This window comes from Conger conger, chromosome 2, assembly GCF_963514075.1.
Source record: "Conger conger chromosome 2, fConCon1.1, whole genome shotgun sequence".
In the NCBI taxonomy this organism is placed as follows: Eukaryota; Metazoa; Chordata; class Actinopteri; order Anguilliformes; family Congridae; genus Conger; species Conger conger.
In genome coordinates, this window is record NC_083761.1 from 72,392,640 (window position 1) to 72,514,118 (window position 121,479).

At 44.2% G+C, this 121,479-nt stretch overlaps 7 protein-coding genes and 1 long non-coding RNA gene across 11 annotated transcripts in view; all 8 read right to left on the minus strand.

The window, feature by feature from the left end:
- The window catches only part of card14 (caspase recruitment domain family, member 14), a 20,549-nt gene extending 19,690 nt beyond the window's left edge, over positions 1-859 (minus strand). The window contains exon 1 of the mRNA XM_061223661.1: positions 610-859. The gene's annotated coding sequence lies outside the window, so the exon portion shown is untranslated. The remainder of the gene's footprint in view (positions 1-609) is intronic.
- Positions 860-13,259: 12,400 nt separating this feature from the next.
- Positions 13,260-16,785, minus strand: LOC133114370 (sterile alpha motif domain-containing protein 9-like). 3 transcript variants are annotated; one of them, XM_061223691.1, is made up of 4 exons: positions 16,649-16,785; positions 16,283-16,398; positions 15,533-15,633; positions 13,260-15,406 (listed from the first exon to the last, which is right to left on the minus strand). In XM_061223691.1, exons 3-4 carry the CDS (start codon positions 15,534-15,536, stop codon positions 14,292-14,294), a joined length of 1,119 nt encoding a protein of 372 aa, XP_061079675.1. In that variant the 5' UTR covers positions 15,537-15,633; positions 16,283-16,398; positions 16,649-16,785; the 3' UTR covers positions 13,260-14,291. The 3 variants fall into 3 exon arrangements, with proteins under 3 accessions (XP_061079675.1, XP_061079667.1, XP_061079681.1); XM_061223683.1 differs by lacking the exon at positions 16,283-16,398 and having other exon boundaries at positions 15,533-15,881; positions 16,649-16,759; XM_061223697.1 differs by lacking the exon at positions 16,283-16,398 and having other exon boundaries at positions 16,649-16,692.
- Positions 16,786-21,909: 5,124 nt separating this feature from the next.
- Positions 21,910-36,199, minus strand: LOC133121301 (serine/threonine-protein kinase/endoribonuclease IRE1-like). Its single transcript, XM_061230506.1, has 14 exons — positions 36,032-36,199; positions 33,881-34,132; positions 31,843-32,104; positions 31,092-31,185; positions 30,749-30,938; positions 29,361-29,460; positions 28,201-28,400; positions 26,540-26,687; positions 25,482-25,609; positions 24,860-24,983; positions 24,615-24,682; positions 22,748-22,959; positions 22,121-22,205; positions 21,910-22,038 (listed from the first exon to the last, which is right to left on the minus strand). The coding sequence occupies exons 1-14, from the start codon at positions 36,197-36,199 to the stop codon at positions 21,910-21,912; spliced, it is 2,160 nt and encodes a 719-aa protein (XP_061086490.1).
- A 13,301-nt stretch (positions 36,200-49,500) lies between these two features.
- On the minus strand, positions 49,501-57,681 carry LOC133122296 (sterile alpha motif domain-containing protein 9-like). Of its 2 annotated transcripts, none has more exons than XM_061232207.1 (5): positions 57,584-57,681; positions 57,216-57,334; positions 56,964-57,029; positions 55,560-55,632; positions 49,501-55,417 (listed from the first exon to the last, which is right to left on the minus strand). In XM_061232207.1, the coding sequence occupies exons 4-5, from the start codon at positions 55,561-55,563 to the stop codon at positions 50,832-50,834; spliced, it is 4,590 nt and encodes a 1,529-aa protein (XP_061088191.1). In that variant the 5' UTR covers positions 55,564-55,632; positions 56,964-57,029; positions 57,216-57,334; positions 57,584-57,681; the 3' UTR covers positions 49,501-50,831. The 2 variants fall into 2 exon arrangements, with proteins under 2 accessions (XP_061088191.1, XP_061088190.1); XM_061232206.1 differs by having other exon boundaries at positions 56,903-57,029.
- Positions 57,682-60,666: 2,985 nt separating this feature from the next.
- On the minus strand, positions 60,667-72,126 carry LOC133121302 (serine/threonine-protein kinase/endoribonuclease IRE1-like). Its single transcript, XM_061230507.1, has 12 exons — positions 71,959-72,126; positions 69,641-69,902; positions 68,890-68,983; positions 68,547-68,736; positions 67,159-67,258; positions 66,004-66,203; positions 64,129-64,276; positions 63,071-63,198; positions 62,425-62,548; positions 62,177-62,244; positions 61,480-61,695; positions 60,667-60,810 (listed from the first exon to the last, which is right to left on the minus strand). The coding sequence occupies exons 1-12, from the start codon at positions 72,124-72,126 to the stop codon at positions 60,667-60,669; spliced, it is 1,842 nt and encodes a 613-aa protein (XP_061086491.1).
- Positions 72,127-84,253: 12,127 nt separating this feature from the next.
- LOC133114271 (uncharacterized) lies at positions 84,254-85,389 on the minus strand. The gene is made up of 3 exons (XR_009705539.1): positions 85,301-85,389; positions 84,935-85,050; positions 84,254-84,525 (listed from the first exon to the last, which is right to left on the minus strand). It is a non-coding gene; the product is annotated as an uncharacterized LOC133114271 (long non-coding RNA).
- Positions 85,390-90,758: 5,369 nt separating this feature from the next.
- LOC133121304 (serine/threonine-protein kinase/endoribonuclease IRE1-like) lies at positions 90,759-104,776 on the minus strand. Its single transcript, XM_061230508.1, has 12 exons — positions 104,732-104,776; positions 102,619-102,807; positions 100,951-101,212; positions 100,189-100,282; positions 99,846-100,035; positions 98,187-98,286; positions 97,035-97,234; positions 94,726-94,873; positions 93,669-93,796; positions 93,088-93,211; positions 92,843-92,910; positions 90,759-91,622 (listed from the first exon to the last, which is right to left on the minus strand). Exons 1-12 carry the CDS (start codon positions 104,774-104,776, stop codon positions 90,759-90,761), a joined length of 2,412 nt encoding a protein of 803 aa, XP_061086492.1.
- A 2,684-nt stretch (positions 104,777-107,460) lies between these two features.
- Positions 107,461-113,246, minus strand: LOC133121305 (sterile alpha motif domain-containing protein 9-like). The gene has a single exon (XM_061230509.1). It carries the CDS (start codon positions 113,244-113,246, stop codon positions 108,642-108,644), a length of 4,605 nt encoding a protein of 1,534 aa, XP_061086493.1. The 3' UTR covers positions 107,461-108,641.
- Between the last annotated feature and the right edge of the window lie 8,233 nt (positions 113,247-121,479).

The window sequence follows — 121,479 nt, forward strand, 5'->3', positions numbered from 1 at the left end:
AAAGCATGTAAATCATAGGTTACTAAGTAACTGGCAGAACAAAGAAAGGTTAATATACGCTCCCAAAGGACTAGCTTGAATAGCAAGGATAAGCATGGCCATGGCAAACACCCTGCCACACAGAAATAAAGCAAATACTTAAAAACCTGAACTGAAACAGGGAAGGTTCCAGGAAATATCTTTTCAAGCAAAAGCTAAATCCACACCCACTTATAAACACTTAAATTAAATAAAAATAGCATGTACTTATCCATGAGTCAAAGCAAAATGCACACACTTGGTTTCTGTAGTGCAGTGGTTCTCAAAGTGGTTGTGCATGCCCTCCAGGAGGGCACACAGTGACAGCGGGTGGGGAGGTGACAAGGGTTCAAAGAAAAATATCAAAATAACATCAAAACAGATCCAAAGTTGTCAAAAATATCCTTCCTATTTCCTATCACCTAAGGGTGGCATGACTAAAAAGTTTAGAAACCACTGGTGGATCACTTCAACTTTACTGTATCGCTTCCATTATAATGTGAAACGTGAAAACACCATGTACACAATTCTGACGCATTTATGTTATGAACAAATATGGAAGTTACAAAACGTTAACAGGACTCAGCTTACCTCTTCAAACGAGATGAAACGGCAGGTGTACACTGCCCAGCTGCGTTAGAGTCCGCAGTGAGAGCTGAACAGTCACAGGTGTGATTGTACAACCAGGCTCGCAACGTTCCTTTCGCCGATTGTCGCGTGGGCGAGCAGGCTGCCCCGAAGGAAGCCACAAAAATGAAACCAGGCCAAACTCACAGGTAATTTCGTATCGTCTCGACTGTATCCTGCGCCATGAAAAAGGCAATGGCTTTGAGGGCCAGCCTATTTGTTACCTTTTCAGTCCTGCCCACTGTTCCTTAGTGGCTGTTTGGTGTCGTATATATATACATATAAAAAATACATTTCCGGTACGATATGTTCTATTCTTGTGATGACACATTATTCCATTAATTGCCATTTCATTACATATGCATATTTTATCCATACATATTTTTAAACAATACAGCGCTCAGTTATTTACAAGACAATTTTCATTAAAACAGTCACAATACGCCGCACAATATATTAAGGTAAATAACTTAATTTAATTTTTATATTTGTTTAATTCAATAATTGATTAATTTATTTAGCAATTTTAAAAACATACCCCTTATTTTTATTATTGCCCGTGCATGTTTTCTTGCATAGGCCTACGACTCCAATCTGTTTTGAATGTCACTCATATCTCTGAACTCGTTATCGATCGTATTACGAACGTGTGACGTGACTATGCGGTTATATGGATCATTTGTTCAATATCTCAAAAGAATATGTCTGTATGTGTAATTGTCTTGACATTGTGCCAATAGTGTCATTACTTGTGTATCTTGTTCGCAAGGATTACATTTTTGCTAGTTTCGTCTGGCTATGTAAGCTGTTTATTATAAGTAAGTGCTGAAATAGTTTGAGATATAATTCACGGTCAGATTTATCAAATAGGCCCTACTCCTTATCTCTTAGCACTTTAAACTGTACTTCCCGCTAGGGTCTTTCAGCACACGTGTTCCTGGTGGTGAGTATGCACTTTGCACTTTGTTGTACGTCGCTCTGGTAAGAGCGTCTGCCAAATGCCAATAATGTAATGTAATTGTGCAAATGCACGTTTATTTTTTTATAATAATAGGTTATATTAAATGACAGCGTTAATTGCTTTGAATTACTATTCCTGCAATAATACTATAATGTTTATGATGCTGGCTTCACCGTGGCAAAACAATTTGTACTTGTAGCTAATGTAGCCTACTAATCTCTACATAAATCTCTTGATTTACTGAACTGCGGTTTCCTCAAAGTTTGGAAACTGTATCTGGATAAGAGGGTCTGCTGAATGGTAAAGAACAGTCATCAGAGCAGAGTCGTAGCCAATAGTAGATCTTTCCATCGAATGGGGAGGTTTGAATGATGTCCCTTCCAACTTCATTGCTCTGAATACTGCTTGCTTAATTAAAGTGATTCTCCAGCTCATGGGTATTGAGAATGAAGCCTGCCCAAAAATGAAACAATGCTAACATTAAAATTGTGGTTTTGACGACGATAGAATAACTATCACGCACAATTATAAAGGAGCAGTTTTGACAGCTTTCTCAAAAGTCAAACTGCCACAAATTTCCTTTAAAGAAGACACAATCTAGTTCCAACACTACACTCTGTAATTATAAAAACAATAAAAGAAGAAACCTGCTGTTTTGCATTCATGTCTGAATAGGATCGTAGATTGGTAGAACACAGGTATCTGTTCCCTTCAGCACATTCCTTACTAATTTTAGCAGAAATGCTTTCCCCTTTCCCTTGGTATGCTTGAGATGGGGTTAGTTCTGTATTTTTCACACGCAATAGTAAATATCTCTGGAGTTTCCCAGGGGTTCTGCACACATGACCTGAGCTATCTTTCTTCTGTCATTAGAGAAAAGACAAACAACAGAAACATAAAATGGTACATGAGCTGTGAAATGATCCACAAAGGGTTATTTACAATAAATACTAGTTGCATGAGCAATATTTTATCATTGGTAACCCATTGTTTTAGCAGTTTTTTTGCTGATAAGGGCTCACTATGTATTTGTGAAAGAGTATCTTTGTGAAATCTGAATTGTGTGTTTTAATTTATTTATTTCATGTTTGCTTGAAAGTCAGTTTAGGAATCAAAAGCCTGCATTCCCTTTCATGACTGCAGAGGTCTTTGGCATATTTCCTGTGCTAGCACACAATTCCTCTTCTACAGTAACTGAGGCTTTGTCTTTACAAATCTCCCATCAAAGCACTTACCAAGTGCAAGCCTACACAACACTGACCAGAAGAAAATGAAGGCTGGTAGCTCCTGGCAAGTGTAAAGGCTGGTTTACACTCTGTCGCTCGACTGAAATCGCAGAATGTTCTTTGACGTTCTAATGTCGCCCAACGTTGACTATGGTCGTTGTTTGATTTAAGTATAAAAGTATGAAAGACTAAAAGACCACAGCTGAATTACTGTAGGCATGATGTTGGCAGGGATGCCAGCTGGGAGGGGTAGGACTCCAGCTGGCCTGGACCAACTTATAAAATTTTGCACCTTGCTTGCAGGGCAGAGTAGTCTAGAGACTGACTAGACAGAGCGATTAAAACGGTCTGAGTCAGGAAGACTTAGAAATACAGACAGGTGAGATCTGATGTGTCCAGCAACCGAAACAATACACTTTACATGACTCATTTCACGGCACTGTCACAAGCCTTCTGGTTATGAGGTGGCTCATATACTCTCCACCTAATTTATCCAGTACAGCTTTTAATGTACTGAAATGTAACCCTGCAACTAGCCTTTGCTCCACTCTCAGATGAAAGGGTCACAAAATGCTCCTCTGTTTCCACAGGGGAACCCTATCTAGTTCAAAATGGTTCAATCAGGAAGTTTTTCTTCTGAGAGTCTAGTGCAATGCTGACCAGTGCTGTATATGATGATATAATTCCATCCATCCATCCATCCATCCCGGCAGGCACTCACACACTAAATACCTAGGGGCAATTTAGACTCCCACACAGACACGGGGAGAACATGCAAACTCCACACAGAGAGGCCCTGGCCGACGGGGATTCGAACCCAGGACCTCCTTCCTGTGAGGCAGTGCTACCCACTGCGCCATCCGTGCCGCCATGATATAATTCATGGTGATATATTGATTTCAGAAGTCAAGTCTTTGCCATGATGTTTTACAAACTGAAACAACATTTTCTCATTTGCTTTTTTCAGTCAGCTTCCTCTTTCAACATGTGGCAAGGACAACACATGTGGTGATAAAGGCAAGCTGACCACAAGACATTTTTCAAGACTCTGTCCCTTATCCAACCATATAGATGTAATGTAATGTAATATAGAGGAGAGTGGGGTAAGTTCCTCCATCACTAGAAGCACTACCTTAAAAAATGAGTAGCTATTTTGTATGACTTTCTGTTTACATGTGTTCAAAGTCACACTAATCTGAGATGAGGACAGCTTTATTTTTCACATCAAAGGTAAAAAAAGAAAAGAAAATGGCACTTCATTTTTATGTAATAAAATATTTTTAGGTATGAATGTTCTAAATTATATTTTTGTACTGAGTAGAGGAGAGAACCTCTCCTCACCGCTGACAACAGCAGGAGTACCAGCAATTGTGCTCGGGGGAAAGGGCAAAGCACCTCCCAGATCCTGCCCCAGTGCTCCTCTGATATAGTTATATTTGGTTTAGAATTTTTAATGAAAAGAAAAAAACAATATTCACAATGACTTGATTGTGTTCTTATTTGTTGAAAAATCTAATGTGACAACTTACCCCACATAGTGTGACAACGTCCACACAATCCACTGATGGGCCAAGTGTGCACCCTCTACCGATTGGTCTTTAACACTGCACTGAAATTGCGGTTTGTTTCACTTACCTTGGTGGCCATGTAAAATTAAACCATACCCTGTTTCAAACATAATTACAGTAAATGGCAACGTACACTTGAAATCATGTAGGAAGAAGAGTATAAATGAGGTCCAAATGTTGTTCATAGTAACTAACAAAAATTATGAAAACAATGACAATGCAGTTCTTTTTTTTTTTCTCTTACAAAAGAAACTTTGTAAGAGGAAGTTTTCATAAGAAATACAAACCAAACCATGTTTTTGTTGTTGAACTCCTACAGACTCTGGTTCAAAGCATTATGTGGCTCTGATGGAGGGGCGGACGTGAGCACGACGGTAGGTCAACCATGACGGCTCAAAAAAAAAAAAGTGTCATCATTTGTCATCTGCACCCTGAGGGCATTTACAGTACAGGTAACTGCACACACAGAGTGCTGTACACCCATGCACACACACAGTGCTGTACACCCATGCACACACAGAGTGCTGTACACCCATGCAGTACTCATCGACTGAGGGATAACTGACTGATTGCTACATTGCTCATTGGGCTTCTGGGATACTTGAGACAGGTATGGATCAGGCGTGCACAGAGGCTCCTTCCCCAGTGTACTGCCTGGCGAGAGAGGACGTTATAGAGAACATCCTGGGGTGACAAACGTACAAACTGGGGGGAGCGCGTGTCAAAAAAGATTGAAAACCCCTGTGATGAAGGATGATGGTGATGAAATATTACATCCAATGATAATGTGGTAAAATTGGTTCATGTTCCAACGTAAATTGGTGTCAATAGATTTCTTTATCCTAAAACATTCATGATCTAAACATGGAATGTTGTTAAAGTAATCAGGATTCCTTGATAGTTAGATGCATCGTAATATCGTAATGAATGAAAAATACAGTCGTATTTGTTTATTTAGAAATGCGAATACTTTGAAGCTAAGTTGCGTCAATGTGAAAAAGTGATTTGTATGTTTACATTTTGTATGCTTTGACAACACATGTATTCATTTGTCATGCCATTAAAGCCAAAACTAAAATGGAGAAAGAGCAGTTCAGTTCAGTTTAGTTAAATGACCACAAACTGTTGGAATTTGCTTTCGGTATAATATATGACATGTGAAACAGTTCATATTTCACAAAGCAAAACAGAACTCTTTGGTACTATCAAAGTTACATGGTACACAGACAGTACAAATTACACTCAATAAATTAGATAGCATGGTAGAAAAACGCATGAAGTATGGAATGGCTATTTTTCCTTAAGATTGTCCACTTCATGGTCCCCCAGCTGATCTTCAATGGCAGTCAGCTGCTGCTTTGGGAGGTGTAACCAGATAGACTGCATTACATCACAACACTCACTCACGTCCGTGGCTGTATAATTATGTTACAGGTCTGCAATGTCATACTACACAATCCAGCTCAGGGAACAACAAAACAGTGCAAACAAAACTGTTGGAGAGTGATAGGAGAGTGCATATCCAGTGTTGAACTACCGTCATAAAAAGTCTCCTCGGAGTGAACGTTTCGATTGCGGGAAATGTATTGCTTTTAAATGTTTTTTTGTTGAAAAGCGGGCAGAAGAGTGGGACATGATGTGGGACTGAACTGGGGATTCCCCATCCGTCTCTTTCAAAACCACAATAAAGGCGTTGTCCCGGTAGATTCCCAGAGGTAGAGGATGACAAAAAGAGAAATCAAACCCAGCAGTGTTTATAACAATCATGTGTTTCACTTCATTTATGTTTTGCACTTTGAGCAGGCCACTGCCTTAAACCTGCTAGTCCCATAGTGGATTTACCGTACAGCTCAGATTCCCATTGTGGAGAGTTAATTCAAAGGACAGGCTGAGTTCCAAGCAAAGTTCTGAGTTCAGAGGTTCTTACAAGCAACGGATGCCTTTTTTTCCATTATTGGGGCCAGTTTACTTTTTGAATGAAATTGACTTACGTTATACCAAAAGAAAATGTATTGACTTGCATTCTGAGTAATGGCTTTACATTTGCTCATAATCCTGACTGAATGAACTGTTCTTAAAGTATAAAGCCATTTGATTTCTGAGGTTATATTATTTTTAATGCATGTCTTGCTAATGTTTTAATGCATGTCTTGCTAATGTCCGATCCTGCACTTTCCCACAAACATTCAGCAGCCATTATACAATGGAGAGAGTTACTCTCCTGCAATACCTGCGTATCTTACTAGTTATTGCATATTTTACTAGTTATGGATTTGATGCTTTTAACCTGTGGAAAAACCTATACACTTGTAAGTCGCTTTGGATTAAAAGTGTCTGCCAAATGACAAAAATTTAAAAATGTAATATAAAAATGCAAGGTCCACACTTCTCAGGAAAAGGCCCCACTGCTGTCATCAAAGTTGTGGATTTACAGTGGATGTGGATGCTAGTGTTGAAGCCTGGTGATTCTGTTTATGCCTCAGTATCTCCCCCTGCTGGCAATATTGGAACTGCATGTCCCAGTCATTTACCCTAACCACAACGCTACAGGCCGCCCTGCTATGGTCCAGACATTTGGTCAGAGGCAGAGAGCCTCCAGGCAGTGAAACGCACCTCTCATTTCACACAGTGATTAAGTTACTCTATGAGACACATTGAAATTTGTTTTTTTAAGAAAAGGAAATAGCTTGTCATACATGCTTGTACCATGGTTCTCTGTAATTGTATCTGTGTAGAGAGGATGCAAATTTACTACCCAGTCTCCTGGCAAGCTCCAGGTCTACTGTCATTCGATCATTGTCAAAAGTGTAGGCATTTGTCTGAAATCAGTGTCAATTGATTCAATTGTAATTCAAAACAGATTTTTGACACAAAGGAAGGTGAGAATAAATTGCTCACTCTACAAATCAAACACAACAATACATTTTAGGTAAATAAGCTGGTGGATAGAAAAGAGAAAGCAATTAAGCCTGAGATTTGTCATCAGGACAGTATCTGCACGTGTGCGTGCGTGCTTGTGTGCGTGCGTGCGTGCGTGCGTGTGTGTGTGTGTGCCGAAAAGTATGAGAAAATGTGTGATGCAACAAGATGATCATGACACCACCACTAAACCAGCTGAACCAGTATAATCTGATTTGGTCATGGAGGCTTAACTGTCACTGCTGAAATAGGCAAAAACATAGTAGACATGCAACCATGAATAATAACCCAAGGTTTGTACAGAACACATTTAATTGATTTTTGTTAACAGATAACAGCACACATTTTACATGTTACCTTCAAGGGACACGTGTTGATATAATTTTAGAAGAATTTCCTCCTCTGCCACCCCTTGCATTATTTGATGTTTATTCATGATAATAAACATAGTTATCAGCAACAATTCAAAAGCTCCATGAACAAACAAAGTGTGAGTGTGAGTGTGTGAGTGTGTGGGTGTGTGTGAGTGTGTGGGTGTGTGTGAGTGTGTGAGTGTGAGTGTGTGGGTGTGTGTGAGTGTGTGAGTGTGAGTGTGTGAGTGTGAGTGTGAGTGTGTGAGTGTGTGAGTGTGTGAGTGTGTGTGAGTGTGTGGGTGTGTGTGAGTGTGTGAGTGTGTGGGTGTGTGTGAGTGTGTGAGTGTGTGGGTGGGTGTGTGAGTGTGTGGGTGGGTGTGTGAGTGTGTGAGTGTGTGAGTTTGTGTATGAATGGGTGAATCCATCATCACCCGCTTATCTGGAGTCGGGTCGCGGTGGCAGTAGGCAAAGCTGGGTATTCCAGGCGTCCCTCTCCCCAGCAACGCATTCTAGCTCCTCCTGGGGGATCCCGAGGCGTCCCAGGCCAGGAGAGGTATATAATCTCTCCAGCGGGCTCTGGGTCTTCATCGGGGTCTCCGCCCAGTTGGATGAGCCAGGAAAACCTCCAAAGGGAGGCGCCCGGGAGGCATCCCGATCAGATGCCCGAACCACCTCAATTGGCTCCTTTTGACACGAAGGAGCAGCGGCTCTACTCCGAGCTCCCTCCGGATGTCCAAGCTCCTCACCCTATCTCTAAGGCTGAGCCCGGCCACCCTACGGAGGAAGCTCATTTCGGCCGCTTGTATATGCGATCTCGTTCTTTCGGTTACTACCCAAAGCTCATAAGACTATAGGTGAGGGTTGGGAGGTAGGTCGACCAGTAAATCGAGAGCTTCGCCTTCCGGCTCAGCACATGTGGACTGGATGGGCAAACTCCCATGACCCCGCCATCTACACCCGGCGACTTGCCACTGAGGAGTTTTTTGTTTTTGACTACCTCAGCAACCCCCGCCAGGGATATAGGTGCAGATTCCCCCGTGTCCACCAGCGGGTTCTTGGGTTGCTGCCCCGACAGGACATGACCTTCTGGCCACAGCTCCTGCTTGCCGCCTCAGCAATGAACATGGCCCACTCGGACTCCATGTCCCTAGCTTCCCCTGGGATGCGTGAGAAGTTCCTCCGGAGGTGGGAGTTGAAGACCTCACGAACAGGGGCCTCCGCCAGACGTTCCCAGTTCACCCTCACTACACGTTTGGGTTTACCGGGTCTGTCCGGCAGCCTCCCCGGCCACTTGATCCAATTCACCACCAGGTGGTGATCAGTTGACAGCTCTGCTCCTCTCTTCACCCGAGTGTCCAAGACATACGGCCGCAGGTCTGATGATACGACCACAAAGTCGATCATCGATCTTTGGCCTAAGGTGCTCTGGTACCAAGTACACTTATGAGCTACCCTATGCTCGAACATGGTGTTTGTTATCGACAATCCATCACCAGCACAGAAGTCCAATAACAAAACACCGCTTGGGTTCAGATCAGGCAGGCCATTCCTCCCAATCACCCCCCTTCAGGTTTCTCCGTCATTGCCCACGTGAGCGTTGAAGTCGCCCAGCAGAACTATGGAGTCTCCGGGTGGCACCCCAGGATGCCGCCCAGTGACTCCAAGAAGGCCGGATACTCTGAACTGCCGTTTGGTGCATAAGCATAAGCTTTCCCCCCAACATGTAGTCGCAGAGAGGCGACCCTCTCATTCCCCGGGTAGAACTCCAACACAGTGGCGCTCAGCCGGTGGCTTGTGAGTATCCCCACACCCGCCCGGCGCCTCTCACCTTGAGCAACTCCAGAAAAGAACAGAGTCCAGCCCCTCTCAAGGAGTTTGGTTCCGGAACCAGTACTGTGCGTGGAGGTGAGCCCAACTATATCTAGTTGGTACCGCTCCGCCTCCCGCTCTAGCTCCGGTTCCTTCCCCACCAGAGAGGCGACGTTCCACGTCCCCAGAACCAGTCTGCGACGCCGAGGATCAGCACGCCCGGATCCCCGCCTTTGCCTACCCGACTCCGATGCCGACCCCTGCAGGTGGTGAGCCCACAGGGCGGTGACCCCACGTGACCAGTTCGGGCTGTGCCCGGCCGGGCCCCATGGGATAAGGCCCGGCCACCAGACGCTCGCCGACGAGCTCCCCTCCCGGGTCTGGCTCCAGCAGGGGGCCCCGGTTTCCCTTTTCCGGGCGAGGTAACTGGGTCATTGTGTGGCCGTATCATGGAGTCTTTGAATCGCTTTTAGTCTGGCCCCTCCCCCGGGACCAATTTGCCTTGGGAGACCCTACTGGGGGCTAACAGTGCCCCCGACAACCTAGCTCCCAGGATCACCGGGACACACAAACCCCTCCACCACGTTAAGGTGGCGATTCCTCAGAGGGGTGAATGGGTGAATGAGAAGCATAAATTGTACAGCACTTTGGATAAAGGCACTATATAAATGCCAACCATTTACCATTTACAAAGCAATATTGTTATAATGGGCACTTCTAATAGAAAACATCAGACACAAAATGCAATGTCCATCCATCCATCCATCCATTATCTGAACCCGCTTATCCTGAACAGGGTCGCAGGGTGGCTGGAGCCTATCCCAGCATTCATTGGGCGAAAGGCAGGAATACACCCTGGACAGGTCGCCAGTCCATCGCAGGGCACACACACCATTCACTCACACACTCATACCTACAGGCAATTTAGACTCTCCAATCAGCCTAACCTGCATGTCTTTGGACTGTGGAAGGAAACCGGAGTACCCGGAGGAAACCCACGCAGACACAGGGAGAACATGCAAACTCTGCACAGAGAGGCCCCGGCCGACAGGGATTCGAACCCAGGACCTCCTTGCTGTGAGGCAGCAGTGCTACCCACTGCACCATCCGTGCTGCCTAAAATGCAATGTAATTATGTTTAATTAAAAAATGCAAAAAAAGTTTGTACACTGGATTTTATACAATTTCTGTTCTTTTAACTCTTGTACTCCAGCACATTGGATTTGAAATAAATAAATTAAAAATTACTTTAAAATCCAGACTGTCACCTTTAATTTGAGGGTTGTAGGGACTACAACTTCCACATTCACACAGGAAAATTCCACGACGTCCACCACGAATGACGTCTAACTTGGTTCAGCCAATCCCATAATGGCGGGAGCAATAAACTTTCCTGTATAAGAGCAAGACACGTTCTTGGGATTTCTCTTCTGCTTCTTCTCTTCTCTTTACTCTCTTCTCCCACTTCTTCGACGCACCATTTTTGGCCATTCGCTTCAGCTCATCTGCTCCGAGACTCGGACAGAGGCTGAATGCTGCACAGCGCACTACCAGGCCTACGGACACACCCAGTTACCTCCGGTAACTTCGTGGCCTATAGCGAGTGGAAACTGGTGTACGCGGAACACTACATCAGTTTACCCCTGCAAAGCTCACCAAAGAACAACAGCAACGAACATTTCCAGCCGGAAAAGGGACCAACGAACATCCTTCCAGCAACCGAGCGGACCAGACAACAATGCGCGGCTAAGACGGGAACGCCCCAGCTTTGCGCACCTCTCCAGGACACGCATTCACAGCACCATCGCGGCTCCTATAAGGACAGCACGTCTTTTGGATCCAATGCGTATGGACTCGGTAAGAGAACAAACATTCAGGCATAGCCAGTGTTTAGTTTAGTCTTGACTGATATTGTGAATCTGTGTTCTATATTTGCCGTCTTACCATTTGAATGTATTATGTTAGCCGTGTATGTACGTGCATAGTCGTCTTTCGCACATATACACAGTGAACTACACAAGTAGTCGCTCTTCTCACAGCTAACACTGACACTCATTAACACACCCAGAACTCTAGCTTACCCAAGCTAGCTACTCCCACTTTTACCTTTCCTTTGTTCAAGCGACACGCGGAACGCGTTTTGTTCAACCCACACCCGCACACACACACACACACACACACACACACACACCCTAACTTCCCCTACTAATTCCCGTTAGTTTATCTGTTCTGTGTTTGTACGTTGTTTAATAAATATATTTCATTAAACCCTGGTGTCCGTTTTGGAATCACATAGACATGAGAGCCGAGTTAAAGCAGTCTTTCGAAGAACGTCCAACCTTCAGGTTATCGGTATGTTCAGTCATTAATATTGGTTATTTTAATTATTAATTGAAATACTAAATTTGTGGTTGGATATTTCTGATAACAGTAATTTTATGAGACTGATTACTTTTTGCAGTTATACTGCTACATAACATTAACTGGCGCCCCGGTTTCGTAGAGAGTAAAATCCCTACGTTATTTGGCGGCCCGTGCGAGGACCCTACATAATTTGGAGCCCCGTGCGAGGACCCCTACATATTTTGGAGCCCGTGCGAGCACCCCTACAGGGTATTTACGTCCATATTGGGTGATCCTGTTGGAATTACAGTCCCTCATTTTAGAGAACCAAACATTTTGGACAGTTGGCTTGGTCAGCTGTTTCTGATTAGCCAGGTGTATTCAATCACTTCCTTAGTACAGGTGTAAGAGCTTTCAGAATGTCATCCTGATTCTAGGCTTTTGATTGCCAATGGAGTCTATTATTGCCGTTTGTCAACATGAACATGAAGTCAAGGAAGCCATTATGAGAAATTAAAAAAACAGTCAGAGACGTACACTCAATGAGCATTTTATTAGGTATTTATGAGACTTATTTTTTAGACTTCTACTGCTGTAGCCTATCCACTGAAGAGTTATGATGCATCTCGTGTTCAGAGATGCTCTTCTGCATACCACTATGGTATTGTGTGGTTATTTGTGCTACTGTTGCCTTCCTGTCAGCTTTGACCAGTCTGGCCATTCTCTTCTGACATCTCTCATTAACAAGGTGTTTCTGTCTGCAGAACTGCTGCTCACTGGAATTTTTATTTTTCACCATTTTTTGCAAACTCTAGAGACTAGCATGCGTGAAAATCCAAGGAGATCAGCAGTTTCTAAGATACTCAAACCATCCTGTCTTCCACCAACAATCATTCCATGGTCACATTTTTTCCCCATTCTGATGGTTGATGTGAACGTTAACTGAAGCTCCTGACCCATATCTACATGATTGTGTATCAGATGCATTGCACTAATGCCACACAATTGGCTGATTAGATAATAGCATTAATAAGTAGGTGTAATAAAGTAATAATAAAGTGCTCAGTGAGTGTAGGTTAAATAATAGGCTTGCGGAAATTTTAACTTGAGCAGAGAAGATGCTTCTGTAACTCTTCACAAATGACAAGCCTTTTATCCATAAATCTTACAAATCTGTGAGAAACATCTCATTTTAGAGCCTGAGGTACAGGAAGTAAAAGATTGGCACCTGTATGTGAAAATGCCACCAGCATCATCCACAACGAAATCTGAGATAAAAATAAAAATCATATAGTTTTATTGACATTTTATACAGTTTCTATATATAAAATTATACAAAATAAGCCCATACAACACATGCACCTGTTGGAACAGGACTTCTGAAAACAATGAATTATGTTTATTGCATGTTTACTATTTAATCCCACCAAAATGGAACATAAATAAAATGATACAGTATCAAGATGGAAAAAAAAGATTAATTGGTTTGGTGAGTTGTGACCCCAAATTGACCCCAAACATAATAGGAGGGTTAATGTATGCATTCTAGTTAAATGTTAACAAGTAAGGCTGTAGTAAAATCATTGTGCTACTACCTCAACTTTAACAGATTACAAAATCAATTAACTCTTGGAAATTAAAAGCACTAAGTTGTAACATTTGTGACCAAGTGCAAGAATTCAAAAATAATTCAAGAAAAACACATTTCCCTTGCCCTCTTCAAAATGCAGGTGAGCAGTGAGTATACCTCTTGTACAGGCAGGCTGTAGGTATTTGATTGAATAAAGAAATGGTAACCAACCTTGTGTGTTGAGTAACGCCACGTACAGAATGAGGCGAGTGGAAACAGAAGAGTGATCAATGCCTTCCAGCAAATCAGTCACAAATTTGGTAACATACTGCCTATCAAACTCTTCACTCATCAACACAAATGTCAAGAGGTGCTCCGGTGGATGCTGTTCTTTAAGTTTCATTTCAAGTCATTTTCAGGGCAAGATATCTTAGCAGAGCCTGTCCAAGCGGTGTAATTTTCTTCAGATTCCGAAATACAAATGATGTCCTCATAAGTAGCGTGGAAAGCGTGAACCATTGGTAGCTCCACTGGTGAAGTGAGAAGAAAAATCACTGAAAAGGTGCCTGGGGGAAGAACTTGTTTACAGATCACCGACACTGCCACCTTCAGAAGACTCTTTTCAGTCTTGATCCAGGTCATTTCATCACAGGGAGTTTCATTTCAACGGTAGCCATTTCGTCCATTGCAAAAACCTGTTCAAACAAGTTCAAATGGCTTGCAAATGCACTGATGTTCATCTCACTTGAAATTTTGTAACTATGCAGGAAATGCAAGTTTGGGGCATGGTGATCATGGTATTTCTTGCATAATCCAGACAGGTTAGAATCAGGGTCAAAGTGAAAGACACAGAATATCTTCATGTTCATCTTCATGAAGTCAATGGAGCTCAAATTCTCACAAATTTGTTAGAAACACGCAGTTGATTTGGCATGGCACGATATTTGGTGTGTTGATAAGCCAAGGCAGTTCAGCCTTTTCTCTCCATGCATCTCTGTCTTTTATACATTGGTAGAACCTATTCAGATTACTAACTGATGCTGTTTCAGTGCCTATTCTCTCATAGAATTTTTCCATTTCAAACTGAACTTTCTTTGATGTTCCTTTCAAATATGGTAGACGGACAGAGAAAAGTTTGTCTCTCACAATGCTTATTTCTGGCACAATGTCAACTTCTATGACATAATGATCCTCTGGGCCGTTCCCAACCTTTATGAACTCTGGTTCATGTATGCACCTTCGCGCATGTTCACTATTCTGCTCTGAGAAACATTTTTTAATGTACTTAAATGCATCAATGTATATGGCTTTCTCTTTCACAGGAACACCTATTACCTCACCATGTACACAGCCAGTGTTACCTTTACTGTCCATCACTCCAAAATGTATGGTACCATTGGACCGCATATTCATGCATGCAGAGCCAAATTTAAAAACCTCTTTAGCAAACTTTACTTGCAGCTTTTGATGGGATAATGTAGCTGCTTTGGCTAACGATTTGTATTCACGACAAGGTGTGATAAGGTCAGAAACACCAGATTCAGGCGGAAGTACACTGTGCCGTAAGTATGTACATTCAGAACCCTTTTTACCTACAGGCCGTGGTTTACAGTCCGTCTTTGTAGATAACACACTCACTGACTGTTCCTGGTGTGACTTATTCTCTGGATCTGGAGGGACTTGTGTTGGTCCAGCATCTGTGTCATGACTGCCTATCGATTGCTGCTCCTTCTCATCGACACCTTTTCTCTTTTTCAGGGCTTTTTGAGGTTCTTGCACTCGTGAAGACTCGATCAGCTCATTCCTTTTTTGGATTATCAAGTAAGCCTGCCCCGATTTCATTCCAATTTCCAATTTCAGATAGATTTCTGTTAGTTTCAGAAGAACTTGCCCACTAACTTCCTCCTCAGTCATTTTCTTAATGTAGTTCTCTTTCACTCCTATGGACTTCAACCAAGAGCTGACATCACATTCCTTCCATTTTTCGACTGGTTGACAGTTATGTCCTTCCACTAAATAAAAACACAAAAAGTATTTTTTCAACATTGTAACAAGTAGTTTGTTTATAAAGCATTTATTATTTCTGAAATTGAATTAAAGTCCAATAAGAACTGCAGAAAAAGATTTTTCACACTTACTCATTGTGAGGAGAGTGTTGCTGTTTTCACTGTTTAGGTGTATTGGGCGAGACCACAGAAACCAAACCGAGCCAAGAGAGATAGTTGAACATAAGGTGGAACTATAGTAGAAAAGGAAATACCTGGTTGTGGCTTCAAAATGTCATTTAATTGTCATACAAAATACAGACAGCATAAAATGAAATAAAAATGGTTAGATGGATGGTGAATAAAAAAAACAAAAAAACATTATTATTCAAAATGAATGAAATATTAATTTTCTAGACTAGGCAAGTGATGCAGTAATCTGTGGTCTTGCCCAATACACCTAAACAGTTGTGTCTTCTCATTCATTCCTTCTTGAGCATGTCTGTTCAGAAGATGAGAGAAGATGAAACCATTCAAGAGTAATTCATCAAGGGTGATATTTCAGAGCATCCACCCTTGATATGTACTACCCCTCAATAGTACTCTGTGCAACCACTGTCCATTTTTACATGAATAATTAATAGCATGTTGCGGGTTAACTCATACCAACGAGGAACAGCACACGCCTTCAGAAATCAAGAAATAAGGCCAGCAGAATTGTTATACACTACTCTGATTTCTAAAGTGCACGCTAATTTTAATTTCGCATAAAATTGCAATAACAGCTTCCGATGGGTGGAATAAAATATTTTAAAATATTTAAAAGGGATGAAATCACAGCATAATTGTAGGATGTACGCATATTGCCTATGCCAGAAGCACCTAAACTGAGATTTTACTCGCCTTGTGCTGGAAAGCGTCAGTCTGAAGTAGCTTATATGTTGTTTTTTCTTACGCTATATGGATATAGTATAGGGAAGTTAGGCCATAAGTAGCAGGATTTAGCCGATGTTATTAACCTATAAACAGAAGTAACCATGTTCAGTGAAAATCTAATTCACCAGGACAAACAAGACACTTTATCTCAAGCATGTAGAGTTACGTATTTACATCATTGCGTAATAATAAAAAATAATTCAAAATCAATGAAGAATAACAGTAGCTATTCGAGAATATCATAATAATCACAGTTGTATGTTTCATTATACATATAAATCTCTCTTATACAATAACATAAATCATCTGAAGCACAAAAAAAAGAATACGAACCCGAGGAGATTTCTTCAAGTGTCGCGACTGCATTCAAGACAACTTTGTATGCAGCAGTCTAAAATCATAAATTTATAGAAACTCAGCCCTCCGATTCTGATTCGCCAAAAAGTCAAGCTGAATAGCTTTATTACTCCATAAGTTTCGATTTCCTGAGAGATACACCCTAAAGTCACGGAGCTGCGGTTGGTTTTGTTTTCTTTAGTGTGGATTTGGAGGTGGGATTCAAGCATAATTATTCTTTAGGCAGAGATAGATAGAATGTTCAAGGTTCAAGGTTGTTTATTTGTCACATAAACAGAGATCAAATGTGCTGTTCGATTCACTGTGAGAAACAGTAAATAAAATAAGAAATATATCAATAAATTAAAATAAAATTAAAATAAAGCAAGGAATTGGGCTGTTGGCTGGAACATTTTGTATTAACATATACCTGCAGTCATGGCATGACCGTCCCCTTTATAATTGACAGTGTAAACGAAAACCTAAGTGGTGTGCTAAGAATAAATTATAAAGTGCTGAATAAATTTTGCATATGGCAAGGGTAAGAGTCCAAATTCTGAATGCAAACTGAGTTATCATAGTGGATAGACTATATTGGGTGGCCTGTAGCATAGTGGTTAAGGTAAATGACTTGGACACGCAAGGTCGGGGGTTCTAATCCCGGTGTAGCCACAATAAAATTGGCACAGCTGTTGGGCCCTTGAGCAAGGCCCTCACTCTACAAATCAAACACAGCAATACATTTCAGGTAAATAAGCTGGTGGATAGGAAAGCGAAAGCAATTAAGCTTGAGATTTGTCATCAGGACAGTATCTGCACGTGTGCTGAAAAGTATGAGAAAATGTGATACAACAAGATGATCATGACACCACTACTAAACCAGCTGAACCAGTATAATTTGATTTTGTCATGGAGGCTTAAGTCACTGCTGAAATAGGCAAAAACATAGTAGACATGCAACCATGAATAATAACCCAAGATTTGTACAGACAATTGATTTTCGTTAACAGATAACAGCACACATTTTGCATGTTACCTTCAAGGGACACGTATTGATATAATTTTAGAAGAATTTCCACTCTCTGGTGGAACACCACCTCTGCCACTCCTTGCATTGTTTGATGTTTATTCATGATAATAAACCTAGTTATCAGCAACCAATTCAAAAGCTCCATAAACAAACAAAAAAACACATAACTCTGGTAAAACATAGCCACTGTCCAAAATGGCTTCATTAGCACACAAAGCAATATTGTTAAAATGGGCACTTCTAATAGAAAACATCAGACACAAAATGCAAAGTTTGTACACTGGAAAATGTTCTACCATTTCTGTTCTTTTAGCTCTTGTACTCCAGCACATTGGATTTGAAATAAATACATTAAAATAACTTTAAAATCCAGACTGTCACCTTTAATTTGAGGGTATTTACATCCATATTGGGTGATCCTGTTGGAATTACAGTCCCTCATTTTAGAGAACCAAACATTTTGGACAGTTGGCTTGGTCAGCTGTTTCTGATTAGCCAGGTGTTTTCAATCACTTCCTTAGTACAGGTGTAAGAGCTTTCAGAATGTCATCCTGATTCTAGGCTTTTGATTGCCAATGGAGTCTATTATTGCCATTTGTCAACATGAACATGAAGTCAAGGAAGCCATTATGAGAAATTAAAAAAACAGTCAGAGACATACACTCAATGAGCACTTTATTAGGTATTTATGAGACTTATTTTTTAGACTTCTACTGCTGTAGCCTATCCACTTAAGAGTTATGATGCATCTTGTGTTCAGAGATGCTCTTCTGCATACCACTCTGGTATTGTGTGGTTATTTGTGCTACTGTCGCCTTCCTGTCAGCTTTGACCAGTCTGGCCATTCTCCTCTGACATCTCTCATTAACAAGGCGTTTCTGTCTGCAGAACTGCTGCTCGCTGGAATTTTTATTTTTCACCATTTTTTGCTAACTCTAGAGACTAGCATGCGTGAAAATCCAAGGAGATCAGCAGTTTCTAAGATACTCAAACCATCCTGTCTTCCACCAACAATCATTCCATGGTCACATTTTTTCCCCATTCTGATGGTTGATGTGAGCATTAACTGAAGCTCCTGACCCATATCTACATGATTGTGTATCTGATGCATTGCACTAATGCCACACAATTGGCTGATTAGATAATAGCATTAATAAGTAGGTGTAATAAAGTAAAAATGTTCCTAATAAAGTGCTCAGTGAGTGTAGGTTAAATAACACGTGGCTCAGACCTTATACATTTATTTATTTCATTATGAAATTGTGCATTTTATCAATATTATTTGCAGATACATGTAGACTTGTTTCTCCTCACACAGACTGGGGAAACAGACTAGAAAAGATCTACAATGTGTAGATCATGAACAATGTGAAGCGCAGGTTTTGTTTTTGGTGGTTAGATAGGGTAGATAAGAGTGGTGTATCTTTTTTGATAAGTGTAGGTTACATTGATTAAGATGTATTTTTAACAGATAACTTGAATTTATGATTTAATCTGCCTAACAGGATACAAAGAAGCTATGTGCTACTTGATAATTGATTAGTTCTACCATCGGCACACTTGTTAATCCAGTGAAATGCATGAAAACCGGTTGGTTCAAATGGACCCACCTCAGCAGATGCCACCGGGCAGTGGCAAGAGAACCTCACAATGAGATTGAGAGAGATGGGAGTTTTAAATGTGTGTTGAGTAAAGCCACATACAGAATGAGGCGAGTGGAAACAGAAGAATGATCAATGCCTTCCTGCAAACTAGTCACAAATTTTGGTAACATACTGCCTATCAAACTCCTCACTAATCAACAACATATGTCAAGAGGTACCTAGTGGATGCTGTTCATTAAATTCAATAATTTTCTGTGCAAACTGTATTTTTTAATCTGGGGATACTTTGTGAGTCACAGCAGAGTTCCGTAGAGGGGACTCCTCGCACATTTTGTTCAGGGTCATGTGACTGTCTGCAACAAAATGATGTTCTCGGACTAATTCTCTTGGCTTTCATTGCAACTTCCAATTCATATCTCAGGCTGTCTCATGAGTACTGAAGACATTTCTGTGGGTATTTTATTCTCATTTTAAAGCATGCTCTGCAACAAAGGTCACTGGGAGTGATCCTTTTACAACTCGCAAAGGACCGGCTGCGCTACAGTGCTCCCAGCACTTCCTGGGTGGTGGTATATATTGGAGCTGTTGGAAGGTATTTGGTCCTTACTTCATCTGGGAGGGTCATTCAGAACTTAAAACATCCTAATGAGTGTCCCTTCGGACAAACTCACCAATAAGTTTTTTTTTTTTCTGCAAGCCAAAAATTCATCCAGCTTACTTTAGCTCCCCCGGAAAACTGCTAATCAACTTTTTCATCCTCAAAGACACCAGTGGAATCGTCACACTGATCACACCCACGATCTCTAAGGAAGGCATCCTTTCTTCTTCAGTGGTTTCAAGCAGACACACTGCATTACCGTGGGTGGGTAAATGCCTGGAATTCACAGTGTGAGGCTGAACACGTTGTACTGTGGCATTCACAGGGCTGTTTATCGTCTTGGGCCTAATAGCCTGTCCCATGTGCGGTGGTTTTCTTCCGATTCCAAAAACGCAAATTGTGCCTTAATGGTGGTACAATTTTACAAGCACAACAAATACCCCCATTCCCCAAATTATAATTAGAAGACGTTTGAAAACACACTGAATTAAATAAACAGTATGCTTATTTATTTGGATCTCAGCAGTTTGCATGTAATGTTTTGGGGAGCGTAAAAAATTAACAAAACTACAAGCCAATATTGGAGAAAAAAATATATCACTTAACACCACTAAAAACATTGGACACATTCTAATAGCATTTGAAAAGCAAATCCAAAAATTGAAATCCATTACAAAATCATTTGCAAAAAAAAAACTTGAAAGTGAAAATCTCTTCCTCTTTAATACAAAATATATATTGGATGCTATACCGTGATTTGTTAATGCCTGTTTTTTCTTTGTATTTCATTGAATAAAATCATTTTGTGGAAAACTGCTACTCATAGCAGACACCAAAAAGGAGTAAAATTCTTCCTGAAGTATCATGTTCAAGTATTACCCTTCTGGATGGCAGTGGGAATTCTGGGTGTGAAAAATGACACAATACATTTACACCTTCATCTTCACGGTGACCTGTAGACTGGGAATGAGACACACACATTGCACACCCTGGCCCCAGAGATACTGTACATTACAGTTTTGACATAAAACAAGGCAATTAATATACAGATTTAAGAAAAAAATGTTGGAAAGGACAAAAGCAGCCAAGTGATAATACAAGTTTGGCAAAATGCTTTAAAACCTCATCAGACAGGAGTTTTATGGGGGCAGAATCAAGCAAATGTATAAATCAGCATTTACTCTTGTGTTTCCATACTCTTATTTAAGCAGAGTACCCCTGCACATATATTTCACAGTGAGGTTATCCGTCTGCTACAAGCACAGCTCATAGCTACGATGATCATTATATACTTTTTAAATGTTGTAAATCCCTTTAAAAATAGTTTTAACCTACTATTTACCTACGGAGGCAAAGATCTGACGCTTCATGATTCTGTGCACTATGTACTTGCCTCAAAGCACAGTAGATATGTCCGTTTAAACACTATTAGCACTGAAAGCCAGCCATAAGTTTTCACAAATAAACTGATAAACTTTTACAAGGTGATCTCCTGAAGCCATATCATATGTACCACATAAAACCACACGGGAGGGCGATTTTTAAATCTGCCCAAAATCGAAAAAAACGGAAAAAAAAAAAACAAACAATAAACAAAAGAGTTACCCAATAATAAATTGGTCACCTTTGGAATTTAAACCTCACAACACTCCCTGTACCATAAAATGCCTCAGATTCCAGGCAGGTTAAAGGTATTGGCCACGCGGACGGTAAGCACTCCCACTGGAGTCCCACAGGTGAACGCAGGGGCAGTGTCGAGAGGATAAGGAACTTTGGCCACAGCGCATCATCCTTTATCAGAATCAATGCGACACACCCATAACACTCGCTAAGAAACACTGAGAATCGCACACAACAGCTGTAGTCCCCCCCAAGTTTGCTGAAGCAAAGTGTATGACGCCCCGCCCCATCAACAGTTTTGGGGGGCGGTGGGGTTTACAGGGAGTTTGCCAAAAATATAGACTAAATGAAAGGTACGCCTGGACCCATGTGATACTCGTTGAAAGCACAGGGCTCGCAAGCTCTTCTAGGCAGTGCCGTTTCCCGGCTCCACAGTGACGCAGCGAAGGCACTTGGGAAGGGGAGGCGCCCCCCGGAGGCGAGGTCCGAGCGCTGCAGGCTCTTCACCCACCGGCGCGGGGGAAGGCGGCCAGCCCTGGAATGCGTTCACCTCTTAAGGCAAGAAAATGCGAAAAGCCGCGGCCACGGACCGACCCCATCACCCGCCTGTCTCTCACACGGAGTCCGTTCTCCGGGCCTCCTGGACGGGCCAGCGCTGGGCTGGGCTGGGGGGAGGCAGGGCTGGGCTGGGGGGAGGCAGGGCTGGGTTGGGGGGAGGCAGAGTTTGTACAGAGAGAGGTGGGGCTTGTGCAAGGGGAGGCAGGGTTTCTGTTAGAGCAGTCTGGGCTGGTCTGTGGGGAGGCGGGGCTTGTGCAAGGAGAGGCGGGTTTTGAACTGGAGGAGGCGGGTTTTGTAAGGGGAGAGGCTTGGTTTCTGTTGGGGCAGGCTGGGTTTGTGTGGGGGGAGGCACGGTTTCTGTTGGGGCAGGCTGGATTTCTGTTGGGACAGGTTGGGTTTGTGTGGTGGCAGGCATGGTTTGTGTGGGGGGATGCTGGGATTGTGTTGGGACAGGCTGGGTTTGTGTGGGGGCAGGCACGGTTTCTGTGGATGAAGGCTGGGATTGTGTTGGGACAGGTTGGGTTTGTGTGGGGGCAGGCACGGTTTCTGTAGATGAAGGCTGGGATTGTGTTGGGGCAGGCTGGGTTAGTGTGGGGGCAGGTTGGGTTAGTGTGGGGGCAGGCTGGGTCAGTGTGGGGGCAGGCTGGGTTAGTGTGGGGGCAGGCTGGGTTTGTGTGGGGGCAGGCTGGGTGAGTGTGGGGGCTGGCATGGCTTCTGTCGGGGTCCCTCTGCAGTGGTAGTAAGGCAGGAAGAGGCGCTCGTGTGCGCAGGTATGCATGGCCCTGTAGGTGTGCTGCAGCAGGTGGGGGAAGCGGGAGGTGAAGTAGGACACAAACTCATCGGGGATGGAGCCCAGCGTCTCCTGCACGTCTGCGGGCAGCTCCCGGTAGTGGTGCTTCTGTTGGGAGAAACAAGATGGAGGGTGGGGAAGGTGTATCAGTGCACCGCTCAACACCGTCTTCTCAAAGAGCAGAACCAAGCACATGCATGGAGGTCGCGTGTAAACCCCAATGGGGAAGAAGTATGAAACTCACAGCCCATTCCACATCTCTTATAACACAGTCCACTACACACTACAGTCACACTACAGTCACACTACACACTACAGCCACACTACACACTACAGTCACACTACACACTACAGCCACACTACACACTACACACTACAGTCACACTACAGTCTCACTACACACTACAGTCACACTACAGCCACACTACACACTACAGTCACACTACACACTACACACTACAGTCTCACTACACACTACAGTCACACTACAGTCTCACAACACACTACACTCACAGTACAGTCACACTACACACTACAGTCGCACTACAGTCATACGACACAGTACAGTCACACTACACACTACAGTCTCACTACACACTACAGTCACACTACAGTCTCACTACACACTACAGTCACACTAGTCACACTACACACTACAGTCACACTAGTCTCACTACACACTACAGTCACACTACACACTACAGTCACACTACAGTCTCACAACACACTACACTCGCAGTACAGTCACACTACACACTAGTCACACTACAGTCACACTACACACTACAGTCACACTACAGTCTCACTACACACTACAGTCACACTACAGTCTCACTACACACTACAGCTACACTACAGTCACACTACACACTACAGCCACACTACACACTAGTCACACTACACACTACAGTCACACTACACACTAGTCACACTACACACTAGTCACACTACACACTACAGTCACACTACAGTCACACTAGTCTCACTACACACTACAGTCTCACTACACACTACAGCCACACTACAAACTACAGTCACACTACAGTCTCACTACACACTACAGCCACACTACACACTACAGTCACACTACAGTCACACTACACACTACAGCCACACTACAGTCACACTACACACTACAGTCGCACTACAGTCACACTACACTAGTCACACTACACACTACAGTCACACTACAGTCACACTACACACTACAGTCTCACTACACACTACAGCCACACTACAAACTACAGTCACACTACAGTCTCACTACACACTACAGCCACACTACACACTACAGTCACACTACAGTCACACTACACACTACAGCCACACTACAGTCACACTACACACTACAGTCGCACTACAGTCACACTACACTAGTCACACTACACACTACAGTCACACTACAGTCACACTACAGTCACACTACAGTCACACTACACACTACAGTCACACTACGCACTACAGTCACACTACACACTACAGTCACACTACACACTAGAGTCTCACTACACACTACAGCCACACTACACACTACACACTACAGTCACACTACACACTACAGTCGCACTACACACTACAGTCACACTATACACTACAGTCGAACTACAGTCACACTACACACTAGTCTCACTACAGTCTCACTACACACTACAGTCACACTACACACTACAGTCGCACTACAGTCACACTACACACTACAGTCACACTACACACTAGTCTCACTACAGTCTCATTACACACTACAGTCAGCTCATGAAACCTGCCTTATTCCTCATGGCTCGGAGCAGATCCCGGACTGATCCGCCTTTATATGAACGAAACTTGCGCAGATCTACCGGGAACAAAATATCATTGAAAGTCATTAACAAACAGAAAATACTTCAAATTACACGTCTATCAAAAATGCAGAATCACCACAGTCACATTGAAGAATTTTACCTAAAAACTGTTTTGCAGTAGTCTGTGGTGTTAGGACAGCGTAGTACGCATTAACGACAGCAGCGCTTACCGGTCTGTAAGGGGACAGTGATGTGCTCCCTCCAGTCACCCTGCACCACTGCCCGCCCCCCTCGCTCTAGCTGCCGGATGATTGGTCCGTCCAGCGGCTCCTTCTCTATCCTGTCACTCACGTCCTGCAGGAAGCACACAAAAACACAAATGAGTCAGACATACACTCACTGAGCACAACACACAAATGAGGCATACACTCACTGAGCACAACACACAAATGAGGCATACACTCACTGAGCACAACACACAAATGAGACATACACTCACTGCGCACAACACACAAATGAGACATACACTCACTGAGAACTTTATTAGGCATCTATTAGACTTATTTTTTAGACTTCAGCTGTTGTAGCCAATCTACTTAAGAGATTTGATGCATTCTGTGTTCAGAGATGCTCAGTGAGTGTACATGCAGCACTGTGTATCCACCAGAGAGAGAGAGAGATAAGATGGAGATAGACAGAGAAAGAGACAGACAGACAGAGAGAGAGAGACAGAGATAGAGACAGAGAGAGAGACAGACAGAGAGAGACTGGGAGAGAGATAAGAGAGGGAGAGAGATAAGAGATGGAGAGAGAGAGAGAGAGAGAGAGAGAGAGAGAGAGAGAGACAGAGACCTGGAAGAACTGCAGTTGCTTCTCCAGGCTCCAGAAGAAGGGGTGTTTGAGCACGCTCTCAGCAGATGGTCTCTTCTGGGGCTCCATGCTCAGCATCTGCAGTATGAGATCAGTGGCCACGATGCCTTCTGCACAGACCAGAGCCAACGGACCAGCGTTAGTCACCACCAAGACGCCACTTCTCACTCCGTAATCCCAACCAGGTCAAATGGAAAGAACTCAGAACTGCAGTTTAGCAGACTAAATATGCTCGCTTTTACTATACATTCTCAAATGGCTGGGTGATAAACCGTATGGACAGTTATCTAATGTTTTTTAAGCCAATAACAATTGGCGTATTGGTTTTTTTCTTTGGTCATACCTGATGCAGTAGTAAACCAATTCAGTGGCCACATTAAAATACCTCCGGGACAAAACATCACCTCAAATATCTAATGGGTGTTGATAAGGCAGCCAATCAGCCCTGAGGCCTTGCCAAAAATGGTTGGCATTTATATATAGTGCCTTTATCCAAAGCGCTGTACAATTGATGCTTCTCATTCACCCATTCATACACACACTCACACACCAACAGCGATTGGCTGCCATGCAAGGCACCGACCAGCTTATCAGGAGCATTTGGGGGTTAGGTGTCTTGCTCAGGGACACTTCGACACAGCCTGGGCGGGGGATCGAACCGGCAACCCTCCAACTGCCAGACGACTGCTCTTACTGCCTGAGCTAATGTCGCCCCACAAAAACACATCACATGATCAGATTGGCGGTTTTATCAACACCCAATGAAGTCTTTTTTTTTTTCTTTTCTTTTTTTTAAAGCATTTCACATGGTCTCAGAAGTTTGGCATTTGTTACCACATCCGGAATGATTAAAGAAAAAAAAAAAAAACCAGACCTGAAAACCTAATACAATGATTATTATTACAAAAAAACAACAATAACAACAAAAACCAAGAACATTCCATAGCTGTGTGTATGGTTTATGGCCCAGCATGCACCACATTCCCATCCAGGGTGTCACAGTCAGAACGCTGGGAAGTGTGATAAAGAGAGGGTCTGACCGTGTCGGTCTGTCTGAAGCCGCTCCAGGCTGCAGGCTCCCAGGAGGATGTTGGCTTGCCGCTGCAGGGCCTTGCCATAGGGGTGGCAGCCGTGTGAGACCACGTAGTAAAACACACAGCCCGCGGAGAAGATGTCCACTGTACAGGTCTGCACAAGCACAGCGGCCGTTCAGGTCAATGCACAGTATCTCACGGACCCTGCTCTGCTGAGCTCACAAACATGAGCTGAAGAACACAGTCTGGCAAACCAGAAGACATCCTATCCTAGGTGAACTGCGTTGTCAGAATAAACAAGATTTTGAGGAATTCCCAGAATGCAGAATTTTTTCGGACATGGGACTAATGGGTTCTTGAAGGAAAACAACATCATGATATTTCCTTGTAACCTATTGGTCAGCTGATAACAACACAGATATCTGTATCAAGGGAAAAATCATAATTAACTAATTGAAATGTTATTGAATAAAGCCACATTCATGGATATAATTTGTTTAATAACCTCACACAGATTGTGCTACTAACCCCATTTCACCGAGCTCACAGTCCCATGTGTTATGACTCGAAACAGGTTTTGCACGTTTCGCAAGAGACGCCTGGTCTGGCAGAGTGTGACTGCACTGCACACTTTAGGTGTGTACAACTTCCTCCCAACTGTAAACAGGAACTATCAATGCGAGGGAAATCTCTATCCTTTGTCAAAGGTAGAGAGAAAAATATTTTTCCACCGGGATTGGCAGGCCAGAACGGACATATATAGTTTTGTTAATCTCGTTACAGTCTCAGTCAGACATTTGAGAGACTTCATCATTTCTCAAAGATGAATGACACAGATCTTTCTGATTTCTTCCTCTATTACCTCAGTGTTATGTACATGAGTCAAACCCAAAACAATTATGTGAAACAAAAAAAAAAAAAAAAAAAAAAAAGATTTTGGAATTCCATTGGAATTGGCTGTGTTCCCTCTGACGTAACAAAACAGAGGTGCAAAGTGTTGAGAAACACGTTTGTCAGTTGAAAATACGTCAATTTTGTGAAGCGATACTTGCTGAAGGCATAGTGCGGGGAAGGACCGACCGGTGAAACAGGCAACCGCACAATGGCAGCCGCAGCAGTGGTTCACTGACATTTCTACTCATGGGCTCACCTGGCCAATCACAGATTCAGAGCGTTTTCAGCCTAACACTGCTCATTTGCAGCTTGTTTGTCAGATTATTGTTGGTAGGCCATTGTTGGACCACCGCCCAATTCTCTTATTAATAGCCGACTGTAAATGCATTTCTAAGGAAACAGATACCAATCCTTACTATTTTTTATGTCTCCAGTCAGGGTGTGTGTGTTATGTGCTGTAAACATACTCACTAGGGTGTGGCCCTAGTGTCTGTGTGTATGGCGTGTGTGTGTGGCGTGTGTGTGTGTGTGTGTGTGTGTGTTCTGTGTGTGGGTTTGTGTGTGTGTGTGTTCTGTGTGTGGGTTTGTGTGTGTGTGTGTGTGTGTGTGTGTGTGTGTGTGTGTGTTATGTGTGTGGGGTGCGTGTGGGTGGGGTGTGTGTGTGTGTGTGTGTGTGTGTTGCGTGTGTGTGTTGCGTGTGTTGGGTGTGTGTGGTGTGTGTGTCGCGTGTGTGTGTGTATGTGGCATGAGTAACGCGCTGTGAACACACTCACCGGGTTGTCCTTGCAGTCTTCGCTCAGGACCTCGGGAGCGATCCAGCCCTCAGTGCCCGGCACGCCCGACCTCCTGCTGAAGCTGTGCCGGCCCACGGCCAGCTTCTTACACAGGCCGAAGTCTGAGATCATGGCCCGCACGCGGCCGTGTGCGCTGGGCATGGACACCAGGATGTTGTGTGGCTTCAGATCCCGGTGCACTGCAGGGGCCACACACAACACTTCACCACCAGAAAGAGGAACCGTGCGCTATTTCCGACCTTAACCTAGGAATTTGTATTTGTCTCACTACTGTAGTTCCTGAAATTGTAGATGCCTTGTCATGGTAGTTACAAACTAATCAGGCTTATCTACCTATCTACCTTGTGTACTCGGCCTTGCAACCAATCATATGTGAATTGTACCTTATCTGGCGCGTTCGGTTGTTTGTTCTAGGACCCTGATATGCACCATTTTGTACGTCGCTTTGGATAAAATCTAATGAACTGCACTCAATTAATCGTCATTCATTACCTGGCCATTTTTCTATCGCACATTAACACCTAACATTGAACCATGTTATGCAAGATAAATAAATACATAATTACTATGTGCTTGGGGTACATGCGAGTATTGTGAACTTGAAAGGCCTGTAGCGTAGTGGTTAAGGTACATGACCCGCAAGGTCGGTGGTTCGACCCCCTGGTGTAGCCACAATAAGATCCGCACAGCCGTTGGGCCCTTGAGCAAGGCCCTTAACCCTGCATTGCTCCAGGGGAGGATTGTCTCCTACTTAGTCTAATCAACTGAACGTTGCCCTGGATAAGAGCGTCTGCCAAATGCCATTAATGTAATGTAATGAAAGGCAGTTGGAAAATGTTACAAAACTTGTAGAACTACAAACAGAGTTTGGGATCATTGGCACTGGTATAAATCTGATTGATGGATGGTAAAATGTATCTTTGGGGACTGTTTTACTGGAAGTGAGAGGCAGAGTGGAGGTTGGACTTCGGACCAGAAGAGGGCGACAGTTTACTTATACACTACAATACCCATTGTCAATATCCATTGTGTGCCTCCCAACAACCATTCCATACAAACATTGGGTTTCTACGTAACGGCGTGTTGTGACGCGCTGGTTGCTGCAGTCCCCTCCCGGCAGTGGTGCCCCCGTTGCTCACCGATGCTCAGCGAGTGCAGGTGTGCCAGCCCAGACATGGTCTGCTGCAGCAGCTCCACCGGTCCCAGGCCGTGACGCTGGAAGCCCGGCTGCTCCACGTACTGCCAGAGAAGCACAAAGAGCGCAGTCACCTCGCCTGTCAATCACAGCCGCTGGCGTCAGCCAAGCCCCGTCACGAGGAACCGCAGTCCCGCGACGCAGGAGAGTACGCAGTGTGCGCGTCTGTGTGCTTTGTGGTCGAAGACAAACATGTCAATCACACAGAAAACTAAACGGGAAAAATCAAACTGTACAAATGTATGTGGCATAATCCACTGTAGGGTGTAAAAAGGCATTGTGATGCATCTTACGGTGACAATTCAACTGCATTTATTTCGTGATTATAATTGCTTAAAATGATCATTTCAACAAGAAACTTACACGGTATATTACACTAATACTAAGTACATCAATTTCATGAGTCACATTTGCGTATTCAGCATATTTGTAAAATAATTTTGTAATGAAATGGATTGAATATCAACAAACTAATCGAATCACGGTGAAATGAGAGATTCCATGATGCACCGAATTCAAAATATTTCTAAAGAATCGCAATCGAATCTAATCACAGTGAGGTGGGGAGATTTACACCCCGACTCCACTGTAAATACAGAATCGCTTCAATCTGTGACCAGAGCAGGATGGGTACAGAGCAGGACGGGTCCAGAGCAGGACGGGTACAGAGCAGGACGGGTCCAGAGCAGGACGGGTACAGAGCAGGACTGGTCCAGAGCAGGACTGGTACAGAGCAGGACTGGTACAGAGCAGGACGGGTACAGAGCAGGACTGGTACAGAGCAGGACGGGTACAGAGCAGGACGGGTACAGACAGGTCCAGAGCAGGACTGGTACAGAGCAGGACGGGTACAGACAGGTCCAGAGCAGGACGGGTACAGAGCAGGACGGGTACAGACCGGTCCAGAGCAGGACTGGTACAGAGCAGGACGGGTACAGACAGGTCCAGGGCAGGACGGGTACAGACGGGTCCAGGGCAGGACGGGTCCAGGGTTGGCCGTGTGGGGGGTCTCACAGACACGCCGTACACGGCGGGGGGTCTCACAGACACGGTGGGGGGTCTCACAGACACACCGTACACGGCGGGGGGTCTCACAGACACGGTGGGGGGTCTCACAGACACACCGTACATGGCGGGGGGTCTCACAGACACGGCGTACACGGTGGGGGGGCACACAGACACACCGTACACGTGGGGGGTCTCACAGACACACCGTACACTGCGGGGGGTCTCACAGACACGGCGGGGGGTCTCACAGACACACCGTACACGGGGGGGGTCTCACAGACACACCGTACACGGGGGGGGTCTCACAGACACGGCGAGCCTCACCTCCCGCAGCGTGGCAGCGCACAGCTCGATGGCGATGTACTGGAACTGCCGGTCGCGCTCGGTGCAGAAGTAGCGGATGACGTTGGGGTGCTCGTCCGACTCGCGCAGCAGCTGAACCTCGCGGTCGGCGAAGCTGAAGCATTCCGGGAGGATCCTCTTCACCGCCACGGGGCGGCTGTCAAACTGACCCCTGCGTCACAGAGGGAAGACGGGCGATTGGCCGAAATCTAATCCGAGAGAGCTCACTGGCTCAGAGCAGGTCATCACACCACATTGCAGAGGTAAATGGGAATTACTCCACTCTGACGTTTTTCTTGGTTCGCGCCACAGTGTGGAAACGTACCTGTACACAATGGTTCCCTCAGCACCATGTCCCAGCACGTTTTTCGGACTGAAGGAGATGTTTCCGACTCGGACAATACTGGACTCCTCATCTCCTGAACACAGAGAAAGCGGGATCAGACACGAGTGACGCATTTATTCACAACAAATGACCTGCTTTCAAATGAATTTGGTAAGAAACGCCCTGTGCTTGCAGCAGAACGGTCATTTCTGATATAGTTTTCACTGTAAATGTGGCAGGCAGAGAATATTTGTAAATGCTACGTCTTAAGAGGTTTCATAAAAATCTGAACAAATAACAGTAACAAAAATCACAAACTCTGGGACAAAAGTCCATCTAGTGGAGAGATAGAGTGGTGCATGCCATAGTGTGGCTGACTCTCTCAACTCTTATATCAATCCCCCATGTCACCAGACCAACTGACAAACAGACAGAGACGCTTCTATATAGCTCTCCTCGCATACTCAAAAAGCACTTTACAGTGATGAGGGGGAACTTGCCTTAAACCCCAACCAATGTGTAGCACCCACCTCGGTGAAGCATGGCAGCCATTTTGTGCCAGAACGCTCACAAAAATACACAAGGAGGGCGGGTAAAAAAAAAAAGGAGGAATCTCTCTCGCCCATGCAAAAGGTGCAGCCTGTAGCCTAGTGGCTAAGGTGCTTGACACATTGCACCAGGGGAATTGGCCCCTGTGTAGTCCAGCTAAGTAAGTGAACAAATAATGAAAAGGGAGTTCAGGGCAGGCTACCTGCGTCGTCCTGCTCGGGGCCGGAGGGCCCCAGCTCGTGCACGGACAGGTCGGAGTGGTTGGAGGCCCGGGGGGTGAGGCTGGGGCTGCTGTTGTTGGAGCTCTCGGCTCGCGCCCGCACCACGTCCAGGAAGTCGGCCGGGTCCAGCGGGAGGTCGGAGGGAGGCTGGAACACCAGCTGCTGCCTCTGGAGCAGGTCCAGCTTTTCCTCCATCTGCCTCTGGAACTGCTGGTGCTGGAGCTGCTGCTGCTTGTGCACACTCTGCAGGGGGCGCACCACACACCACACACAGCCATTTTACACAAGCACACACAGCCATTTTACACAAGCACACAGCCATTTTACACAAGCACACACAGTCATTTTACACAAGCACACACAGCCATTTTACACAAGCACACACAGCCATTTTACACAACCACACACAGCCATTTTACACAACCACACACAGCCATTTTACACAAGCACACAGCCATTTTACACAAGCACACACAGCCATTTTACACAAGCACACACAGCCATTTTACACAAGCACACAGCCATTTTACACAAGCACACACAGCCATTTCACACAAGCACACACAGCCATTTTACACAAGCACACACAGCCATTTTACACAAGCACACACAGCCATTTTACACAAGCACACAGCCATTTTACACAAGCACACACAGCCATTTTACACAAGCACACACAGCCATTTTACACAAGCACACAGCCATTTTACACAAGCACACAGCCATTTTACACAAGCACACAGCCATTTTACACAAGCACACAGCCATTTTACACAAGCACACACAGTCATATTACACAAGCACACACAGCCATTTTACACAAGCACACACAGCCATTTTACACAAGCACACACAGCCATTTTACACAAGCACACACAGCCATTTTACACAACCACACACAGCCATTTTACACAAGCACACACAGCCATTTTACACAAGCACACACAGCCATTTTACACGACCACACACAGTCATATTACACAAGCACACACAGTCATATTACACAAGCACACACAGCCATTTTACACAAGCACACACAGCCATTTTACACAAGCACACACAGCCATTTTACACGACCACACACAGCCATTTTACACGACCACACACAGCCATTTTACACAACCACACACAGCCATTTTACAACCACACACAGCCATTTTACACAAGCACACACAGCCATTTTACACAAGCACACACAGCCATTTTACACGACCACACACAGCCATTTTACACGACCACACACAGCCATTTTACACAACCACACATAGCCATTTTACACAACCATACACAGCCACCTTACACAAGCACACACAGCCATTTTACACAAGCACACAGCCATTTTACACAACCACACACAGCCATTTTACACAAGCACACACAGCCATTTTACACAACCACACACAGCCATTTTACACAAGCACACAGCCATTTTACACAAGCACACACAGCCATTTTACGCAACCACACACAGCCATTTTACACAAGCACACACAGCCATTTTACACAACCACACACAACCATTTTACACAAGCACACACAGCCATTTTACACAACCACACACAGCCATTTTACAACCACACACCGCCATTTTACACAAGCACAACACAGTCATTCAAATGGAGGGTTTAGTCATTCCATCCCAACATGGTGGACAAGGCTCAGAGCAGTATAGGGCGGGGATCATCCAAATCCAGCCCTGGTTTTCTTTTCTCCCGGATAATTGACTAAACAATTAGCACTGCTGATTGGCCAGACTGTTTTCACACCCGACTCCCAGGTAAAGGGAGGCTGGAAAAGCAGCCGTTCTGAGTCTATAGAGCTCTTTCTGAAGCGGGCTGTGTACAATTATGCTACCTGGTGGACGATCTTTGCACTGCAGCAGCAAGCCTGATACTTGGCTTGGTGTGAACCACAGTAGTACATTACATTACATTATTGACATTCAGTTGATTAGACTAAGCAGGAGACAATCCTCCCCTGGAGCAATGCAGGGTTAAGGGCCTTGCTCAAGGGCCCAACGGCTGTGGGGCCGGAGGGCCCCAGCTCGTGCACGGACAGGTCGGAGTGGTTGGAGGCCCGGGGGGTGAGGCTGGGGCTGCTGTTGTTGGAGCTCTCGGCTCGCGCCCGCACCACGTCCAGGAAGTCGGCCGGGTCCAGCGGGAGGTCGGAGGGAGGCTGGAACACCAGCTGCTGCCTCTGGAGCAGGTCCAGCTTTTCCTCCATCTGCCTCTGGAACTGCTGGTGCTGGAGCTGCTGCTGCTTGTGCACACTCTGCAGGGGGCGCACCACACACCACACACAGCCATTTTACACAAGCACACACAGCCATTTTACACAAGCACACAGCCATTTTACACAAGCACACACAGTCATTTTACACAAGCACACACAGCCATTTTACACAAGCACACACAGCCATTTTACACAACCACACACAGCCATTTTACACAACCACACACAGCCATTTTACACAAGCACACAGCCATTTTACACAAGCACACACAGCCATTTTACACAAGCACACACAGCCATTTTACACAAGCACACAGCCATTTTACACAAGCACACACAGCCATTTCACACAAGCACACACAGCCATTTTACACAAGCACACACAGCCATTTTACACAAGCACACACAGCCATTTTACACAAGCACACAGCCATTTTACACAAGCACACACAGCCATTTTACACAAGCACACACAGCCATTTTACACAAGCACACAGCCATTTTACACAAGCACACAGCCATTTTACACAAGCACACAGCCATTTTACACAAGCACACAGCCATTTTACACAAGCACACACAGTCATATTACACAAGCACACACAGCCATTTTACACAAGCACACACAGCCATTTTACACAAGCACACACAGCCATTTTACACAAGCACACACAGCCATTTTACACAACCACACACAGCCATTTTACACAAGCACACACAGCCATTTTACACAAGCACACACAGCCATTTTACACGACCACACACAGTCATATTACACAAGCACACACAGTCATATTACACAAGCACACACAGCCATTTTACACAAGCACACACAGCCATTTTACACAAGCACACACAGCCATTTTACACGACCACACACAGCCATTTTACACGACCACACACAGCCATTTTACACAACCACACACAGCCATTTTACAACCACACACAGCCATTTTACACAAGCACACACAGCCATTTTACACAAGCACACACAGCCATTTTACACGACCACACACAGCCATTTTACACGACCACACACAGCCATTTTACACAACCACACATAGCCATTTTACACAACCATACACAGCCACCTTACACAAGCACACACAGCCATTTTACACAAGCACACAGCCATTTTACACAACCACACACAGCCATTTTACACAAGCACACACAGCCATTTTACACAACCACACACAGCCATTTTACACAAGCACACAGCCATTTTACACAAGCACACACAGCCATTTTACGCAACCACACACAGCCATTTTACACAAGCACACACAGCCATTTTACACAACCACACACAACCATTTTACACAAGCACACACAGCCATTTTACACAACCACACACAGCCATTTTACAACCACACACCGCCATTTTACACAAGCACAACACAGTCATTCAAATGGAGGGTTTAGTCATTCCATCCCAACATGGTGGACAAGGCTCAGAGCAGTATAGGGCGGGGATCATCCAAATCCAGCCCTGGTTTTCTTTTCTCCCGGATAATTGACTAAACAATTAGCACTGCTGATTGGCCAGACTGTTTTCACACCCGACTCCCAGGTAAAGGGAGGCTGGAAAAGCAGCCGTTCTGAGTCTATAGAGCTCTTTCTGAAGCGGGCTGTGTACAATTATGCTACCTGGTGGACGATCTTTGCACTGCAGCAGCAAGCCTGATACTTGGCTTGGTGTGAACCACAGTAGTACATTACATTACATTATTGACATTCAGTTGATTAGACTAAGCAGGAGACAATCCTCCCCTGGAGCAATGCAGGGTTAAGGGCCTTGCTCAAGGGCCCAACGGCTGTGGGGATCTTATTGTGGCTACACCGGGATTAGAACCACCGACCTTACGTGTCCCAGTCATTTACCTTAACCACTACGCTACAGGCCGCCCCAGCAGTAGAAACAGAGGAGGAGCTCACCTTGGGATACGTGATGACAAAGGCCACCCATCCAGCCAAGAGGAAGGTGCAGAAGATGATGGTGGCCATATCCTTCAGCATGGAGTCCACGGGGTCCTCCACGCGCACCGGCCGGGCAGGCGTCTCTTGCACAGATGTGACCGGCGGCCGTGCGGGCTTGTCCTCCATATCACTGTCATTCAGCTTCTGCTGTACACAAGAGTGTGTGTGTGTGTGTGTGTGTGTGTGTGCACGGACAGATACAGATACACAGACGCAGACGTTCACCAGTTTGTAGACTTCTTGACAATATTGAATTATTGAGGTGCCATTGAAGGAAATGTAACAATGACGTGAGCATAACGGTAGGTCAGCCATGTCTACTCAAAAAAAAAGTGTCATCATTTGTCATCTGCACCCTGAGGGCATTTACAGTACAGGTAACTGCACACACAGAGTGCTGTACACCCATGCACACACAGAGTGCTGCACACCCATGCACACACAGAGTGCTGTACACCCATGCACACACAGAGTGCTGTACACCCATGCACACACACAGTGCTGTACACCCATGCACACACAGAGTGCTGTACACCAGTGGAGGCTGGTGACTTCCAGAATTGAGGAGGCCATTTTTTTCCGCTTGCTCACTTCACTCGCGATGGAATGTTCCCTGTTCTCTTATCTGTCTTTGTGCTGGCCAAAGGCATACTATTTGGAGTGTAAGCTACAGTCAGAAAGTTCTGGCTGATGAAATTCATTGTGCAGAGCTTAGCCTTGTGCCTTCCTGAAGAAATGACATTGCTGTAAGTCTATGAGCCTGCCTGATAATTAAGCTGAGAAATGACATTTGGATGTAATATAAATGCCAAGTGAACATGTGTAAAAGGCAGGAATTTTAATTATGTAGTTAAAAACAATTTTGTTTAGCTTACATTTTTCATTCTTCTACAGCTTCAACATGTAATCACCAATTTAATCAAGTTTAGCATATAAAAAAGATAAGATAACACTTTCTTTATCATATGTAGTTTTATTCAATATATTTAATATAAAATATGTAAAAAATATGGTTCCAGTTGGCTTTATCTAACGTTAACGTTATCCACTAGAGGGCAGCACTCTATTCGTATTTAGAGTTAATTTCCTCACAGAGCAACAATTCAGCAATTTGATATGGAAGATTATTAAATTGACTTGTAATAAAACGAAATGGACTACATTAAAAATAAAACTGTTCAATAAATCCCAAATGGTGTCTAACATGACCTATTGAATGTCATTCTCACTCCCTAGTATCTGGAATCTGCATATCTCCAGCCCAAGATCTCAAATTGCGCCAGAATCTCGCTGACTTCCGAGGTAGTTTTAAGCAAAAATGTTTGGCCAAATGAGCTATAAACTCCAGGGATGATAGCCAGGGGTGTTCTCTAAATTTCCTGAAAAGCACAAGTTGATAGGACACTCGTAGCCACTATGGCGAGTGTTTGTTTGACTGAAGTGACTAGCGAATTCTCAAAATGGCTTCTGTGTTGAATAGGAAAGGAAAGGATAGTTGATTCCAAATGAACCAGTAGCATGTGATTGGACGAACAAAATGTCAATCTTTCAGCCCTGGACACAATGCATGGTGAGGCCAGGCCTCCGTTGCCCACCCATTTTCAGTGATCTGGCCAATCACATATTGGCATGAAAAAAAATGCATTACATTGACTTCTATGAAAAGCTAATTTCCTAGGGGAGGCCTGGCCTCCCTTAATACAAACTGATAGGGAAATCTGGCCTGTTGCTTTACAATTGCAATATTGGGTTTTAGCCATGGGAAAATTTAGATTTATGAACAAAACTAAAATAATATGAATATAAAAAATAAAAAATATGTTTTTTGTTAAAATAAATAAATAAAATAAATATATTTATTGTTTTTTTTAAATCTCTCTCTTCTCTCAAATTATTGGGGATGCCAGGCCTCCTCCACCTCTATGGAGGAGCCTCCACTGCTGTACACCCATGCAGTACTCATCAACTGACTGATTGCTATTCGCTCATTGGGCTTATGGGATTGTACAAAAGGCTCAGGACTTCTATTCTGTTTATTTCTCCTTTTCATGCTTATGAACTTTTAATTTGATATTCCCAGCACCTACGTTAAGACGCAAGACCTATTGTTTACTTTTAGGCTGGCGCGCTGTTGAAGTAGCAACTTCATTGCTCTCCGTGTTGTCTGAGCAAAGTATACCCGGTAGCTTAAAGTGTGCGTCTATGAACGAAGTAAGTTTTCTAATATGAAGTTAAGGCTGTATGTTAAGCTATGAAATGTGTTGGGAGAAGTGAATTGCCTGTTGCTAGTTTAAGCGAGGGAGAAAAATGTTCGCACTTATAGCATTTACTACCGTGTTGGCTGACGTTATTATTAGCTGCTAAATTACGCGTATTGTGCCAGCACACAGACCTTTATCCGGCGCATATATGCCAAATGTGTTATTTGGTTTATCTGTATGCTTAGTTTGCTTAGTACTGTGTAAGGACATAGTTTACTGGTATTATCTAGCTGGTCATTTGCCTGCTTGTTGCTCGGTGATGCTGCAAGCTGACTAGCTTGTTAACTATGACACATGCATGCGTGCTACGTTGTAGCCCTATGCTTATTATTATTTCTCTTTATTTTCAGAACCACACACTAGCCATCTACTCAATGTAGAGAAAGAACTGGAATATACACACACCTTGTTGCACTGTGATATCTTGTGGATAATACAAGTGATTGCATCCAATCCCGTCTCCTCATTCTGTGTCCTCTCTCACGTGCGCCCCTCCTGCCCTGAACATTCTGGCCTTGAAGTAGTGTTCTGGCCGACACTCCAGATTGTGTGCGGTGTTAAAATACGAACAGCCCTATACAGTCCTACCCATCCATAGAGTCTAACCCATCTACTAACCCTCACCCACATTAATGGTCCTTCGAGCCGGATCTACATTGCACTCAATCTAGCTCAATATGGATGTTCATGGATATGAAGCCTATGGTGCGCGCCCCAGACGCCCCCCTCTTCGTTTTGAAGACTATGAGGTAAATCTCCATGGCCTTGGATCGCACTGGCGCAGACACGACAGAGAACAGATGACTCACATGAAGGGAGCGGCCGAGAAGACCACCCTCACCTCTCAGTATTCTACTCCACTACGCCCGCCGCTGAACCGGGATGCTGCCCTCAAAATCGAAGCATGCTACGCACTCAAAGGTCTGCTGCATGACCAGGAGGAACAGCTAGCCCACCAGCTACATCAAGACGGAGGAGAAGAGAGGTCACGTGGTCATCTTACCCCCGGTTATGGCCTGCGCCACGAAACCCAACAAGCCGCAGTCATCACAACAGAGTTAGAGGAGATCCAGAATGAGCGGCGCCTGCTTCAGCAGTCTCATCAGCGTATGTCAGCCGACCTGGAAGAACTAAAAGAAGTCCGCGCAGACCTGCAACAGCTGGTCAGTGCTGCGCGCAGCCTCCAACAGTCACAAGAAGTGTCTGACAACCACCTGAACCCAGTGAAAGCCGATGAGGATGATGACTGGCCCCTACCGCCACCGCCGCTATGCGACGGAGATGCAACTAGCAACCAACCTGAGATTGAACGCCTCGACAGACTTATGATTGAACTGCAAGAAATGAAAGCTGACACTTTAGCAGCCAAGCAGAACCAGTCAACACCAGACCAGCTGCGGCCAGCAGGCCCAGCCCAGAGACCCACCAGGGCTAGTCACCCCATGTATGCTCCCGCGGCTATCCCGCTACAGCCTCCTGCCTGGTCCAGTGTGGCTTCAGCACCACACAGGTACACCTCCACGCCATATGAAGTGCCTGTAAACCCACCAGTACGCCGCCAACAGCCTCCTCAGCACCCTCTCTACACACCAAGTTGGCCATCCTTGTACCCAAGGCCATCTTATCAGAGCCCCAGTTTGGACACAGCGTACCGTGGCCCTCGTCCAACCATTCCCAACCTCTCACATCGAGACCCTGGTGAGTTCGCCCACCTCAAGATCGCCTTAGAGAACTTGTTACCCCCTTACAGCTCAGAAGTGTTTAAGTATCAAGTGCTCACAGACCACCTTAAGCTGGAGGAGGCCAAACTGATTGCTGACGCTTACCTCCACTCCCGTACACCCTTTACTGACACCATGATGGCTCTGAATGAGAAGTTTGGCCAACCACACCAGTTAGCGCTGAAGCGAATTGCCACAGTAATGGACTCACCCGACATCAGGCGTGGAAATGTGGCTGCCTTCGAAAGATTCTCTCTTCAGATCCAGTCGCTGGTGGGTATGTTAAAGACACTTGGCGCTGATGGAGAAGTGGAGCTGCAGTGTGGTTCTCATGTTGCTCGCCTGCTCAGCAAGTTACCACCCGAGCAGCGAGCGGAGTTCCGCAGACGCACGTTCAGTCAGTCAGGCAATACCTACACCCTCAACGACCTAGCCGAATGGCTGAAGTACGAGTCCTGGTGCCAAGATTTCGATGGTCAGCTATCCTCCACAGCAGGCAAAGACAACCAGAATAGTCTGAAGCCTCACAAGCAATTCGGAAAACATCCTGTCACTGTGCTGCATGGATCAGAGAACACACAGAGGGAAATTAAACCTCCCAGTAGCTCTCCTACCAATGGTAAGCCTTCACCTTACTGTGCCTTCTGTGATAACCGTGAACATCACCTAAGCCAGTGTGCAGCCATAAGTAAACTCAACAAAGACCAGCTGACGGAGTGGATAAAGTCCAACAAAAGATGCTGGCGCTGTGCTCGCCCACACCAAGCAGCCCAGTGCAATTTGAAGAAGCCCTGCAAGCTGTGCAATGGTCGCCATCTTCAAGTCCTACACGATGTCAATACGGGGCAGCAGAAGGGAACAACACAGGCAGTGGTGAATCAGGATAGAGGTGAGGTGTCAACAAGTGTGTTTTACCTCGACCGGCCAACAGAGGGCAGCCGGATCCTGCTCAAAGTCATCCCAGTGTCCCTGCACCACGGCAGCCGCACCCTCCATACCTATGCGGTATTGGACGACGGGTCGGAGAGAACGATGCCAAGGCTTGGCCAAAGACCCGCTATCGCATCACCAACGCCTTCACAGCAGCTAACATCGACCTCGCAGATCATACTTACCCCATCGAAGCACTCCAAAAAAAGTATAAGCATCTGTCCGGGCTACCCCTCCAGCCATTCAAGAAGATCCAACCACTGCTGCTCATAGGCAGTGACCATCCACACCTCGTCACCCCCACTGAGCCTGTGCGTCTGGGCCCCCCCGACGGCCCTGCTGCCATCCACACCCGGCTGGGCTGGACGCTACAGGGCCCCTCCAGTGTCATCTGCCGATCGAACAGCCCACAGCAGTGCCTGTTGACCTCTGTCCCCCCTCAGGTGAGCGAGCTAATGAAGCATGTGGAGAAACTCTGGCAGACGGATGTCATACCCCTCAGGAGCAGCAAAGTGGTGACGCGCTCGCAACAAGACAACACCACCCGTGGGGAGGTTGATGGTATATTGCGCTATGCCACTCCATTGCTGCGCCGCAAAGATATGCCACGCCTCCAGGCTACCCCTGACGCCGTCATCCCTAGCTTGAGGGGAGTCGAGAGAAGACTCCAGAGAGATCCTAAAAAGGCCAAGGTGTACCGGGCAGAGATTGAAAAGTTGATCCAAGCAGGGTCAGTTGTCAGGCTTGACCCATCAGAACTGAACCGGGGAGATGAGGCATGGTACATCCCCCACCACCTTGTTAGCCATAATGGCAAGCACCGCCTTGTCTTCAACTGCTCATTCCAACATCGAGGGTACAACCTGAATGACTACCTCTTACCTGGGCCTACCCTAGGGGCATCGCTGCTGGGAGTTCTCCTCAGATTTCGGGAACATGCAATAGCCATAAGTGGAGACATAAAGAGCATGTTCCACCAAGTTCGACTGCTCCCCAAAGATCGCCCTCTCCTGCGTTTTGTGTGGCGCGACCTGCGCCAAGATGAGCCGGCGGCAGTATATGAATGGCAGGTACTCCCGTTTGGCACCACATGTAGCCCGTGCTGTGCTACATTTGCCTTGCAACGCCACACAAGAGATAACAGCCAGCCAGAAGATGAGGTGAGAAACTCCATTGAGAAATGCTTTTATGTGGACAATTGCCTCCAGAGTCTTCCCTCCACCACAGCGGCACGAGACCTGGTGGACAAGCTGAGAGCCCTCCTGTCCTCAGCTGGCTTTGTGCTTCGGCAGTGGGCCAGCAATGAACCTAGCGTCATTAGCCACCTCCCCGAAGATGCTAGGTCCAACAGCGCAGAACTCTGGCTTGCACAAGACAACACAGACAGTCCAGAGTCCACACTAGGCCTCAGCTGGCACTTCTCCACTGACATGCTGGGGTACAAACATCGTCCAGTCCAGTATGGTGAGCCCACCATGCGCAACATCTACAAGGTGCTCGCCAGCCAATACGACCCCTTAGGCTTCATCCTGCCGTATACAACGAGAGCCAAGATGCTGGTGAGATGCCTGTGGGACAAGCAGAGAGGATGGGATGACACCCAGCTTCCTCCAGACCTCGTCCAGCAGTGGAGAGACTGGGAAGAAGAGCTACGCTTCCTCCCTCAAGTAAGCCTCAGTCGTCCGTACACACCTAAGGCCATCGCTGCCTCAGTGAGAGAAAGAGAGCTGCACATCTTTTGTGACGCATCTGAGCAGGCCTATGGTGCGGTGGCGTATCTTAGAGTGGTGGACAACGATGGCACCGTGCACCTGGCCTTCGTGATGGCCCGATCCCGGGTAGCCCCAAGACATCTGCACTCAATGCCCCGGCTGGAGCTGTGTGGTGCACTCACAGGAGCCCAGCTCTCCAAACTCCTTAGTGATGAGCTCACTTTGGAGGTTCAGAAGACCGTCATGTGGTCCGACTCGACAACTGTACTGGCCTGGCTGCGATCTGAATCCTGCCGCTACAAGGTCTTCGTTGGCACTCGCGTAGCGGAGATCCAAGAGATGACCAACCAGCACACCTGGCGATACGTCGACTCGGCACAGAACCCTGCCGATGATATCACCCGTGGAAAAACACTGCAGGACCTGGTAAGGCCCAACAGATGGAGTCAAGGGCCCCCCTTTCTTCTTATGGATCCTAACCAGTGGCCTGCTGACCCTACCAATGCAGTGGGAGACCCTCCAGATACCACTGAGTTGCGCAAACTAACTTTCTGTGGTGTGACATCTGTAGCTGCAAATCAGTCTGACTCAGACCTCCTCCAACATAGCACATGGAAGGAACTGCTACAAGCCACTGTCCAGGAGCTTCATGGGGCGGCTACAGAGGAGAGCTGCGCTAATGCAGAGGATTACCGCCAGGCTGAGAGACTTCTCCTTAACAGGGCACAGCGAGACAGCTTCCCTGAAGAACTCCGTCTCCTTAAAGCAGGGAAACCTGTTCAGCGCAGCAGCCGCCTCCTGAACCTGTCCCCAGAGTTGGACGTCACCGGACAGCTCATCAGGGTCGGTGGTCGTCTCCGCCGGTCCGAAAATCTGGCGTACACCAGCCTACACCCGGTGGTGCTGGATCCCTCACATCCAGTAACCTGCCTCCTCATACAGGACTTCGACAGCCGTCTGAAGCACCCAGGACCAGAACGTGTCTTTGCTGAAATCCGACGCACGTACTGGATTCTGCGGGGAAGAGAGGCAGTCCGTCGCTTCCAAAGAACTTGTACAGAATGCCGCCGCTGGAAAGCAAAGCCTACAGTCCCCAGAATGGCTGACTTACCTGTAGCCCGCCTCCGTCTCTTTAAGCCTGCTTTCCACTCGACAGGCGTCGACTGCTTCGGGCCGTTTGAGGTCAGAGTGGGGCGGCGCACAGAAAAGAGGTGGGGAATAATATTTAAATGCCTCACTGTCAGGGCTGTACACCTTGACGTCCTGACTTCGATTGACACCGACTCCTTTCTAATGGCCCTACGTCGGTTTATTGCTAGGAGGGGAAGACCTGCCGAGCTCTACTCAGACCAGGGCACTAACTTTAGAGGTGGCGAGAGAGAGCTGAGCGAGGCATTTGCAGCAATGTCCGCTGACCTCCAGCTGCTCCTTGCCCCACAGAAAATTGACTTCCGCTTCAATCCTCCTGCTGCCCCCCACTTTGGGGGTGTGTGGGAGCGGGAGATCCGATCCGTGAAGACCGCCTTGTACACCACAGTCGGTGCACAGCCCCTACAGGAAGAGGTCCTCCGCACCGTCCTCATCGAAGTGGAAGGGATCCTGAACGCCAAGCCATTGGGCTACGTTCCATCTGATGTCAGCGATCCAGACCCCGTGACACCCAACTGCCTACTGATGGGGCGGCCTGACGCGTCCCTGCCTCAGGTCGTCTACCCCAAGGAGGAGCTCCTCAGTCGTAGGCGGTGGAGGCATGCACAAGTGCTTGCTGACCACTTCTGGGCCCGTTTCATTCGACTGTATCTACCTGGGCTACAGGCCCGGTCGAAGTGGCAGTCATCTCCAGCCGATGTCACAGAGGGCTCTGTGACAATGATCGTGGACCCCCAGTTGCCGAGGGCCTTGTGGCCGACTGGGCACATCGTAAAGGTTCACCCTAGTCCGGATGGCCACATCAGGTCAGCAGATGTAAGGGTCAAGGACAGAACGTACACACGGCCAGTCGCCCGGCTGGTTATCCTGCCTGCCCTTCCGGCTGAAGACAGCAGCCACCCCCTTTGAGTCTTGTTTAAGTTAGGGTAGCCTTTTGAGTGGTGCAAATGTAACTTGTACATTTGGGGGCGGCTGTACAAAAGGCTCAGGACTTCTATTCTGTTTATTTCTCCTTTTCATGCTTATGAACTTTTAATTTGATATTCCCAGCACCTACGTTAAGACGCAAGACCTATTGTTTACTTTTAGGCTGGCGCGCTGTTGAAGTAGCAACTTCATTGCTCTCCGTGTTGTCTGAGCAAAGTATACCCGGTAGCTTAAAGTGTGCGTCTATGAACGAAGTAAGTTTTCTAATATGAAGTTAAGGCTGTATGTTAAGCTATGAAATGTGTTGGGAGAAGTGAATTGCCTGTTGCTAGTTTAAGCGAGGGAGAAAAATGTTCGCACTTATAGCATTTACTACCGTGTTGGCTGACGTTATTATTAGCTGCTAAATTACGCGTATTGTGCCAGCACACAGACCTTTATCCGGCGCATATATGCCAAATGTGTTATTTGGTTTATCTGTATGCTTAGTTTGCTTAGTACTGTGTAAGGACATAGTTTACTGGTATTATCTAGCTGGTCATTTGCCTGCTTGTTGCTCGGTGATGCTGCAAGCTGACTAGCTTGTTAACTATGACACATGCATGCGTGCTACGTTGTAGCCCTATGCTTATTATTATTTCTCTTTATTTTCAGAACCACACACTAGCCATCTACTCAATGTAGAGAAAGAACTGGAATATACACACACCTTGTTGCACTGTGATATCTTGTGGATAATACAAGTGATTGCATCCAATCCCGTCTCCTCATTCTGTGTCCTCTCTCACGTGCGCCCCTCCTGCCCTGAACATTCTGGCCTTGAAGTAGTGTTCTGGCCGACACTCCAGATTGTGTGCGGTGTTAAAATACGAACAGCCCTATACAGTCCTACCCATCCATAGAGTCTAACCCATCTACTAACCCTCACCCACAGGGATACTTGTAGCGAGACAGAGGCTCCTTCCCCAGTGTACTGCCTGGCAAGAGAGGACGTTAGAGAGAACATCCTGGGGTGACAAACGTACAAACTGGGGGGAGCGCGTGTCAAAAAAGATTGAAAACCCCTGTGATGAAGGATGATGGTGATGAAACATTACATCCAATGATAATGTGGTAAAATTGGTTCATGTTCCAACGTAAATTGGTGTCAATAGATTTCTTTATCCTAAAACATTCATGATCTAAACATGGAATGTTGTTAAAGTAATCAGGATTCCTTGATAGTTAGATGCATCGTAATATCGTAATGAATGAAAATACAGTCGTATTTGTTTATTTAGAAATGCGAATACTTTGAAGCTAAGTTGCGTCAATGTGAAAAAGTGATTTGTATTTTTACATTTTGTATGCTTTGACAACACATGTATTCATTTGTCATGCCATTAAAGCCAAAACTAAAATGGAGAAAGAGCAGTTCAGTTCAGTTTAGTTAAATGACCACAAACTGTTGGAATTTGCTTTCGGTACAGCTTTTTAAAAAAATATATATGACGTGAAACGGTTCATATTTCACAAAGCAAAACAGAACTCTTTGGTACTATCAAAGTTGCATGGTACACAGACAGTACAAATTACACTCAATAAATTAGACAGCATGGTAGCAAAACGCATGAAGTATGGAATGGCTATTTTTCCTTAAGATTGTCCACTTCATGGTCCCCCAGCTGATCTTCAATGGCAGTCAGCTGCTGCTTTGGGAGGTGTAACCAGATAGACTGCATTACATCACAACACTCACTCACGTCCGTGGCTATATAATTATGTTACAGGTCTGCAATGTCATACTACACAATCCAGCTCAGGGAACAACAAAACAGTGCAAACAAAACTGTTGGAGAGTGAAAGGAGAGTGCATATCCAGTGTTGAACTACCGTCATAAAAAGTCTCCTCGGAGTGAACGTTTCGATTGCGGGAAATGTATTGCTTTTAAATGTTTTTTTGTTGAAAAGCGGGCAGAAGAGTGGGACATGATGTGGGACTGAACTGGGGATTCCCCATCCGTCTCTTTGAAAACCACAATAAAGGCGTTATAGATTCCCACAGGTAGAGGATGACAAAAAGAGAAATCAAACCCAGCAGTGTTTATAACAATCATGTGTTTCACTTCATTTGTGTTTTGCACTTTGAGCAGGCCACTGCCTTAAACCTGCTAGTCCCATAGTGGATTTACCGTACAGCTCAGACTCCCACTGTGGAGAGTTAATTCAAAGGACAGGCTGAGTTCCAAGCAAAGTTCTGAGTTCAGAGGTTCTTACAAGCAACTGATGCCTTTTTTTCCATTATTGGGGCCAGTTTACTTTTTGAATGAAATTGACTTACGTTGTACCAAAAGAAAATGTATTGACATGCATTCGGCTTTACATTTGATCATAATCCTGACGGAATGAACTGTTCTTAAAGTGTAAAGCCATTTGATTTCTGAGGTTATATTATTTTTTAGCACTTTGGGGAATGCATGTCTTGCTAATGTCCGATCCTGCACTTTCCCACAAACATTCAGCAGCCATTATACAATGGAGAGAGTTACTCTCCTGCAATACCTGCGTATCTTACTAGTTATTGCATATTTTACTAGTTATGGATTTGATGCTTTTAACCTGTGGAAAAACCTATACACTTGTAAGTCGCTTTGGATTAAAAGTGTCTGCCAAATGACTAAACTTTAAAAATGTAATATAAAAATGCAAGGTCCACACTTCTCAGGAAAAGGCCCCACTGCTGTCATCAAAGTTGTGGATTTACAGTGGATGTGGATGCTAGTGTTGAAGCCTGGTGATTCTGTTTATGCCTCAGTATCTCCCCCTGCTGGCAATATTGGAACTGCGTGTCCCAGTCATTTACCCTAACCACAACGCTACAGGCCGCCCTGCTATGGTCCAGACATTTGGTCAGAGGCAGAGAGCCTCCAGGCAGTGAAACGCACCTCTCATTTCACACAGTGATTAAGTTACTCTATGAGACACATTGAAATTTGTTTTTTTAAGAAAAGGAAATAGCTTGTCATACATGCTTGTACCATGGTTCTCTGTAATTGTATCTGTGTAGAGAGGATGCAAATTTACTACCCAGTCTCCTGGCAAGCTCCAGGTCTACTGTCATTTGATCATTGTCAAAAGTGTAGACATTTGTCTGAAATCAGTGTCAATTGATTCAATTGTAATTCAAAACAGATTTTTGACACAAAGGAAGGTGAGAATAAATTGCTTACTCTACAAATCAAACACAACAATACATTTTAGGTAAATAAGCTGGTGGATAGAAAAGAGAAAGCAATTAAGCTTGAGATTTGTCATCAGGACAGTATCTGCACGTGTGCGTAGGTGCTTGTGTGCGTGCGTGTGTGTGTCGAAAAGTATGAGAAAATGTTTGATGCAACAAGATGATCATGACACCACCACTAAACCAGCTGAACCAGTATAATCTGATTTGGTCATGGAGGCTTAACTGTCACTGCTGAAATAGGCAAAAACATAGTAGACATGCAACCATGAATAATAACCCAAGGTTTGTACAGAACACATTTAATTGATTTTCGTTAACAGATAACAGCACACATTTTACATGTTACCTTCAAGGGACACGTGTTGATATAATTTTAGAAGAATTTCCTCCTCTGCCACTCCTTGGTGGAACACCACCTCTGCCACGCCCGGGCTGTGTCGAAGTGTCCCAAGACACCTAACTCCTAAATGCTCCTGACGAGCTGGTCGGCGCCTTGCATGGCAGCCAATTGCTGTTGGTGTGTGAGTGTGTGTATGAATGGGTGAATGAGAAGCATAAATTGTACAGCGCTTTGGATAAAGGCGCTATATAAATGCCAACCATTTACAAAGCAATATTGTTAAAATGGGCACTTCTAATAGAAAACATCAGACACAAAATGAAATGTAATTATGTTTAATAAAAAATTAAACAAAAAAGGTTTATACACTGGAACATTTTATACAATTTCTGTTCTTTTAGCTTGTACTCCAGCACATTGGATTTGAAATAAATAAATTAAAATGACTTTAAAATCCAGACTGTCACCTTTAATTTGAGGATATTTACATCCATATTGGGTGATCCCGTTGGAATTACAGTCCCTCATTTTAGAGAACCAAACATTTTGGACAGTTGGCTTGGTCAGCTGTTTCTGATTAGCCAATCACTAAGGAAGTGTATTCAATCACTTCCTTAGTACAGGTGTAAGAGCTTTCAGAATGTCATCCTGATTCTAGGCTTTTGATTGCCAATGGAGTCTATTATTGCCATTTGTTGCATGAACATGAAGTCAAGGAAGCCATTATCCATCCATCCATTATCTTAACACGCTTATCCTGAACAGGGTCACAGGGGGGCTGGAGCCTATCCCAGCATACATTGGGCGAAAGGCAGGAATACACCCTGGACAGGTCGCCAGTCCATCACAGGGCACACACACCATTCACTCACACACTCATACCTATGGGCAATTTAGACTCTTCAATCAGCCTAACCTGCATGTCTTTGGACTGTGGGAGGAAACCAGAGTACCTGGAGGAAACCCACGCAGACACGGGGAGAACATGCAAACTCCGCACAGAGAGGCCCCGGCCGACGGGGATTCGAACCCAGGACCTCCTTACTGTGAGGCGGCAGTGCTACCCACTGCACCATCCGTGCCACCAGGAAGCCATTATGAGAAATTAAAAAAACAGTCAGAGACATACACACAATGAGCACTTTATTAGGTATTTATAACTTATTTATAAATAAAATATGACTTCTACTGCTGTAGCCTATCCACTTAAGAGTTATGATGCATCTCGTGTTCAGAGATGCTCTTCTGCATACCACTCTGGTATTGTGTGGTTATTTGCGTTACTGTCACCATCTTGTCAGCTTTGACCAGTCTGGCCATTCTCCTCTGACATCTCTCATTAACAAGACATTTCTGTCTGCAGAACTGCTGCTCACTGGAATTTAAATTTTTCACCATTTTTTTCAAACTAGAGACTAGTATGCGTGAAAATCCAAGGAGATCAGCAGTTTCTAAGATACTCAAACCATCATGTCTTCCACCAACAATCATTCCATGGTCACATTTTTTCCCCATTCTGATGGTTGATGCAAACATTAACTGAAGCTCCTGATCCATATCTACATGATTATGTATCTGATGCATTGCACTAATGCCACACAATTGGCTAATTAGATAATAGCATTAATAAGTAGGTGTAATAAAGTGCTCAGTGAGTGTAGGTTAAATAATAGGCTTGCGGAAATTTTTACTTGAGCAGAGAAGATGCTTCTGTAACTCTTCACAAATTACTAGCCTTTTATCCATAAATCTTACAAATCTGTGAGAAACATCTCATTTTAGTGCCTGAGGTACAGGAAGTAAAAGATTGGCACCTGTATGTGAAAAATCGTATTGTTTCTATACAGACATTTTATACAGTTTTTATATACAAATGTATACAAAATAAGCCCATACAACACATGCACTTGTTGGAACAGGACTTCGGAAAACAATGAATTATGTTCATTGCATGTTTACTATTTAATCCCACCAAAATGGAACATAAAAAATGATACAGTATCAAGATGGAAAAAAAAGATTAATTGGTTTTTAAGAGTTGTGACCCCAAATTGACCCCAAACATAATAGGAGGGTTAATGTATGCATTCTAGTTAAATGTTAACAACAAGTAAGGCTATAGTAAAATCATTGTGCTGCTACCTCAACGTTAACAGATTACAAAATCAATTAACTCTTGGAAATTAAAAGCACTACAATGTAACATTTGTGACCAAGTGCAAGAATTCAAAAATAATTAAAGAAAAACACATTTCCCATGCCCCCTTCAAAAAGCAGGTGAGCAGTGAGTATACCTCTTGCGCAGGCAGGCTGTAGGTGTTCGATTGAATAAAGAAATGGTAACCAACCCTGTTCCTGGAGATCTACCATCCTGTACCTTTTTACACTAACCTTAGCAAAGCACACCTCATTCAACAGCTAGAGATTGAGCTGCCACTTAGTAGTCATGCAGGTCAAATTATGGTTGAAATGCAAACCTGCAGGATGGTATATCTTCAGGAAAAGGTTTGATTACCACTGGACCTTGCCTTGCTACTCCTGCTGATTGTAATGCCATGAGCAACTGGCCCTTGGAAAGTAAAACCCAGATAGAACTCAACATCCTCATTCTCATAAGGGATTGAATCTGAATTCAAAGCATGTATCGTGAATGGCTTCTTTTCAGCACCCTCAATGTAGACTTTTCCATCTTTTGTCCAACCTTGAACACGTTTCAGCAGAAGTTCAACCTCTGGCATTTTCCACACATCTCCACTTAGCCACTTCTGTCTCTTCTCAGACATTGAGAGAAGTTTGTTGACCATTTCCAGCTTGCTCTTGTGAACAATCTTACTCAGTCCTTTTTCTTTGCCAAGAAAGAAATGAGTAAAAACCCTCTTTACTTTTGGTAAAGGTAAATCTTTCATTTTGCTGATGTAACCTTGTTTGAGACCATCAACAGCTGCCATGATGATTTCATATTTGGCATCTCTGTCATGGTTGTTATCATCATCTTCAGGCCAGAATAGCAGAGTTTGTAAAAAAAGAACATTAGGCAAATATTTACCTCTCTCTTTTTGGAACCTCCGGCTAAGTTCCTGAAGGGCTTGAAGTGTTACAAGTTTGGAAGAAGTTGCAGAAAGACAACTTAAGGCAATCTGTGACGATATGTATGTCACAATTTCAGTTTGATCTAAGTTATGCTTATTGCCAGGATAAGCAGCAATGATCTGTTCTAACTGTGCACGTTTCTTTTCAGACAAAAGTGAAAAGACGGCAGTCATGTTACCACCACCAAGGCTGCAAATGTTCATGCGCATCAACAGACCTTGGTTAAGTTTAGGCAATGGTACCTCTCCAAAAAGTTTACCATACCAGGATGATCTTTTCGCTAGCCACCTTATTGGATTGTTTATCTTCATTTCAGTGCTGAGTGTTTCATGGTCTGAAGTGGCGGCAGTCTGGAAATATGCTAGGTTTTCAGATATCAGTTCAAGGGCTTGCCACATGTTTTTCTGAATGCTTTTCAGTTGGCTGTGAAAATGTATCCAGGGATGTTTTACAGCTTCTGGAATGTGTTCTGAGAGCAGGTACTGCATACACTCTTTCTTTCTATCGGGAAACACACTCAAAATGAGCTTCAAAATATCAAATGCAAGTTCAACTTCAGAAAAGTAGCCTGTGTTGATAGTTTCTTGATCTGTGTTGGCTGCTGTCTGGCATGCTCTGAAGCACTGCATTCCTTTTAGTGCTGTTGCAATTGCACCCACAGTGCCTTCAGCAGTAATCTTGCCTTCAAGTAATTTGCATTTTGCATTGAACCATCTCTTGTACACCTGGCCTTTTGTGTCTAAGAAAAAGGAATTGTTTGGTTTTTTTCGTTCTGCAATCTCTGCCCAGTATTCAGCTTTTTCAAACATTTTTTGTGTGTAATGCAGTCGAGCAAGTTGCTGAGCAAAGAAGGCATCGTCACCAAAACGCGCATAGGCTTCCTGCAGAACTTCAACTGCCCTCTCTGTGGTTTCTGCCTCCAGAATATGTTCGATGAGAGGGGAAAAGGAACTGTCCTTTTCATCACCTCTACTGATCTTGCTGCGCCTCATGCAAAGATCCCGCAGAAATCTGTGGTAATCGTCTTTTCCAAAACTGTTCTCAAAAAGCACGTCTTCATGGAGGAGGCCTATGGCTCCAGTGCTCTGCTGCACATCGCTCCCTAAAAGCTGTTGGAGAAGTTCTTCAGCGACTAATGGATGAATCATGCGTATACATTTGATGTTTGTCTTCTCATTTCTCAAGTGTATGAAAAGAAGTTTGGCTTGTTCACTTAACGATGACTCAAACAAATGCCTTCTGAATCTGTCATTGCGTCTACTCAGAGTTTCCGGTGTTTCATTCACATGCATGGTCAGTAGCAAGAGAACCTCACAATGAGACTGAGTGAGGTAAGAGTTTTGAACATGTGTGTTGAGTAAAGCCACGTACAGAATGAGGCGAGTGGAAACAGAAGAGTGATCAATGCCTTCCAGCAAATCAGTCACAAATTTGGTAACGTACTCCCTATCAAACTCTTTACTCATCAACACAAATGTCAAGAGGTGCTCCGGTGGATGCTGTTCTTTAAGTTCAATCATTTTCTGTGCAAATTGTATTTTTTCATCTGGGGATAATTTGTGAGTCACAGGAAAGTTCTGTAAAGGTGAGTCCTTGCACATTTTTTCTGGGTCATGTGACTGTCTGCAGCTCAGAACAACAAAACACAATGTTCCTTGATTGATTTTCTTGACTTTCATTGCAACTTCCAATTCATTTCTGAGGCTGTCTAGATAGTCATTTTCATAGTCTTCCACCAGGAGGAGTACAGGAAGGCATTTCTGCTGGTCTTTTTCCTCATATTCACGCAGTTTTACAGCATGCTCTGCGACACGGGTCACTGGGAATGATACTTTTACAACTCCACATCTTAGATCTTTTCTGTTGTTCCATAGTACATGTCGTGCAACGGTGCTCCCACCACTTCCTGGGTGGTGGTACATATTGATGCTGTTGACATGCATTTGGTCCTTACTCCATCTGGGAGTGTAATTCAGGGCATTGGTAATATCCTTATAGGTGTCCCTTTGGATAAACTCCCCAACCATTTTGTTTTCTGCAAGCCAGAAATTCACCCAACTTACTTTACCTCCCCTGTAAAACTGCATTTCAACTTTTTCTTTTTCATCCTCAAAGACACCAGTGGAATCATCACACTGGTCTACACACAGGATCTCCAAGGAAGACATCCTTTCTTCTTCAGTGGTTTCAAGCAGACACACTGCATTACCGTGGGTGGGTAAATGCCTGGAATTCACAGTGTGAGGCTGAACACGTTGTACTGTGGCATTCACATGGCTCATTTTCATCCCTACAACACTCTTGTTGGTTATCGTCTCAGGACTGCAAGATATCTGAGCATAGCCTGTCCATGTGGTGTGATTTTCTTCAGATTCCGAAATGCAAATGATGTCTTCATGGCCTTGCATCTCAGAGTAGAACTCATAGAAAGTGTGAAGCATTGGCAGCTCCACTGGTGAAGTGAGAAGAAAAATCACTGAAAAGGTGCCTGGGGGAAGAACTTGTTTACAGATCACCGACACTGCCTCCTTCAGAAGAGTCTTTTCAGTCTTGATCCAGGTCATTTCATCACAGGGAGTTTCATTTCCACGGTAGCCATTTCGTCCATTGCAAAAAATCCAGCTGACCTGTTCAAACAAGTTCAAATGGCTCGCAAATGCACTGATGTTCATCTCACTTGAAATTTTGTAACTATGCAGGAAATGCAAGTTTGGGGCATGGTGATCATGGTATTTCTTGCATAATCCAGACAGGTTAGAATCAGGGTCAAAGTCAAAGACACAGAATATCTTCATGTTCACTATGAAGTCAATGGAACTCAAATGCTCACTTTCAAATTTGTTAGTGACAAGAATGTACCACTGGTCTTTGTCTATGACCTTTTTTCCACCAGTCACCAACTTCTCCAATTTTCTTCCAAGGTTTTGCACGATATTCGGTGTGTTGATCAGACAAGACTGTTCAGCCTTTTCTCTACTTGCATCTCTGTCTTTCATACGTTGGTAGAACATATCGTGATCACTAACTGGTTCTGTTTTAGCGCCTATTCTCTCATAGAAGATTTCCTTTTCAAACTCAACTTTGTTTGATGCTTCTTTGAAATTTGGTAGACGGACAGGGTAAACTCGGTTTTTCACAATGCTTATTTCTGGCACAATGTCAACTTCTATGACATAATGTTCCTCTGTGCAGTTCCCAACCTTTATAAACTCTGGTTCATGTATGCACTTTCGCACATGTTCACTATTCTGCTTTGAGAAACTTTTTTCAATGTGATCAAATGCATCAATATACATGTCTTTCCCTTTCACAGGAACACCTATTACCTCACCATGTACATAGCCAGTGTCACCTTTACTGTCCATCACCCCAAAATGTATGGTACCATTGGACCGCATATTCATGCATGCAGAGCCAAATTTAAAAACCTCTCTAGCAAACTTTGCTTGCAGCCTTTGACGGGATAACGTAGCTGCTATGGCGAACGATTTGTATTCATGACAAGGTGTGGTAAGGTCAGAAACACCAGATTCAGGCAGAAGTACACTGTGCTGTAAGTATGTACATTCAGAACCCTTTTTGCCTATAGGCCGTGGTTTACAGTCCCTCTTACAAACTGACTGTTCCTGGTGTGACTTATTCTCTGGATCTGGAGGGACTTGTGTTGGTCCAGCATCTGTGTCATGACTGCCTATTGATTGCTGCTCCTTCTCATCTCCACCTTTTCTCTTTTTTAGGGCTTTTTGAGGTTCTTGCACTCGTGAAGACTCAATCAGCTCATTCCTTTTTTGGATTATCAAGTGAGCCTGCCCTGATTTCATTCCAATTTCTTCTTTTAGATAGTTTTGTGTTAGTCCCAGGAGAACTTGCCCACTAACTTCCTCCTCATTCATTTTCTTAATGTAGTTCTCTTTCACTCCTATGGACTTCAACCAAGAGCTGACATCACATTCCTTCCATTTTTCAACTGGTTGACAGTTATGTCCTTCCACTAAATAAAAACACAAAAAGTATTTTTTCAACATTGTAACAAGTAGCTTGTTTGTAAAGCATTTATTATTTCTGAAATTGAATTAAAGTTCAATAAGAACTACATAAAAAGTATTTTTCATTCAATGATTTTTCACACTTACTCATTGTGAGGAGAGTGTTGCTGTTTTCATTTGTAGGCAGACAGAATAGTTTCACTTACTCAGCTCCATCAATCTGTAGAGAAAACAAAACCAGGCAAACCTGGTTTAGCCGGACCCTGATGTAGCAAAGGGGAGTATATGTGGCAGAAACTATATGGGTTGAACCATGCCCGTCAGCGCAAAAGTGGAACTGGACCCTCCACTTTTTTATTAATAACATAAATTTATAACATTATATCAGTCATATATTATATAACTGCTTTCCCATGAAACCAGAAGCAATGTTAAATATAACTCTCATTTATAGGCTACATTTACTTCCTTCATTGACACATTTTCCATCTCAGAATGTTGAAAAATGTGTTTAGTGGCTTTAAGAGCATTGCATTGTGGTTTTGGTTGTGATATGGTAGTAGCTTTGAGATTGCCATGGCAACATATAGTTTTGTATGTATTGATTCTATTAGGTATGTCTGGAATACTGTAGAAACAAAGAAGCCGCCAATACCATCTGCTTCACGGAATAAACACTGTTTGTTTCTTCACCACATAACGCAGTGGAATGAAGGGACATTTTATTAGTGGAGCTACCTCAAAATTTGGCTAGGCATCACCACGTTCTGAACCTTGATTTTAAAGTTACAATAGGTAAGATTGTGTTAAAACATTGTTACAAGACCATTGTAAATCCCTTCCTATCATTGAAAAAGGCTTACTGACATGTTGACTCACCCTCTGCCTGTGTTTATAGTCCTTAAATTCGGGTTTCAAAATATACAGTTGGCCAACACACTGTATAGCTGTACAATAATTCAAGCTCATTGGTTGAAAATTGGTTCTAATTGCTAATTGCCACAGCCAATGGTGTGTGTGTGGGGGGGTTCAACGTCAGCGTGTTCACATAGAAAGGGTGGGATGAACAGTGTTGTGGTTTGAGGGGTGTTTATTGCTGCAATTCCTCTCTTGACCATTAGAAGTCTGAAATGACCTATTTCACCTTTAGTCAGTTGAAACTTCCCTGAAACTGTCCCAGTTATGGCCTGGAAGCAAAGTTTGTCAGGGGCTTTATTTTTAATAATTTAAATTATTATTATATATTCATGCTTCCATAAAAGGGAACCTCTGGTAACACAACATGTGCCTTTTTCCCAGTGAGCTGATTGGTCAGGGAATATTTCATTCATTTTGAATAATAATAATAATAATGAATAATTAATGTTATTTTTTATTTATTTATTTATTTTTTAATTCACCATCCATCTAACCATTTTTATTTCATTTTATGTTGTCTTTATTTTGTATGACAATGAAATGAAATTTTGAAGCCACAAACAGGTATTTACTTTTCTACTATAGTTCCACCTTATGTTCAGCTATCTCTCTTGGCTCGGTTTGGTTTCAAACCTGATGAAGGCTGTAGCATGTTGCAGGTTGACTCATACCAGCAAGGTCACGAGGAGCAGCACACGCCTTCAGAAATCAAGAAATAAGGCCAGCAGAATTGTTATACACTACTCATTTCGCATAAAATTGCTATAACAGCTTCCGATGGGTGGAATAAAATACTTAAAAAATATTTAAAAGGGAAGAAATCACAATTGTAGGATATACGCATATTGTCTAAGCCAGAACCACCTAAACTGAGATTTTGCTCACCTTGTGCTGGAAAGCGTCGGTCTGGAGTAGCCTATATGTTGATTTTTCTTACGCTATATGGATATAGTATAGGCGAGTTTACGCGCCAGAAGTAGCAGGACTTAGCCGATGTTATTAACCTATAAACAGAAGTAACCATGTTCAGTGAAAATCTAATTCACCAGGAAAAACAAGACACTTTATCTCAAGCATGTAGAGTTACGTATTTACATCATTGCCTAATAATAAAAATTGATTCAAAATCAATGAAGAATAACAGTAGCTATTCGAGAATATCATAATAATCACAGTTGTACGTTTCATTAGACATATAAATCTCTCTTATACAATAACAGAAATTATCTGAAGCACAAAAAAAGAACACGAACCCGAGGAGATTTCTTCAAGTGTCGCGACTGCATTCAAGACAAACTTCGTATGCAGCAGTCTAAAATCATAAATTTATAGAAACTGCTGCAATCTCAGCCCCCCGATTCTGATTCGCCAAAAAGTCAAGCTGAATAGTTTTATTACTCCATAAGTTTCGATTTCCTGAGAGATACGCCCTAAAGTCACGGAGCTGGAGGTGGGATTCAAGCATAATTAGTCTTCAGGCAAAGATAGATAGAATGTTCAAGGTTCAAGGTTGTTTATTTGTCACATACACAGAGAAATATATACATTTAAAAAAAAATGGTATATGACTGGCACATGACATGATGTCATAAAATGTCTTCTTACCGTGAGAAGTCCCGAACAGTTTACATTTAGGCAGATGCGCATGCAAGTTAAATTGCGTATGTTCGTTTTGGTCGCAGCACATTCGACACGCAAGATCCTTGTATTATTTTTACGGTGAAGAGTGCCTGACCGCAAATGTAGTTTGACAATGTGTTTACACGGCGGAAGTTGTGGCGTTTATTTTATTTTATTGTTCAAGGTTGACTATAGTCACCTTTTTAGATCGAACTTTAGATAAAACACTTTGAGGCTCAGGCACGTCATACCCGTAACGTCAGCCTACACACAAATACACAAACACAAATGTCGAGGTGCCTAGTGGATGCTGTTAATTAAATTCAATAATTTTCTGTGCAAACTGTATTTTTAAATCTGGGGATAATTTGTGAGTCACAGCAAAGTTCCATAGAGGGGACTCCTCGCACATTTTGTTCAGGGCCATGTGACTGTCTGCAACCAAATGATGTTCTCGGACTAATTTTCTTGGCTTTCATTGCAACTTCCAATTCATATCTCAGGCTGTCTCAGGAGTACTGAAGACATTTCTGTGGGTATTTTATTCTCATATGCAGGCCGTTTTAAAGCATGCTCTGCAACAAAGGTCACTGGGAGTGATGCTTTTACAACTCGCATAGGACCGGCTGCACAACGGTGCTCCCACCACTTCCTGGGTGGTGGTATATATTGGAGCTGTTGCCAGGTATTTGGTCCTTACCTCATCTGGGAGTGTCATTCAGAACGTAAAACATCCTAATGAGTGTCCCTTCGAACAAACTCACCAATAAGTTTTTTTTTTTCTGCAAGCCAAAAATTCATCCAGCTTACTTTAGCTCCCCCGGAAAACTGCTAATCAACTTTTTCATCCTCAAAGACACCAGTGGAATCGTCACACTGATCACACCCACGATCTCTAAGGAAGGCATCCTTTCTTCTTCAGTGGTTTCAAGCAGACACACTGCATTACCGTGGGTGGGTAAATGCCTGGAATTCACAGTGTGAGGCTGAACACGTTGTACTGTGGCATTCACAGGGCTGTTTATCGTCTTGGGCCTAATAGCCTGTCCCATGTGCGGTGGTTTTCTTCCGATTCCAAAAACGCAAATTGTGCCTTAATGGTGGTACAATTTTACAAGCACAACAAATACCCCCATTCCCCAAATTATAATTAGAAGACGTTTGAAAACACACTGAATTAAATAAACAGTATGCTTATTTATTTGGATCTCAGCAGTTTGCATGTAATGTTTTGGGGAGCGTAAAAAATTAACAAAACTACAAGCCAATATTGGAGAAAAAAATATATCACTTAACACCACTAAAAACATTGGACACATTCTAATAGCATTTGAAAAGCAAATCCAAAAATTGAAATCCATTACAAAATCATTTGCAAAAAAAAAACTTGAAAGTGAAAATCTCTTCCTCTTTAATACAAAATATATATTGGATGCTATACCGTGATTTGTTAATGCCTGTTTTTTCTTTGTATTTCATTGAATAAAATCATTTTGTGGAAAACTGCTACTCATAGCAGACACCAAAAAGGAGTAAAATTCTTCCTGAAGTATCATGTTCAAGTATTACCCTTCTGGATGGCAGTGGGAATTCTGGGTGTGAAAAATGACACAATACATTTACACCTTCATCTTCACGGTGACCTGTAGACTGGGAATGAGACACACACATTGCACACCCTGGCCCCAGAGATACTGTACATTACAGTTTTGACATAAAACAAGGCAATTAATATACAGATTTAAGAAAAAAATGTTGGAAAGGACAAAAGCAGCCAAGTGATAATACAAGTTTGGCAAAATGCTTTAAAACCTCATCAGACAGGAGTTTTATGGGGGCAGAATCAAGCAAATGTATAAATCAGCATTTACTCTTGTGTTTCCATACTCTTATTTAAGCAGAGTACCCCTGCACATATATTTCACAGTGAGGTTATCCGTCTGCTACAAGCACAGCTCATAGCTACGATGATCATTATATACTTTTTAAATGTTGTAAATCCCTTTAAAAATAGTTTTAACCTACTATTTACCTACGGAGGCAAAGATCTGACGCTTCATGATTCTGTGCACTATGTACTTGCCTCAAAGCACAGTAGATATGTCCGTTTAAACACTATTAGCACTGAAAGCCAGCCATAAGTTTTCACAAATAAACTGATAAACTTTTACAAGGTGATCTCCTGAAGCCATATCATATGTACCACATAAAACCACACGGGAGGGCGATTTTTAAATCTGCCCAAAATCGAAAAAAACGGAAAAAAAAAAAACAAACAATAAACAAAAGAGTTACCCAATAATAAATTGGTCACCTTTGGAATTTAAACCTCACAACACTCCCTGTACCATAAAATGCCTCAGATTCCAGGCAGGTTAAAGGTATTGGCCACGCGGACGGTAAGCACTCCCACTGGAGTCCCACAGGTGAACGCAGGGGCAGTGTCGAGAGGATAAGGAACTTTGGCCACAGCGCATCATCCTTTATCAGAATCAATGCGACACACCCATAACACTCGCTAAGAAACACTGAGAATCGCACACAACAGCTGTAGTCCCCCCCAAGTTTGCTGAAGCAAAGTGTATGACGCCCCGCCCCATCAACAGTTTTGGGGGGCGGTGGGGTTTACAGGGAGTTTGCCAAAAATATAGACTAAATGAAAGGTACGCCTGGACCCATGTGATACTCGTTGAAAGCACAGGGCTCGCAAGCTCTTCTAGGCAGTGCCGTTTCCCGGCTCCACAGTGACGCAGCGAAGGCACTTGGGAAGGGGAGGCGCCCCCCGGAGGCGAGGTCCGAGCGCTGCAGGCTCTTCACCCACCGGCGCGGGGGAAGGCGGCCAGCCCTGGAATGCGTTCACCTCTTAAGGCAAGAAAATGCGAAAAGCCGCGGCCACGGACCGACCCCATCACCCGCCTGTCTCTCACACGGAGTCCGTTCTCCGGGCCTCCTGGACGGGCCAGCGCTGGGCTGGGCTGGGGGGAGGCAGGGCTGGGTTGGGGGGAGGCAGAGTTTGTACAGAGAGAGGTGGGGCTTGTGCAAGGGGAGGCAGGGTTTCTGTTAGAGCAGTCTGGGCTGGTCTGTGGGGAGGCGGGGCTTGTGCAAGGAGAGGCGGGTTTTGAACTGGAGGAGGCGGGTTTTGTAAGGGGAGAGGCGTGGTTTCTGTTGGGGCAGGCTGGGTTTGTGTGGGGGGAGGCACGGTTTCTGTTGGGGCAGGCTGGATTTCTGTTGGGACAGGTTGGGTTTGTGTGGTGGCAGGCATGGTTTGTGTGGTGGCAGGCATGGTTTGTGTGGGGGGATGCTGGGATTGTGTTGGGACAGGCTGGGTTTGTGTGGGGGCAGGCACGGTTTCTGTGGATGAAGGCTGGGATTGTGTTGGGGCAGGCTGGGTTTGTGTGGGGGCTGGCACGGTTTCTGTAGATGAAGGCTGGGATTGTGTTGGGGCAGGCTGGGTTAGTGTGGGGGCAGGTTGGGTTAGTGTGGGGGCAGGTTGGGTTAGTGTGGGGGCAGGCTGGGTTTGTGTGGGGGCAGGCTGGGTGAGTGTGGGGGCTGGCATGGCTTCTGTCGGGGTCCCTCTGCAGTGGTAGTAAGGCAGGAAGAGGCGCTCGTGTGCGCAGGTATGCATGGCCCTGTAGGTGTGCTGCAGCAGGTGGGGGAAGCGGGAGGTGAAGTAGGACACAAACTCATCGGGGATGGAGCCCAGCGTCTCCTGCACGTCTGCGGGCAGCTCCCGGTAGTGGTGCTTCTGTTGGGAGAAACAAGATGGAGGATGGGGAAGGTGTATCAGTGCACCGCTCAACACCGTCTTCTCAAAGAGCAGAACCAAGCACATGCATGGAGGTCGCGTGTAAACCCCAATGGGGAAGAAGTATGAAACTCACAGCCCATTCCACATCTCTTATTATAACACAGTCCACTACACTACAGCCACACTACAGTCACACTACACACTACAGTCACACTACAGTCTCACTACACACTACAGTCACACTACAGTCACACTACAGTCTCACTACACACTACAGTCACACTACAGTCACACTACACACTACAGCCACACTACAGTCACACTACACACTACAGTCGCACTACACACTAGTCACACTACAGTCAGACTACACACTACAGTCACACTACACACTACAGTCTCACTACAGTCTCACTACAGTCTCACTACAGTCTCACTACAGTCTCACTACACACTACAGTCAGCTCATGAAACCTGCCTTATTCCTCATGGCTCGGAGCAGATCCCGGACTGATCCGCCTTTATATGAACGAAACTTGCGCAGATCTACCGGGAACAAAACATAATTGAAAGTCATTAACAAACAACAGAAAATACTTCAAATTACACGTCTATCAAAAATGCAGAATCACCACAGTCACATTGAAGAATTTTACCTAAAAACTGTTTTGCAGTAGTCTGTGGTGTTAGGACAGCGTAGTACGCATTAACGACAGCAGCGCTTACCGGTCTGTAAGGGGACAGTGATGTGCTCCCTCCAGTCACCCTGCACCACTGCCCGCCCCCCTCGCTCTAGCTGCCGGATGATTGGTCCGTCCAGCGGCTCCTTCTCTATCCTGTCACTCACGTCCTGCAGGAAGCACACAACACACAAATGAGTCAGACATACACTCACTGAGCACAACACACAAATGAGGCATACACTCACTGAGCACAACACACAAATGAGGCATACACTCACTGAGCACAACACACAAATGAGGCATACACTCACTGAGCACAACACACAAATGAGACATACACTCACTGCGCACAACACACAAATGAGACATACACTCACTGAGAACTTTATTAGGCATCTATTAGACTTATTTTTTAGACTTCAGCTGTTGTAGCCAATCTACTTAAGAGATTTGATGCATTCTGTGTTCAGAGATGCTCAGTGAGTGTACATGCAGCACTGTGTATCCACCAGAGAGAGAGAGAGATAAGATGGAGATAGACAGAGAAAGAGACAGACAGACAGAGAGAGAGAGACAGAGATAGAGACAGAGAGAGAGACAGACAGAGAGAGACTGGGAGAGAGATAAGAGAGGGAGAGAGATAAGAGATGGAGAGAGAGAGAGAGAGAGAGAGAGAGAGAGACAGAGACCTGGAAGAACTGCAGTTGCTTCTCCAGGCTCCAGAAGAAGGGGTGTTTGAGCACGCTCTCAGCAGATGGTCTCTTCTGGGGCTCCATGCTCAGCATCTGCAGTATGAGATCAGTGGCCACGATGCCTTCTGCACAGACCAGAGCCAACGGACCAGCGTTAGTCACCACCAAGACGTCACTTCTCACTCCGTAATCCCAACCAAGTCAAATGGAAAGAACTCAGAACTGCAGTTTAGCTGACTAAATATGCTCGCTTTTACTATACATTCTCAAATGGCTGGGTGATAAACCGTATGGACAGTTATCTAATGTTTTTTAAGCCAATAACAATTGGCGTACTGGTTTTTTTCTTTGGTCATACCTGATGCAGTAGTAAACCAATTCAGTGGCCACATTAAAATACCTCCGGGACAAAACATCACCTCAAATATCTAATGGGTGTTGATAAGGCAGCCAATCAGCCCTGAGGCCTTGCCAAAAATGGTTGGCATTTATATATAGCGCCTTTATCCAAAGCGCTGTACAATTGATGCTTCTCATTCACCCATTCATACACACACTCGCACACCAACAGCGATTGGCTGCCATGCAAGGCACCGACCAGCTTATCAGGAGCATTTGGGGGTTAGGTGTCTTGCTCAGGGACACTTCGACACAGCCCGGGCGGGGGATCGAACCGGCAACCCTCCAACTGCCAGACGACTGCTCTTACTGCCTGAGCTAATGTCGCCCCACAAAAACACATCACATGATCAGATTGGCGGTTTTATCAACACCCAATGAAGTCTTTTTTTTTTTCTTTTCTTTTTTTTAAAGCATTTCACATGGTCTCAGAAGTTTGGCATTTGTTACCACATCCGGAATGATTAAAGAAAAAGAAAAAAAACCAGACCTGAAAACCTAATACAATGATTATTATTACAAAAAAACAACAATAACAACAAAAACCAAGAACATTCCATAGCTGTGTGTATGGTTTATGGCCCAGCATGCACCACATTCCCATCCAGGGTGTCACAGTCAGAACGCTGGGAAGTGTGATAAAGAGAGAGTCTGACCGTGTCGGTCTGTCTGAAGCCGCTCCAGGCTGCAGGCTCCCAGGAGGATGTTGGCTTGCCGCTGCAGGGCCTTGCCATAGGGGTGGCAGCCGTGTGAGACCACGTAGTAAAACACACAGCCCGCGGAGAAGATGTCCACTGTACAGGTCTGCACAAGCACAGCGGCCGTTCAGGTCAATGCACAGTATCTCACAGACCCTGCTCTGCTCAGCTCACAAACATGAGCTGAAGAACACAGTCTGGCAAACCAGAAGACATCCTATCCTAGGAGAACTGCGTTGTCAGAATAAACAAGATTTTGAGGAATTCCCAGAATGCAGAATTTTTTCGGACATGGGACTAATGGGTTCTTGAAGGAAAACAACATCATGATATTTCCTTGTAGCCTATTGGTCAGCTGATAACAACAGAGATATCTGTATCAAGGGAAAAATCATAATTGACTAATTGAAATGTTATTGAATAAAGCCACATTCATGGATATAATTTGTTTAATAACCTCACACAGATTGTGCTACTAACCCCATCTCACCGAGCTCACAGTCCCATGTGTTATGAATCGAAACAGGTTTTGCACGTTTCGCAAGAGACGCCTGGTCTGGCAGAGTGTGACTGCACTGCACACTTTAGGTGTGTACCACTTCCTCCCAACTGTAAACAGGAACTATCAATGCGAGGGAAATCTCTATCCTTTGTCAAAGGTAGAGAGAAAAATATTTTTCCACCGGGATTGGCAGGCCAGAACGGACATATATAGTTTTGTTAATCTCGTTACAGTCTCAGTCAGACATTTGAGAGACTTCATCATTTCTCAAAGATGAATGACACAGATCTTTCTGATTTCTTCCTCTATTACCTCAGTGTTATGTACATGAGTCAAACCCAAAACAATTATGTGAAACAAAGAAAAAAAAAAAAAAAAAAAAAAGATTTTGGAATTCCATTGGAATTGGCTGTGTTCCCTCTGACGTAACAAAACAGAGGTGCAAAGTGTTGAGAAACACGTTTGTCAGTTGAAAATACGTCAATTTTGTGAAGCGATACTTGCTGAAGGCATAGTGCGGGGAAGGACCGACCGGTGAAACAGGCAACCGCACAATGGCAGCCGCAGCAGTGGTTCACTGACATTTCTACTCATGGGCTCACCTGGCCAATCACAGATTCAGAGCGTTTTCAGCCTAACACTGCTCATTTGCAGCTTGTTTGTCAGATTATTGTTGGTAGGCCATTGTTGGACCACCGCCCAATTCTCTTATTAATAGCCGACTGTAAATGCATTTCTAAGGAAACAGATACCAATCCTTACTATTTTTTATGTCTCCAGTCAGGGTGTGTGTGTTATGTGCTGTAAACATACTCACTAGGGTGTGGCCCTAGTGTCTGTGTGTATGGCGTGTGTGTGTGGCGTGTGTGTGTGTGTGTGTGTGTTCTGTGTGTGGGTTTGTGTGTGTGTGTGTTCTGTGTGTGGGTTTGTGTGTGTGTGTGTGTGTGTGTGTTATGTGTGTGGGGTGCGTGTGGGTGGGGTGTGTGTGTGTGCGTGTGTGTCGCATGTGTGTGTGTGTGTGTGTGTGTGTTGCGTGTGTGTGTTGCGTGTGTTGGGTGTGTGTGGTGTGTGTGTCGCGTGTGTGTGGTGTGTGTGTTGCGTGTGTGTGGTGAGCGTGTATGGTGAGCGTGTGTGGTGAGTTTGTGTGTGTGTGGTGAGCGTGTGTGTGTGTGTGTGTGTGTGGTGAGCGTGTGTGTGTGTGTGTGTGTGCGTGTGTGTGTGTGTGTGTGTGTGTGGTGAGCGTGTGGTGAGCGTGTGCGGTGAGTTTGTGTGTGTGTGGTGAGCGTGTGTGTGTGTATGTGGCGTGCGTAACGCGCTGTGAACACACTCACCGGGTTGTCCTTGCAGTCTTCGCTCAGGACCTCGGGAGCGATCCAGCCCTCAGTGCCCGGCACGCCCGACCTCCTGCTGAAGCTGTGCCGGCCCACGGCCAGCTTCTTACACAGGCCGAAGTCTGAGATCATGGCCCGCACGCGGCCGTGTGCGCTGGGCATGGACACCAGGATGTTGTGTGGCTTCAGATCCCGGTGCACTGCAGGGGCCACACACAACACTTCACCACCAGAAAGAGGAACCGTGCGCTATTTCCGACCTTAACCTAGGAATTTGTATTTGTCTCGGTACTGTAGTTCCTGAAATTGTAGATGCCTTGTCAGGGTAGTTACAAACTAATCAGGCCTATCTACCTATCTACCTTGTGTACTCGGCCTTGCAACCAATCATATGTGAATTGTACCTTATCTGGCGCGTTCGGTTGTTTGTTCTAGGACCCTGATATGCACCATTTTGTACGTCGCTTTGGATAAAATGTAATGAACTGCACTCAATTAATCGTTATTCATTACCTGGCCATTTTTCTATTGCACATTAAGACCTAACATTGAACCATGTTATGCAAGATAAATAAATACATAATTACTATGTGTTTGGGGTATATGCGAGTATTGTGAACTTGAAAGGCCTGTAGCGTAGTGGTGGTTAAGGTACATGACCCGCAAGGTCGGTGGTTCGACCCCCTGGTGTAGCCACAATAAGATCCGCACAGCCGTTGGGCCCTTGAGCAAGGCCCTTAACCCTGCATTGCTCCAGGGGAGGATTGTCTCCTACTTAGTCTAATCAACTGAACGTCGCCCTGGATAAGAGCGTCTGCCAAATGCCATTAATGTAATGTAATGAAAGGCAGTTGGAAAATGTTACAAAACTTGTAGAACTACAAACAGAGTTTGGGATCATTGGCACAGGTATAAATCTGATTGATGGATGGTAAAAAGTATGTTTGGGGACTGTTTTACTGGAAGTGAGAGGCAGAGTGGAGGTTGGACTTCGGACCAGAAGAGGGCGACAGTTTACTTATACACTACAATACCCATTGTCGTGTGTGCCTCCCAACAACCATTCCATACAAACATTGGGTTTCTACGTAACGGCGTGTTGTGACGCGCTGGTTGCTGCAGTCCCCTCCCGACAGTGGTGCCCCCGTTGCTCACCGATGCTCAGCGAGTGCAGGTGTGCCAGCCCAGACATGGTCTGCTGCAGCAGCTCCACCGGTCCCAGGCCGTGACGCTGGAAGCCCGGCTGCTCCACGTACTGCCAGAGAAGCACAAAGTGCGCAGTCACCTCGCCTGTCAATCACAGCCGCTGGCGTCAGCCAAGCCCCGTCACGAGGAACCGCAGTCCCGCGACGCAGGAGAGTACGCAGTGTGCGCGTCTGTGTGCTTTGTGGTCGAAGACAAACATGTCAATCACACAGAAAACTAAACGGGAAAAATCAAACTGTACAAATGTATGTGGCATAATCCACTGTAGGGTGTAAAAAGGCATTGTGATGCATCTTACGGTGACAATTCAACTGCATTTATTTCGTGATTATAATTGCTTAAAATGATCATTTCAACAAGAAACTTACACGGTATATTACACTAATACTAAGTACATCAATTTCATGAGTCACATTTGCGTATTCAGCATATTTGTAAAATAATTTTGTAATGAAATGGATTGAATATCAACAAACTAATCGAATTACGGTGAAATGAGAGATTCCATGATGCACCGAATTCAAAATATTTCTAAAGAATCGCAATCGAATCTAATCACAGTGAGGTGGGGAGATTTACACCCCGACTCCACTGTAAATACAGAATCGCTTCAATCTGTGACCAGAGCAGGACGGGTACAGAGCAGGACGGGTCCAGAGCAGGACGGGTACAGAGCAGGACGGGTCCAGAGCAGGACGGGTACAGAGCAGGACTGGTCCAGAGCAGGACTGGTACAGAGCAGGACTGGTACAGAGCAGGACGGGTACAGAGCAGGACTGGTACAGAGCAGGACGGGTACAGAGCAGGACGGGTACAGACAGGTCCAGAGCAGGACTGGTACAGAGCAGGACGGGTACAGACAGGTCCAGAGCAGGACGGGTACAGAGCAGGACGGGTACAGACCGGTCCAGAGCAGGACTGGTACAGAGCAGGACGGGTACAGACAGGTCCAGGGCAGGACGGGTACAGACGGGTCCAGGGCAGGACGGGTCCAGGGTTGGCCGTGTGGGGGGTCTCACAGACACGCCGTACACGGCGGGGGGTCTCACAGACACGGTGGGGGGTCTCACAGACACACCGTACACGGCGGGGGGTCTCACAGACACGGTGGGGGGTCTCACAGACACACCGTACACGGCGGGGGGTCTCACAGACACGGCGTACACGGTGGGGGGGCACACAGACACACCGTACACGTGGGGGGTCTCACAGACACACCGTACACTGCGGGGGGTCTCACAGACACGGCGGGGGGTCTCACAGACACACCGTACACGGGGGGGGTCTCACAGACACACCGTACACGGGGGGGGTCTCACAGACACGGCGAGCCTCACCTCCCGCAGCGTGGCAGCGCACAGCTCGATGGCGATGTACTGGAACTGCCGGTCGCGCTCGGTGCAGAAGTAGCGGATGACGTTGGGGTGCTCGTCCGACTCGCGCAGCAGCTGAACCTCGCGGTCGGCGAAGCTGAAGCATTCCGGGAGGATCCTCTTCACCGCCACGGGGCGGCTGTCAAACTGACCCCTGCGTCACAGAGGGAAGACGGGCGATTGGCCGAAATCTAATCCGAGAGAGCTCACTGGCTCAGAGCAGGTCATCACACCACATTGCAGAGGTAAATGGGAATTACTCCACTCTGACGTTTTTCTTGGTTCGCGCCACAGTGTGGAAACGTACCTGTACACAATGGTTCCCTCAGCACCATGTCCCAGCACGTTTTTCGGACTGAAGGAGATGTTTCCGACTCGGACAATACTGGACTCCTCATCTCCTGAACACAGAGAAAGCGGGATCAGACACGAGTGACGCATTTATTCACAACAAATGACCTGCTTTCAAATGAATTTGGTAAGAAACGCCCTGTGCTTGCAGCAGAACGGTCATTTCTGATATAGTTTTCACTGTAAATGTGGCAGGCAGAGAATATTTGTAAATGCTACGTCTTAAGAGGTTTCATAAAAATCTGAACAAATAACAGTAACAAAAATCACAAACTCTGGGACAAAAGTCCATCTAGTGGAGAGATAGAGTGGTGCATGCCATAGTGTGGCTGACTCTCTCAACTCTTATATCAATCCCCCATGTCACCAGACCAACTGACAAACAGACAGAGACGCTTCTATATAGCTCTCCTCGCATACTCAAAAAGCACTTTACAGTGATGAGGGGGAACTTGCCTTAAACCCCAACCAATGTGTAGCACCCACCTCGGTGAAGCATGGCAGCCATTTTGTGCCAGAACGCTCACAAAAATACACAAGGAGGGCGGGTAAAAAAAAAAAGGAGGAATCTCTCTCGCCCATGCAAAAGGTGCAGCCTGTAGCCTAGTGGCTAAGGTGCTTGACACATTGCACCAGGGGAATTGGCCCCTGTGTAGTCCAGCTAAGTAAGTGAACAAATAATGAAAAGGGAGTTCAGGGCAGGCTACCTGCGTCGTCCTGCTCGGGGCCGGAGGGCCCCAGCTCGTGCACGGACAGGTCGGAGTGGTTGGAGGCCCGGGGGGTGAGGCTGGGGCTGCTGTTGTTGGAGCTCTCGGCTCGCGCCCGCACCACGTCCAGGAAGTCGGCCGGGTCCAGCGGGAGGTCGGAGGGAGGCTGGAACACCAGCTGCTGCCTCTGGAGCAGGTCCAGCTTTTCCTCCATCTGCCTCTGGAACTGCTGGTGCTGGAGCTGCTGCTGCTTGTGCACACTCTGCAGGGGGCGCACCACACACCACACACAGCCATTTTACACAAGCACACACAGCCATTTTACACAAGCACACAGCCATTTTACACAAGCACACACAGTCATTTTACACAAGCACACACAGCCATTTTACACAAGCACACACAGCCATTTTACACAACCACACACAGCCATTTTACACAACCACACACAGCCATTTTACACAAGCACACAGCCATTTTACACAAGCACACACAGCCATTTCACACAAGCACACACAGCCATTTTACACAAGCACACACAGCCATTTTACACAAGCACACACAGCCATTTTACACAAGCACACAGCCATTTTACACAAGCACACACAGCCATTTTACACAAGCACACACAGCCATTTTACACAAGCACACACAGCCATTTTACACAAGCACACAGCCATTTTACACAAGCACACAGCCATTTTACACAAGCACACAGCCATTTTACACAAGCACACACAGTCATATTACACAAGCACACACAGCCATTTTACACAAGCACACACAGCCATTTTACACAAGCACACACAGCCATTTTACACAAGCACACAGCCATTTTACACAAGCACACACAGCCATTTTACACAAGCACACACAGCCATTTTACACAAGCACACAGCCATTTTACACAAGCACACAGCCATTTTACACAAGCACACAGCCATTTTACACAAGCACACACAGTCATATTACACAAGCACACACAGCCATTTTACACAAGCACACACAGCCATTTTACACAAGCACACACAGCCATTTTACACAAGCACACACAGCCATTTTACACAACCACACACAGCCATTTTACACAAGCACACACAGCCATTTTACACAAGCACACACAGCCATTTTACACGACCACACACAGTCATATTACACAAGCACACACAGTCATATTACACAAGCACACACAGCCATTTTACACAAGCACACACAGCCATTTTACACAAGCACACACAGCCATTTTACACGACCACACACAGCCATTTTACACGACCACACACAGCCATTTTACACAACCACACACAGCCATTTTACAACCACACACAGCCATTTCACACAAGCACACACAGCCATTTTACACAAGCACACACAGCCATTTTACACGACCACACACAGCCATTTTACACGACCACACACAGCCATTTTACACAACCACACATAGCCATTTTACACAACCATACACAGCCACCTTACACAAGCACACACAGCCATTTTACACAAGCACACAGCCATTTTACACAACCACACACAGCCATTTTACACAAGCACACACAGCCATTTTACACAACCACACACAGCCATTTTACACAAGCACACAGCCATTTTACACAAGCACACACAGCCATTTTACGCAACCACACACAGCCATTTTACACAAGCACACACAGCCATTTTACACAACCACACACAACCATTTTACACAAGCACACACAGCCATTTTACACAACCACACACAGCCATTTTACAACCACACACCGCCATTTTACACAAGCACAACACAGTCATTCAAATGGAGGGTTTAGTCATTCCATCCCAACATGGTGGACAAGGCTCAGAGCAGTATAGGGCGGGGATCATCCAAATCCAGCCCTGGTTTTCTTTTCTCCCGGATAATTGACTAAACAATTAGCACTGCTGATTGGCCAGACTGTCTTCACACCCGACTCCCAGGTAAAGGGAGGCTGGAAAAGCAGCCGTTCTGAGTCTATAGAGCTCTTTCTGAAGCGGGCTGTGTACAATTATGCTACCTGGTGGACGATCTTTGCACTGCAGCAGCAAGCCTGATACTTGGCTTGGTGTGAACCACAGTAGTACATTACATTACATTATTGACATTCAGTTGATTAGACTAAGCAGGAGACAATCCTCCCCTGGAGCAATGCAGGGTTAAGGGCCTTGCTCAAGGGCCCAACGGCTGTGGGGATCTTATTGTGGCTACACCGGGATTAGAACCACCGACCTTACGTGTCCCAGTCATTTACCTTAACCACTACGCTACAGGCCGCCCCAGCAGTAGAAACAGAGGAGGAGCTCACCTTGGGATACGTGATGACAAAGGCCACCCATCCAGCCAAGAGGAAGGTGCAGAAGATGATGGTGGCCATATCCTTCAGCATGGAGTCCACGGGGTCCTCCACGCGCACCGGCCGGGCAGGCGTCTCTTGCACAGATGTGACCGGCGGCCGTGCGGGCTTGTCCTCCATATCACTGTCATTCAGCTTCTGCTGTACACAAGAGTGTGTGTGTGTGTGTGTGTGTGTGTGTGCACGGACAGATACAGATACACAGACGCAGACGTTCACCAGTTTGTAGACTTCTTGACAATATTGAATTATTGAGGTGCCATTGAAGGAAATGTAACAATGACGTGAGCATAACGGTAGGTCAGCCATGTCTACTCAAAAAAAAAGTGTCATCATTTGTCATCTGCACCCTGAGGGCATTTACAGTACAGGTAACTGCACACACAGAGTGCTGTACACCCATGCACACACAGAGTGCTGTACACCCATGCACACACAGAGTGCTGTACACCAGTGGAGGCTGGTGACTTCCAGAATTGAGGAGGCCATTTTTTTCCGCTTGCTCACTTCACTCGCGATGGAATGTTCCCTGTTCTCTTATCTGTCTTTGTGCTGGCCAAAGGCATACTATTTGGAGTGTAAGCTACAGTCAGAAAGTTCTGGCTGATGAAATTCATTGTGCAGAGCTTAGCCTTGTGCCTTCCTGAAGAAATGACATTGCTGTAAGTCTATGAGCCTGCCTGATAATTAAGCTGAGAAATGACATTTGGATGTAATATAAATGCCAAGTGAACATGTGTAAAAGGCAGGAATTTTAATTATGTAGTTAAAAACAATTTTGTTTAGCTTACATTTTTCATTCTTCTACAGCTTCAACATGTAATCACCAATTTAATCAAGTTTAGCATATAAAAAAGATAAGATAACACTTTCTTTATCATATGTAGTTTTATTCAATATATTTAATATAAAATATGTAAAAAATATGGTTCCAGTTGGCTTTATCTAACGTTAACGTTATCCACTAGAGGGCAGCACTCTATTCGTATTTAGAGTTAATTTCCTCACAGAGCAACAATTCAGCAATTTGATATGGAAGATTATTAAATTGACTTGTAATAAAACGAAATGGACTACATTAAAAATAAAACTGTTCAATAAATCCCAAATGGTGTCTAACATGACCTATTGAATGTCATTCTCACTCCCTAGTATCTGGAATCTGCATATCTCCAGCCCAAGATCTCAAATTGCGCCAGAATCTCGCCGACTTCCGAGGTAGTTTTAAGCAAAAATGTTTGGCCAAATGAGCTATAAACTCCAGGGATGATAGCCAGGGGTGTTCTCTAAATTTCCTGAAAAGCACAAGTTGATAGGACACTCGTAGCCACTATGGTGAGTGTTTGTTTGACTGAAGTGACTAGCGAATTCTCAAAATGGCTTCTGTGTTGAATAGGAAAGGAAAGGATAGTTGATTCCAAATGAACCAGTAGCATGTGATTGGACGAACAAAATGTCAATCTTTCAGCCCTGGACACAATGCATGGTGAGGCCAGGCCTCCGTTGCCCACCCATTTTCAGTGATCTGGCCAATCACATATTGGCATGAAAAAAAATGCATTACATTGACTTCTATGAAAAGCTAATTTCCTAGGGGAGGCCTGGCCTCCCTTAATACAAACTGATAGGGAAATCTGGCCTGTTGCTTTACAATTGCAATATTGGGTTTTAGCCATGGGAAAATTTAGATTTATGAACAAAACTAAAATAATATGAATATAAAAAATAAAAAATATGTTTTTTGTTAAAATAAATAAATAAAATAAATATATTTATTGTTTTTTTTAAATCTCTCTCTTCTCTCAAATTATTGGGGATGCCAGGCCTCCTCCACCTCTATGGAGGAGCCTCCACTGCTGTACACCCATGCAGTACTCATCAACTGACTGATTGCTATTCGCTCATTGGGCTTATGGGATACTTGTAGCGAGACAGAGGCTCCTTCCCCAGTGTACTGCCTGGCAAGAGAGGACGTTAGAGAGAACATCCTGGGGTGACAAACGTACAAACTGGGGGGAGCGCGTGTCAAAAAAGATTGAAAACCCCTGTGATGAAGGATGATGGTGATGAAACATTACATCCAATGATAATGTGGTAAAATTGGTTCATGTTCCAACGTAAATTGGTGTCAATAGATTTCTTTATCCTAAAACATTCATGATCTAAACATGGAATGTTGTTAAAGTAATCAGGATTCCTTGATAGTTAGATGCATCGTAATATCGTAATGAATGAAAATACAGTCGTATTTGTTTATTTAGAAATGCGAATACTTTGAAGCTAAGTTGCGTCAATGTGAAAAAGTGATTTGTATTTTTACATTTTGTATGCTTTGACAACACATGTATTCATTTGTCATGCCATTAAAGCCAAAACTAAAATGGAGAAAGAGCAGTTCAGTTCAGTTTAGTTAAATGACCACAAACTGTTGGAATTTGCTTTCGGTACAGCTTTTTAAAAAAATATATATGACGTGAAACGGTTCATATTTCACAAAGCAAAACAGAACTCTTTGGTACTATCAAAGTTGCATGGTACACAGACAGTACAAATTACACTCAATAAATTAGACAGCATGGTAGCAAAACGCATGAAGTATGGAATGGCTATTTTTCCTTAAGATTGTCCACTTCATGGTCCCCCAGCTGATCTTCAATGGCAGTCAGCTGCTGCTTTGGGAGGTGTAACCAGATAGACTGCATTACATCACAACACTCACTCACGTCCGTGGCTATATAATTATGTTACAGGTCTGCAATGTCATACTACACAATCCAGCTCAGGGAACAACAAAACAGTGCAAACAAAACTGTTGGAGAGTGAAAGGAGAGTGCATATCCAGTGTTGAACTACCGTCATAAAAAGTCTCCTCGGAGTGAACGTTTCGATTGCGGGAAATGTATTGCTTTTAAATGTTTTTTTGTTGAAAAGCGGGCAGAAGAGTGGGACATGATGTGGGACTGAACTGGGGATTCCCCATCCGTCTCTTTGAAAACCACAATAAAGGCGTTATAGATTCCCACAGGTAGAGGATGACAAAAAGAGAAATCAAACCCAGCAGTGTTTATAACAATCATGTGTTTCACTTCATTTGTGTTTTGCACTTTGAGCAGGCCACTGCCTTAAACCTGCTAGTCCCATAGTGGATTTACCGTACAGCTCAGACTCTCACTGTGGAGAGTTAATTCAAAGGACAGGCTGAGTTCCAAGCAAAGTTCTGAGTTCAGAGGTTCTTACAAGCAACTGATGCCTTTTTTTCCATTATTGGGGCCAGTTTACTTTTTGAATGAAATTGACTTACGTTGTACCAAAAGAAAATGTATTGACATGCATTCGGCTTTACATTTGATCATAATCCTGACTGAATGAACTGTTCTTAAAGTATAAAGCCATTTGATTTCTGAGGTTATATTATTTTTTAGCACTTGGGGGAATGCATGTCTTGCTAATGTCCGATCCTGCACTTTCCCACAAACTTTCAGCAGCCATTATACAATGGAGAGAGTTACTCTCCTGCAATACCTGCGTATCTTACTAGTTATTGCATATTTTACTAGTTATGGATTTGATGCTTTTAACCTGTGGAAAAACCTATACACTTGTAAGTCGCTTTGGATTAAAAGTGTCTGCCAAATGACTAAAATTTAAAAATGTAATATAAAAATGCAAGGTCCACACTTCTCAGGAAAAGGCCCCACTGCTGTCATCAAAGTTGTGGATTTACAGTGGATGTGGATGCTAGTGTTGAAGCCTGGTGATTCTGTTTATGCCTCAGTATCTCCCCCTGCTGGCAATATTGGAACTGCGTGTCCCAGTCATTTACCCTAACCACAACGCTACAGGCCGCCCTGCTATGGTCCATACATCTGGTCAGAGGCAGAGAGCCTCCAGGCAGTGAAACGCACCTCTCATTTCACACAGTGATTAAGTTACTCTATGAGACACATTGAAATTTGTTTTTTTAAGAAAAGGAAATAGCTTGTCATACATGCTTGTACCATGGTTCTCTGTAATTGTATCTGTGTAGAGAGGATGCAAATTTACTACCCAGTCTCCTGGCAAGCTCCAGGTCTACTGTCATTCGATCATTGTCAAAAGTGTAGGCATTTGTGTGAAATCAGTGTCAATTGATTCAATTGTAATTCAAAACAGATTTTTGACACAAAGGAAGGTGAGAATAAATTGCTCACTCTACAAATCAAACACAACAATACATTTTAGGTAAATAAGCTGGTGGATAGAAAAGAGAAAGCAATTAAGCCTGAGATTTGTCATCAGGACAGTATCTGCACGTGTGCGTAGGTGCTTGTGTGCGTGCGTGCGTGCGTGCGAGCGTGCGTGCGTGCGTGCTTGTGTGCGTGCGTGCGTGCGTGCGAGCGTGCGTGCGTGCGTGTGTGTGTGTGTGCCGAAAAGTATGAGAAAATGTGTGATGCAACAAGATGATCATGACACCACCACTAAACCAGCTGAACCAGTATAATCTGATTTGGTCATGGAGGCTTAACTGTCACTGCTGAAATAGGCAAAAACATAGTAGACATGCAACCATGAATAATAACCCAAGGTTTGTACAGAACACATTTAATTGATTTTTGTTAACAGATAACAGCACACATTTTACATGTTACCTTCAAGGGACACGTGTTGATATAATTTTAGAAGAATTTCCTCCTCTGCCACCCCTTGCATTATTTGATGTTTATTCATGATAATAAACCTAGTTATCAGCAACAATTCAAAAGCTCCATGAACAAACAAAGTGTGAGTGTGTGAGTGTGAGTGTGTGAGTGTGTGAGTGTGTGGGTGTGTGTGAGTGTGTGAGTGTGTGGGTGTGTGTGAGTGTGTGAGTGTGTGAGTGTGAGTGTGTGAGTGTGTGGGTGTGTGTGAGTGTGTGAGTGTGTGAGTGTGTGAGTGTGTGGGTGGGTGTGTGAGTGTGTGAGTGTGTGAGTGTGTGAGTGTGTGAGTGTGTGGGTGGGTGTGTGAGTGTGTGAGTGTGTGAGTTTGTGTATGAATGGGTGAATCCATCATCACCCGCTTATCTGGAGTCGGGTCGCGGTGGCAGTAGGCAAAGCTGGGTATTCCAGGCGTCCCTCTCCCCAGCAACGCATTCTAGCTCCTCCTGAGGGATCCCGAGGCGTCCCAGGCCAGGAGAGGTATATAATCTCTCCAGCGGGCTCTGGGTCTTCATTGGGGTCTCCGCCCAGTTGGATGAGCCAGGAAAACCTCCAAAGGGAGGAGCCCGGGAGGCATCCCGATCAGATGCCCGAACCACCTCAATTGGCTCCTTTTGACACGAAGGAGCAGCGGCTCTACTCCGAGCTCCCTCCGGATGTCCAAGCTCCTCACCCTATCTCTAAGGCTGAGCCCGGCCACCCTACGGAGGAAGCTCATTTCGGCCGCTTGTATATGCGATCTCGTTCTTTCGGTTACTACCCAAAGCTCATAAGACTATAGGTGAGGGTTGGGAGGTAGGTCGACCAGTAAATCGAGAGCTTCGCCTTCCGGCTCAGCACATGTGGACTGGATGGGCAAACTCCCATGACCCCGCCATCTACACCCGGCGACTTGCCACTGAGGAGTTTTTTGTTTTTGACTACCTCAGCAACCCCCGCCAGGGATATAGGTGCAGATTCCCCCGTGTCCACCAGCGGGTCCTTGGGTTGCTGCCCCGACAGGACATGACCTTCTGGCCACAGCTCCTGCTTGCCGCCTCAGCAATGAACATGGCCCACTCGGACTCCATGTCCCTAGCTTCCCCTGGGATGCGTGAGAAGTTCCTCCGGAGGTGGGAGTTGAAGACCTCGCGAACAGGGGCCTCCGCCAGACATTCCCAGTTCACCCTCACTACACGTTTGGGTTTACCGGGTCTGTCCGGCAGCCTCCCCGGCCACTTGATCCAATTCACCACCAGGTGGTGATCAGTTGACAGCTCTGCTCCTCTCTTCACCCGAGTGTCCAAGACATACGGCCGCAGGTCTGATGATACGACCACAAAGTCGATCATCGATCTTTGGCCTAAGGTGCTCTGGTACCAAGTACACTTATGAGCTACCCTATGCTCGAACATGGTGTTTGTTATCGACAATCCATCACTAGCACAGAAGTCCAATAACAAAACACCGCTTGGGTTCAGATCAGGCAGGCCATTCCTCCCAATCACCTCCCTTCAGGTTTCTCCGTCATTGCCCACGTGAGCGTTGAAGTCGCCCAGCAGAACTATGGAGTCTCCGGGTGGCACCCCAGGATGCCGCCCAGTGACTCCAAGAAGGCCGGATACTCTGAACTGCCGTTTGGTGCATAAGCATAAGCTTTCCCCCCAACATGTAGTCGCAGAGAGGCGACCCTCTCGTTCCCCGGGTAGAACTCCAACACAGTGGCGCTCAGCCGGTGGCTTGTGAGTATCCCCACACCCGCCCGGCGCCTCTCACCTTGAGCAACTCCAGAAAAGAACAGAGTCCAGCCCCTCTCAAGGAGTTTGGTTCCGGAACCAGTACTGTGCGTGGAGGTGAGCCCAACTATATCTAGTTGGTACCGCTCCGCCTCCCGCTCTAGCTCCGGTTCCTTCCCCACCAGAGAGGCGACGTTCCACGTCCCCAGAACCAGTCTGCGACGCTGAGGATCAGCACGCCCGGATCCCCGCCTTTGCCTACCCGACTCCGATGCCGACCCCTGCAGGTGGTGAGCCCACAGGGCGGTGACCCCACGTGACCAGTTCGGGCTGTGCCCGGCCAGGCCCCATGGGATAAGGCCCGGCCACCAGACGCTCGCCGACGAGCTCCCCTCCCGGGTCTGGCTCCAGCAGGGGGCCCCGGTTTCCCTTTTCCGGGCGAGGTAACTGGGTCATTGTGTGGCCGTATCATGGAGTCTTTGAATCGCTCTTAGTCTGGCCCTTCCCCCGGGACCAATTTGCCTTGGGAGACCCTACTGGGGGCTAACAGTGCCCCCGACAACCTAGCTCCCAGGATCACCGGGACACACAAACCCCTCCACCACGTTAAGGTGGCGATTCCTCGGAGGGGTGAATGGGTGAATGAGAAGCATAAATTGTACAGCACTTTGGATAAAGGCACTATATAAATGCCAACCATTTACCATTTACAAAGCAATATTGTTAAAATGGGCACTTCTAATAGAAAACATCAGACACAAAATGCAATGTCCATCCATCCATCCATCCATCCATTATCTGAACCCGCTTATCCTGAACAGGGTCGCAGGGTGGCTGGAGCCTATCCCAGCATTCATTGGGCGAAAGGCAGGAATACACCCTGGACAGGTCGCCAGTCCATCGCAGGGCACACACACCATTCACTCACACACTCATACCTACGGGCAATTTAGACTCTCCAATCAGCCTAACCTGCATGTCTTTGGACTGTGGAAGGAAACCGGAGTACCCGGAGGAAACCCACGCAGACACAGGGAGAACATGCAAACTCTGCACAGAGAGGCCCCGGCCGACAGGGATTCGAACCCAGGACCTCCTTGCTGTGAGGCAGCAGTGCTACCCACTGCACCATCCGTGCTGCCTAAAATGCAATGTAATTATGTTTAATTAAAAAATGCAAAAAAAGTTTGTACACTTTTTTTTATACAATTTCTGTTCTTTTAACTCTTGTACTCCAGCACATTGGATTTGAAATAAATAAATTAAAATTACTTTAGAATCCAGACTGTCACCTTTAATTTGAGGGTTGTAGGGACTACAACTTCCACATTCACACAGGAAAATTCCACGACGTCCACCACGAATGACGTCTAACTTGGTTCAGCCAATCCCATAATGGCGGGAGCAATAAACTTTCCTGTATAAGAGCAAGACACGTTCTTGGGATTTCTCTTCTGCTTCTTCTCTTCTCTTTACTCTCTTCTCCCACTTCTTCGACGCACCATTTTTGGCCATTCGCTTCAGCTCATCTGCTCCGAGACTCGGACAGAGGCTGAATGCTGCACAGCGCACTACCAGGCCTACGGACACACCCAGTTACCTCGCGGTAACTTCGTGGCCTATAGCGAGTGGAAACTGGTGTACGCGGAACACTACATCAGTTTACCCCTGCAAAGCTCACCAAAGAACAACAGCAACGAACATTTCCAGCCGGAAAAGGGACCAACGAACATCCTTCCAGCAACCGAGCGGACCAGACAACAACGCGCGGCTAAGACGGGAACGCCCCAGCTTTGCGCACCTCTCCAGGACACGCATTCACAGCACCATCGCGGCTCCTATAAGGACAGCACGTCTTTGCGTATGGACTCGGTAAGAGAACAAACATTCAGGCATAGCCAGTGTTTAGTTTAGTCTTGACTGATATTGTGAATCTGTGTTCTATATTTGCCGTCTTACCATTTGAATGTATTATGTTAGCCGTGTATGTACGTGCATTGATTAGTCGTCTTTCGCACATATACACAGTGAACTACACAAGTAGTCGCTCTTCTCACAGCTAACACTGACACTCATTAACACACCCAGAACTCTAGCTTACCCAAGCTAGCTACTCCCACTTTTACCTTTCCTTTGTTCAAGCGACACGCGGAACGCGTTTTGTTCAACCCACACCCGCACACACACACACACACACACACACACACACACACACCCTAACTTCCCCTACTAATTCCCGTTAGTTTATCTGTTCTGTGTTTGTACGTTGTTTAATAAATATATTTCATTAAACCCTGGTGTCCGTTTTGGAATCACATAGACATGAGAGCCGAGTTAAAGCAGTCTTTCGAAGAACGTCCAACCTTCAGGTTATCGGTATGTTCAGTCATTAATATTGGTTATTTTAATTATTAATTGAAATACTAAATTTGTGGTTGGATATTTCTGATAACAGTAATTTTATGAGACTGATTACTTTTTGCAGTTATACTGCTACATAACATTAACTGGCGCCCCGGTTTCGTAGAGAGTAAAATCCCTACGTTATTTGGCGGCCCGTGCGAGGACCCTACATAATTTGGAGCCCCGTGCGAGGACCCCTACATATTTTGGAGCCCGTGCGAGCACCCCTACAGGGTATTTACGTCCATATTGGGTGATCCTGTTGGAATTACAGTCCCTCATTTTAGAGAACCAAACATTTTGGACAGTTGGCTTGGTCAGCTGTTTCTGATTAGCCAGGTGTATTCAATCACTTCCTTAGTACAGGTGTAAGAGCTTTCAGAATGTCATCCTGATTCTAGGCTTTTGATTGCCAATGGAGTCTATTATTGCCGTTTGTCAACATGAACATGAAGTCAAGGAAGCCATTATGAGAAATTAAAAAAACAGTCAGAGACATACACTCAATGAGCACTTTATTAGGTATTTATGAGACTTATTTTTTAGACTTCTACTGCTGTAGCCTATCCACTTAAGAGTTATGATGCATCTTGTGTTCAGAGATGCTCTTCTGCATACCACTATGGTATTGTGTGGTTATTTGTGCTACTGTTGCCTTCCTGTCAGCTTTGACCAGTCTGGCCATTCTCCTCTGACATCTCTCATTAACAAGGTGTTTCTGTCTGCAGAACTGCTGCTCACTGGAATTTTTATTTTTCACCATTTTTTGCAAACTCTAGAGACTAGCATGCGTGAAAATCCAAGGAGATCAGCAGTTTCTAAGATACTCAAACCATCCTGTCTTCCACCAACAATCATTCCATGGTCACATTTTTTCCCCATTCTGATGGTTGATGTGAACGTTAACTGAAGCTCCTGACCCATATCTACATGATTGTGTATCAGATGCATTGCACTAATGCCACACAATTGGCTGATTAGATAATAGCATTAATAAGTAGGTGTAATAAAGTAATAATAAAGTGCTCAGTGAGTGTAGGTTAAATAATAGGCTTGCGGAAATTTTAACTTGAGCAGAGAAGATGCTTCTGTAACTCTTCACAAATGACAAGCCTTTTATCCATAAATCTTACAAATCTGTGAGAAACATCTCATTTTAGAGCCTGAGGTACAGGAAGTAAAAGATTGGCACCTGTATGTGAAAATGCCACCAGCATCATCCACAACGAAATCTGAGATAAAAATAAAAATCATATAGTTTTATTGACATTTTATACAGTTTTTATATATAAAATTATACAAAATAAACCCATACAACACATGCACCTGTTGGAACAGGACTTCTGAAAACAATGAATTATGTTTATTGCATGTTTACTATTTAATCCCACCAAAATGGAACATAAAAAAATGATACAGTATCAAGATGGAAAAAAAAGATTAATTGGTTTTTAAGAGTTGTGACCCCAAATTGACCCCAACCATAATAGGCTATAGTAAAATCATTGTGCTGCTACCTCAACTTTAACAGATTACAAAATCAATGAACTCTTGGAAATTAAAAGCACTAAGTTGTAACACTTGTGACAAGAATTCAAAAATAATGAAAGAAAAACACATTTCCCTTGCCCTCTTCAAAATGCAGGTGAGCAGTGAGTATACCTCTTGTGCAGGCAGGCTGTAGGTATTTGATTGAATAAAGAAATGGTAACCAACCCTGTGTGTTGAGTAAAGCCACGTACACAATGAGGCGAGTGGGAACAGAAGAGTGATCAATGCCTTCCAGCAAATCAGTCACAAATTTGGTAACATACTGCCTATCAAACTCTTCACTCATCAACACAAATGTCAAGAGGTGCTCCGGTGGATGCTGTTCTTTAAGTTTCATTTCAAGTCATTTTCAGGGCAAGATATCTTAGCAGAGCCTGTCCATGCGGTGTAATTTTCTTCAGATTCCGAAATACAAATGATGTCCTCATGAGTAGAACTCATGGAAAGCGTGAACCATTGGTAGCTCCACTGGTGAAGTGAGAAGAAAAATCACTGAAAAGGTGCCTGGGGGAAGAACTTGTTTACAGATCACCGACACTGCCACCTTCAGAAGAGTCTTTTCAGTCTTGATCCAGGTCAAGAGTTTCATTTCAACGGTAGCCATTTTGTCCATTGCAAAAACCTGTTCAAACAAGTTCAAATGGCTTGCAAATGCACTGATGTTCATCTCACTTGAAATTTTGTACCTATGCAGGAAATGCAAGTTTGGGGCATGGTGATCATGGTATTTCTTGCATAATCCAGACAGGTTAGAATCAGGGTCAAAGTGAAAGACACAGAATATCTTCATGTTCATCTTCATGAAGTCAATGGAGCTCAAATTCTCACAAATTTGTTAGAAACATAGACAGTTGATTTGGCATGGCACGATATTTGGTGTGTTGATAAGACAAGGCAGTTCAGCCTTTTCTCTCCTTTCATCTCTGTCTTTTATCTGTTGGAAGAACCTATTCAGATTACTAACTGATGCTGTTTCAGTGCCTATTCTCTCATAGAATTTTTCCATTTCAAACGGAACTTTCTTTGATGTTCCTTTGAATTTTGGTAGCTGGATAGAGAAAAATTTGTCTCTCACAATGCTTATTTCTGGCACAATGTCAACTTCTATGACATAATAATCCTCTGGGCCGTTCCCAACCTTTATGAACTCTGGTTCATGTATGCACCTTCGCACATGTTCACTATTCTGCTCTGAGAAATATTTTTTAATGTGCTTAAATGCATCAATGTATATGTCTTTCTCTTTCACAGGAACACCTATTACCTCACCATGTACACAGCCAGTGTTACCTTTACTGTCCATCACTCCAAAATATATGGTACCATTGGACCGCATATTCATGCATGCAGAGCCAAATTTAAAAACCTCTTTAGCAAACTTTGCTTTCAGCTTTTGATGGGATAATGTAGCTGCTTTGGCAAACGATTTGTATTCACGACAAGGTGTGATAAGGTCAGAAACACCAGATTCAGGCGGAAGTACACTGTGCTGTAAGTATGTCCATTCAGAACCCTTTTTGCCTACAGGCCGTGGTTTACAGTCCGTCTTTGTAGATAACACACTCACTGACTGTTCCTGGTGTGACTTATTCTCTGGATCTGGAGGGACTTGTGTTGGTCCAGCATCTGTGTCATGACTGCCTTTCACTCCTGTGGAGCTGACATCACATTCCTTCCATTTTTCGACTGGTTGAGAGTTATGTCCTTCCACTAAATAAAAACACAAAAAGTATTTTTTCAACATTGTAACAAGTAGTTTGTTTATAAAGAATTTATTATTTCTGAAATTGAATTAAAGTCCAATAAGAACTGCAGAAAAATATTTTTCACACTTACTCATTGTGAGGAGAGTGTTGCTGTTTTCACTGTTTAGGTGTATTGGGCGAGACCAAACCGAGCCAAGAGAGATAGTTGAACATAAGGTGGAACTATAGTAGAAAAGGAAATACCTGGTTGTGGCTTCAAAATGTCATTTAATTGTCATACAAAATACAGACAGCATAAAATGAAATAAAAATGGTTAGATGGATGGTGAATAAAAAAAAACAAAAAAACATTATTATTCAAAATGAATGAAATATTAATTTTCTAGACTAGGCAAGTGATGCAGTAATCTGTGGTCTTGCCCAATACACCTAAACAGTTGTGTCTTCTCATTCATTCCTTCTTGAGCATGTCTGTTCAGAAGATGAGAGAAGATGAAACCATTCAAGAGTAATTCATCAAGGGTGATATTTCAGAGCATCCACCCTTGATATGTACTACCCCTCAATAGTACTCTGTGCAACCACTGTCCATTTTTACATGAATAATTAATAGCATGTTGCGGGTTAACTCATACCAACAAGGTCACGAGGAACAGCACACGCCTTCAGAAATCAAGAAATAAGGCCAGCAGAATTGTTATACACTACTCTGATTTCTAAAGTGCACGCTAATTTTAATTTCGCATAAAATTGCAATAACAGCTTCCGATGGGTGGAATAAAATATTTTAAAATATTTAAAAGGGATGAAATCACAGCATAATTGTAGGATGTACGCATATTGTCTAAGCCAGAAGCACCTAAACTGAGATTTTACTCACCTTGTGCTGGAAAGCGTCAGTCTGAAGTAGCCTATATGTTGTTTTTTCTTACGCTATATGGATATAGTATAGGGAAGTTAGGCCATAAGTAGCAGGATTTAGCCGATGTTATTAACCTATAAACAGAAGTAACCATGTTCAGTGAAAATCTAATTCACCAGGACAAACAAGACACTTTATCTCAAGCATGTAGAGTTACGTATTTACATCATTGCGTAATAATAAAAAATAATTCAAAATCAATGAAGAATAACAGTAGCTATTCGAGAATATCATAATAATCACAGTTGTATGTTTCATTATACATATAAATCTCTCTTATACAATAACATAAATCATCTGAAGCACAAAAAAAAGAATACGAACCCGAGGAGATTTCTTCAAGTGTCGCGACTGCATTCAAGACAACTTTGTATGCAGCAGTCTAAAATCATAAATTTATAGAAACTCAGCCCTCCTATTCTGATTCGCCAAAAAGTCAAGCTGAATAGCTTTATTACTCCATAAGTTTCGATTTCCTGAGAGATACACCCTAAAGTCACGGAGCTGCGGTTGGTTTTGTTTTCTTTAGTGTGGATTTGGAGGTGGGATTCAAGCATAATTATTCTTTAGGCAGAGATAGATAGAATGTTCAAGGTTCAAGGTTGTTTATTTGTCACATAAACAGAGATCAAATGTGCTGTTCGATTCACTGTGAGAAACAGTAAATAAAAGAAGAAATATATCAATAAATTAAAATAAAATAAAAATAAAGCAAGGAATTGGGCTGTTGGCTGGAACATTTTGTATTAACATATACCTGCAGTCATGGCATGACCGTCCCCTTTATAATTGACAGTGTAAACGAAAACCTAAGTGGTGTGCTAAGAATAAATTATAAAGTGCTGAATAAATTTTGCATATGGCAAGGGTAAGAGTCCAAATTCTGAATGCAAACTGAGTTATCATAGTGGATAGACTATATTGGGTGGCCTGTAGCATAGTGGTTAAGGTAAATGACTTGGACACGCAAGGTCGGGGGTTCTAATCCCGGTGTAGCTGTTGGGCCCTTGAGCAAGGCCCTCACTCTACAAATCAAACACAGCAATACATTTCAGGTAAATAAGCTGGTGGATAGGAAAGCGAAAGCAATTAAGCTTGAGATTTGTCATCAGGACAGTATCTGCACGTGTGCTGAAAAGTATGAGAAAATGTGATACAACAAGATGATCATGACACCACTACTAAACCAGCTGAACCAGTATAATTTGATTTTGTCATGGAGGCTTAACTGTCACTGCTGAAATAGGCAAAAACATAGTAGACATGCAACCATGAATAATAACCCAAGATTTGTACAGACAATTGATTTTCGTTAACAGATAACAGCACACATTTTGCATGTTACCTTCAAGGGACACGTATTGATATAATTTTAGAAGAATTTCCACTCTCTGGTGGAACACCACCTCTGCCACTCCTTGCATTGTTTGATGTTTATTCATGATAATAAACCTAGTTATCAGCAACCAATTCAAAAGCTCCATAAACAAACAAAAAAACACATAACTCTGGTAAAACATAGCCACTATCCAAAATGGCTTCATTAGCACACAAAGCAATATTGTTAAAATGGGCACTTCTAATAGAAAACATCAGACACAAAATGCAAAGTTTGTACACTGGAAAATTTTCTACCATTTCTGTTCTTTTAGCTCTTGTACTCCAGCACATTGGATTTGAAATAAATAAATTAAAAAAACTTTAAAATCCAGACTGTCACCTTTAATTTGAGGGTATTTACATCCATATTGGGTGATCCTGTTGGAATTACAGTCCCTCATTTTAGAGAACCAAACATTTTGGACAGTTGGCTTGGTCAGCTGTTTCTGATTAGCCAGGTGTATTCAATCACTTCCTTAGTACAGGTGTAAGAGCTTTCAGAATGTCATCCTGATTCTAGGCTTTTGATTGCCAATGGAGTCTATTATTGCCATTTGTCAACATGAACATGAAGTCAAGGAAGCCATTATGAGAAATTAAAAAAACAGTCAGAGACATACACTCAATGAGCACTTTATTAGGTATTTATGAGACTTATTTTTTAGACTTCTACTGCTGTAGCCTATCCACTTAAGAGTTATGATGCATCTTGTGTTCAGAGATGCTCTTCTGCATACCACTCTGGTATTGTGTGGTTATTTGTGCTACTGTCGCCTTCCTGTCAGCTTTGACCAGTCTGGCCATTCTCCTCTGACATCTCTCATTAACAAGGCGTTTCTGTCTGCAGAACTGCTGCTCACTGGAATTTTTATTTTTCACCATTTTTTGCAAACTCTAGAGACTAGCATGCGTGAAAATCCAAGGAGATCAGCAGTTTCTAAGATACTCAAACCATCCTGTCTTCCACCAACAATCATTCCATGGTCACATTTTTTCCCCATTCTGATGGTTGATGTGAGCATTAACTGAAGCTCCTGACCCATATCTACATGATTGTGTATCTGATGCATTGCACTAATGCCACACAATTGGCTGATTAGATAATAGCATTAATAAGTAGGTGTAATAAAGTAAAAATGTTCCTAATAAAGTGCTCAGTGAGTGTAGGTTAAATAACACGTGGCTCAGACCTTATACATTTATTTATTTCATTATGAAATTGTGCATTTTATCAATATTATTTGCAGATACATGTAGACTTGTTTCTCCTCACACAGACTGGGGAAACAGACTAGAAAAGATCTACAATGTGTAGATCATGAACAATGTGAAGCGCAGGTTTTGTTTTTGGTGGTTAGATAGGGTAGATAAGAGTGGTGTATCTTTTTTGATAAGTGTAGGTTACATTGATTAAGATGTATTTTTAACAGATAACTTGAATTTATGATTTAATCTGCCTAACAGGATACAAAGAAGCTATGTGCTACTTGATAATGGATTAGTCCTACCATCGGCACACTTGTTAATCCAGTGAAATGCATGAAAACCGGTTGGTTCAAATGGACCCACCTCAGCAGATGCCACCGGGCAGTGGCAAGAGAACCTCACAATGAGATTGAGAGAGATGGGAGTTTTAAATGTGTGTTGAGTAAAGCCACATACAGAATGAGGCGAGTGGAAACAGAAGAATGATCAATGCCTTCCTGCAAACTAGTCACAAATTTTGGTAACATACTGCCTATCAAACTCCTCACTAATCAACAACATATGTCAAGAGGTACCTAGTGGATGCTGTTCATTAAATTCAATAATTTTCTGTGCAAACTGTATTTTTTAATCTGGGGATAATTTGTGAGTCACAGCAGAGTTCCGTAGAGGGGACTCCTCGCACATTTTGTTCAGGGTCATGTGACTGTCTGCAACAAAATGATGTTCTCGGACTAATTTTCTTGGCTTTCATTGCAACTTCCAATTCATATCTCAGGCTGTCTCATGAGTACTGAAGACATTTCTGTGGGTATTTTATTCTCATTTTAAAGCATGCTCTGCAACAAAGGTCACTGGGAGTGATCCTTTTACAACTCGCAAAGGACCGGCTGCGCTACAGTGCTCCCAGCACTTCCTGGGTGGTGGTATATATTGGAGCTGTTGGAAGGTATTTGGTCCTTACTTCATCTGGGAGGGTCATTCAGAACTTAAAACATCCTAATGAGTGTCCCTTCGGACAAACTCACCAATAAGTTTTTTTTTTTCTGCAAGCCAAAAATTCATCCAGCTTACTTTAGCTCCCCCGGAAAACTGCTAATCAACTTTTTCATCCTCAAAGACACCAGTGGAATCGTCACACTGATCACACCCACGATCTCTAAGGAAGGCATCCTTTCTTCTTCAGTGGTTTCAAGCAGACACACTGCATTACCGTGGGTGGGTAAATGCCTGGAATTCACAGTGTGAGGCTGAACACGTTGTACTGTGGCATTCACAGGGCTGTTTATCGTCTTGGGCCTAATAGCCTGTCCCATGTGCGGTGGTTTTCTTCCGATTCCAAAAACGCAAATTGTGCCTTAATGGTGGTACAATTTTACAAGCACAACAAATACCCCCATTCCCCAAATTATAATTAGAAGACGTTTGAAAACACATTGAATTAAATAAACAGTATGCTTATTTATTTGGATCTCAGCAGTTTGCATGTAATGTTTTGGGGAGCGTAAAAAATTAACAAAACTACAAGCCAATATTGGAGAAAAAAATATATAACTTAACACCACTAAAAACATTGGACACATTCTAATAGCATTTGAAAAGCAAATCCAAAAATTGAAATCCATTACAAAATCATTTGCAAAAAAAAAACTTGAAAGTGAAAATCTCTTCCTCTTTAATACAAAATATATATTGGATGCTATACCGTGATTTGTTAATGCCTGTTTTTTCTTTGTATTTCATTGAATAAAATCATTTTGTGGAAAACTGCTACTCATAGCAGACACCAAAAAGGAGTAAAATTCTTCCTGAAGTATCATGTTCAAGTATTACCCTTCTGGATGGCAGTGGGAATTCTGGGTGTGAAAAATGACACAATACATTTACACCTTCATCTTCACGGTGACCTGTAGACTGGGAATGAGACACACACATTGCACACCCTGGCCCCAGAGATACTGTACATTACAGTTTTGACATAAAACAAGGCAATTAATATACAGATTTAAGAAAAAAATGTTGGAAAGGACAAAAGCAGCCAAGTGATAATACAAGTTTGGCAAAATGCTTTAAAACCTCATCAGACAGGAGTTTTATGGGGGCAGAATCAAGCAAATGTATAAATCAGCATTTACTCTTGTGTTTCCATACTCTTATTTAAGCAGAGTACCCCTGCACATATATTTCACAGTGAGGTTATCCGTCTGCTACAAGCACAGCTCATAGCTACGATGATCATTATATACTTTTTAAATGTTGTAAATCCCTTTAAAAATAGTTTTAACCTACTATTTACCTACGGAGGCAAAGATCTGACGCTTCATGATTCTGTGCACTATGTACTTGCCTCAAAGCACAGTAGATATGTCCGTTTAAACACTATTAGCACTGAAAGCCAGCCATCAGTTTTCACAAATAAACTGATAAACTTTTACAAGGTGATCTCCTGAAGCCATATCATATGTACCACATAAAACCACACGGGAGGGCGATTTTTAAATCTGCCCAAAATCTAAAAAACGAAACAAAAAATCAAACCATAAACAAAAGAGTTACCCAATAATAAATTGGTCACCTTTGGAATTTAAACCTCACAACACTCCCTGTACCATGAAATGCCTCAGATTCCAGGCAGGTTAAAGGTATTGGCCACGCGGACGGTAAGCACTACCACTGGAGTCCCACAGGTGAACGCAGGGGCAGTGTCGAGAGGATAAGGAACTTTGGCCACAGCGCATCATCCTTTATCAGAATCAATGCGACACACCCATAACACTCGCCGAGAAACACTGAGAATCGCACACAACAGCTGTAGTCCCCAGCTTCACACAAGTTTGCTGAAGCAAAGTGTATGACGCCCCGCCCCATCAACAGTTTTGGGGGGCGGGGCGGTGGGGTTTACAGGGAGTTTGCCAAAAATATAGACGAAATGAAAGGTACGCCTGGACCCATGTGATACTCGTTGAAAGCACAGGGCTCGCGAGCTCTTCTAGGCAGTGCCGTTTCCCGGCTCCACAGTGACGCAGCGAAGGCACTTGGGAAGGGGAGGCGCCCCCCGGAGGCGAGGTCCGAGCGCTGCAGGCTCTTCACCCACCGGCGCGGGGGAAGGCGGCCAGCCCTGGAATGCGTTCACCTCTTAAGGCAAGAAAATGTGAAAAGCCGCGGCCACGGACCGACCCCATCACCCGCCTGTCTCTCACACGGAGTCCGTTCTCCGGGCCTCCTGGACGGGCCAGCGCTGGGCTGGGTTGGGGGGAGGCAGGGCTGGGCTGGGGGTAGGCAGAGTTTGTACAGAGAGAGGTGGGGCTTGTGCAAGGGGAGGCAGGGTTTCTGTTAGAGCAGTCTGGGCTGGTCTGTGGGGAGGCGGGGCTTGTGCAAGGAGAGGCGGGTTTTGAACTGGAGGAGGCGGGTTTTGTAAGGGGAGAGGCGTGGTTTCTGTTGGGGCAGGCTGGGTTTGTGTGGGGGGAGGCACGGTTTCTGTTGGGGCAGGCTGGATTTCTGTTGGGACAGGTTGGGTTTGTGTGGTGGCAGGCATGGTTTGTGTGGGGGGATGCTGGGATTGTGTTGGGACAGGCTGGGTTTGTGTGGGGGCAGGCACGGTTTCTGTGGATGAAGGCTGGGATTGTGTTGGGACAGGCTGGGTTTGTGTGGGGGCAGGCACGGTTTCTGTGGATGAAGGCTGGGATTGTGTTGGGACAGGCTGGGTTTGTGTGGGGGCAGGCACGGTTTCTGTAGTTGAAGGCTGGGATTGTGTGGGGGCAGGCTGGGTTAGTGTGGGGGCAGGCTGGGTTAGTGTGGGGGCAGGCTGGGTTAGTGTGGTGGCAGGCATGGTTAGTGTGGGGGCAGGCTGGTCGAGTGTGGGGGCTGGCATGGCTTCTGTCGGGGTCCCTCTGCAGTGGTAGTAAGGCAGGAAGAGGCGCTCGTGTGCGCAGGTATGCATGGCCCTGTAGGTGTGCTGCAGCAGGTGGGGGAAGCGGGAGGTGAAGTAGGACACAAACTCATCGGGGATGGAGCCCAGCGTCTCCTGCACGTCTGCGGGCAGCTCCCGGTAGTGGTGCTTCTGTTGGGAGAAACAAGATGGAGGGTGGGGAAGGTGTATCAGTGCACCGCTCAACACCGTCTTCTCAAAGAGCAGAACCAAGCACATGCATGGAGGTCGCGTGTAAACCCCAATGGGGAAGAAGTATGCAACTCACAGCCCATTCCACATCTCTTATAACACAGTCCACTACACACTACAGTTTCACTACACACTACAGCCACACTACACACTACAGTCACACTACACACTACAGCCACACTACACACTACAGTCACACTACAGTCTCACTACACACTACAGTCACACTACAGTCTCACAACACACTACACTCGCAGTACAGTCACACTACACACTACAGTCTCACTACACACTACAGTCACACTAGTCTCACTACAGTCTCACTACACACTACAGTCGCACTACAGTCACACTACACACTACAGTCACACTACAGTCTCACTACACACTACAGTCACACTACAGTCACACTACACACTACAGTCACACTACAGTCTCACTACACACTACAGTCACACTACACACTACAGTCACACTACAGTCTCACTACACACTACACTCGCACTACAGTCATACGACACAGTACAGTCACACTACACACTACAGTCTCACTACACACTACAGTCACACTAGTCTCACTACAGTCTCACTACACACTACAGTCGCACTACAGTCACACTACACACTACAGTCACACTACAGTCTCACTACACACTACAGTCACACTACACACTACAGTCACACTACAGTCTCACTACACACTACACTCGCAGTACAGTCACACTACACACTAGTCGCACTACAGTCATACTACAGTCTCACTACAGTCGCACTACAGTCACACTACAGTCACACTACACACTACAGTCGCACTACAGTCATACTACAGTCTCACTACAGTCGCACTACAGTCGCACTGCAGTCGCACTGCAGTCACACTACACTCACACTACAGTCACACTACAGTCACACTACACACTAGTCACACTACAGTCACACTACACACTACAGCCACACTACACACTACAGTCACACTACACACTACAGCCACACTACACACTACAGTCACACTACACACTACAGCCACACTACACACTACAGTCACACTACACACTACAGTCTCACCACACACTACAGTCACACTACACACTACAGTCTCACCACACACTACAGTCGCACTACAGTCTCACTACACACTACAGTCAGCTCATGAAACCTGCCTTATTCCTCATGGCTCGGAGCAGATCCCGGACTGATCCGCCTTTATATGAACGAAACTTGCGCAGATCTACCGGGAACAAAACATCATTGAAAGTCATTAACAAACAGAAAATACTTCAAATTACACGTCTATCAAAAATGCAGAATCACCACAGTCACATTGAAGAATTTTACCTAAAAACTGTTTTGCAGTAGTCTGTGGTGTTAGGACAGCATAGTACGCATTAACGACAGCAGCGCTTACCGGTCTGTAAGGGGACAGTGATGTGCTCCCTCCAGTCACCCTGCACCACTGCCCGCCCCCCTCGCTCTAGCTGCCGGATGATTGGTCCGTCCAGCGGCTCCTTCTCTATCCTGTCACTCACGTCCTGCAGGAAGCACACAACACACAAATGAGTCAGACATACACTCACTGAGCACAACACACAAATGAGGCATACACTCACTGAGCACAACACACAAATGAGACATACACTCACTGAGCACAACACACAAATGAGACATACACTCACTGAGCACAACACACAAATGAGACATACACTCAGACTTCAGCTACACTTCAGCATACACTTAGACTTCAGCTGTTGTAGCCAATCTACTTAAGAGATTTGATGCATTCTGTGTTCAGAGATGCTCAGTGAGTGTACATGCAGCACTGTGTATCCACCAGAGAGAGAGAGAGATAAGATGGAGATAGACAGAGAAAGAGACAGACAGACAGAGAGAGAGAGACAGAGATAGAGACAGAGAGAGAGACAGACAGAGAGAGACTGGGAGAGAGATAAGAGGGAGAGAGATAAGAGATGGAGAGAGAGAGAGAGAGACCTGGAAGAACTGCAGTTGCTTCTCCAGGCTCCAGAAGAAGGGGTGTTTGAGCACGCTCTCAGCAGATGGTCTCTTCTGGGGCTCCATGCTCAGCATCTGCAGTATGAGATCAGTGGCCACGATGCCTTCTGCACAGACCAGAGCCAACGGACCAGCGTTAGTCACCACCAAGACGCCACTTCTCACTCCGTAATCCCAACCAAGTCAAATGGAAAGAACTCAGAACTGCAGTTTAGCTGACTAAATATGCTCGCTTTTACTATACATTCTCAAATGGCTGGGTGATAAACCGTATGGACAGTTATCTAATGTTTTTTAAGCCAATAACAATTGGCGTATTGGTTTTTTTCTTTGGTCATACCTGATACAGTAGTAAACCAATTCAGTGGCCACATTAAAATACCACATTAAAATACATCACCTCAAATATCTAATGGGTGTTGATAAGGCAGCCAATCAGCCCTGAGGCCTTGCCAAAAATGGTTGGCATTTATATATAGCGCCTTTATCCAAAGCGCTGTACAATTGATGCTTCTCATTCACCCATTCATACACACACTCGCACACCAACAGCGATTGGCTGCCATGCAAGGCACCGACCAGCTTATCAGGAGCATTTGGGGGTTAGGTGTCTTGCTCAGGGACACTTCGACACAGCCCGGGTGGGGGATCGAACCGGCAACCCTCCAACTGCCAGACGACTGCTCTTACTGCCTGAGCTAATGTCGCCCCACAAAAACACATCACATGATCAGATTGGCGGTTTTATCAACACCCAATGAAGTCTTTTTTTTTTTCTTTTCTTTTTTTTAAAGCATTTCACATGGTCTCAGAAGTTTGGCATTTGTTACCACATCCGGAATGATTAAAGAAAAAAAAAAAAAACCAGACCTGAAAACCTAATACAATGATTATTATTACAAAAAAACAACAATAACAACAAAAACCAAGAACATTCCATAGCTGTGTGTATGGTTTATGGCCCAGCATGCACCACATTCCCATCCAGGGTGTCACAGTCAGAACGCTGGGAAGTGTGATAAAGAGAGAGTCTGACCGTGTCGGTCTGTCTGAAGCCGCTCCAGGCTGCAGGCTCCCAGGAGGATGTTGGCTTGCCGCTGCAGGGCCTTGCCATAGGGGTGGCAGCCGTGTGAGACCACGTAGTAAAACACACAGCCCGCGGAGAAGATGTCCACTGTACAGGTCTGCACAAGCACAGCGGCCGTTCAGGTCAATGCACAGTATCTCACGGACCCTGCTCTGCTCAGCTCACAAACATGAGCTGAAGAACACAGTCTGGCAAACCAGAAGACATCCTATCCTAGGTGAACTGCGTTGTCAGAATAAACAAGATTTTGAGGAATTCCCAGAATGCAGAATTTTTTCGGACATGGGACTAATGGGTTCTTGAAGGAAAACAACATCATGATATTTCCTTGTAGCCTATTGGTCAGCTGATAAGAACAGAGATATCTGTATCAAGGGAAAAATCATAATTAACTAATTGAAATGTTATTGAATAAAGCCACATTCATGGATATAATTTGTTTAATAACCTCACACAGATTGTGCTACTAACCCCATCTCACCGAGCTCACAGTCCCATGTGTTATGAATCGAAACAGGTTTTGCACGTTTCGCAAGAGACGCCTGGTCTGGCAGAGTGTGACTGCACTGCACACTTTAGGTGTGTACAACTTCCTCCCAACTGTAAACAGGAACTATCAATGCGAGGGAAATCTCTATCCTTTGTCAAAGGTAGAGAGAAAAATATTTTTCCACCGGGATTGGCAGGCCAGAACGGACATATATAGTTTTGTTAATCTCGTTACAGTCTCAGTCAGACATTTGAGAGACTTCATCATTTCTCAAAGATGAATGACACAGATCTTTCTGATTTCTTCCTCTATTACCTCAGTGTTATGTACATGAGTCAAACCCAAAACAATTATGTGAAACAAAAAAAAAAAAAAAAAAAAAAAGATTTTGGAATTCCATTGGAATTGGCTGTGTTCCCTCTGACGTAACAAAACAGAGGTGCAAAGTGTTGAGAAACACGTTTGTCAGTTGAAAATACGTCAATTTTGGAAGCGATACTTGCTGAAGGCATAGTGCGGGGAAGGATAAATTAGGCTTTCAGGAAGTGGGCGACCGGTGAAACAGGCAACCGCACAATGGCAGCCGCAGCAGTAGTTCACTGACATTTCTACTCATGGGCTCACCTGGCCAATCACAGATTCAGAGCGTTTTCAGCCTAACACTGCTCATTTGCAGCTTGTTTGTCAGATTATCGTTGGTAGGCCATTGTTGGACCACCGCCCAATTCTCTTATTAATAGCCGACTGTAAAGCATTTCTAAGGAAACAGATACCAATCCTTACTATTTTTTATGTCTCCAGTCAGGGTGTGTGTGTTATGTGCTGTAAACATACTCACTAGGGTGTGGCCCTAGTGTCAGTGTGTGGGTGGCGTGTGTGTGTGTGTGTGTGTGTGTGTGTGTTGTGTGCGTGGGTTTGTGTGTGTGTGTGTGTGTGTGTGTGTGTGTGTGTATGTGTGTGGGGTGCGTGTGGGTGGGGTGCATGTGTGTGCGTGTGTGTCGCATGTGTGTGTGTGTTGCTTGTGTGTGTGTGGCGTGCGTGCATGTGTGTTTTTGTGTGTATGTGTGTGTGTGTGTGTTGCTTGTGTGTGTGTTGTGTGTCGTGTGTGTGTGTCGTGTGTGTGTGGCGTGCGTGCATGTGTGTTTTTGTGTGTATGTGTGTGTGTGTGTGTGTGTGTGTGGTGAGTGTGTGTGTGTGTGTGTTGCGTGTGTGTGGTGTGTGGTGTGTGTGTGTGTGTGGTGTGTGTGTGTTGTGTGTGGTGTGTGTGTGTGGTGAGCGTGTGTGTGTGTGGTGAGCGTGTGGTGAGCGTGTGTGTGTGTGTGGTGAGCGTGTGTGTGTGTGTGTGGTGAGCGTGTGTGTGTGTGTGGTGAGCGTGTGGTGAGTTTGTGTGTGGTGAGTTTGTGTGTGGTGAGCGTGTGTGTGTGTGTGGTGAGCGTGTGGTGAGTTTGTGTGTGGTGAGTTTGTGTGTGGTGAGCGTGTGTGTGTGTGTGGTGAGCGTGTGTGGTGAGCGTGTGTGGTGAGTTTGTGTGTGTGTGTGGTGAGCGTGTGGTGAGCGTGTGTGTGTGTGTGGTGAGCGTGTGTGGTGAGCGTGTGCGGTGAGTTTGTGTGTGTGTGTGGTGAGCGTGTGGTGAGCGTGTGTGTGTGTGTGTGTGTATGTGTGTGTGTGTGTGTGGTGAGCGTGTGGTGAGCGTGTGCGGTGAGTTTGTGTGTGTGTGGTGAGCGTGTGTGTGTGTATGTGGCGTGCGTAACGCGCTGTGAACACACTCACCGGGTTGTCCTTGCAGTCTTCGCTCAGGACCTCGGGAGCGATCCAGCCCTCAGTGCCCGGCACGCCCGACCTCCTGCTGAAGCTGTGCCGGCCCACGGCCAGCTTCTTACACAGGCCGAAGTCTGAGATCATGGCCCGCACGCGGCCGTGTGCGCTGGGCATGGACACCAGGATGTTGTGTGGCTTCAGATCCCGGTGCACTGCAGGGGCCACACACAACACTTCACCACCAGAAAGAGGAACCGTGCGCTATTTCCGACCTTAACCTAGGAATTTGTATTTGTCTCGGTACTGTAGTTCCTGAAATTGTAGATGCCTTGTCATGGTAGTTACAAACTAATCAGGCCTATCTACCGATCTACCTTGTGTACTCGGCCTTGCAACCAATCATATGTGAATTGTACCTTATCTGGCGCGTTCGGTTGTTTGTTCTAGGACCCTGATATGCACCATTTTGTACGTCGCTTTGGATAAAATGTAATGAACTGCACTCAATTAATCGTTATTCATTACCTGGCCATTTTTCTATTGCACATTAAGACCTAACATTGAACCATGTTATGCAAGATAAATAAATACATAATTACTATGTGCTTGGGGTACATGCGAGTATTGTGAACTTGAAAGGCCTGTAGCGTAGTGGTTAAGGTACATGACCCGCAAGGTCGGTGGTTCGACCCCCTGGTGTAGCCACAATAAGATCCGCACAGCCGTTGGGCCCTTGAGCAAGGCCCTTAACCCTGCATTGCTCCAGGGGAGGATTGTCTCCTACTTAGTCTAATCAACTGAACGTCGCCCTGGATAAGAGCGTCTGCCAAATGCCATTAATGTAATGTAATGAAAGGCAGTTGGAAAATGTTACAAAACTTGTAGAACTACAAACAGAGTTTGGGATCATTGGCACTGGTATAAATCTGATTGATGGATGGTAAAATGTATCTTTGGGGACTGTTTTCCTGGAAGTGAGAGGCAGAGTGGAGGTTGGACTTCGGACCAGAAGAGGGCGACAGTTTACTTATACACTACAATACCCATTGTCGTGTGTGCCTCCCAACAACCATTCCATACAAACATTGGGTTTCTACGTAACGGCGTGTTGTGACGCGCTGGTTGCTGCAGTCCCCTCCCGGCAGTGGTGCCCCTGTTGCTCACCGATGCTCAGCGAGTGCAGGTGTGCCAGCCCAGACATGGTCTGCTGCAGCAGCTCCACCGGTCCCAGGCCGTGACGCTGGAAGCCCGGCTGCTCCACGTACTGCCAGAGAAGCACAAAGAGCGCACAGTCACCTCGCCTGTCAATCACAGCCGCTGGCGTCAGCCAAGCCCCGTCACGAGGAACCGCAGTCCCGCGACGCAGGAGAGTACGCAGTGTGCGCGTCTGTGTGCTTTGTGGTCGAAGACAAACATGTCAATCACACAGAAAACTAAACGGGAAAAATCTAACTACAAATGTATGTGGCATAATCCACTGTAGGGTGTAAAAAGGCATTGTGATGCATCTTACGGTGGCAATTTAACTGCATTCATTTCGAATGTTACAAGTGATTATAATTGCTTCAAATTATCATTTCAATAAGAAACTTACACGGTATATTCCACTAATACTAAGTAAATCAATTTCATGAGTCACACTTGCGTATTCAGCATATTTGTAAAAATAATTTAGTAATGAAATGGATTGAATACCAACAAACTAATCGAATCATGGTGAAATTCCATGATGCACCGAATTAAAAATATTTCTAAAGAATTGCAATCGAATCTAATCACAGTGAGGTGGGGAGATTTACACCCCGACTCCAAATACAGAGTCACTTCAATCTGTGACCAGGGCAGGACGGGTACAGAGCAGGACGTGTACAGGGCAGGTGTGTACAGGGCAGGACGTGTACAGGGCAGGTGTGTACAGGGCAGGACGGGTACAGGGCAGGACGTGTACAGGGCAGGTGTGTACAGGGCAGGACGTGTACAGGGCAGGTGTGTACAGGGCAGGTGTGTACAGGGCAGGACGTGTACAGGGCAGGACGGGTACAGGGCAGGACGTGTACAGGGCAGGTGTGTACAGGGCAGGACGTGTACAGGGCAGGACGTGTACAGGGCAGGTGTGTACAGGGCAGGACGGGTACAGGGCAGGACGGGTACAGGGCAGAATGGGCCCAGGACTGGCCGTGTGGGGGGTCTCACAGACACACTGTACACGACGGGGGTCTCACAGACACACCGTACACGTGGGGGGTCTCACAGACATGGCGGGGGGTCTCACAGACACGGCGTACACGTGGGGGGTCTCACAGACACGGCGTACACGGTGGGGGGTCTCACAGACACACCGTACACGACGGGGGGTCTCACAGACACACCGTACACGTGGGGGGTCTCACAGACACACCGTACACGTGGGGGGTCTCACAGACACGGTGGGGGGGCACACAGACACACCCTACACGGCGGGGGGTCTCACAGACACACCGTACACGGTGGGGGGTCTCACAGACACACCGTACACGGCGGGGGGTCTCACAGACACGGTGGGGGGGCACACAGACACACCCTACACGGCGGGGGGTCTCACAGACACACCGTACACGGTGGGGGGTCTCACAGACACGGCGGGGGGTCTCACAGACACGGCGTACACGGGGGGGGGGGTCTCACAGACACGGCGTACACGGTGGGGGGTCTCACAGACACACCGTACACGGCGGGGGGTCTCACAGACACACCGTACACGGCGGGGGGTCTCACAGACACGGTGGGGGGTCTCACAGACACACCGTACACGGCGGGGGGTCTCACAGACACGGCGAGCCTCACCTCCCGCAGCGTGGCGGCGCACAGCTCGATGGCGATGTACTGGAACTGCCGGTCGCGCTCGGTGCAGAAGTAGCGGATGACGTTGGGGTGCTCGTCCGACTCGCGCAGCAGCTGAACCTCGCGGTCGGCGAAGCTGAAGCATTCCGGGAGGATCCTCTTCACCGCCACGGGGCGGCTGTCAAACTGACCCCTGCGTCACAGAGGGAAGACGGGCGATTGGCCGAAATCTAATCCGAGAGAGCTCACTGGCTCAGAGCAGGTCATCACACCACGTTGCAGAGGTAAATGGGAATTACTCCACTCTGACGTTTTTCTTGGTTTGCGCCACAGTGTGGAAACGTACCTGTACACAATGGTTCCCTCAGCACCATGTCCCAGCACGTTTTTCGGACTGAAGGAGATGTTTCCGACTCGGACAATACTGGACTCCTCATCTCCTGAACACAGAGAAAGTGGGATCAGACACGAGTGACGCATTTATTCACAACAAATGACCTGCTTTCAAATGAATTTGGTAAGAAACGCCCTGTGCTTGCAGCAGAACGGTCATTTCTGATATAATTTTCACTGCGAATGTGGCAGGCAGAGAATATTTGTAAATGCTACGTTAAGAGGTCTTATAAAAATCTGAACAAATAACAGTAACAAAAATCACAAACTCAGGAACAAAAGTCCATCTAGTGGAGAGATAGAGTGGTGCATGCCATAGTGTGGCTGACTCTCTCAACTCTTATATCAATCCCCCATGTCACCAGACCAACTGACAAACAGACAGAGACGCTTCTATATAGCTCTCCTCGCATACTCAAAAAGCACTTTACAGTGATGAGGGGGAACTTGCCTTAAACCCCAACCAAAGTGTAGCACCCACATCGGTGAAGCATGGCAGCCATTTTGTGCCAGAACGCTCACAAAAATACACAAGGAGGGCGGGTAAAAAAAAAACAAGAGGAATCCCTCACGCCCATGCAAAAGGTGCAGCCTGTAGCCTAGTGGCTAAGGTGCTTGACACATTGCACCAGGGGAATTGGCCCCTGTGTAGTCGACAGCAAGTGTCAGCTAAGTAAGTGAACTAATAATGAAAAGGGAGTTCAGAGCAGGCTACCTGCGTCGTCCTGCTCGGGGCCTGAGGGCCCCAGCTCGTGCACGGACAGGTCGGAGTGGTTGGAGGCCCGGGGGGTGAGGCTGGGGCTGCTGTTGTTGGAGCTCTCGGCTCGCGCCCGCACCACGTCCAGGAAGTCGGCCGGGTCCAGCGGGAGGTCGGAGGGAGGCTGGAACACCAGCTGCTGCCTCTGGAGCAGGTCCAGCTTTTCCTCCATCTGCCTCTGGAACTGCTGGTGCTGGAGCTGCTGCTGCTTGTGCACGCTCTGCAGGGGGCGCACCACACACCACACACAGCCATTTTACACAAGCACACACAGCCATTTTACACAAGCACACACAGCCATTTTACACAAGCACACACAGCCATTTTACACAACCACACACAGCCATTTTACACAACCATACACAGCCATTTTACACAAGCACACACAGCCATTTTACACAAGCACACACAGCCATTTTACACAAGCACACACAGCCATTTTACACAAGCACACAGCCATTTTACACAAGCACACACAGCCATTTTACACAAGCACACACAGCCATTTTACACAAGCACACACAGCCATTTTACACAAGCACACACAGCCATTTTACACAACCACACACAGCCATTTTACACGACCACACACAGCCATTTTACACAACCACACACAGCCATTTTACACAAGCACACACAGCCATTTTACACGACCACACACAGCCATTTTACACGACCACACACAGCCATTTTACACAAGCACACACAGCCATTTTACACAACCACACACAGCCATCTTACACAAGCACACACAACCATTTTACACAAGCACACAGCCATTTTACACAAGCACACACAGCCATTTTACACTACCACACACAGCCATTTTACACAAGCACACAGCCATTTTACACAAGCACACACAGCCATTTTACACAAGCACACACAGCCATTTTACGCAACCACACACAGCCATTTTACACAACCACACACAACCATTTTACACAAGCACACACAGCCATTTTACACAACCACACACAACCATTTTACACAAGCACACACAGCCATTTTACACAACCACACACAGCCATTTTACAACCACACACAGCCATTTTACACAAGCACAACACAGTCATTCAAATGGAGGGTTTAGTCATTCCATCTGGACATGGTGGACAAGGCTCAGAGCAGTATAGGGCGGGGATCATCCAAATCCAGCCCTGGTTTTCTTTTCTCCCGGATAATTGACTAAACAATTAGCACTGCTGATTGGCCAGACTGTCTTCACACCCGACTCCCAGGTAAAGGGAGGCAGGAAAAGCAGCCGTTCTGAGTCTACAGAGCTCTTTCTGAAGCGGGCTGTGTACAATTATGCTACCTGGTGGACGATCTTTGCACTGCAGCAGCAAGCCTGATACTTGGCTCGGTGTGAACCACAGTAGTACATTACATTACATTACATTACATTACATTAAATTATTGACATTCAGTTGATTAGACTAAGCAGGAGACAATCCTCCCCTGGAGCAATGCAGGGTTAAGGGCCTTGCTCAAGGGCCCAACGGCTGTGGGGATCTTATTGTGGCTACAATGGGATTAGAACCACCGACCTTACGTGTCCCAGTCATTTACCTTAACCACTACGCTACAGGCCGCCCCAGCAGTAGAAACAGAGGAGGAGCTCACCTTGGGATACGTGATGACAAAGGCCACCCATCCAGCCAAGAGGAAGGTGCAGAAGATGATGGTGGCCATGTCCTTCAGCATGGAGTCCACGGGGTCCTCCACGCGCACCGGCCGGGCAGGCGTCTCTTGCACAGATGTGACCGGCGGCCGTGCGGGCTTGTCCTCCATATCACTGTCATTCAGCTTCTGCTGTACACAAGAGTGTGTGTGTGTGTGTGCACGGACAGATACAGATACACAGACGCAGACGTTCACCAGTTTGTAGACTTCTTGACAATATTGAATTATTGAGGTGCCATTGAAGGAAATGTAACAATGACGTGAGCATAACGGTAGGTCAGCCATGTCTGCTCAAAAAAAAAGTGTCATCATTTGTCATCTGCACCCTGAGGGCATTTACAGTACAGGTAACTGCACACACAGAGTGCTGTACACCCATGCACACACAGAGTGCTGCACACCCATGCACACACAGAGTGCTGCACACCCATGCACACACAGAGTGCTGTACACCCAAGCAGTACTCATCAACTGACTGATTGCTATTCGCTCATTGGGCTTATGGGATACTTGTAGCGAGACAGAGGCTCCTTCCCCAGTGTACTGCCTGGCAAGAGAGGACGTTAGAGAGAACATCCTGGGGTGACAAACGTACAAACTGGGGGGAGCGCGTGTCAAAAAGGATTGAAAACCCCTGTGATAAAGGATGGTGGTGATGAAATATTATATCCAATGATAATGTGGTAAAATTGCTTCATGTTCCAAAGTAAATTGTTGTCAATAGATTTGTTATGTTCCTGTCTTCTGTCCTTTGTTAGTTTATCATGGTTTATTATTGTTGTTCTTGTTATTTATTATTTTTCATATTCGTATCTGGTGTTCTGTTTACAGTCATTAGTCTTTGCACTCGTCTTCCCCTGTGATGTCTGAGTCTGAATGTTTACTAGCCCAGTCACTCCCTTGTTTGCGTGCCCTACTATTCGGGTGTTTACAGTAGTTCCGGGGTTCAATCTTCCTTCCAATCTTGCATTCCTTACTTCCTGCTTTCTCTCCATTTCATGTTTGTAAATAGCACTAATTTACTCATCCCAACTAACATAGAATTTGTACAGTACTAATTATACTAAAACACTAATATGTTTGTCAAACTAACAAACTAACATTCACTAGTTTTGGGAATTTGTAATTTAAATCACTTAACTAACTTACTAACGCATCTCCAGTTTCAATTCTGTTCTGTAACTCCGCCTCCCTATTCTATCACTGATTACTTGCTTAGTTTCAGCGAAGTATTCGCACCTGTCTCTCTGTATCTCTGCATCTCCTGATTCTCTGCAAATTGTCTACTCCCTAGTCCGGAGCCGTTTGTATTACATGTGTGTCTTTGTGAATCCAGTTTGCGTTTTTGTTTCCCCCTCATCATTGTCCTATTACCCTTTCATGTGTCTCACCTGATGTTTGTTTGTTAGACCGCCCTCACTCCCATGCCCCGCCTAGTTTGTCTCATTCCCGTGTATTTATACCTGTCTTTTTTAGTTGCACACTGCTATTTCGTCTTGTCCTGTTTTGAGTCCTGAGCCCTTCATCCCTTAATCCCTTCCCCCAGTTCTAGCCTCCTTGTTTCCTTGCCCTTGTTTCCTAGTCCTTGCCTTTGTGTATTTTTGTGGATTTCCTGTTTTGACCCCTGCCTGCTTCCCTGGACTATTCTTTGTGTGTTGTGGATTTCTGTACCTCTGCCTTACTGGATTGACCCCCCGGTTTTTGACCCTGGTCTGCTTTTTGACTACGCTCTGTCTGCCCCTTCACCTGCTAGTAAACCTGCCATTTTCCACACCCCTGTCTGCTTCTGGTTCTAAAATGGAGAAAGAGCAGTTCAGTTCAGTTTAGTTAAATTACTACAAATTGGTGGAATTTGCTTTCGGTACAGCTTTTTACAAACAGACTGACACAATTATATGACATATGTGAAACAGCTCATATTTCACAAAGCAAAACAGAACTTTCTGGTACTATCAAAGTTACATGGTACACAGACAGTACAAATTACACTCAATAAATTAGACAGCATGGTAGCAAAAGTATGGAATGGCTATTTTTTCTGAAGATTGTCCACTTCATGGTCCCCCAGCTGATCTCCAATGGCAGTCAGCTGCTGCATTGCGAGGTGTAACCAGATAGACAGCATTACATCACAACACTCACTCACGTCCGTGGCTGTATAATTATGTTACAGGTCTGAAATGTCATACTACACAATTCAGCTCAGGGAACAACAAAACAGTGCAAACAAAACTGTTGGAGAGTGATAGGAGAGTGCATATCCAGTGTTGAACTACCGTCATAAAAAGTCTTCTCGGAGTGAACGTTTCAATTGCGGGAAATGTTTTGCTTTTAAATGATTTTTTGTTGAAAAGCGGGCAGAAGAGTGGGACATGATGTGGGACTGAACTGGGGATTCCCCATACATCTCATACATACATTTCAAAACCACAATAAAGACCTTGTCCCGGTAGATTCCCACAGGTAGAGGATGACAAAAAGAGAAATCAAACCCAGCAGTGTTTATAACAATCATGTGTTTCACTTCATTTGTGTTTTGCACTTTAAGCAGGCCACTGCCTTAAACCTGCTAGTCCCATAGTGGATTTGCCGTACAGCTCAGATTCCCATTGTGGAGACTTCAGTCAAAGGACAGGCTGAGTTCCAAGCAAAGTTCTGTAAGGAGTTCAGAGGTTCTTACAAGAAACTGATGCCGTTTTTTCCATAATTGGGGCCAGATTACTTTTTGAATGAAATTGACTTAAATTATACCACAAGAAAATGTATTGACATGCATTCGGCTTTACATTTGATCATAATCCTGACTGAATGAACTGTGCTTAAAGTGTAAAGCCGTATTTTACTAGTTATGGATTTGATGCTTTTAACCTGTGGAAAAACCTACAGTAAATCCACAAATTGTGTCCGGGATTCTATTTGAAGCTGGGCCTCGGATAATAGCCGGGGGCGTGGCCGATTCGGACAAATAAAGGCCGGCCCCCAAATACAAGCCGGGATAATATTGCCTACCAGTAGGGCTATCAGTCCATGAGCTCTAGAAGACATTGTTTCGATTTAACTCAATGAAATAAAATAGCTCTTCTTAATATTTTATATTGTTGGTTGGTTTAATACTGTTGCCAATGAAAAGTCGTTGTCCTACACCATGGTCTCCAACACGTTGCTCTCAAGCTACCAGTCGCTTGCCGCCCCCTTCTAAGTAGCTTGCCAAAGGCTGAAGCAGTATACATTTAAACACAATTGTTGCCGCGAGGCATTCCAGCCTACTAATTAAAAAAAAAGTAAATCAGGCAAAATTAAAAATTAACTCAATTTAGGCTACTTGGCTACTCAATAAGGTTTCCATATATTTACAGCACAGCGCACGTTCAATGAATGAATAAACAGACGGGAGGAAATCCCGACACTCTTTCAACTACATAAAACTTAACAGTGAACCATCAAATACCCCTTTGCTCAAGGGCCCAACAGCTGTGCAGATCTTATTGTGGCCACACCGGGATTAGAACCACCAACCATGCGTGTCCCAGTCATTTACCTTAACCACAACACTACAGGACGCCCTGCTACAGTCCAGACATCTGGTCAGAGGCAGAGAACCTCCAGGCAGTGAAACGCACCTCTCATTTCACACAGTGATTATAAATCAGTGCACTTCAATGCATATCTTTTTGGATTGATTAAGTTACTAGTAAATTAGTTTTTTTACGAAAAGGAAATAGCTTGTCATACATGCTTGTACCATGGTTCTCTGTAATTGTATCTGTGTAGAGAGGATGCGAATTTACTACCCAGTCTCCTTGCAAGCTCCAGGTCTACTGTCATTTGATCATTGTCAAAAGTGTAGACATTTGTCTGAAATCAGTGTCAATTGATTCAATTGTAATTCAAAACAGATTTTTGACACAAAGGAAGGTGAGAATAAATTGCTCACTCTACAAATCAAACACAGCAATACATTTTAGGTAAATAACTGGTGGATCGAAAAAATAAAGCAATTAAGCTTGAGATTTGTCATCAGGACAGTATCTGCACCTGTGCGTGCGAGCGTGTGTGTGTGTGCCGAAAAGTATGAGAAAATGTGTGATACAACAAAATGATCATGACACCACTACTAAACCAGCTGAACCAGTATAACCTGATTTGGTCATGGAGGCTTAACTGTCACTACTGAAATAGGCAAAAACATAGTAGACATGCAACCATGAATAATAACCCAAGGTCTGTACAGAACACATTGAATAGATTTTCATTAACAGATAACAGCACACATTTTACATGTTACCTTCAAGGGACACGTGTTGATATAATTTTAGAAGAATTTCCTCCTCTGCCACTCCTTGCATTGTTTGATGTTTATTCATGATAATAAACCTAGTTATCAGCAACCAATTCAAAAGCTCCATAAACAAACAAAACTACACATAACTCTGGTAAAACATGGCCACTGTCCAAAATGGCTTCATTAGCACACAAAGCAATATTGTTAAAATGGGCACTTCGAATTGAAAACATCAGACACAAAATGCAATGTAATTATGTTTAATAAAAAAATGCGAAGTTTGTACTGTCGTGTCTAGGAAACGACAGAGTCCAAATCTCCAATTTGTCGAAAAACATCTTCACGAGGGAAAAGACACCACGGCAGCAAGCTCTTCAGGAAAATCAGACTTTATTTAGCACAAGTGCATAAAGCCGGACCAGTTTTGCAAAAACATGGACCTGGACTGTCATTTTTACACCCATTTTATACACAGTTAAAACATCATTGTGGCCAATCACCCACACTGTTCTTATCTTGACTCCTCCTAAAACATCAGCTGACTTGGCAGCGCTACCTTCTCGGTTCTGAAACCATTGTGGCGAATCACCCTATTGATTTCCAAAACAAAAAAGGATTTTATTACATACATCTTGCTTTGTAGGCTGTTTCTTCTAACAAACTGGAATCATTAACGTGGGAAACATGTAAAACACGGTGCTATTCACTATATAGTGTTTTCCAGAACTTTCTACGACCTATAGATCATTTTTGGTACTTTTTGCAGCATAATAATCATTTTTGGTACTTTTCACTTCATGTTAATTATTTTACTCAACTTTAGATTACACATGGGTCACTTATGCACTTCTAACACAAACTTATCAGCAGTAAATCATTGAAAATATACAGACATACTAAACATTTGATTAATATTCTCTTCTAATATTCTTTTCTAATATACAGACATATTAAACATTTGATTAATATTCTCCTCTAAGTGAGTAAATGTATGTTGCATTCTTTGCATTCTTTGCTCTTATTTCAACAGTTTTCACTGTGGTTTCTTGCGTTTTCATAAACTCAGTTGTAATTAATGTTGTAGGTTCATTTGATTTGATAACAAGCAGCGTACATGGGATATATTGATTATAAGCGCCCCCCCCTGCCAGCTGGCTGCTTTATTAAACTCCGGTTACATATGGGTCACTGTGTAATTCTAGCACAATTTAGCAGTTGACCAAACATAATAGGAGGGTTAATGTATGTATTCTAGTTAAATGTTAACAACAAGTAAGGCTATAGTAAAATCATTGCGCTGCTACCTCAACGTTAACAGATTACAAAATCAATTAACTCTTGGAAATTAAAAGCACTACAATGTAACATTTGTGACCAAGTGCAAGAATTCAAAAATAATTCAAGAAAAACACATTTCCCTTGCCCCCTTCAAAATGCAGGTGAGCAGTGAGTATACCTCTTGTGCAGGCAGGCTGTAGGTGTTCAGTTGAATAAAGAAATGTTAACCAACCCTGTTCCTGGAGATCTACCATCCTGTACCTTTTTACACTAACCTTAGCAAAGCACACCTCATTCAACAGCTAGAGATTTTGTTGAGCTGCCACTTAGTAGTCATGCAGGTCAAATTATGGTTGAAATGCAAACCTGCAGGATGGTATATCTTCGGGAAAAGGTTTGATTTCTACCTTGCCTTGCTACTCCTGCTGATTGTAATGCCATGAGCAACTGGCCCTTGGAAAGTAAAACCCAGGTAGAACTCAACATCCTCATTCTCATAAGGGATTGAATCTGAATTCAAAGCATGTATCATGAATGGTTTCTTTTCAGCGCCCTCAATGTAGACTTTTCCATCTTTTGTCCAACCTTGAACACGTTTCAGCAGAAGTTCAACCTCTCGCATTTTCCACACATCTCCACTTAGCCACTTCTGTTTCTTCTCAGACATTGAGAGAAGTTTGTTGAACATTTCCAGGCTGCTCTTGTGAACAATCTTACTCAGTCCTTTTTCTTTGCCAAGAAAGAAATGAGTGAAAAGCCTCTTTCCTTTTTGAGGTAAATCTTTCATTTTTCTGCTGTAACCTTGTTTGAGACCACCAACAGCTGCCGTGATGATTTCATATTTGTCATCTCTGTCATGGTTGTTATCATCATCTTCAGGCCAGAATAGCAGAGTTTGTAAAAAAAGAAAATTAGGCGAACATTTACCTCTCTCTTTTTGGAACCTCCGGCTAAGTTCCTGAAGGGCTTGAAGTGTTCCGGGTTTGGAGGAAGTTGCAGAAAGACAACTTAAGGCAATCTGTGACGATATGTATGTCACAATTTCAGTTTGATCTAAGTTATGCTTATTGCAAGGATAAGCAGCAATGATCTGTTCTAACTGTGCACGTTTCTTTTCAGACAAAAGTGAAAAGACTGCAGTCATGTTACCACCACCAAGGCTGCAAATGTTCATCCAGCACAGCAGACCTTGGTTAAGTCTAGGCAATGGTACCTCTCCAAAAAGTTCACCATACCAGGATGATTTTTTCGCTAGCCACTTTACTGGATTGTTTATCTTAATTTCAGTGCTGAGTAGTTCATGGCCTGAAGTGGTGGCAGTCTGGAAATATGCTAGGTCTTCAGATATCAGTTCAAGGGCTTGCCACATGTTTTTCTGAATGCTTTTCAGTTCGCTGTGAAAATGTATCCAGGGATGTTTCACAGCTTCTGGAATGTGATCTGAGAGCAGGTACTGCATACACTCTTCCTTTCTATTGCGAAACACACGCAAAATGAGCTGCAAAATATCACATGCAAGGTCAACTTCTGCAAAGTAGCCTGTGATCACATTTTCTTTATCTGTGTTGGCTGCTGTCTGGCATGCTCTGAAGCACTGCATTCCTTTTAGTGCTGTTCCAATTGCACCCACAGTGCCTTCAGCAGTAATCTCGCCTTCAAGCACTTTGCATTTCGCTTTGAACCATCTCTTGTACACCTGGCCTTTTGTGTCTAAGAAAAAGGAATTGTTTGGTTTTTTTCGTTCTGCAATCTCTGCCCAGTGTTCAGCTTTTTCAAACATTTCTTCTGTGTAATGCAGTCGAGCAAGTTGCTGAGCAAAGAAGGCATCGTCACCAAAACGCTCATAGGCTTCCTGCAGAACTTCAACTGCCCTCTCTGTGGTTTCTGCCTTCAGAATATGTTCGATGAGAGGTGAAAAGGAACTGTCCTTTTCATCACCTCTACTGATCTTGCTGCGCCTCATGCAAAGATCCCGCAGAAATTTGTGGTAATCCTCTTTTCCAAAACTGTTCTGAAAAAGCACGTCTTCATGGAGGAGGTCTATGGCTACAGTGCTCTGCTGCACATCGCTCCATAAAAGCTGTTGGAGAAGTTCTTTGGCGACTAATGGATGAATGATGCGTATACATTTGATGTTTGTCTTCTCATTTCTCAAGTGTATGAAAAGAAGTTTGGCTTGTTCACTTAACGATGACTCAAACAAATGCCTTGAGAATGTGTCATCGCGTTTACGCAGCGTTTCCGGTGTTTTGTTCAGGTGCATGCTCAGTAGCAAGAGAACCTCACAATGAGACTGAGTGAGGTAAGAGTTTTGAACATGTGTGTTGAGTAAAGCCACGTACAGAATGAGGCGAGTGGAAACAGAAGAGTGATCAATGCCTTCCAGCAAATCAGTCACAAATTTGGTAACATACTCCCTATCAAACTCTTTACTCATCAACACAAATGTCAAGAGGTGCTCCGGTGGATGCTGTTCTTTAAGTTCAGTCATTTTCAGGGCAAATTGTTTTTTCTCACCCTCGGATAATTTGTGAGTCACCGCAAAGTTCTGTAAAGGTGAGTCCTTGCACATTTTTTCTGGGTCATGTGACTGTCTGCAGCTCAGAACAACAAAACACAGTATTCCTTGATTGATTTTCTTGGCTTTCATTGCAACTTCCAATTCATTTCTGAGGCTGTCTAGATAGTCATTTTCACAGTCCTCCACCAGGAGGAGTACAGGAAGGCATTTCTGCGGGTCTTTTTCCTCATATTCACGCAGTTTTACAGCATGATCTGCGACACGGGTCACTGGGAATGATGCTTTTACAACTCCGCATCTTAGATCTTTTCTGTTGTTCCATAGTACATGTCGTGCAACAGTGCTCCCACCACTTCCTGGGTGGTGGTACATATTGATGCTGTTGACATGCATTTGGTCCTTACTCCATCTGGGAGTGTCATTCAGACATTTGGAAATCTCCTTATAGGTGTCCCTTTGGATAAACTTCCCAACCATTTTGTTTTCTGCAAGCCAGAAATTCACCCAACTTACTTTACCTCCCCTGTAAAACTGCATTTCAACTTTTTCTTTTTCATCCTCAAAGACACCAGTGGAATCATCACATTGGTCTACACACAGGATCTCCAAGGAAGACATCCTTTCTTCTTCAGTGGTTTCAAGCAGACACATTGCATTACTGTGGGTGGGTAAATGCCTGGAATTCACAGTGTGAGGCTGAACATGTTGTACTGTGGCATTCACATGGCTCATTTTCATCCCTACAACACTCTTGTTGTTTATCGTCTCGGGACTGCAAGATATCTGGGCATAGCCTGTCCATGTGGTGTGATTTTCTTCAGATTCCGAAATACAAATGATGTCTTCATGGCCTTGCATCTCAGAGTAGAACTCATAGAAAGTGTGAACCATTGGTAGCTCCACTGGTGAAGTGAGAAGAAAAATCACTGAAAAGGTGCCTGGGGGAAGAACTTGTTTACAGATCACCGACACTGCCTCCTTCAGAAGAGTCTTTGCAGTCTTGATCCAGGTCATTTCATCACAGGGAGTTTCATTTCCACGGTAGCCATTTCGTCCATTGCAAAAAATCCAGCTGACCTGTTCAAACAAGTTCAAATGGCTCGCAAATTCACTGATGTTCATCTCACTTGAAATTTTGTAACTATGCAGGAAATGCAAGTTTGGGGCATGGTGATCATGGTATTTCTTGCATAATCCAGACAGGTTAGAATCAGGGTCAAAGTCAAAGACACAGAATATCTTCATGTTCACTATGAAGTCAATGGAACTCAAATGCTCACTTTCAAATTTGTTAGTGACAAGAATGTACCACTGGTCTTTGTCTATGACTTTTTTTCCACCAGTCACCAACTTCTCCAATTTTCTTCCAAGGTTTTGCACGATATTCGGTGTGTTGATCAGACAAGACTGTTCAGCCTTTTCTCTCCTTGCATCTCTGTCTTTAATATGTTGGTAGAACATATCGTGATCACTAACTGGTTCTGTTTTAGCGCCTATTCTCTCATAGGAGATTTTCTTTTCAAACTCAACTTTGTTTGATGCTTTTTGGAAATTTGGTAGACGGACAGGGTAAACTCGGTTTTTCACAATGCTTATTTCTGGCACAATGTCAACTTCTATGACATAATGTTCCTCTGTGCAGTTCCCAACCTTTATAAACTCTGGTTCATGTATGCACCTTCGCACATGTTCACTATTCTGCTTTGAGAAACTTCTTTCAATGTGATCAAATGCATCAATGTACATGTCTTTCTCTTTCACAGGAACACCTATTACCTCACCATGTACAAAGCTAGTGTCACATTTACTGTCCATCACTCCAAAATGTATGGTACCATTGGACCGCATATTCATGCATGCAGAGCCAAATTTAAAAACCTCTCTTGCAAACATTGCTTGCAGGCTTTGACGGCATAACGTAGCTGCTATGGCTAACGATTTGTATTCATGACAAGGTGTGATAAGGTCAGAAACACCAGATTCAGGCAGAAGTACACTGTGCTGTAAGTATGTACATTCAGAACCCTTTTTGCCTACAGGCCGTGGTTTACAGTCCATCTTTGTAGATAACACACTCACTGACTGTTCCTGGTGTGACTTATTCTCTGGATCTGGAGGGACTTGTGTTGGTCCAGCATCTGTGTCATGACTGCCTATCGATTGCTGCTCCTTCTCATCTCCACCTTTTCTCTTTTTCAGGGCTTTTTGAGGTTCTTGCACTCGTGAAGACTCGATCAGCGCATTCCTTTTTTGGATTATCAAGTGAGCCTGCCCTGATTTCATTCCAATTTCTTTTTTCAGATAGTTTTTTGTTAGTCCCAGGAGAACTTGCCCACTAACTTCCTCCTCATTCATTTTCTTAATGTAGTTCTCTTTCACTCCTATGGACTTCAACCAAGAGCTGACGTCACAATCCTTCCATTTTTCAACTGGTTGACAGTTATGTCCTTCCACTAAATTAAAACAAAAAAAGTATTTTTTCAACATTGTAACAAGTAGCTTGTTTGTAAAGCATTTATTATTTCTGAAATTGAATTAAAGTGCAATAAGAACTGCATAAAAAGTATTTTTCATTTAATGAGTTTTCACACTTACTCATTATGAGGAGAGTATTGCTGTTTTCATTTGTAGGCAGACAGAACAGTTTCACTTACTCAGCTCCATCAATCTGTAGAGAAAACAGAACCAGGCAAGCCTGGTTTAGCCGGACCCTGATGTAGCAAACGGGAGTATGTGTGGCAGAAACTATAGGGGTTGACCCATGCCCATCACCGCAAAAGTGGAACTGGACCCTCCACTTTTTTATTAATAATATAAATTTATAACATTATATCAGCCATATATTATATAACTGCTCTCCCATGAAACCAGAAGCAATGTTAAATATAACTCTCATTTATAGGCTACATTTACTTCCTTCATTTTCCATTTCAGAATGCTGAAAAATGTGTTTAGTGGCTTTAAGAGCATTGCATTGTGGTTTTTGTTGTGATATGGTAGCAGCTTTGAGATTGCCATGTGTCATGACCACCCGGCACAAGTGGACACACATAATGGGGAGACCACACCGTTTGTAACGTTTAATCCATCCATTATCTGAACCCGCTTATCCTGAATAGGGTCACAGGGGGGCTGGAGCCTATCCCAGCATACATTGGGCGAAAGGCAGGAATACACCCTGGACAGGTCGCCAGTCCATCGCAGGGCACACACACCATTCACTCACACACTCATACACTCATACACTCATACACTCATACACTCATACCGATGGGCAATTTAGACTCTCCAATCAGCCTAACGTGCATGTCTTTGGACTGTGGGAGGAGGAAACCGGAGTACCCGGAGGAAACCCACGCAAACACGGAGAGAACATGCAAACTCCGCACAGAGAGGCCCCGGCCGACGGGGATTCGAACCCAGGACCTCCTTGCTGTGAGGCGGCAGTGCTACCCACTGCGCCATCCGTGCCGCCTGTGGAATCAAATACTTAATAATATTTAAAAGGGTAGAAATCACAGCATAATTGTAGGATATACGCATATTGCCTATGCCAGAACCACCTAAACTGAGATTTTACTCACCTTGTGCTGGAAAGCGTCGGTCTGGATTAGCCTATATGTTGATTTTTCTTACGCTATATGGATATAGTATAGGCGAGTTTACGCGCCATAAGTAGCAGGATTTAGCCGATGTTATGAACCTATAAACAGAAGTAACCATGTTCACTGAAAATCTAATTCACCAGGACAAACAAGACACTTTATCTCAAGCATGTAGAGTTACGTATTTACATCATTGCCTAATAATAAAAAATGATTAAAAATCAATGAAGAATAACAGTAGCTATTCGAGAATATCATAATAATCACAGTTGTATGTTTCATTATACATATAAATCTCTCTTATACAATAACAGAAATCATCTGAAGCACAAAAAAAGAACACGAACCCTAGGAGATTTCTTCAAGTGTCGCGACTGCATTCAAGACAACTTCGTATGCAGCAGTCTAAAATCATAAATTTATAGAAACTCAGCCCTCCGATTCTGATTCGCCAAAAAGTCAAGCTGAGTTGCTTTATTACTCCATAAGTTTCGATTTCCTGAGAGATACGTCCTGAAGTCACTGAGCTGCGGTAGGTTGTGTTTTCTTTAATGTGGATTTGGAGGTGGGATTCAAGCACAATTATTCTTTAGGCAAAGATAGATCGAATGTTCAAGGTTGTTTATTTGTCACATACACAGAGATCCAATGTGCTGTTCACTGTGCGATAACAGCTTCCGATGGGTGGAATAAAATACTTTAAAAATATTTAAAAGGGAAGAAATCACAGCATGATTGTATGCATGATATTGCCTATGCCAGAACCACCTAAACTGAGATTTTACTCACCTTGTGCTGGAAAGCGTCGGTCTGGAGTAGCCTATATGTAGATTTTTCTTACGCTATATGTATATGGTATAGGCGAGTTTACGCGCCATAAGTAGCAGGATTTAGGTGATGTTATTAACCTATAAACAGAAGTAACCATGTTCAGTGAAAATCTAATTCACCAGGATAAACAAGACACTTTATCTCAAGCATGTAGAGTTACGAATTTTCATCATTGCCTAATAATAAAAAATGATTCAAAATCAATTAAGAATAACAGTAGCTATTCGAGAATATCATAATAATCACAGTTGTATGTTTCATTATACATATAAATCTCTCTTATACAATAACATAAATAATCTGAAGCATAAAAAAAGAGCACGAACCCGAGGACATTTCTTCAAGTGTCGCGACTGCATTCAAGACAACTTCGTATGCAGCAGTCTAAAATCATAAATCTATAGAAACTCAGCCCTCCGATTCTTGATTTCCAAAAAGTCAAGCTGAATAGCTTCATTTATATACTCCATAAGTTTCGATTTCCTGAGAGATACGCCCTGAAGTCACGGAGCTGCGGTAGGTTTTGTTTTATTTAGTGTGGATTTGGAGGTGGGATTCAAGCATAATTATTCTTTAGGCAAAGATAGATAGAACGTTCAAGGTTCAAGGTTGTTTATTTGTCACATACACAGAGATCCAATGTGCTGTTCGATTCACTGTGCGAGAAACAGTAAATAAAAATAAATAAAATGTCTAGTGCAATACCAGTCTATATACATGCAATCAAATATACATACAAATCTAAATCCGGCCGGTAGCGTAGTGGTTATGGTATATGACTGGTACATGACACGATGTCATAAAACGTCTTTTTACCGTGAGAAGTCCCGACCTGTTTACATTTAGGCAGATGTGCATGCAAGTTAAATTGCTGTCTTCAATTTGGTCGCAGCAAAAAGTCAAGCTGAATAGCTTTATTACTCTATAAGTTTTGATTTCTTGAGAGATACGCCCTAAAGTCACGGAGCTGCGGTAGGTTGTGTTTTCTTCAGTGTGGATTTGGAGGTGGGATTCAAGCAAAATTATTCTTTAGGCAAAGATAGATAGAATGTTGAAGGTTGTTTATTTGTCACATACACAGAGATCCAATGTGCTGTTCGATTTACTGTGCGAGAAACAGTAAATGAAATATATCAATAAATTAAAATAAAATAAAACAAATAAAATGTCTAGTGCAATACCAGTCTATATACATGCAAACAAATATACATAGAAATCTAAATCCGGCCGGTAGCGTAGTGGTTATGGTATATGACTGGTACATGACACGATGTCATAAAACATTTTTTTACCGTGAAAAAATAAAATAAAATAAATAAAATGTAAAGCAAGGAATTGGGCTGTTGGCTGGAACATTTTGTATTAACATATACCTGCAGTCATGGCATGACCGCCCCCTTTATAATTGACAGTGTAAACGAAAACCTAAGTGGTGTGCTAAGAATAAATTGCATCTCACTGAATAAATTTTGCATATGGCAAGGGTAAGGGTCCAAATTCTGAATGCAAAGTGAGTTATCATAGTGGATAGACTATATTGGGCGGCCTGTAGCATAGTGGTTAAGGTAAATGACTTGGACATGCGAGGTCGGTGGTTCTAATCCCGGTGTAGCCACAATAAAATCTGCACAGCCGTTGGGCCTTTGAGCAAGGCCCTCACTCTACAAATCAAACACAGCAATAGATTTCAGGTAAATAAACTGGTGGATAGAAAAGAGAAAGGAATTAAGCGTGAGATTTGTCATCAGGACTGTGTGCGTGTGTGCGTGTGCGTGTGTGTGTGCTGAAAAGTATGAGAAAATGTGTGATACAACAAGATGACCATGACACCACCACTAAACCAGCTGAACCAGTATAATCAGATTTGGTCATGGAGGCTTAACTGTCACTGCTGAAATAGGCAAAAACATAGTAGACATGCAACCATGAATAATAACCCAAGGTTTGTACAGAACACATTTAATTGATTTTCGTTAACAGAGAACAGCACATATTTTACATGTTACCTTCAAGGGAAACGTTCTAATATAATTTTAGAAGAATTTCCTCCTCTGCCACTCCTTGGTGGAACACTACCTCTGCCACTCCTTGCATTGTTTGATGTTTATTCATGATAATAAACCTAGTTATCAGCAACCAATTCAAAAGCTCCATAAACGAACAAAACTACACATAACTCTGGTAGAACATGGCCACTGTCCAAAATGGCTTCATTAGCACACACATTAGCACACTTCTAATAGAAAACATCAGACACAAAATGCAATGTAATTATGTTTAATAAAAAAATGCAAAGTTTGTACACTGGAAAATTTGATACAATTCCTGTTCTTTTAGCTCTTGTACTCCAGCACATTGGATTTGAAATAAATAAATTAAAATGACTTTAAAATCCAGACTGTCACCTTTAATTTGAGGGTATTTACATCCATATTGGGTGATCCTGTTGGAATTACAGTCCCTCATTTTAGAGAACCAAACATTTTGGACAGTTGGCTTGGTCAGCTGTTTCTGATTAGCCAGGTGTATTCAATCACTTCCTTAGTACAGGTGTAAGAGCTTTCAGAATGTCATCCTGATTCTAGGCTTTTGATTGCCAATGGAGTCTATTATTGCCGTTTGTCAACATGAACATGAAGTCAAGGAAGCCATTATGAGAAATTAAAAAAATAGTCAGAGATATACACTCAATGAGCACTTTATTAGGTATTTATGAGACTTATTTTTTAGACTTCTACTGCTGTAGCCTATCCACTTTACATTTAGGCAGATGTGCATGCAAGTTAAATTGCTATCTTCATTTTGGTCGCAGCAAAAAGTCAAGCTGAATAGCTTTATTACTCCATAAGTTTCGATTTCCTGAGAGATACGCCCTAAAATCACGGAGCTGCGGTAGGTTTTGTTTTCTTTAGTGTGGATTTAGAGGTGGGATTCAAGCATAATTATTCTTTAGGCAGAGAAAGATAGAATGTTCAAGGTTCAAGGTTGTTTATTTGTTACATACACAGAGATCCAATGTGCTCGATTCACTGTGCGAGAAACAGCAAATAAAATAAGAAATATATCAATAAATAAAATAAAAATAAAACAAATAAAATGTCTAGTGCAATACCAGTCTATATACATGCAAACAAATATACATACAAATCTAAATCCGGCCGGTAGCATAGTGGTTATGATATATGACTAGTACATGACACGATGTCATAAAATTTATTTTTACCGTGAGAAGTCCTGACCTGTTTACATTTAGGCAGATGTGCATGCAAGTTAAATTGCTATCTTCGTTTTGGTTGCAGAACATTTGACACGCAAGATCCTTGTATAAATTTTACGGTGAAGAGTACCTGACCGCAAGTGTGGTTTAAAAATGTGTTTACTCGGCTAAAGTGACTAAAGTCACCTCTTGAGATCAAACTTTAGATAAAACACTTTGAGGCTCATTAGCTAGCACACAAGCTATCGTCTACGAAATTTGTGGTAATCGTCTATTCCGAAACGGTTCTGAAAAAGCACGTCTTCATGGAGGAGGCCTATGGCTACAGTGCTCAGCTGCACATCACTCCATAAAAACCTCTTCAGTGACTAATGGATGAATGATGCATATAGAACCGGTTTGTCTTCTTGCTCAAGTGTATGAAAAGATGTTTGTTGAGGCTTGTTCACTTCATGATGACTCCAACTGAATCTGCCATCCTATTTACTCTGAGTTACCTGTGTTTTTTTGGCATGCATGATCAGGATCAGTGGTGTCTGGTGAGCTAAACATTTGTGGGGCACAAACCTTTCCTTTAAACGAATCGTTCATCTCAACCCGTTTTCATTCATTTTCACTGATTAACAAGCGTGTCAACGAACACACATCTTCACATTCTGTTACAGAGATTAGGCTAAATGATTAATACAATTTAGAAAATCTGTTTAAATCACGAAGCAGAGGCGGAGAGTACATTTCCCCTGATTCTTCCTTGAGTATCAATACGATTAATTCACAAAATACCAAGTACCATCACATATAGCCAGCTCTCCTTTAGTAGCTCAGACCTTATACATTTATTTATTTCATTATGAAATTGTGCATTTTATCGATATTATTTGCAGATACATGTAGACTTGTTTCTCCTCACACAGACTGGGGGAACAGACTAGAAAAGATCTACAATGTGTAGATCATGAACAATGTGAAGCGCAGGTTTTGTTTTTGGTGGTTAGATAGGGTAGATAAGAGTGGTGTATCTTTTTTGATAAGTGTAGGTTACATTGATTAAGATGTATTTTTAACAGATAACTTGAATTTATGATTTAATCCGCCTAACAGGATACAAAGAAGCTATGTGCTACTTGATAATTGATTAGTCCTACCATCGGCACGCTTGTTAATCCAGTGAAATGCATGAAAACCGGTTGGTTCAAATGGACCCACCTATTCTCAGCTCAGCAGATGCCACCGGGCAGTGGCAAGAGAACCTCACAATGAGATTGAGAGAGATGGGAGTTTTAAACGTGTGTTGAGTAAAGCCACATACAGAATGAGGCGAGTGGAAACAGAAGAATGATCAATGCCTTCCTGCAAACCAGTCACAAATTTTGGTAACATACTGCCTATCAAACTCCTCACTAATCAACAACATATGTCAAGAGGTACCTAGTGGATGCTGTTCATTAAATTCAATAATTTTCTGTGCAAACTGTATTTTTTAATCTGGGGATAATTTGTGAGTCACAGCAGAGTTCCGTAGAGGGGACTCCTCGCACATTTTGTTCAGGGTCATGTGACTGTCTGCAACAAAATGATGTTCTCGGACTAATTTTCTTGGCTTTCATTGCAGCTTCCAATTCATATCTCAGGCTGTCTCATGAGTACTGAAGACATTTCTGTGGGTATTTTATTCTCATTTTAAAGCATGCTCTGCAACAAAGGTCACTGGGAGTGATCCTTTTACAACTCGCAAAGGACCGGCTGCGCTACAGTGCTCCCAGCACTTCCTGGGTGGTGGTATATATTGGAGCTGTTGGAAGGTATTTGGTCCTTACTTCATCTGGGAGGGTCATTCAGAACTTAAAACATCCTAATGAGTGTCCCTTCGAACAAACTCACCAATAAGTTTTTTTTTTTTCTGCAAGCCAAAAATTCATCCAGCTTACTTTAGCTCCCCCGGAAAACTGCTAATCAACTTTTTCATCCTCAAAGACACCAGTGGAATCGTCACACTGATCACACCCACGATCTCTAAGGAAGGCATCCTTTCTTCTTCAGTGGTTTCAAGCAGACACACTGCATTACCGTGGGTGGGTAAATGCCTGGAATTCACAGTGTGAGGCTGAACACGTTGTACTGTGGCATTCACAGGGCTGTTTATCGTCTCGGGCCTAATAGCCTGTCCCATGTGCGGTGGTTTTCTTCCGATTCCAAAAACGCAAATTGTGCCTTAATGGTGGTACAATTTTACAAGCACAACAAATACCCCCATTCCCCAAATTATAATTAGAAGACGTTTGAAAACACATTGAATTAAATAAACAGTATGCTTATTTATTTGGATCTCAGCAGTTTGCATGTAATGTTTTGGGGAGCGTAAAAAATTAACAAAACTACAAGCTAATATTGGAGAAAAAAAAATATAACTTAACACCACTAAAAAACATTGGACACATTCTAATAGCATTTGAAAAGCAAATCCAAAAATTGAAATCCATTACAAAATCATTTGCAAAAAAAAAAAAAAAAAACTTGAAAGTGAAAATCTCTTCCTCTTTAATACAAAATATATATTGGATGCTATACCGTGATTTGTTAATGCCTGTTTTTTCTTTGTATTTCATTGAATAAAATCATTTTGTGGAAAACTGCTACTCATAGCAGACACCAAAAAGGAGTAAAATTCTTCCTGAAGTATCATGTTCAAGTATTACCCTTCTGGATGGCAGTGGGAATTCTGGGTGTGAAAATGACACAATACATTTACACCTTCATCTTAACGGTGACCTGTAGACTGGGAATGAGACACACACATTGCACACCCTGGTCCCAGAGATACTGTACATTACAGTTTTGACATAAAACAAGGCAATTAATATACAGATTTAAGAAAAAAATGTTGGAAAGGACAAAAGCAGCCAAGTGATAATACAAGTTTGGCAAAATGCTTTTAAACCTCATCAGACAGGAGTTTTATGGGGGCAGAATCAAGCAAATGTATGAATCAGCATTTACTCTTGTGTTTCCATACTCTTATTTAAGCAGAATACTCCTGCACATATATTTCACAGTGAGGTTATCCGTC

Coding starts and splice junctions, on each gene's coding strand:
- LOC133121301 (XM_061230506.1), bottom strand. CDS start 36,199: ATGGAGGACAAGCCCGCACGGCCGCCGGTCACATCTGTGCAAGAGACG. Junction 28,401..29,360: donor CCTGCACTCGCTGAGCATCG/GTGAGCAACGGG, acceptor TGGCCCCTGCAG/TGCACCGGGATCTGAAGCCA. Junction 26,688..28,200: donor AAGACTGCAAGGACAACCCG/GTGAGTGTGTTC, acceptor GTGCTTGTGCAG/ACCTGTACAGTGGACATCTT.
- LOC133121302 (XM_061230507.1), bottom strand. CDS start 72,126: ATGGAGGACAAGCCCGCACGGCCGCCGGTCACATCTGTGCAAGAGACG. Junction 69,903..71,958: donor TTGTCATCACGTATCCCAAG/GTGAGCTCCTCC, acceptor CGCCCCCTGCAG/AGTGTGCACAAGCAGCAGCA. Junction 60,811..61,479: donor CCCCCACACTCACCCAGCCT/GCCCCCACACAA, acceptor TTGCCTTAAGAG/GTGAACGCATTCCAGGGCTG.
- LOC133121304 (XM_061230508.1), bottom strand. CDS start 104,776: ATGCAGCAGCTGACTGCCATTGGAGATCAGCTGGGGGACCATGAA. Junction 102,808..104,731: donor ATCAGCTGGGGGACCATGAA/GTGGACAATCTT, acceptor TCTTGTGTACAG/CAGAAGCTGAATGACAGTGA. Junction 100,036..100,188: donor GAGGGAACCATTGTGTACAG/GTACGTTTCCAC, acceptor TCTGTGACGCAG/GGGTCAGTTTGACAGCCGCC.
- LOC133121305 (XM_061230509.1), bottom strand. CDS start 113,246: ATGTTGAAAAAATACTTTTTTTGTTTTAATTTAGTGGAAGGACATAAC.